The 144179-nt window shown below is 36.6% G+C and overlaps 1 long non-coding RNA gene across 1 annotated transcript; it reads left to right on the top strand.

The window, feature by feature from the left end:
* Nucleotides 1–69476: 69476 nt before the first annotated feature.
* On the top strand, nt 69477–113969 carry LOC118152694 (uncharacterized). Its single transcript, XR_004741426.3, has 4 exons — nt 69477–69563; nt 70622–70782; nt 91965–92064; nt 107535–113969. It is a non-coding gene; the product is annotated as an uncharacterized LOC118152694 (long non-coding RNA).
* The last annotated feature ends 30210 nt before the right edge of the window (nt 113970–144179 follow it).

The raw sequence follows: 144179 nt of genomic DNA, 5'->3' as shown, positions 1-144179 counted from the left end.
TTTGTCCAGAAGTAATCTCTTTAAAGTTTCCTGCTTACTTCCGGTTTCAGTACTTTGGGATTTAGTAAACTGTTGTGCTATACTCTTTATAATATTGCTTCTCTGGGTTTCAATGGGCTTTTCAGAAAATGTTGCTATAATTGATCTCTAAGGTTCAACTCTAGAATTCTATTAATTTATATACAATTTCTATGTATTCTTTGGGTAAACTCTCCCTTGTATTAGTATGCTATTGTGTTTCTTTTACTGGAGAATAAAAGCTTTTTTTGTGTATATTAAATAATTTTAGACATGAATGGCTAGAAAAATTTTTGGCAAGCTTCTGCTTCATCCCTGAGTTAAGCTGGGGTTTAAGACTGGCCAGGAGAGTAACACCATTATAATCTTTTAGAATGCCAAGGAGTCCGGATTCAAAGTAAGGTCCCTGAGCTAGCTGCTGTCTTTCATGCTCTTTAATGCAGATCTCCCTTTTATGATTTCCCTGTCCTTGGAATCTCAAGTGCCAAGTGCTAGAGATGCAGAACCATTGCTCATTCTACCTTCTTCCACCCCTCACATGCCTATACTTTCTGAACTGACGCCTTGAGGCAAGTAAACTATGGCCTCATTCTCCAAAGTTCTTAGGGCCTGAAAGTCTTCTGTTGTCCAGAGATCCTAGACAAGTCATTCTAATGGTACAGGTAACCAGATGGATGCTCAAAGACTTCTTAGATTGTGTTCTTGGGCCTGCACTGATGGACTATGAACATAAATTATATCAACTGTAGGGCAAGAGATGGGAGTCAGTGCTGCAGGAACTCTGGGGTCCTGGTTTTTCTAATGTGTCAGTGCCAGTGTAAGGGTGACTACACTGATGATGAGGGTGAAGAGAACCAAATAGTAAACACCACTGTGGAAAACTTGAAATCTGTGCTGATGAATGCAAAATAAGGAGGGGAAATTCAAAGTTTAATTTGGCTACGCAAAAAATACTAATTACTTTTGTGACTTAATTTTAATTTGAGTTTATTGAATAGCAAAATAATAATTACATATAGCTAAATCTGTCATATAAATTCTATTATAAGCTTTATTGATTCCAATATTCAGTTTTACACATGTACTCTCATTCTCATACTCATGCAATGGGATTGTTTCAGATCTTAAAAAATTAAATTACAGCCTAGGTTAATTGTGAGCTTAAAGGATTTATGTGAATGTTAACGAATGTCCACCTAGGATCTATGAGGTACATACAGGCAGATCTTGTGAAACTTTTTGGAATCAGGAACTTAAATCAAACATTTATTCTTTGAACAACTTATTTTATTATCTTTTTTTTTTTTTTTTTTTGAGATGGAGTCTTGCTCTATAGCCCAGGCTAGAGTGCAGTGTCATGATCTTAGCTCACTGCAACCTCTGCCTCCCGTTCAAGCCATTCTCCTGCCTCAGCCTCCTGAGTAGCTGGGATTACAGGTGCTTGCCACTGTACCCAGCTAATTTTTGTATTTTTAGTGGAGATGGCATTTCACTATCTTGGCCAGGCTGGTCTCAAACTCCTGACCTCGTGATCTACTCGCTTCAGCCTTCCAAAGTGCTGGGATTACAGGTGTGAACTATCACACCAGGCCTAAACAAACTTTTTATAATAATATTTCTTGTTTGTTCCTACATATTAATTGATAAAGTAATGGAAGAAAAGAGTAGTTCTCTATGCATACTCACACAATAGAAAGATAAACAACAGTAACGTTTTGATGTAAACTTTATAAATCTGCACACACACACACACACACACACACACTTTGGGGGCAGCAAAATTGTTCTCAACAGTCTACATCTTTTGTGGTTAAAGTATTAACTTTTCTGGGTTAACAAGGGTATTGCTGTAATTGATCTCATTCACCCCCAGTTCTATGAATCCTTATTACATTTTCACTTATTTTTGTATACCAATATAAAAGTTATTTTAAATTTACCATTTCACACCTAACAGGGTTTTGTTATTTTATATTATATATTTATAATAAAATTTTATTTATTATAAATAAATAATAAATATAATAAAATTTTATTTATTATAAATTTATATAATAAAATTTTATTTATTATAAATTTATATAATATAATATATATAATATATATATTTATAATAAATTTTATTATAAATGTATTAAAATTTATTATAAATTTTCATGTTATTATATATTACTCAATAATATTATTTTAATGGTTTTGTATTATTCTGTTTTATATTTATATATATTATATTTTTCCAATCCTTTTTTAAACATCTAAGATTACTTTAAAATTTTTCCATTGCTGTATTTTATGCTGTTATTGTCCTTGTGCATAAACCCTTTCACACATCTGATGATTTGTGTAGAGTAAATTCCTAAATGTGTAATTTATAGGTCAAACGTTTCCTCAAATTTAAGTGTTTTATAAATGCAGTGAAATGCCCTCCAGAAATAATGTACTAGTTTAAATACTCCTGAATTTTAGCTTAGTATATTATTAAATATTTATTAATCAAGCTTAATATGAAGTGCATTGTTTTAATTTGCATTCCTTCCTTTAATAATGCTTTCATATACTTATTAATCACTTGTACTCTTCGGTACATTTTTGGGATCATTAATCTTCATTAATTTCTTTACATAATAACTTTTATTGTAAGTGTTTCAAATTTGTTTTCTTTTGTTCTTTAACACACTAGCTGTGTGATCTTGGGACAACTATTTATCTTGCCTGTACCTCAGTGTCTTTAAAGTACGACTGAATATTCTAGAGCACTTCTTGAGTTAATGTGTTCTGAATCTGAAAAGTGGCTCAGATTTGGGAACTGAGTGGAGTGTAACCTTTTATTGACCTGACTACCTTCAGTTTCCAGCTTTTCCATTGCTACCTTTTTAATTTGGTTTTAGACCATTGTTAGTCACATGTCTGTTTTTCTCCTCAAGGTACCAAGCTCTCTTAACAACTCCCTCTAGATTAAGTCAAAGCCTCTAGATTGCCCTCTGACCTTGTCAATAGCTAAGGTGTTTCTGGTGGCTTAATAACTCTACCTGAACTCTTATTTCTTATATCAGGGTCCTCTCTTCCCCACAGACATGAACAAACCCAGCTCTATGACCACCTCTCCCATAACGAGCCCTGGCCTGCAAAGGCAGCCACCACAGAGCTTCTTAGTGATGTATCAGCACATTCTTGATGGACAATGTGTTACTTGGTGCTCCATTTTCCCAGTGAAACATAATTCTGCTGTCAGCATTCTGGTCTTCCATTCTGATCTTGGCTAGCATGCCCACTTCTCTCAGCCCCTTTTTTCTTTTCTCTACCACCTGTCAGGTAACTCTGACATTTCCACCTCATTCGACATGGGCTGTCACTTTCCTCAGATTTCCAAGAGCCACTCTGGCCAGAAATGTACCCACTCCATGAGGTACCTGCTGGGTGGTTAAATCTTGTGACTGGAGGAAGTGATCCAAGTCAATAAATCTTTGTGTATGCAGTCGTATATGCCAGCCTTCTTGACCAAGTTCCTAGTAAATGCAATACCAGAGGTTCTTTCCTGGCTCTCACTGGTAAAGATAGATATTTCTTGTAGCTTGTAAATGCAATATCAGAGGTTCTCTCCTGGCTCTCACTGGTAAAGATAGATACTTCTTTGGTGCATAGTGTGCTTCTTATCAGGCTTAACATGTGCCCATGCAGGTTATGCTCAGATTTATTCTAGTTATAAGGCTGCTGCCCAGGAGGGAAAGTAGGACATCTCCCAAGAGGAATACCTGTTTCTTTGCAGGGGTGGGGCCTCTGCAGCATCTCTAGCAAAAGGATTCATGTTTGTGTATCATGATTTTCTACCCAGGGACCTGATCTTAGGGCAACACATCTTTTTCAACTGAGTATTTGAATCTGTGGACCTCTGTGACTTAACTTTCCAGATCTCCAATCTGCTGCTTGCTAATGTCTTTGTCTTGTCTTCCATTTTGTAAATTATTAAACAAGCTAATGGTCTTCACACCTAGCATTTAACTGCTTAACAGCCCTCAGTTTCTTCTTACTCCTTTTTAGTTTATTCCTTTGTAGCAGGAATCTCCCACCTCTGTTGTTTTTACAGACACTGCTGCCCTTTAATTTTCCGAAGGCGGTTACAAGGCACCACTGGTGACCTTCAGCAATTCAGCATCCTGATGCCAAGGGCTACCTTGCCTCATACACCACGCAGGATGGCATTCTCTTAATGAGGCAGTGAGTGAGCTAGTTCCCACACCCCATCAAACTGCTTCTTTTCTTGGACCACAAGTGGTAGGCACCATTTGGGTTTGTTCAGATCCTCAAGAGGCAGGCACCAAGAAAGAACTAGACAGTATATTAGCTTTGTTTGGGTGCTCTAACAAATGAACACAAATTTAGTTGGTTTAAACAGTACATTTAGTTCTGGCCTCCAGAACTAACATCAGATTCTGTCTGAAATTAGTTTTACTGATCAAGATAAAGTTGTCAGAAAAGCAGCATTGCCTCCAAAAGCTCTAGGGGACAATCTGTTCCTTGCCTTTTCCAGCTTCTGCTGGCATCCCATTGTATCACCAGAGTCTTGAAATTTCTCTCTCTCTGTATTTGCTAGTCTTCACTGTAAACGAAAAATAGAATTCTAAGCCCCTCAGCCATCTGAATGGATCCCTCCTTTTGGCCAAGGGCATTTCAAAGCTAACCTGAAAAACTAGCTCAGGCCATGATGGGAAAGGGCAGCTGAACAGCCCTCATTATGCCCTTCTCCCTTTTGGAATTCAGAGCCAACTCACCAGCATTAACATTAAAACTGAGACCTTAAGACTGGTAGAACAGACTCTTTACATCTGATAAGAAACATTTAAAATCTATTCTCTCTGAAGCTTGTTATCTAGAGACTTCATCTCTATGATAACAATCTTGGTCTTCACAATACCTCATGGTAACCCAGACATTTCTTTCTTTTGATGCCAGGTCTTTAGATCATAGCTTAACAATGGCCAATTAGAAAATATTTGGATCCACCTATGACCTGGCAACCACCCACTCCCTCTTCCAGTTGTCCCGCCTTTTTGAACCAAACTAATGTACAACTTACATGTATTGATTGACATCTTATATCTCCCTAAAATGTATAAAACCAAGTTGTTGTCTGACTATGTTTGTCACATATTCTCAAGATCTCCTGAGGGGTGTATCACAGGCCATTTGTTACTCATATTTGGCTTAGAATAGCTCTTCAAATATTTTACAAATATTTATTTGTTTTGTTGACTTCACATTGCCTTCTCTGTCTATATTTATGTCAAACTTCCCTCTGCTTCTCTCTTATAAGGGCAGTTGTACTAACTGTCCTTAGGGCTCAGCCAGATAATCCAGGTTACTCTTCTCAAGATCCTCAACTAATCACATATGCAGAGATCATTTTCCCAAATAAAGTGTATTAACAAGTTCTAGAAATTATGGCCTGATGTTGGTGGTCATATTTGAGCTTACCAAAACATGCAATGGATTTATTGGGGCCAATAGCTCTGAAAATAATGGAGAGAACTAGAAAAGATGTAAGAAGCCTTCTATGCAGTTCTGACATTTCTGAAATGAAGTGACAAGGAATGGGTAATGTATATAGAGTTTCAGACTACAATGCAATTCCTGAAAAGTTTTTTCCAGTCCAATGAAAAGTCCTTGAGCTAAAGTGCTCCATTTAAAGAGTCCTGTAATGGGACTTTAGCAATGGGCCTGCATCAGTGAGCCCACTGTGTAAAGTCACTGGCTAAGTGCAGCCCATTGGAAGCATGGCCTGGGCATGTGGTGGTGGAGCGAGAAGGGCAAGAGCTTGAGCTGTCAGTCATGGACACTTTCCACAGCAGTAAAGCTGAACAATGAATTTTCATGGCCATGACATCTCCATCATGTACCTCTCTATCAGATCTTGTTGCCACCAAACTTCACATTCCTAAAGGCCACCAACCAGCTCTCCAACCCATTAGCCATTAACCAATAATTAGCTTAGATTTGTACCTTTCTTTTCTTTTTTTTTTCTTATTTTTTTATTGCATTTTAAGTTTTGGGGTACATGTGCAGAGCATGCAATACAGTTGCATAGGTACACACATGGCAGTGTGTTCTGTTTGCTTTCACCCCTTCACCCACATTTGGCGTTTCTCCCCAGGCTATCCCTCCTCACCTCCCCCTCCCACTGGCCCTCCCCTTTTCCCCCCAATAGACCCCAGTGTTTAGTACTCCCCTCTCTGTGTCCATGTGTTCTCATTTTTCATCACCCGCCTATGAGTGAGAATATGAGGTGTTTCATTTTCTGTTCTTGTGTCAGTTTGCTGAGAATGATGTTCTCCACATTCATCCATGTCCCTACAAATGACACGAACTCATCATTTCTGATTGCTGCATAATATTCCATGGTGTATATGTGCCACATTTTCCCAATCCAGTCTATCATCAATGGGCATTTGGGTTGATTCTAGGTCTTTGCTATTGTAAACAGTGCTGCAATAAACATTCGTGTGCATGTGTCCTTATAGTAGAATGATTTATAGTCCTTTGGGTATATACCCAGTAATGGGATTGCTGGGTCAAATGGAATTTCTATTTCTAAGGCCTTGAGGAATCGCCACACTGTCTTCCACAATGGTTGGACTAATTTACACTCCCACCAACAGTTTAAAAGTGTTCCTTTTTCTCTACATCCTCTCCAGCATCTGTTGTCTCCAGATTTTTTAATGATCGCCATTCTAACTGGCGTGAGATGGTATCTCAATGTGGTTTTGATTTGCATTCTCTCTGATGACCAGTGACGATGAGCATTTTTTCATATGATTGTTGGCCTCATATATGTCTTCTTTCGTAAAGTGTCTGTTCATATCCTTTGCCCACTTTTGAATGGGCTTGTTTGTTTTTTTCTTGTAAATCTGTTTGAGTTCTTTGTAAATTCTGGATATCAGCCCTTTGTCAGATGGGTAAACTGCAAAAACTTTTTCCCATTCTGTTGGTTGCTGATTCACTCTAGTGACTGTTTCTTTTGCCGTGCAGAAGCTGTGGAGTTTGATTAGGTCCCATTTGTCTATTTTGGCTTTTGTTACCAATGCTTTTGGTGTTTTGTTCTTGCATGCTCTGCTCATGTACCCCAAAACCTAAAATCCAATAAAAAATAAAAAAAAAAGCTATCCAGGACATAGGAGTAGATTTGTACCTTTCTATGTTTTCTTTCCTTTTATGCTCCATAGATTATGTCTGAAGTTCTGCTCAGTGGATTTCCTTCCACTACTCTTTCCTCGAAACACCTAAGTGGGACTAGGATAAAACAGTGTTATACTCTTGGCTGGTGACAGAACACCTTGTAGAGTTATCCTTAAGCAAGTCCTGTGCTTTTCCTTTCTCTATCAACCTGCTATAAGGAACTACTTATAAGTCCATAGATGACGATGAGGGAAAGGCATCAAGGCAATAAGGGTATATCCCATGGAGTCTGATTCACTGGCTCATGTGATTAACTTACACTGTCTAGACCATCTTCAATCTGGTCCTGAGTGTTCCATGATAATTGACATGTACAATGCTGCTACACAGATCCGGCTTTAAAATTTGGTGCGTTAAATAAGGTTTAGTTCATGATAGGAAGCCCTGATTCTCTAATTCATGGTTAAGGGCTAGATACCTTGTGACTATGCAACTATGGATTCCCATCATTGTGTCTTGTGCCTCTGTCAGACCCAGTTTCAAACTGAGATCTGGATTCAAAGGAAGGATAGTTGTTAGAAGAAAACAGCATGTCCTTTTCCCTGAATGCACTTCAAGTATCATCCAGTCTGCCTGCTCATAAAGCCTAAATGACAAGACCATTCACCCCATAGCTTTGTGCTCAATCTTGAGCCTTTTCTTACCTGAGAACCCATTTAAAGTTGGATGCTTACATATTACCTTGTACATAGGTTGTGGTAGTGCACCCGAATATGCTATATATTCTCTCTAAAGTTTAAAAAAGCCTACCAAGCACTGTACCTCTTTCTTCATAGAGGGATTGCCAAGTGCAGTCAAACTTTCTCTCATTTTAGAGAAGCTATCTTGACCTGCCACAGGCCATCACTCCTTTAAAAATTTCTTCTATGTGTAAGTCTCTGAACTTTCATGGAATTTATCTCACCTCCCTCTGGCATGCATATATCTTTCAAAAGCATCTATTTTTTGCTACTTCCTGATCACCAGTTTCAATTAGCATATTGCCATCAATGTAATTAACCATTATGATGCTTGTGGAATATCAAGGCCATCAGAGTCCCTCTAGGATATATTAAGACTAAGAGCTGAAGAGCTGACATAGCTCTGAGTTAAAAGAGTGAAGGCTAATCATTTTGAATTTTCTCGATTAGCTGGTATAGAAAAGAAAATGTTTGCTAGGTCAATGACTGCATAAAAGGTGCCAAGGGCAGTGATGATTTGCTCCAATGGTGATACCACATTTGAAATAGTAGCTGCAATTGATGTCACAACCTGATTAAGTTTATGATAATGCATAGGCATCCCTGAACATACATCTGTCTTTTGCACCAGCTAAATAGGGGAGTAAAAAGAGGATATACTAGAAATCTTCACCTCTTTACCTCTGCACTTTTCATGTCTTTGATGGTGGTATGATTCTCCACAACATCCAGGGATGGATGTAGTATTGCTTTAAATGAGGTGAGGCTGGAGGATGGGGAAAAGGGTACAGAACAATGTATGTGGCTTCTTATAATAACAGCTCTTACACCGTCATTTATGGAATCAATGTGCAGGAGAAAATAACCACAGAATGGGTGTACAATAGCAGTGGATCTACTGTGAGATGGACGAAAAGCAGGACTCCATCTATCACCTGACCTCCACAAGACTCTTTCTGCTGTTTGACCAGGATAGCCTTTTTGGTCTCTGTGGGTAGCATCTTTCAACATCTGAATGTTTACTTCCCTTTTCTCAGTGAACAGTTACTCTAGTACACAGCCATGTGTTCCTCTGGAGAAGGCTTGGAGGAAGAGTTTTAGTAAATATCTGTGGCCATGCACAGGGTCTTCTTCAAGTTCTCCAATCAAGGGAGACCTGGAACTGGCTAAATGGCCTTGTATTCCCATTCCAGTGACTCACGTCAAGTTTTTGCCGGTAGATTTAGATTTTTTTTAATGGATACCTGTCAAACAGTATTTTGATAGCTGCCCATTTATTTTATTCTTAGGGATCTTCATACTCAATTAGCTACCACCAGAGATCCCTTTAGGTTAAAATACTTTGATTACTGCTCCGCCACATTGGCTTATTATGGTAATTGCACACAGCTTGTCTCTGATGATTAAAGACTGCCACCTGGTTTCTATCCATCTGGAAATGAAACCAGGGAGTCTAATTTTATGAAGGCATCTGCAACCATCATCTCTAGCTCAAAAAAAATGGCACCATTGAGCTTTTTAGGAATGTTCCAGGCTGGGTGCAGTGGCTCATGCCTATAATCGCAGCCGTTTGGGAGGCCGAGGCAGTTGGATCACTTGAGGTTAGGAGTTGGAGACCAGCCTGGCCAACATGGTGAAACCCCTGTCTCTACTAAAAAAACAAAAACTACCTGGGTGTGGTAGCATGTGCCTATAATCCCCCCTTCTTGGGAGGCTGAGTCAGGAGAATCACTTGAACCCAGGAGGTAGAGGTTGCAGTTAGCTGAGATCACACCACTGCACTCCAGCCTGAGCGACAGAGTGAGACTCCATCTCAAAAAACAAAAAACAATTGATGAGGGAGATGTCCTGGTTGCCAAGAGGTATGGCTAGATTTGGCTAAGCAGATTGCACTTAGTAGCTTCATTTCAACCTTATCTTTCTAAGTCTTTGTACTCACTCTTTCTTCTATACAGTGTCAATGTCCGGCATCTGTCTTTATCGTCTTTTTGTGTCAGCCACTATTGAGTCCATACTTTAAATTTTATCCAGTGTTTCAAGGTATTTTGTATTTGGAAACTTTTATGATTATATATATTTATAAATTGATTTAATATATTTAAACTTTTATGATTTTATATTTATATATTGACTTAATAATATATAAATATGTAAAGTATTTATATATAATTAAACATATTAATATTTATATTTTAAGATAGGGGGCTCTTGCTATGTTGCCCAGCCTGGTCTTGAACTCCTGGCCTCAAGAGATCCTCCCACCTCAGCCTCCCAAGTAGCTGGGATTACAGGCATGAACCACTGTATCCAGCTCTTTTCTGGTTATATATTCTGTTGTAGTATGAGAAATGCATTATTTCTATGATTTTAAGATTAATATTTATATTATTTTATATTCTCCCTGATTATAAGTTCCTTGTTATGCTTTATCTGTTGCACATTCATCATCAATTTTTAATATTTTTTAAAGTTTTTGAGTATAACCTCCTTTTATCAACTCACAAATAAGATTTTGTCTTCATTTCTTTCATGTTTTTATAAACCTTTTTGATTCTGCTCTGCATTCTAGTGAGTTTCTCAGTACTGTCAGCCTACTTATTATCATTTTGGCCATGTAAGCTATTTTATTCCTCATTGCATTTTTCACTTGAATTGCTCTGTTTTATATTTACAATATCTTAAAATTTATTTATTTTGTTTTGATTTACTACTCTTCAGTTTTCTATTTTCTTCTGCGTTTAATTGAAGTGATGCCTTCATTGATCCCATTGAATATTTGCAATATATTTTAGAGTCTATGTTAGACTATTTTGTGGGATGAATTTCACCTGGAATGAATTCTTATACCAGTTATTAATACTGTTGGTTGCCTTTCCTGGCATTTATATTATTTTTTTATTGCTGTCTAAAAAGTCACAACAAATGAAGTGGCTTAAAATGACACATATTTGTTATCCTACACTTTTCATGTTTTAGAAATCCAGGAACATCTAGATCAGGATCTAGATGCAATGAAGGTGTCCACCAGGCTTGGAGTTCTCCTCCAAGCTCAAGTCCCTGTTGGAATTTATGTCCTTGCAGCTGTAAAACGAATGTCGGCTTGCTTCTTAAAGGCCAACAGGACATAGACTCTTTGACTTCTTTCTAAGAACTCATCTGATTAGGTCAGACCCATCAAAGATTATCTCTTGATGATCTCAAGTCAATTGATTGACCCTAATTATATCTGCAAAGTGTTTGCACCTTTGCCATATAATGTAACTTAATCAACAAAGTGCCATTAATCGTATTCACTGGTTCTGCCTACAATCAAAATGAGAGAATTACATAGGATGTATTGACCAGGAATTAGACATCTTAAGTCATCTTAGAATTCTGCCTACCACAGATGTACCATAGATTATTTTGGGGTGGGGGGGGAATGTGATATTAATTTTCAGTGGGAGATTTTTCTTTGCTTTCTTTATCCATCTCAGAGGAGTGGTATTGCTGCTGCCTCTACTCTGCCTCTTGATTCCTAAGCCAAAACCAGGTCTTACAATTTTTTAATGCTGATTTTCCACGATGATGTTTGGAATGCTGTAGACAGAGAAAAGGTGGTGGGAGAGAGAAAGGTTACTGGCCTTACGACCGGATCAAGTGCCGTTCTAAGTCTTCTGTCTCCCTGAATAGAATGATAATCCCAGGTAGCACTCTTGAAGATTTTTTGCTTATTTTAATAATATTATTATTTATTTATTTTCAAGCTCTTTCAGGATTTGCAGCCAAACCCAGACTTTGGCTTCCAGATAACATGAGCCTGGCACTGGTTTTACATGGAAGATGGTGGTCTTCTAGTTTCCTTTGTTCCCATTGCCAACTTCTGATGCAGAGTCCAGCCATTCTGCATATTCAGTCTCCATTGATCATTGTGCTTTTCTGCCCATTTCTAGGCCATCAAAACGTTTAACTGTTAAGTTGTTAATTTACTTCTTTTCATATTATTTTCCTGTCATTTGTATATCTCTGGGACGGACACAGTTTTCAAAGTGTGAACTCATTATGCCATTTTCAGCCAAAAGTCCCTCAGTGTTGTTTTTTTCTTATGAATGTATCTAGTTGGTTATTATTTTCAGACTCACATTAAGCATCTTTGTGCTTTAAAGAGTGTCAACATAAAATCATGAGGCCTATAAATTTAGAAAAGGTTAGATTTATTTCTTAAAAAGGCTTATAACCAGCAGGCTGGGAAATTGGCCTCTGGCAGAGACTGAAAACAAGCACTTTAAGGGAGAAAAGGTGAGACTGGAATTGATGCTGAAGGGGTTGGGTAAGTATATATATTAAACAGGCTATAGGAAGAGCTATTACTATTCATGAATGGGGAATGTGCACAGGATAGTAAGGAAATATGTATGTTGTATATGTCTCATGTTCACTTTGGGGTGGAGACGTAACATTTAAATGTATTACACATATGCCTTACACATCAAAAGGTGAAGCAAGGACATGAAGACATTCAGTGCACAGCTTCTGTAAACTGGTCAGAACCAGTCCGTGGTTGGTGGCCTCTTATCAGAACAAAGTTACTGAATCAGTCTTGTCCAATCAAAGCTGTAGTTACGGCTTGTGGAACAGGGAAGGTGGTCAGTCAGTGTCTGGTAGTGGTTAAGCTGTGAGAGGTAATATATTGCTTCTCTTGAGGCCAGAGTTTGTTTAGCTGCTAGAGAAAAAGAGAAACCTGTGGCAGTGAACACACAGTTTATTCTTTAAGTGCAGGGATGGGGGTGTGACTTAACCCTTGCCTGGCATGAGCTTAGGTCTTGTTTATAATTTGGTATCTTATTGCCACAAGGTCTGTTTCATCATCAGTCTGATGATTTATATTTTAATATTAATGCTGGTCAGTTGTACCTAAACCACAGAGGGGCAGGGGTATAATGAGGCATGTCTGACTCCCTGTTCTGTCATGGATACAACTCAGTTTTAAAGGTTTCTTTGGGTTCCCCTTGGCCAAGAGGGAGTCTGTATAGCTGGTTGGTGCAGGGGAGGGGTTTTAGGATTTTATTTTTAGTTCTCAGAGAGAATGTAACCCATTTACACATATTGCATAACAAATAGATTTGGTCTTTTTATTATATTAGTTATGCCTGAGAGTTTTGTTACTGGGTGTGAGATGGCAATGAGGAATCTCATTCATGAGCAGCTTGGTGACAAGTTCTAGCCCTTTGGATCATTGTATTTATTTTGTTCCTTAAGAATTTTTGAACATTAAAATATTTCTCTATTACTAGAAGAAATTTGTCATTTTTTAAAATTAAAACAGAGACACAAGAAAATGTCTACATGAGATTTATATGTGGGGTAAATTTTGACCTTCCTATAAGGAGCCTGAAGAGCTGCCAGCTGCTGTGTCTTTGCTAAAGACTTTTGTTGTGTGCAAGACAATGACTTGTTTTACCTGTTTTCTCCAATTACTAAGGTCTTCTAATTGTCTAGTTCTTGGACCTGATGAATAAAGGGATTTTTTAAAAATAAAGTTTTAATGTAGAAGAATTTTAGATTTATGGAAAACTTAAATACAGACACAATACAGAGAGATCCTGTTTCCTCACAAGTTAACATCTTATAGTGCCATGGCACATTTGTCAAAAAATGAATGATACTTCACTTTAACTGAATTCTAAACTTCATCTAGATTTCACCATTTTTCCTCCTTTTCTGTTTCAGGATCCAATTCAGAATGCCAGATTGCATTTAGTCATAATAAAGAGATTTAAAAAATGAAATCACATAGATTCAAATACATTTTATTTGACAATTCTAAATCAAACTAGAGCTGTGTCTAGGATATATGAGTTCAAAACAGCATCAGTAGCCACTACTGATGCTGTTTTCTGTGAAGAAGCTTACTATTAGGGCCATGACAACATCACACTTAAGGAAATAATTTCTACTAGTTGCGTTGAGACTGTGGAGGCCATTGAAAGCGGGACAAAAATAAAAACATCAAGGCATTGGTGTTATGTTTAGCTATGCCTTCCAGTGGGTAAGGATTTGTCACTAACACAGAAAAGAAGTATCAGAAATTGAGGACAAGTCAAGCTGACCCAAAGGAGAGTCTTAAGATAGATAGCAGAGTCTTTAACACCCCAGAAGGCTGAGCTCTCTTAACTGGTTTCCCTGACTACTGGAAGACTCCTATTCAGTGGAGCTGAATGGCCAATTGTTGAACATTTGGATAAATGATCGAGGAACGTACTATGTCTTAATACAGGGGTGTGTAGTCACTAAGGAGGCACACTGTTCTAAGGCCTGTAAGGAAATTAAAGATTTTCTTCAGAAAGATATGGCCTGATTTATCTGTGAAATCTTAACTGTGTCTAATTTTGAGACTCATTACTAATAGCTAGGAGGCGTGAAACTTTTCAATACTAAATGCCCTTAGGCTTAACTGAACAAGTACAAGATTCAGCGGACTGCATATAGCAGAACTTCAGCCTTGAGTTTGACTTTCCATCACATACAGAGTCCAGTGGGGTAGAGGATTTAGGAGTGGCTTCTCTATGCTACTCCTCTCATTCCTCTAGCTCTTCCAGCTCAGCTCCAGAGCTGCCTTGTGAAGCTTCCCCTCTCTTAGTCACTAGGAAATTCAAAGCTTCTTCTTTTGACCTTTCCTGCTTTTTCTTTCTCACCTTCCGGTGACCACTGATTATGGTTTTTTTCCCAGCCTCAGAGGAACTATTATTTAGTTCCAGCTGTTTCTCTTTTAGATAAGGCTGGGATTGTGTGTTGGTGGTTGTATTTTGGATTCTGTAGGAGAGGAAGCTGTAAAGCAATCAGACATACCACATAGATATAGCACAGGGCACTCGTTCTGTGCATTATTATGCCAGGAGCACCTTTGTTTCTTTCTCTAGGTTTAACTGCAATAACAAATGCCTACTTTTATTCTCCTAGCTTAGATATGCAACAGAAATCAGAAAGGAGTTTGACATTTTCTAAGAATCAGAGATGGATTGTAGGGGTAGTAGCACGAGGATGAGAAAAGGCTTCCTTCTGCTTTACTTGTTATTTGCTTTCTATTCTTCATACTTGCCAGTTTCTCTTTTTTCTTTCCTGTATTGCCCATTTGGACTCTTGGTATGTTGGTTTGTTTTTCTCCTCTGGTGAATTGGGAGGTCTACATTCTATTGTTATTGTACGAGTGGTTATTTTTGCCACTTCATACTGTATTTGAAGCCTTTTCTATTAATCAATGTTGAATATGAGAGAATGTTTATTGGAGAGCTGAAAATCAAGCCTAAGCACTTTGATTCCAGCATTGCTGCTCTTAACTATTCAGCTCTTAAATGCACATAATGCTGTTTCATCCATTTTTTAATTTAGGCTTTATTTTTATCATTATTTCCTGACCTTTTAATTCTTTTTAAAATTTACTTTTTATTAAATTGCATTTTAGGTTTTGGGGTACATGTGAAGAACATACAAGATAGTTGCATACGTACACACTTGGCAGTGTGATTTGCTGCCTTCCTCCCCTGCACCTATATCTAGCATTTCTCCCCATGCAATCTCTCCCCAACTCCCCACCCACCACTATCCCTCCCTTATTCCCTGCATCTGACCCCAGTGTGTAGTGCTCCCCTCCCTGTGTCCACATGTTCTCATTGTTCAACACCCACCTATGAGTGAGAACATGCGGTATTTCATTTTCTGTTTTTATGTCAGTTTGCTGAGAATGATGTTCTCCAGGTTCATCCATGTCCCTACAAAGGACACGAACTCATTGTTTTTGATGGCTGCATAATATTCCATGGTGTATATGTGCCACATTTTCCCTGTCCAGTCTATCATCGATAGACATTTGGGTTGGTTCCAGGTCTTTGCTATTGTAAACAGTGCTGCAATGAACATTCGTGTGCATGTGTCCTTCCAGTAGAACGATTTATAATCCTTTGGATATATACCCAGTAATGGGATTGCTGGGTCAAATGGAATTTCTATTTCTAGGTCCTAAAGGAATCACCACACTATCTTCCACAATGGTTGAACTAATTTACACTCCCACCAGCAGTGCAAAAGTGTTCCTATTTCTCCACATCCTCTCCAGCATCTGTTGTCTCCAGATTTTTTAATGATCGCTATTCTGACTGGTGTGAGATGGTACCTCAATGTAGTTTTGATTTGCATTCCTCTAATGACCAGTGATGATGAGCATTTTTTCATATGTTTCTTGGCCTCATGTGTGTCTTCTTTTGTAAAGTGTCTGTTCATATCCTTTGCCCACTTTTGAATGGGCTTGTTTGTTTTATTCTTGTATATCTGTTTTAGTTCTTTGTAAATTTTGGATATCGGCCCTTTGTCAGATGAGTAAACTGCAAAAATTTTTTCCCATTCTGCTGGTTGCCGATTCACTCTAATGACTGTTTGTTTTGCCATGCGGAAGCTGTGGAGTTTGATTAGGTCCCATTTGTCTATTTTGGCTTTTGTTGCTAATGCTTTTGGTGTTTTGGTCATGAAGTCCTTGCCTACTCCTATGTCCTGAATGGTTTTGCCTAGGTTTTCTTCTAGGGTTTTTCTGGCTTTAGGTCTTATGTTTAAGTCTTTAATCCATCTGGAGTTAATTTTAGTGTAAGGTGTCAGGAAGGGGTCCAGTTTCTGCTTTCTGCACATAGCTAGCCAGTTTTCCCAACACCATTTGTTAAACAGGGAATCCTTTCCGCATTGCTTGTTTTTGTCAGGTTTGTCAAAGATTGAATGGTCGTAGATATGTTGTGTTGCCTCCGATGCCTCTGTTTTGTTCCATTGGTCTATATCACTGTTTTGGTACCAGTACCATGCTGTTTTGATTACTGTAGCCTTGTAGTATAGTTTGAAGTCCGGTAGTGTGATGCCTCCCACTGTGTTCTTTTTGCTTAGAATTGACTCGGTATGCGGGCTCTCTTTTGGTTCCATATGAAGTTTAAGATGTTTTTTTCCAGTTCTGTGAAGAAGGTCATTGGTAGCTTGATGGGGATAGCGTTGAATCTGTAAGTCACTTTGGGCAGTATGGTTATTTTCACGATATTGATTCTTCCTAACCATGAACATGGAATGTTTCTTCATCTCTTTGTGTCCTCTTATTTCATTGAGCAGTGGTTTGTAGTTCTCCTTGTAGAGGTCTTTTATGTTCCTTGTTAGTTGTATTTCTAGGTATTTTATTCTCTGTAGCAATTGTGAATGGCAGTTCATTCTTGATTTGCTCTCTTTAAGTCTGTCATTGGTGTATAGGAATGCTTGTGATTTTTGCACATTGATTTTGTATCCTGAGACTTTGCTGAAGTTGCTTATCAGTTTCAGGAGATTTGGGGCTGTGATGATGGGATCTTCTAGATATCCAATTGTGTCATCTGCAAATAGAGACAACTTGGCTTCCTCCTTTCCTATTTGAATACACTTTATTTCTTTTTCTTTCCTGATTGCTTTGGCTAGAACTTCCAGAACTGTACTGAATAGGGGAGGTGAGAGAGGTCATCCTTGTCTAGTGCCAGATTTCAAAGGGAATGCTTCCAGTTTTTGCCCATTCAGTATGATATTGGCTGTTGGTTTCTCATAAATAGCTTTTATTATTTTGAGATACGTTCCATCAATACCTAGTTTACTGAGGGTTTTTAGCATAAAGGGCTGTTGAATTTTGTCAAAGGCCTTCTCTGCATCAGTTGAGATAATCACGTGGTTTTGTTTTGGGTTCTGTTTATGTGGTGAATTATGTTTATAGACTTGTGTATGTTGAACCAGCCCTGCGTTCCTGGGATGAATCCTACTTGATCATGGTGGATAAGCTTTTTGATATGCTGTTGCAATTGGCTTGCCAGTATTTTATTGAAGATTTTTGTGTCTATGTTCATCATGGATATTGGCCTGAAGTTTTCTTTTCTTGTTGATTCTCTGACAGATTTTGGTATCAGGATGATATTGGTTTCATAAAATTATTTGGGAAGGATTCCCTCTTTTTGTATTATTTGGAATACTTTCAGAAGGAGTGGTACCAGCTCCTCTTTGTATGTCTGTTAGAATTTGGTCGCATTTAAACTATACCCTAGAACAAATGAACTTAACAGATATTTACAGAATAATCTACCTAATAACTGCAGAATATATTCTCTATTCATCTGCACAGGGAACTTTCTCCAAGATAAACCATATGATAGGCCACAAAACAAATGACAATAAACTTAGGAAAACTGAAATTACATGAGGTACTCCTGAGACTACCATTGAATAAAATTTGAAATCAACTCATATGGAAGCAGCCTAAATGCTCATCAGCCAATGAATGGATTAATAAATTGTGGTATGTATACCATGGAATATTACTCAGTCATAAAAAGGAGCAAAGTAATGGCATTCACAGTGACCTGATGGAATTGAAGACCATTATTTTAAGTAAAGTAACTCAGGAATGAAAAATCAAACATTGTACAATCTGTGGGAACTAAGCTACAAGGATGCAAAGACATAAGAATGATACGATGGACTTTGGAGACTCAGGGGAAAGGGTAGGAAGAAAATCAGAGAAGAAAGACTAAAACCGTGACAAATGTCTATTGCTTAAGCAATCTAGTTTACAGTATTTTATTCCATCAGCCTGAACTGACTAACACAATCAGGTAATACAGCTTGTCCTACAAACCTTTCTATTTTAAATCCTTTTTGTTGTTGATGGCTTTTGTTTATGTTTTAGAGACAGAGCAGGTCTCATGTTGTTGCTCAGGCTAGAGTGCAGTGGAACAATCATGGCTCACTGCAGCTTTGATATCCTGGGTTCAAACATTTCTCCCACTTCAGTCTCCTGAGTATCTGGGACTACAGGCAAGCACCACTATGCCCAGCTAAGTTTTTTATTTACTGGTAGAGATGTGGTTTTATGATGCTGTTCTGGCTGGTCCCAAAATCCTGGCCTCCAGCCATCCTCTCACCTTGGCCTCCCAAACTGTGGTATACAAGCATGAGTCACAATGCCTAAATTTTTGATAGAAATACCAAGTACCTATCACCTTGAAGAAGCAAAGGCAGGACAAAGCAAACTTAATAGAAGCATGAATAAATCCAAATTTTCAGCTACTATCTCTTCCAACATTGTTTCTGTCTCCTTTACCTTTATTCTTCTTCAAGGACTCCAAGTACAGACATTTTAACTGTATTTACTGTATGCAATATACATTGTATGCTCTTTGCATCCTTTTGTATCTCTTTGCTTTGGTCTGGATAGTCTTTTGACTAGTTTTCAGTTCATTAATTTTCTTTAGGACTGCATTTAATCTACCATTAAAGCCATCCATTAAATATTTAATTTTATTTATTTTAGTTTTAAATTATCATTCACTTCTTGAGAAAATTTTTAGTCCTCTGGTTAAACATGTCAACTTGTAATTAAATGTCTTAAATATATTGTCATAGTAATTTATAAATTTGTGTCTGTTATCTTTAATATCAGCATGTCATTTTAACATATTTTGTTTTTTCCTTGATTTTTAATCAGTTATTTTTACTTTGTGTTTTATTGTTTCTTATTGAGTTAACATTATATGTGGAAATATCTAGAAATTATTTAAAGATGCAGTAATTTTCTTTATCTACAATGAACTTACTTTGCCTTTGCCAGGAATAAGTCCAGAAGTATATCCCCTTAATCTAATCACAGATGAAAATGATTTTTCGGTGAGGTCAGGCTTTGTGAGATATAGTCTTTGTTATTTTTATCCTTATTTTCAAGGTATAATGCTCTTCAGAGTTCCAACTAAAAACCTGATTTATTTACTAATATACTTACTTGTTGCCCTAATTTCAATGTTTGTCCTGCCAATACTATGAGATGGCTAGAAGTTCTGTATAGCTTCTAAGCCTCTCAGTGACTCCTTTCAAACTGGGGAGTGCATTTAAGGAGAAAGGAAAGACTAGTGTCTAACACACACCTCCCTAATCTTTCTTTCTGTTCATATCATAGCCTTGCAAGCCCTCACTAGGAAGATAGCTCTGCAGTGCCTTTTGTCAGATTTTTTTGTTCATAATTTTACAACACTTTTAGTCATTTTACAACTGTTTAGCTGTTCTTTGGTTGTCCAAATAAGCTAACTTACCATTTCTAGAAGCAGAACTCTTTCAAATAGCTTACTGCTAAAAGATAATAAAGGGGGAATATGTTTGGAACACAGAGTAGCAGAAAGTATTGTATGAGAAGGTCTAAATATGTAAAGTAGGGGACAAAAGATTCAAAAAATCACCTACAGAAGGAAGAGAAGTTTAGATGATACAAATTATAAAAAGACAAAGGTGAAATATTCAACCTAGGCAACACAGGAATTCAAAGAAAATATGAGTAGAAGAAAATAACAGTTTAACAATTAAGAAAGGAAAGCTTTTCCTCACTGAAGAAAAACGTGGGTCTGCAAATCAAAAGATTAAAAAGTTTGGAGTTCTAGGCATAATTAATTTTTAAAAATGTATACCTAAATGTATTTTGATGAAGTATCTGAACTTGGAGACTGGAACAAAGAAAACAGGAAAACCTTTGATGAAAGTATTCTTTTTCTTTTTTGGAAATAATACAGAAAGAATAATTTTTTTCATGAAGTTATTACTTGTTGTTTTCTTACATAAAAGACATGAGAATTTAGGTTCATTTGCATCTCTACAATAATAAAAGCTTATACTAAATTGACATCTAAGTACATCAAAAGTTTCTTTAGATTGATAACTACCACTTGGCATCAATTTAGTGGTTGTGTTTGAGAAGGTTATCATCATCTTAATGTTAAGTTTATTATGAAAAACTTGGGGATAATGGCTTCATCTACCATAATCTATGATGATTTCATATTGTTCTGAATTTTCTTACAAGGCTTTTACTTTCAATCTGTTCATGAATGTGCTTTACAGATCCAGCTTCTCATCAGAAATACAATTTTTATATTTATTTTAAAAGGCAAATGAGTAAGGTAACGGAGGACAAGTAAAATAATAAAAATGAACAATTCAGGATATTTCTCTGAAAAAGTAACTGTGGTAGAAAATGGAAGGAAGCAATGTCATGTGTTTCTAAACGAGCATTTAATAAAGCACAATTGCAGCACAAATTTGCATGAATTCAACTGATAATGCTGAGTTTCTGTTGGTTGATATTAGCTAAAGTGGGAAAAAGAAGTAATGTTTTATAATGTGATAACTTTTATTTTTTACAAAAATCAGCCATATGCACCTCCACAGACTTGGCAAACTATTACCCAGCCCTAGTCCTCTATCTGATAGACTTGCCAAAGCCATGGGTGGATGAATGAGCATAGATTTTTAACATCATGGCATGTCCCACTTAGTTTCACCCAGTATACTAATCTAATACAATTGTTTTCTGGAGTATATAAAACACCAAATTTTTTATATGCTTTGCATTTTTTTTAAGTAATATCTTTTTCTCACACATATAGTTTACACAGATATATACAGATGGACACAAAAAACTAGAACTGGAATTCTGCTGATGCCCATATATGTGTATATGTATGTCATATATATGCACATGTTTGTCATATATAGGTGTATATATGCATGTACATGTACATATTTAATCTCAACAAAGATTCAACAATACTTTTCCAAGTCTCTAGACAAAAGATATTCCAATAAAACAAACTATTCCTTACCATCTAAAATAAACATAGGCAACTTACAACCCAAGAGTATGTAACCCCTCTTTAAGAAATCTATTTCTACATAATTCTTGTTTAAAAGGTTACGAGATAGCTGGGTGTGGTGCTGCCTGTCTGTAGTCCCTGCTACTACAGGACTGAGGCATAAGGAGCTCTTGAGCCCAGGAGTTTGAGACAGCAGTGAATTATAACAGTGGCTGTTAATAGCCACTGCACTCCCACCCTGCAACGTAGTGAAAACTCATCTCAAAAAGTAAATTTTAGTTCTCCTTGAAGAGGTCCTTTACGTTCCTTGTTAGTTGTATTCCTAGGTATTTTATTCTCTTTGTTGCAATTGTGAATGGCAGTTCATTCTTGATTTAGCTCTCTTTAAGCCTGTTATTGGTGTATAGGAATGCTTGTGATTTTTGCACATTGATTTTGTATCCTGAGACTTTGCTGAAGTTGCTTATCAGTTTCAGGAGATCTTGGGCTGAAACGATGGGGTCTTCTAGATATACAATTGTGTCATCTGCAAATAGAGATAATTTGGCTTCCTCCTTTCCTATTTGAATACACTTTATTTCTTTTTCTTGACAGATTGCTCTGGCTAGGACTTCCAGTACTATATTGAATAGGAGTGGTGAGAGAGGGCATCCTTATCTAGTGCCAGATTTCAAAGGGAATGCTTCCAGTTTTTGCCCATTCAGTATGATATTGGCTGTTGGTTTCTCATAAATAGCTTTTATTATTTTGAGATACGTTCCGTCAATACCCAGTTTATTGAGGGTTTTTAGCATAAAGGGCTGTTGAATTTTGTCAAAGGCCTTCTCTGCATCAATTGAGATAATCATGTGGTTTTTGTTTTTCATTCTGTTTATGTGATAAATTACGTTTATAGGCTTGCGTATGCTGAACCAGCCTTGCATCTCCAGGGTGAATCCTACTTGACAAGAGAGGACACAAAGAGATGGAGAAACATTCCATGTTCACGGTTAGGAAGAATCAATATCGTGAAAATGGCCATACTGCCCAAAGTGACTTACAGATTCAACGCTATCCCCATCAATCTACCAATGACCTTCTTCACAGAACTGGAAAAAAAACATCTTAAACTTCATATGGAACCAAAAGAGAGCCCGCATACCAAGTCAATTCTAAGCAAAAAGAACACAGTGGGAGGCATCACACTACCGGACTTCAAACTATACTACAAGGCTACAGTAATCAAAACAGCATGGTACTGGTACCAAAACAGAGATATAGACCAATGGAACAAAACAGAGGCATAGGAGGCAACACAACATATCTACAACCATCCAATCTTTGATAAACCTGACAAAAACAAGCAATGGGGAAAGGATTCCCTGTTTAACAAATGGTGTTGGGAAAACTGGCTAGCTATGTGCAGAAAGCAGAAACTGGACCCCTTCTTGACACCTTACACTAAAATTAACTCCAGATGGATTAAAGACTTAAACATAAGACCTAAAGCCAGAAAAACCCTAGAAGAAAACCTAGGCAAAACCATTCAGGACATAGGAATAGGCAAGGACTTCATGACCAAAACACCAAAAGCATTAGTAACAAAAGCCAAAATAGACAAATGGGACCTAATCAAACTCCACAGCTTCTGCACGGCAAAACAAACAGTCATTAGAGTGAATCGGCAACCAACAGAATGGGAAAAAATTTTTGCAGTTTACCCATCTGACAAAGGGCCAATATCCAAAATTTACAAAGAACTAAAACAGATATGCAAGAATAAAACAAGCCCATTCAAAAGTGGGCAAAGGATATGAACAGACACTTTACAAAAGAAGACATACATGAGGCCAACAAACATGAAAAAATGCTCATCATCACTGGTCATTAGAGAAATGCAAATCAAAACTACATTGAGGTACCATCTCATACCAGTTAGAATGGCGATCATTAAAAAATCTGGAGACAACAGATGCTGGAGAGGATGTGGAGAAATAGGAACACTTTTGCACTGCTAGTGGGAGTGTAAATTATTTCAACCATTGTGGAAGATAGTGTGGTGATTCCTTGAGGACCTAGAAATAGAAATTCCATTTGACCCAGCAATCCCATTACTGGGTATATATCCAAAGGATTATAAATCGTTCTACTAGGGGACACATGCACACAAATGTTCAATGCAGCACTGTTTACAATAGCAAAGACCTGGAACCAACCCAAATGCCCATCGATGATAGACTGGACAGGGAAAATGTGGCACATATACACTATGGAATATTATGCAGCCATCAAAAACAATGAGTTCATGTCCTTTGTAGGGACATGGATGAACCTGGAGAACATCATTCTCAGCAAACTGACACAAGAACAGAAAATGAAATACCGCATGTTCTCAGTCATAGGTGGGTGTTGAACAATGAGAACACGTGGACACAGGGAGTGGAGCACTGGGGTCTGTTGCGGGGAATAAGGGAGGGACAGTGGTGGGTGGGGAGTTGGGGAGAGATTGCATGGGGAGAAATGCTAGATATAGGTGCAGGGGAGGAAAGCAGCAAATCACACTGCCAAGTGTGTACGTATGCAACTATCTTGTATGTTCTTCACATGTACCCCAAAACCTAAAATGCAATAAAGAAAGGGAGGCTGAAGGTAGGGCTCCAATCTCTTCTAGTTTGTAGGGTTTCTTCTGAGAAAACTGCTGTTAATCTGATAGGTTTTTCTTAATAGGTTACCTGGTGCTTTTGCTTCACAGCTCTTAAGATTGTTTCCTTTGTGTTGACTTTAGATAACCTGATGAGCATGTGCCTAGATGATGATAATTTTGTAGTGAATTTTCCAGGTGTTCTTTGAGATTCTTGTTTTTGGATGTCTAGATGTGTAGCATCTAGCAAGTCTGGTGGTATTTTCCTCAATTATTTTGTCAAATACATTTTCCAAACTTTTAGATTTCTCATCTTCAGGAACACCAATTATTCTTAGGTCTAGTCATTTAACATAATCCCTAACTTCTTGGAGGCACTTTAAAAAAATTTTTTTTTCTTTGTCTTTGTTGAGTTGGATTAATTCACAAACATTGTCTTTGAGCTCTGACATTCTTTCTTCTGCTTGTTTGATTTTTTGCTGAGACTTTCCAGTATATTTTTCATTTCTCTAAATGTGTTCTTTTCTTTAGAAGTTATAATTGTTTTTTAAATATGTTATCTATTTCACTGAAGATTTTTCTCTTCATATTTTTAATCACTTTTGTTTTTATTAAGTAGGATCTCACCTTTCTCTAGTATCTCCTTGATTAGCTGAATAATTGATCTTCTATATTCTTTTTCTGGGAATTCATGGATTTCTTCTTGGTTTGGATCCATTGCTGTTGAGCTAGTGTGATCTTTTGGGGTATTAACCTTCTTTTTACATATTATCAGAATTGTTTTTCTGGTTCCTTCTCATCTGGGTAGACTATGTCAGAGGGAAGATCTAGGGCTGAAGGGCTTCTGTCCCACAGAGTGCTCCCTTGACGTAGCACTCACTCCCTTTTCCTAGGAATCTGGCTTCCCGAGAGAGAAACTGTAGTGATTGTCATTTCTCTTCTGGGTCTAGCCACTCCAGAGGAGCTACTGGGTTCCAGGCTGGTACTGGTTGTTGTCTGCATAGAGTCCTGTCATTTGAACTGTTTTCAGGACTCTCAGCTGTGAATAGCAGCACCTGCTGTGGTGGAGGTGACAGGGGAGTAAAATGGACTCTGTGAGGGCCCCTATTTGTAGTTTTATTTATTGAAATAGTTTTGTGCTGGTTGACTTCCTGCAGCAGGTGGCACTTTCAAGAGAGCATCAGCTGTGTTAGTATAGGGATGATCACGTGGTGGGTGGGGCCCTAGAGCTCCTAAGATAATATGTCCTTTTTCTTCCACTAACAGGGTTTGCAGAGAAAGACCATCAGGTGGGGGCAGGGTTAGGCACGTCTGAGCTCAGACTCTCCTTGGGTGGGGCTTGCTGCAGCTGCTGTGGGGGATGAAGGTGTGGTTCTCAGGCCAGTGGAGTTATGTTCTCAGGGGGATTATGGTTGCCTCTTCTGTGTCATGCAGGTTGCCAGGGATGTGGGAAAGCCAGCAGTTATAGTCTTCACTCTGCTCTCACACAGCCCTGAAAGGCCAGTTTCACTCTCACCCTGCTCCCCACAACACTACCGAGCCTATTTCCAGGCAACCTGTGAGTTGGCCTGATATCTTGCCCCAGGTCACCAGTCTCCCAGCTGTGAAAACAAGCAGGGACTTTCAGGTTTCTTGCTGCCCCACCTGCTGAGGCTTCTGTGCTATGTCTGGACTCCTGATTCACTCCCTCTCTGAAGTTCTGTCCAGGAAACTTTGAATTTAGTCAAAATTGCTACAAAGTTCAGCTGGAAATTTCCTTCTCCCTGTGGCCTTTTCCAGTTCCTCTAGCAGCTCTCCCCGAGGAGCTCTGTGAGACAAAGTCAGACATGGCTTTCCTGGAGGCCAATGTTTCTTCTACCTCAGGACTTTATTCAACTCTCTAAAATTGTCTTAGCTTCAGGTAAGGTCAAATCCTTCTTCCGTGTTCTGCACCTTTAGGTTCCCCAGTGAGGTTGTGTGTTCAGGAGCAGATGATTTCCCCTTTCACACTTTGGGCACTCATAATTTTGGGCTGTCTCCTGTGGCCTGCAGTAGTAATCCACTTCCTTAAAGCGTCTGTGGATTATCTTGGCTTTTCCAGTATGTTCCTGTGGTAGTTTTTGGAACAAAAGTTCACAGTGTGAGTCTCCACATGTTGCCCTATTTGTCTGAGTGGGAGCTGCAATTTAGTCCTGCCTCCTGTCCACCATTTCCTAACCACTCCATCCCCATTCTTGACTATGTCTCAAAGGGGTCCTCTGGGAAGTCAGTGAACAAACTCATGGAGGGGTCACAGGATGAAAGAGGCTCCCAACTATACATTTTCTGATATAATTTTGAGTGGGGATGAACTCCCTTGAATAGAATCTGGGACTGAGCAGGAAGTGTGTTGCAGACACGAATCAGCACAGGAGCTGGACACCTAGCCTCATGGGCAAATGGGAAAGGGTCTAGCCTGAATGCCTTGCTTGCTATCTGTGTGGAGAAGCTTATGGCCTCGGGCAGGTCTGAGCTTTGTGCACAGGCCGCCGGGATACCCCAAATTATCTCTCTCAAGTTCAAAGTTCCACAGATCTCTAGGGCAGGTCCAAAATGCTGCCCATTTCTTTGCTAAAACATAACAAGAGTCACCTTTGCTCCAGTTCTCAGTAAGTTCCTCATCTCCATCTGAGACCACCTCAGCCTAGACTTCATTGTCCATAGCTCTACCAGCATTTTGGTCAAGGCCATTTAACAAGTCTCTAGGTAGTTCCAAACTTTCCCACATCTTCCTGTCTTCTTCTGATCCCGCCAAACTGTTCAAACCTCTGCCTGTTACCCAGTTCCAAAGTTGCTTCCACATTTTAGGTACTTAATAGCAGTACCCCACTCTACCAGTACCAATTTACTGTATTAGTCTATTTTCATTACATTATGAAGAAATACCTGAGACAGGGTAATTTATTTATTTATTTTTTTTTAAAATTTTTTATTGGATCATAGGTTTTGGGGTACATGAGCAGAGCATGCAAGACAGTTGCGTAGGTACACACATGGCAGTGTGCTTTCTTTTCTTCTCCCCTTCACCCACATTTGGCATTTCTCCCCAGGCTATCCCTCCCCACCTCCCCCTCCCACTGGCCCTCCCCTTTTCCCCCCAATAGACCCCAGTGTTTAGTACTCCCCTTTCTGTGTCCATGTGTTCTCATTTTTCATCACCCACCTATGAGTGAGAATATGCGGTGTTTCATTTTCTGTTCTTGTGTCAGTTTGCTGAGGATGATGTTCTCCAAATTCATCCATGTCCCTACAAACGACACAAACTCATCATTTCTGATTGCTGCATAATATTCCATGGTGTATATGTGCCACATTTTCCCAATCCAGTCTATTATCAATGGGCATTTGGGTTGATTCCAGGTCTTTGCTATTGTAAACAGTGCTGCAATGAACATTCGTGTACATGTGTCCTTATAGTAGAACGATTTATAGTCTTTTGGATATATACCCAGTAATGGGATTGCTGGGTCAAGTGGAATTTCTATTTCTAAGGCCTTGAGGAATCGCCACACCGTCTTCCACAATGGTTGAACTAATTTACACTCCCACCAACAGTGTAAAAGTGTTCCTTTTTCTCCACATCCTCTCCAGCATCTGTTGTCTCCAGATTTTTTAATGATCGCCATTCTAACTGGCGTGAGATGGTATCTCAATGTGGTTTGGATTTGCATCTCTCTGATGATCAGTGACGATGAGCATTTTTTCATATGATTGTTGGCCTCATATATGTCTTCTTTCGTAAAGTATCTGTTCATATCCTTTGCCCACTTTTGAATGGGCTTGTTTGTTTTTTTCCTGTAAATCTGTTTGAGTTCTTTGTAAATTCTGGATATCAGCCCTTTGTCAGATGGGTAAACTGCAAAAATTTTTTCCGATTCTGTTGGTTGCTGATCCACTCTAGTGACTGTTTCTTTTGCCGTGCAGAAGCTGTGGAGTTTGATTAGGTCCCATTTGTCTATTTTGGCTTTTGTTGCCAATGCTTTTGGTGTTTTGTTCATGAAGTCCTTGCCTACTCCTATGTCCTGGATAGTTTTGCCTAGATTTTCTTCTAGGGTTTTTATGGTGCCAGGTCTTATGTTTAAGTCTTTAATCCATCTGGAGTTAATTTTGGTGTAAGGTGTCAGGAAGGGGTCCAGTTTCTGCTTTCTGCACATGGCTAGCCAGTTTTCCCAACACCATTTGTTAAACATGGAATCCTTGCCCCATTGCTTGTTTTTGTCAGGTTTATCAAAGATTGTATAGTTGTATGTATGTTGTGTTACCTCCGGTGCCTCTGTTTTGTTCCATTGGTCTATATCTCTGTTTTGGTACCAGTACCATGCTGTTTTGATTACTGTAGCCTTGTAGTATAGTTTGAAATCCGGTAGTGTGATGCCCCCCGCTGTGTTCTTTTTGCTTAGAATTGACTTGGCTATGCGGGCTCTCTTTTGGTTCCATATGAAGTTCATGGTGGTTTTTTCCAGTTCTGTGAAGAAAGTCAATGGTAGCTTGATGGGGATAGCGTTGCTTCTGTAAATTACTTTGGGCAGTATAGCCATTTTCACGATATTAATTCTTCCTAACCATGAACATGGAATGTTTCTCCATCTGTTTGTGTCCTCTCTGATTTCGTTGAGCAGTGGTTTGTAGTTCTCCTTGAAGAGGTCCCTTACGTTCCTTGTGAGTTGTATTCCAAGGTATTTTATTCTTTTTGTAGCAATTGTGAATGGCAGTTCGCTCTTGATTTGGCTTTCTTTAAGTCTGTTATTGGTGTAGACGAATGCTTGTGATTTTTGCACATTGATTTTATATCCTGAGACTTTGCTGAAGTTGCTTATCAGTTTCAGGAGTTTTTGGGCTGAGGCGATGGGGTCTTCTAGGTATACTATCATGTCGTCTGCAAATAGAGACAATTTGGCTTCCACCTTTCCTATTTGAATACCCTTTATTTCTTTTTCTTGCCTGATCTCTCTGGCTAGAACTTCCAGTACTATATTGAATAGGAGTGGTGAAAGAGGGCATCCTTGTCTAGTGCCAGATTTCAAAGGGAATGCTTCCAGTTTTTGCCCATTCAGTATGATATTGGCTGTTGGTTTGTCATAAATAGCTTTTATTACTTTGAGATACGTTCCATCGATACCGAGTTTATTGAGGGTTTTTAGCATAAAGGGCTGTTGAATTTTGTCAAATGCCTTCTCTGCATCAATTGAGATAATCATGTGGTTTTTGTTTTTGGTTCTGTTTATGTGATGAATTACATTTATAGACTTGCGTATGTTGAACCAGCCTTGCATCCCCGGGATGAATCCTACTTGATCATGATGAATAAGTTTTTTGATTTGCTGTTGCAATTGGCTTGCCAATATTTTATTGAAGATTTTTGCATCTATGTTCATCATGGATATTGGCCTGAAGTTTTCTTTTCTTGTTGGGTCTCTGCCGGGTTTTGGTATCAGAATGATGTTGGTCTCATAAAATGATCTGGGAATGATTCCCTCTTTTTGGATTGTTTGAAATAGTTTTAGAAGAAATGGTGCCAGCTCTTCCTTGTGTGTCTGGTAGAATTCGGCTGTGAACCCGTCTGGACCTGGGCTTTTTTTGTGTGGTAGGCTCTTAATTGCTGCCTCAACTTCAGACCTTGTTATTGGTCTATTCATAGTTTCAGCTTCCTCCTGGTTTAGGCTTGGGAGGACACAGGAATCCAGGAATTTGTCCATTTCTTCCAGGTTTACTAGTTTATGCGCATAGAGTTGTTTGTAATATTCTCTGATGATGGTTTGAATTTCTGTGGAATCTGTGGTGATTTCCCCTTTATCATTTTTTATTGCATCTATTTGGTTGTTCTCTCTTTTATTTTTAATCAATCTGGCTAGTGGTCTGTCTATTTTGTTGATCTTTTCAAAAAACCAGCTCTTGGATTTATTGATTTTTTGAAGGGTTTTTCGTGTCTCAATCTCCTTCAGTTCAGCTCTGATCCTAGTTATTTCTTGTCTTCTGCTGGGTTTTGAGTTTTTTTGGTCTTGGTCCTCTAGCTCTTTCAATTTTGATGATAGGGTGTCAATTTTGGATCTCTCCATTCTCCTCATATGGGCACTTATTGCTATATACTTTCCTCTAGAGACTGCTTTAAATGTGTCCCAGAGGTTCTGGCACGTTGTGTCTTCGTTCTCATTGGTTGTGTAGAACTTCTTTATTTCTGCCTTCATTTCGTTGTAATTTATAAAGAAAAAGAGCCTTCCCAGCCATCTGGAATTGTGAGTCCATTAAACCTCTTTTTCTCTGTAAATTACCCAGTCCTGGGTATTTCTTCATAACAGTATGAAAATGAACTAATAAAAATGGATAAAGAAAATGTGGTACATAAATATAATGGAGTACTAGTCAGCCATTAAAAAGAATGAGATCCTGTCATTTGCAACATCATAGATGAAATTGGAAGTCATCCTGTTAAGTGAAATAAGCCATGCACAGAGAGACAAACTTTATGTATTCTCACTTATTTGTTGGAGCTAAAAATTAAAACTATGGAACTCACGGAGATAAAGAGTATAAGAATGGTCACCAGAGGCTGGGAATGGTAGTGAGTGGGTGATGTGAAATGAGGATGGTTAATGGGTGCAAAAATGTAGTTAGAAAAAATGAATAATATCTAGTATGGTAGTGTAATTATACAATTAAAAATATATAATTAAATTGTAACACAAAGGTTAAAATACTTAATGTGATAGATATCATTTACTTTGATATGATTATTATGCATTGTATGCCTGTATTGAAATATCTCATATAATCCTTAAATATGTATACATTCTATGTACCCACAAAAATTAAAAATAAAAAAGATAAAAAGCAACAGATGCTGGTGAGGAAGCTGAGAAAAGGGAGCCCTCATGAAGCATTTGTGGGAATGTAAAATAGCACAGCCATTTTGAAAAATAATACAGAGTTTCCTCAAAAAACTAAAAATGGAACTACCATATGATCTACCAGTCCCACTACTGAGTATATATCCAAAAAAGGAAATCAGTATATTGAAGAGGTATCTGTGCTTGCAGCAGTATTCACAATAGCAAAACTATGGAATCAACCTAAGTGTTCATCAATGGGTGAGTGGATAAAGAAAATATACATAAACACAGAAGCACATTATTCAGCCCTAAACAAGAATGAAATTCTGTCTTTTGCAGCAACGTGAATGGAACTGAAGGACATTATATTAAGTGAAATAAGCCTGACAGAGAAAGACAAATATCATATGTTCTCACCCGTATGTGGGAGCTACATAAGTGGAATTCATGGAGATGAAGATGGAGGGTATAATGGTGTTTATCAGAGGCTGAGAAGGGAAGGGAGAGAAGAGGATGAAGAAAACTTGGTTAAGTGATACAATAATACTGTTATAGAGAAGAAATAAGTTCTACTATTTGTCAATATAGTAGGGAAATTATTAAAAATAATTTATTTTATATCTCAAAATTGGTAGAAGAGAAGAACTGTAATGTTTCTAACATGGAGACAAGATAAATGAGGTAATGGATATCTGAATTACCCTGATTTAATCATTATGCATTGTAAACAGTTATCACAATAACACATGTATCCCCCAAATGTGTACAATAATTATATATCAATTTAAAAAGAATGGAATTATATGCATGATAATATATTAATTCCTATTTTATCGACATCAAGACTTGGATAGTTAGTGGGTGTGTCTGTGTGTGTGAAAGGTATCTGTGTTTCTGGCTAAACCTATCATATGTTACTTTTGCTAGAATAAACTTTTGAGAGATTTAGCCTGAGAAATATTGATGTCTATTATCATTCTCTTTTCAACAATAGGGACCAAAATATCAATGCAGAACCTTAGATTGTATCCCCATGGAAAAGAAATGTGAAATGCTTTTGAAGCGGACTAGTGAGGTTTGCACCATTCTGTGATAATTAATGCCTTTTCTGGTCTGTGGATTAAGAGGTGTTTATTGCCCTCTGCTCCAAGCTGACATCCTCTCTGATGAATTCACTTTGAACTATAAAACAAAGAGATTTTTCAAAGTATTGACTTTAAAGAGATGATAGTTTCTAAGAGGGTAACCAGTGTGATGAGAGAAATATTCCCATTCATTATGTAGGTTTTTGTTTTACCCTGTGGGATCAGGAAAGAGAAATGAACTGTTTTTGCACAAAGATAAATGAAATAAATCTCAGTAGTAAATGCAAGATTGAATTTTATAATCCCAAATTAATTAATACTGAGAATAAAAAAGCTCAAAATCAATATTGACATTTAAAATAATTTAAAACCATGAGTATTAACACCATCATATAGGTAATTTGAAAAAAACTCAAAACTTATCACTTAGGTAATTTTCCTTTCAGTATTGACAGAACTATATAAGAGGCCCAGGTAGGCCAGGTGACAGGTCAGAAAATCCATAAGATATTTGTAAGAGATATTATCCCAATAGGAACCATGTCCAAATACCCTTTATTATGAGGTTCCTTAATCTGATGGTTTCCTCTGACAATTCTAGTAACCCTTCTTGACAATACCTGATGAAACTTTTTAAACTCAGAACTTTTAGAGAGGCACTGAGTCCACAATGTGGCATAAAGTGTATACAGTTCACAAAAAGTTCAAGGAAGCTTAAACTGAAATCACCAGGGTAGTTAAGCATTAGCAAGAAAACTCTTATCCTACTGTCCTGGCACAAATCATAAAAGTTCTGAAATCACAGAAATGGAGGGAAGCCAGAGAAGCCAGATAGTGAATTGGATACAGTATTTAGGACCAAGTTTATGCATGTGTCGGAAGGATCCAAGGCTGACAGAATCGCCATTTTCAGCTAAGAGCTGAGCCAAGGCAATGCTGAAGATTTTGCCAAAACAGAAACCTGGAAAGCAGGTGAGACAGCAGGAGGTAGAGACACTGAGTTATCTAAGTTAATTAGGTAGACTGCATCTCTTCCCAGCCTGGGGCTACCTGTAATAGGCTGACTGGATGTGTGGCATTGGAAAGTGCTGACTAGTTAGTACCTGAATGATAGCATACTGTTGAGACTGTAAACATGACCGAGTCCAACAGTGCTTCTGAGAGCAGTTCTTCCTGCATGTATCTTCTGGTTTGCCTTGCTCTCTGCTAATGCCTTTACTTTTAAGGTCCATATGCCATGTTCATCTAGTTGCTTCTTCAAATCTAGATAACTGAAAAAATTTTAAAGTAGGAATTTGAAGCTATCTGGCTAATAAGCAAATTTTGAAGAGAGTGGAAGCTAACTGAAGCCCAACAGAAAACACCTGGGATATGAGGTATTGTTGCTAAGTGTCTTGTGGGAACACTAGTGTTCTGGTTGAGTGAGGGCTCTGAAACAGGTGGATCCTGAAATGTGGGTGGAGTGAGCATCAAGGCAAACTCCCTGCAATTTTGTTTTCTTCAAGGCATCACTGTTTAATAGTTCATGAAATCACATGGTCAAAAGTTTAGAAAGTCTATCCAGAGTAAGTACCATTCTTCCAGAAACAGTTCCTAGTGCATGGATTTGCAGTATAGAATCTTGGGTTAGAAAAGCAATTTTATTCATTACCATGTGTATTAAGGACAACAGAAAAGAGAGAGGGCAGTGAGAAAGAATGAATGAAATCTGAAAAGCAGCACTGGCATCAGGCTACCTCCTTGGAAATATATTTCTCCAAATGTACTGGGTCTGCATTTCCTTTTGGTGTACCTCGACTGCTTCCACTTCTCATAATGATGTCCACATGTCATGCTGGTCTGGTGGCTTCCCGGTATTGCAGCTTATCCTCTCATGTCTATCATACAGAGTGGCTAAGAGTATGAACTCTGGAGCTAGACTACAATTTCAGCTCTACCAGTTACTAACTTCAGGCAAGTTATGTAACTTTGTTGTGCCTCTTTTACTTTGTATGTAAAGCAGGGATAATAAAAATACTTACTTTAGAGGCTGTACATACATAAAGAGTTTGTGCCTGGCATTTGTAAACATAATAAAAGTACTACCTGCTATTATTACGAATTGCCATAAGCATCCAGCCATCTGCAATTGCTCAGTGTTCAGTTTTGAAACTATGAAGTCTTTCTGCCTCAACATTATCAACTGTAATTGACTGATAGATGTATCCATACATTCACTTCTTCATTCATTCACTCAAAATACATGCTTTAGATACCTTCAATGTGTCAGACACTATAGCAATGTCTAAAACATAGTTCTTGTTGTCAAGTACCTAGGAGAGGGAGGGAGGGAGGGAGGGAGAGAGAGAGAGTGAGAGAGAGTGAGAGAGAGAGAGAGAGAGAGAGAGAGAGAGAGCGAGAAGAGGAGAGGGGAGAGGAGGGGAGTGGAGGGGAGGGGAGGGGAGGGGAGGGGAGGGGAGGGGAGGGGAGGGGAGGGAGAAGAGGGGGCTTTCCAGGCAAAGGAAAGGGCCTGGAGACGAGAAAGTAGAGCATATCAGAGAAACTGCAAGTAATTTGATGAGATGCACATATAAAGTAAGGGGAGGGTGGTGGTGAGAGATGAAGTTGAAGAGGAAAGAAAGGGTGAGACCTTGAAGTGCTTGTTTTACTGTACTACAGAACTTGGACTTTATAACCATGGGAAGCTCAACATATTTTAAATGGTAGAATGTCATAAGATTTGTGTCTAAGAAGTCATTCTGGTGGCATTATGAAGGATATTATATTAGAGGTGACTAAGACCAGAGAGGGAAAAGCCAGGTAAGAGGCAGTTGCAGTAGTCTGGGAGAGACGAAACTGTGATAGTGGGAAGGGAACTTGATATGAGCGAATGGATTGGAGAGATATTAAGGAGGTGGAATCAGCCTTTCAGATGGTTCTGTTTTTATTCCTTGTCCATTTGCTGCTTCTTAACTCTTCGAAGTGTTTAAAAAATGGGTCTTTTTTTTTTTTTTCTGTACATCTCCGCTAATGCCTTCTGCAAAAGGCCTCCTATAAAACAAAGCCTTTTGTGTCTACATGGGCACATTTCATATATATGCATGAACTTGGGTGGGAAAAATACTTTCAAATACAGTGTTCAGTAGAAGATTCTATTATTCAGAGAATTTGTTTTTGTTATTATTTGCTACCTCATACCATCAACTCTCCCCCTGGTTACTATGGTAGGTTTCAAGCTTTTTGTTTTTGTTATTTTTAAAATAAACCCACTGGCCACGGATCACGCTTTTTGTCTGCAGCATGATGTGAGGCTTTCCAGATATTTGTTTCATGCTCATTCATGTTAGGAAATATCCTTGAGACTGAGCCAGTGTCTCGATGATACTTCAACAACAAGGTTAATGATTAGCAAATATTTGGGTTTTTAAGAATCTTCTGAGGAGCTGGATCAATAAAAGATTCCTAGGTCCCACCTTCAGCTACTCTGATTTAGGAGATGCGGAATACGGACTAGAATCTTTGTTTTTTTTTTTTTTTTTTTTAAAGTGCTCTAGGTGATTCCGAAATGAATAACCAGTTAATCACACACTTCCCACCCACTAACATGCTATGTAGTAATTTTTCTAAATTTGATTGTTTACCATTTACCTGATTTCTCAAATAGAACTTGAGAGAAATCTTTTGCAATAAATAATAAATTGTCATTTCATAAGCAGTAATCAGTTTAAAATAATGACGGTATGGAGCTTCTTAGGTGAGTGGTAAGGTATTCCAGGTTGTTGAAAATGACCTTTCCCAGCATTTAGAAATTAGAATATCCTGATTACAGGGTAAGGAGCAGTTGTATATTGCTGTGAGACACCGTGCAGATTCTATGGTCAGGCAGTAACAGCATCACCTGGGAAGTTGTTAGAAATGCAAATTCTCAGCCTCACCCGACCTACTGAATGAGATATTTTTGGGTGGAATTTAGCAATCTGTGTTTTAACCAGCCCTCCAGGTGATTCTGATGCTCATGGAAGTGGTCTGATGCAGTTATGTCTCCACATGGAAATGATGTATTTGAACTTTTAAAGTTTAGAAGTGTATCTTTTAACTGTGGAGATATTGCATCACTTGTTTCTGTAGTGTAAATTTACCTCCTAAAGCATTTATTAATTAGGATTTAGTTCAGCCTGAAGTGACCAAAAAACAAAATAACCATGGATTTAAAAGGGAGAAATAGATGTATTTTTTTTAAAAAATACTTTCAACTTTTATTTTAGATTCAGCGGGTACACGTGCAGGTTTCTTACATGGATATATTGCATAATGCTTGAGTTTGGGGTAAAAATGATCTCATCACCCGGGTAGTGAGTATATAGTGAGCATAGTACTCACTATAGGTAGTGAGTATATAGTGAGCATAGTACTCACTATAGGTAGTTTTTAACTCATTCTCCCCTCCTTGTCCCTCTGTCTCTCTCCTTTAGTAGCATGCACTGTCCATTGCTTCCATCTTTATGTACAAATGTAGTCAATGTTTAGCTACCACTTATGAGTGAGAACATGTCTTATTTGGTTTTCTGCTCCTACATTGATTTCCCTAGGATGATGGCCTCCAGCTGCATGCATGTTGCTGCAAAAGACATGATATCACTCTTTTTATGGCTGTGTAGTATTCCATGTTGTATATGTACCTCATTTTCTTTATCCAATCCACCATTGATGGGCACCTAGGTTGATTCCTATTGCAAATAATGTTGTGATGAATACATAAATTCATGTGTCTTTTGGGGGAGATTTATTGGATATATACCAGTAATGGCATTGCTGGGTTGAATAGTAGCTCTGTTTTAGGTTCTTTGAGACATCTTCATACTTCTTTCCACAGTGGCTGAAATGTTTACATTCCCACAAACAGTGTATAAACACTCCCATTTCTCTACAGCCTCACCAGGATCTGTTATTATTATTGTTTTTTAAATATAATAGCCATTCTGACAGGTATGGAGTAATACCTCCTTGTGTAGTTTTTATTTGTTTGTTTTGAGATGGGGTTTGGCTCTTTTTGCCCAGGCTAGATGAAATGGTGCTATCGCAGCTTACTGTAACCTTCACCTCTGTCTTTGCCTTCAGCCTCCCAGGTTCAAGCCATTCTCTTGCCTCAGCCTCCTGAGCAGCCTGGATTATGCATCAACCTCCTCAGCCTCCTGAGCAGCCTGGATGGAGCAGCAGGTATGCATCAACATGCCTAGCTAATTTTATTTTATTTTTAACAGAGGTGGGGTTTCACCATGTTAGCTAGGCTGGTCTTGAACTCCTGACCTCAGGTAACTCACCTGCCTTGGCCTCAAAAAATTCTGGGATGATAGGAGTCATTGTGGTTTTGATTTGGATTTTTTTGATATTAGACATGTTGAACATTTTTTTATGTTTGTTCTCTCTGTGTCTTCTTTTGAAAAATGTCTGTTCATGTCCTTTGGCCACTTTTTAATGGGGTCATTTGTTTTTTCTTGCAGATTTGTTTAATTTCCTATTAGATCTTGGATATTAAACATTTGTCAGATGCATAGTTGGCAAATATTTTCTCCCATTCTATGGATTGTAGGTTGTCTGTTTACTCTGTTGATAGTTTCTTTTGTTGTGAAAAAAAAAAAAAAAAAAAAAAAACCTCTTTAGTTTAATTAGGTACCGCTTGGAATATTTTCGTTTTTGTTGCAATCGCTTTTGAGGCCTTGGTCATAAATTCTTTGCCAAGGCCAATGTCCAGAATGGTATTTCCTTGATTTTCTTCTAGGAATTTTACAGGTTGAGGTTTACATTTAAATCTTTAATCTATCTAGAATTAATTTTTGTATATGGTAAAAGGTAGGGGTCCAGTTTCATTCTTCTGCATATGGATAGCCAGCTATCCCAGCACCATTTATTACATAGGAAGTACTTTTCCCATTGCTTACTTTTGTGAACTTTGTTGAAGATCAGATAGTTGTAGGTGGAAAGCTTTATTTCTGAGTTCTCTAATCTGTTCCATTGGTCTATGTGTATTTTGCACCAGAGCCACGGTGTTTTGGTTATTGTAGCCTTGTTGTACAGTTTGAAGTTAGTTAATATGAAGCCTCATGTTTTTTTCTTTTAGTTTAGGATTACTTTGGCAATTCAGGCTCTTTCTCTTGGTTCCATATGAACTTTAGAATAGTTTTTTTCTAACTCTGTGAAAAACGACATTGGTAATTTGATAGGAATAGCACTGAATCTGTAGATTGCTTTGGGTAGTCTGGACATTTTAATGATATTAATTCTTTCAATTCATGAACATGGAATGTTTTTCCACTTGTTTGTGTCATCTCTGATTCCTTTCAGTAGTGTTTTGTAGTTCTCCTTGTAGAGCTATTTCGCCTCCTTGGTTAGATGTATTTTTGTGTATTTTATTTTTTCTGTGACTATTGTGAATGGGATTGCATTTTCAATTTGGCTCTCAGCTTACGTATTATTGGTGTATAGAAATGCTACTGATTTTTGTAGATTAATCTTGTATCCCAAGACTTTATCAAAGTCATTTATGAGATCTAGGGGCCTTTTGGCTGGACCTTTAGGATTTTCTGGATATAGAATCATATTGTCAGTGAAGAGAGATAATTTGACTTCTTTTCTTATTTATACAGCTTTTATTTACTTCTCTTGCCTTATTGCCCTGGCTAGGACTTCCTAGAGGTCTTTCTGAACATACAAGTCTAGAAAGAGCAATCTAGGACTGGTTTGACTCTCCACAATGTTAGAGACACAGGCTCTTTTCATTTTAGTGCTCAGTCTTACAAACACTGTATTCTCAAATTCATCCATGATCTCAGAGGCATCTCTGGCTGGAGCACGTGTATCTATATTCCAGTCAACTGAGAAGGAGAAAGAGAAGGGGAAGGACACTTTCCAGATGCACACAACACCTTTACTTTAATTCCATTTCCCAGAACCAAGCTACTGTATATTTTTAGCTTCACAGAAAGTTGTATTGATTCTGAGATGTAATATGCCCAGTTAAAATTCAAGAGTTTTATTATTGAAAAGTAATAGGAAAAGAAAATCTTGGGGGTGAGGAGTGGATTGGTTGTTTCTTGCAAAGTGGAAATATACACTCATCTGCGAAGTGTATATTTCTGACACATTTTTCTTTCTCCTGCTCTTCCTCCTCTTTTTTCTCCTCCTTCCTTTTTTCTTTTCTATACAGCTCTTTATTCATACTTTCCAACTCTCCATTATAGATGTTAATCTTGTTCTTTAGTTATTCTCAATGAATTAGAGAAAAAAAGATGCTTACTCCTACAGAAGATATAATGATAATTCTTTTTGTCTATGTCTCCATCTCCATCTGGCTCTCTGTATGAATGTGTACATAATATTTTCATGGCAAATGTTTGTTTCTCTTAAGTGTCATTATTTGTGTATGTTATGCTCATGAAATATAAGAAAATTCTCATTTAAAAAATAATGCTTCTAATGGTCTGCTTTCTTAGCGTTTATGAGTTGTCATGTCCAAAAATTATTCCAGAAATTTTAGGAAAATATCAAATTTACATGATAATATCAATGACTTATTTTAGACAGCTTTAAATAATTTGCTGCTCATTTTTTTCCACTTAATATTTTCTGACATTTGAACCAGACAATGGCCGAATACAAATGTTTTATGTGCTCTCTTTAGTGGAGATACCTACTGTAAAATGATTATTAAAAAGCCTATAAATCATCTTTCTCAAAAATATTCAGTTCTTTAAGCTTATTGCTATTAGCTGCTCATATTATTTTAATTAGAAAAAAACATGGCTGTTGAAAATCAGCCAAAGGTTCTATAAATAAAAGTATCCATCTTGCAGAGTCAAATTTTAATTAACCTTTTAGCATGCCAGCCTTTCCACTAGAATTTTTTAGGGCTTGCAGCCATTCATTTTGTTCAAAAGCCATTTGGGCTATTTTTCATCTGTATGTAATCCAAATTTATAAGAGAGTGCTCCTGGAATACAAATGCACTGTTCATCAGCTGTCACTTTAATATCTTTATTTAGGTGAAAAGATATCCAAGTGCAATACGGTGGGTGTGGTAGTGAGGAAAAGACACAAGATAGAATAAAATAATTATCTCTTCTTTTTTCCCATTTATCTCCCTTTTCGAGACATTGTTTGTACACTGACCTGCTTTAGGCATGTTAGGTTTCTTAGCAGTAGATTACCGGTGAATAAAACCACACCAGGCTATCATTACTGGGAATCAGACAGTCTGGTTTTTACCTCTAGTCATTATCCACATGAGAGGTGTTTTCACTAACTATTTGTTGGAAAATCCATATTTGACATAAATAAGCATTTTCTGCTGATTCATTTTGTATGTTGCTATAACTGTGTCTGTGGAAAAAATGCCATATCAAAGTACAGAAGATGGCTGGACCTGTATTCACTTCAGTCTCTGGTTACTAGAAAAATCAGTTTTCAGGAAAATGTTTCTAATTGTTATGCAGTCAATGAAAGCCATTAAACACAACCATGGAAACCACTGTCAGAACCTGTGCTTGATAAGCAAAAAAGCCTAATATTAACTTAGTTTCTATGGTCATATTCAAAATAAATGTGATATTTTTTCTATTTAAAATGTACAACTCTCATAGTTCTGTGTTTATTACAGTAATCAGGCATCAGCAACATTAAATTTACTAAACTTACTAAAAGAATCAAATGATAAAATGCTCCAGTTTGCAAATAATATTCTAGGTCTATAGTGACTGATTTAGTGAATCTACTTGTAGGAGGAAAACATAAAGCTCTTAATGGTTGACCATTGAATGCTTAAAACTACACAGTGCACTGTTTCAATGTTTCTACTTTTCTGACCACTGCTTTTTTGTCTTTTGTTCATATTCCTTCCTTTAACTCAGTTCTTTAAAGAAAAATGCTTTTAAATCTGTACATACACCGGTATATAAATATTAGCTATTGCTGTTGGATAGGACAGAAAATTAGGTAATCAGGCAAATGGTTAAAACCAAGAGTAGTAAGTATAGTACTTTGTGATAAAGACAACATACGACTCCAGGATGTTGGATCAAAGGAGACAGAAAAGGATAGCTGTGGATCTGGAGTGGGAAAACCATAGAGCCAGGGTGGTAGGCAGCTTCTGATGTGGCTCCAAATTTCTGCTTTCCTCCAGCTTCTGCAAATGCTCTGTCTCTCCCTCACCCTAAGCATGCCAGGGTTACAGTTCTGAAATGGCTCTCAGTGAGCCCTACCCCTTGGTATTCACACCCTTGTGTAATCCCCTCTTCTAAAGTGTTGACTGGATTTAATGCTTTGTGTCTGGTGAATAGAATACACTAAAATTAATTGGATATAACTTCTTTGATGTGATTACAAAAGACGGTGATTCCATCTTGCTAGCACACTATCACTTACTGGCACTCTCTTGCATTATAGCTTGTTCACTCTCCTAAAGCAAGCTGCTATGTTGTGTTGTAAAATGCTCTTTCGAAGGGTCTACATATTAAAAATTGAGGCAGACCCTGGGCAACATCTCATGAGAAACTGAGATTTCAGTCTAGTAGCTACAAAGAAATGAATCCTGCCAGCAATTACATGAGCAACCAAAAGGACCCTTCCCAGCTCAGCCTGGGAGCTAAGCCATGCCCAGACTCGTGACCCACAGAAACACTGAGATAATTGCTATTGTTGTACCAAGTTTGGGATAATTTTTTACGCAGCAATAGATAAATAATACAAAAAACGGAAACACCTATAAACCCCCCACAATGGGGAGAGAAAGCAGGGATAGGGTTGGAGGGTGAAAGGGAATGCTCATATCAGCCTACAGTTAGATATCCATAACCAAAGACACAGATCAGGGTGAAAAGAAGGGAAAGAGGGTGAGAGAGAGAAAGAGAGAGAGAAGGGAGAATAGAGACTAATCTCACTCAAAGGTCAGGTTTAAACTGGAAACATGACATGGACAAGTGGGAACAGGACAAGGACAGCATGGACATCATCTAAAAATGGGCAAAAGGGTTGTATCACAGCACAACCAGAGTAAGACCTTGATAGTAGAGTAGAGCATACTGCAAGATCCCCTGCTCCTCCTCACTGGGTACCACAGTCCAGAGGAATCACATTTAAAGGAGTATAATTCATTATGCTCCTGGTAGATCTCTTCATAAGATCCTTGGTTATAAAACTTGCAATATTTATACTGTTTGACATAGCTGGGATATTTGTCCCTACTGAGGTTTCACGTTGGGTGTGGCCTGGTGGGAGGTGTTTGGGTCATGAGGGTGAATCTCTCATGGTTTTGTGCTGTCTTTGCAATAGTGAGTGAGTTCTCGTGAGATATGGTTGTTTAAAAGGGTATGGCACTTCCTCTGCCCCCAACACTCTTTCCCTTGCTCTTGTTTTTGCCATATGATGTCCCTGCTCCCGCTTCACCTTCCTCCACAAATGAAAGCTTCTTGAGGCCTCCCCAGAAGCAGATGCCAGAAAAAAGATTTCATTGGCTCATGGTTCTACAGCCTGCAAAACCATGATCCAATTACACTTTTTTTTTTTTTAAATAAAGTACCCAGTCTCACGTATCTTTTAATAGCAGTGCAAGAATGGCCTAACACTTTGTTGCAGGACAAATAGAGCTCAGACTTGTGAATCAGAAATTCTGTATGCTATATCTATGTCTTGTTATATTTTATATTTCAAATTCAATTATAACATTGCCTTCTTCCTCTGATTCATGCAGATGTTACAGAATGATGTGAGTTGGGTGTTTCTATGTGTATATGCATAATATCATCTGAAGAAAGTACACTGAAATGTGCTATTCGAAATCACTACAGCTGTGCCTGCTGAGATGCCTCTCACTTGCCAAGCTAGGTGTTTGCAGAGTATGTCACTCAGAAAAAAAAGCATGTGTCTGTAGACATCTATGGCATGATTGATAATAGCGAAGAGTTTTCTGCAGTTCTCATCCAACTTGGGGGTCCAGATAATTCTCACGAGTCCATCAGCGACTGTTGAAAGAACTGTCTCAGGAATACAGTGTGTGATAACCTTAGATTGCAGAGTTAAAAATTCCCTTAGGTCTTCTGAATTTAAGTTTTGCCAGGAAGGCTTGCTTTAGCAGTTTGTACTTCAGTCCACTAAATGAGTGGCTTCATCTGACTGGTAGGCTCTCAGCACACCCCACTTCTTGTGCCGCTTAGATTTTCCAAAACAGATTTAGCTAGAGTGTGCGTGGAAATGACACCTATAATCAGGATTAGAGTCTGTTATTCTTTCTCTCAGCTACTGATATGTGCCTCTTGAAGAGGAGGAGATGGCCAAGATAGCCCTATTGATACCCTGCTGCACCTACCCATGGGGTGGAGCTGAATTATACTTAGTGCCATATGCTCTAAGTTTTAGCATTATCTCAGTATTTATTCTAGTTCTGCTTTGCTCACATATCTCTATAGCCAAAAGGTTAATTGTATCCTGCCCTCTCAGAGGCTAACTCACCAGCATTGGCATTTGGGGTTCCCAGTGTCCCCCAACTAGTGCAGCTTTCTGGGGCCCTTGGTACCATAGCTTCCTACATGTATTCAAATCTTGGTGCTAAAATGGACACCCTCTGACAACTCACTGTGGTTTTAAAGCATCCCTCTTGATCTGCTCATCTTCTCTTAAAAGAGAGATTCTTCCCTCCTATGGAAAGGAGGGGAACAAGAACAATTTCTTCATGTCATTATAGATCCAAACCCCAATTGTATGCATATGAAGATATGTTTATTATTACAAACATATATAGACATGTTTATTATAGGCATATGAAGATATGTTATAAAACTATTTTTGAATATTAATCTCAAACATATCTATAAAATTTCCCTAATGGATAAGCATTTATCTCACTTATGCCATTCTTCTTTTCTACCCTTTTCAATACAGTTCTCTCACTTTTTATGTTCTACTTTGATGACCATGTAATTTTAAATAATAGGCTTAAGACTGTCTTTATCCATCATTTAAAGATAGATTATTGGCCGGGCGCGGTGGCTCAAGCCTGTAATCTTAGCACTTTGGGAGGCCGAGGCGTGTGGATCACGAGGTCAAGAGATCGAGACCATCCTGGTCAACATGGTGAAACCCCGTCTCTACTAAAAATACAAAAAATTAGCTGGGCATGGTGGCACGTGCCTGTAATCCCAGCTACTCAGGAGGCTGAGGCAGGAGAATTGCCTGAACCCAGAAGGCGGAGATTGTGGTGAGCAAAGATCGCGCCATTGCACTCCAGCCTGGGTAACTAGAGCAAAACTCCGTCTCAAAAAAAAAAAAAAAAGATTATTTTTCTCCTTTGCTATCATAGATGAGATACTATTATAATTATTGTGTATGTGTGTGCATGTGTGTGTGTAACCAGAGTTTTTTTTATTATTCAAATGAGTCTTCCAGCGCAGTTGGGGATCAGAGATTTTAAGGACAATTTGTTGCGTGAAGGAAGACCAGTGAGTCGGGAGTGCTGTCTGGTTAGGCTGGAGATGAAAATCATGGGACGTGGAAGCTGTCCTCTTGCACTGAGTCAGTTCCGGGGGGGAGGCCACAATATCAGATGAGCCAGATTATCAATCTGGGTGATGCCAGCTGATCCATCAAGTGCAGAATTCTGGAGAAATCGGGTAGAGAAACAAATAAGGTCCAAATTTTGTTCACAGAAGTGTATTTTGCTCAATTGTTAAAAGTCGTAAACAGCTCAAAAGGAAAGTTTTTTTGGCACTGGAAATCAAAAAGATCAGCAATGTTTCAAGTAAAAAAGTAGAAAAAGATTATTTCTGTTTTCTATTAGTTTAGTCCATTCAGTTAAATCCTGTTCTGCTTGATATTCATGAACATTTCAGCCCTCTATGAGAGTCCTGTAACTTTTTTCCCTAATGCCATAATCTCCATAGTTATCAGAAACTTACATTCAAACACCTGTCAAAGTTTAATAGCTTATTATAAAACATCATTTGAAGAGGGTCACAGTATGACAATATTTGTCTATCAATGACATATAAGCTTAGGGCAGCCACAGTTAAAGACACAATTAGTAAGAAAAGTTGTTACCTCTGTGGAACACAATAATTTGGTACAACAATTATAATTATTACTGATAACATATACTAAGTAATATCAGAATCATAGGAGTTTCACAGAATTTTGGAACATATGCCAATAACACATTAAACAAATATTGCCCAAAGAGAGCCAAACACCTTTCATATTTGACAATGCTTGCTGTATGATTTCTATACCAAATAAGCCAAATGTTATTTTTGGACTTTAGAAGACCTAATATTGAACAGATCTGGTTAGAAAGAGACATACTTTATAATTTGATTTTGGAAAGTTTGTCAAATGTCTAAGTTATGACACTGGATATTACAAAATATAATCCCATAAGTCATTAATTTGGCCAAAATGATAGTTCTCAATTTTTTAAAAAAAATCCTTTACTCTGATAGAGGACATAACTTTCCAAACAATAAGACGTGATGACAATAGCATGAGGTCACCTGAATCTGTCTATTTCCTCTCTCCTGCCCCCATTTTTTGTAGTTTACTCAAGAGGCAAGGAGAAATCTTTCATTGTCTCTCAGTGTTACATAAAAATCTTTTTCAAAAGGGAAAAGCAAATTCTGTGCTTGCAATAGCACATCTTTAGTAATAGTGCTAGTTTTAAATAAAATTTTATAAATCTGTCCAATTTTAATTAGCTTGACCTTAAGATAAGATTTTGATAAACTTTTTAGAACCAATTACAAGTTTTCATTAAAGAGCGATCAGTTTTCTAAGGAAACCCTGTTCTGGCCCCACATCAGTATGATTTTAATATTTTAACAAATGGAGAAAAGCCAAATAATCTCCTTCAAATCTTAACCAACTTATTTATACCCACATACTTTTTTAGCAAGATCAACCCTTTATAAACCCTTTTCAACTTGCTTAAAACTTCAGTTTTGTCCCATTATTCTTTTAGGTTAAGACAATCTATAAAAACCTTCTGAACTAGACAAAATTACATTCTCTTTAACAAAAACCATATACCCATACCTTCATATAATCTCCTACAAAGATTACATTCTACTTTCCTTCTGTACCTTGCAACCTTATATGTAAAAGTGTTTCTCCAGTAGTCTCAATTTCATGTTAGAATGTTAACTCTTAGCATCTTTTATTTTTGATGAAAAAACCTGATAAGTAAGTGATTTTAATTATGTACTAGGTGTGAAGCATAGGACATCGGACAGAAGTGCAGATAATGTGTGATTCTTTTCAGCATAGCTAGGGTACACGGCTTTCCATATGTCTACAGGCCTTATCTATAATCTAATGCTCCAAATTAGATAACTTAATCAATTTTCAAAAGTCAAAAAAGAAATTTATGACCTTAAAGCATTTAGAAAATCTGATATCTGACCTTAAATGTAGACCAAATGTCTGTAGTTTGAAGACATTTTTATTTTACCCATAATCTTTAGAATTGTCTTTATTTCCAATAGATTATTAAAGTCATGTGAATAAAAGACATTAAAGTTTCTATTTTTCTGACAAAATATTTTATTTAAATGCTTATTTTTCTAAATCAATTAATCAAAACTTTTAAAATATAAACATCACTCATACAACACATATAAGTACGTAAACAGACAGAAGATTCAGCATTTGTAAGATTTTTTTATTTGCCAGTTTCTTAATTGGATCACTGGCTTCAGGGTGGAGCCCTCGGAGAAACAGAACTAGGAATGCATGCCATTTCTAGAGCCTACTGAGTAGGCACAACTGGAAGGCAAAGCCAGATTCCCCAAATTAAGGGTCCCATTTCATATGAATCCTGTATCCCTCAAAGGAGGGAAATACTGTGGGAGAAGATAGTACAATGCTTCTATCAAACATTTCATTGCAAGGCAACCCAAAGACAATCAGCCCATATGCCATGGGAGTCTCATCTCTCAGTGGGGTTTGGGGATGTTTCTGTATCTTCCAGGTGGTAAAGGGCATGCTTCTCTGATTCAAGCATGCAAAGAGCTAAGTCTGTCTTCATAATGGGCACTAGCCACTTCTTAAAGTATTTTTTTTAACCTAGCCATTGCACACCAAGGCTAAAACCTCTACGATTATGCAAAGTAATTCTTGATACCCCCCAAGTGAAAAAACCATCAGTTAGTGCAATGCAAAACAGAAGAGAGCCCTAAATTTTGAGATACCTATTTTCTTTGTAATTCCTGAGGAAAACAGGTTTTTTGTTTTGTTTTGTTTTGTGTGTTTTTTTCCCCTAAAATGGGATCTGTGGAGTCTCCTCTGCTTTTCCCAGAAGTCCCAGGCTGTTAGAATTTATCTTAGGCTCTCTCATGTTAACATGAAGAGTGGCAAGATGACAAAATAGAGAAAAACAATTCAGTTAACTGAGAAGAAAATTTTTTTTCAGGAAAACATGATTCAAGAAGAGAAAAAAGGTAAAGCCCTCTTAAATACATATAGCTTGAATATCTGTTTTTAATTAAGCAGATTTTAACCATAGAGCTCTGATATGGTTTGGCTGTGTCCCCAGTCTCATCTTGAATTGTAGCTCCTGTAATTCCCATGTGTCGTGGGAGGGATCTGGTGGGAGGTAATTGAATCATGGAGGTGGGTCTTTCCCATTCTATTTTCATGATAGTGAATAAGTCTCACAAGATCTGGTAATTTTATAAAAGAAGAGTTCCCTGCACATGCTCTCTTTGCCTGCTGTCATGCAAGACGTGACTTTGCTCCTCTTTTGCCATCTGCCATGATTGTGAGACCTTCCCAGCCATTTGAAACTGAGTCAATTAAACCTTTTTTTGTTTCCCATAAATTTCCCAGTCTCAGGTATGTCTGTTTTAGCAGTGTGAGAATGAACTAATAGAAGCTCTTTTTTAAAAAAATCTTTTTGTATCTCTTATTACCAGACTGTAGCCAGGACAGACCGTGAATATTTCGGGCTTTCAAACTTTAATACAGATAACCTCCCAAGTGAAATGAATAAGTTTTAATTAAGGCTATGACTTAACCATGGATGCATAAGTTGTCTCAAAGAGATAGTAAGTAGTTTCTTTTTCTTTACAAGAATAAGAATATCCCCAAATGTAGTTCATAGGAAGAAAAACCCAAGACAGGAAATCAGAAGCTATCCCTGGTGGGGGTGCAGGAGGGGAGCCCTTAATAAATGTCACAGTTATATAAATAACAAACCAGAAAGGAATCATTCTGGAAGCCAGGACTTGAATCCAGGCTGCCACTGTCAAAAGGCAAAGCCTTAGCTACTGAGCTACACAGCATTGAGCAGTTTCTACTGCTCTTCCCAGAAGAAATCTAGAGCAGCCAGTTTCAAGCTTACAAAGACTTTTAACTGCTCAAGACAATTTTTAGGGTTAGCTATGACATGCATCCCAAAATTCATATCCTCTAGATGGCAGGAAACAAGAGAGAGTATCCCCACATGGTTACAAGGTTAAGCTCTTAAGGACACAAAACAAGACGAGAAATTTCATTTGATATTGGTTTCAGGGACCTAAAGCAAAGTTTGTAACTGACCAGTCTGCTTGAAAAGCAGCCTTATAGGGATCCTAAACCCTTGTTTTATCCTGTGATAACCCTCTCTCCATTACATAAAGTCAAATTTTTGCACAAAGTACACTAGATTTGCTACAGCCTAAAACTAGTTTCACAAATTTTGTTTTCTATTAATCAGATCCTTGCAGAGGATTTCATACACACACACACACACACACACACACACACACACACACACACACACACACAGAGAGAGAGAGAGAGAGAGAGAGAGAGAGAGAGGGAGAGAGAGAGAGAGAGAAGTCAGAGACATAGACAGAGAGAGACAGAGACCAGAAATTTGGGTGGTAAGAATTTCTTACCCTTTTTGCTGGCATTCCAGGTTCCCAGCTTCCCCTCTCTGCAGCTCCCAGAACAGTTGACCCTGCTTGCTGTGCCATAGCTGTTGGGGTCAAGCCAAGAAATCTTGATGACCCCAAGAAATCATTCTTTTCTGTTTCATGGAACCATAGGGAAAAGATTCTGAATTTTGCAAGATGCCACCCAAGGGGCTGCATGGGGAACCAAATTAACATTTTCCATCCCAGCAAAATACACATATCAAAACAGACACCAGCCACTTTGTTCAGTACCTGGTGTTCAACTTCACAAAGCTTGGATTTTCTCTCATTGATCCCTGATGCCTTTGATCCACTCCAAGTGGAGAGGGATGGCTTTCAAACAGTAATTTACAATGAATGGTCTCTGGCCAAGGTGAAGAGCAGATAGCCACTCCAAGAGCTTTGTTGGCATGTTAAGCTTTCTTCAGGGTTCACTGAATGTGACCATACAAGTAAGAAGCAGTCTCTGAGTTAGGGGTGCTGGACTTCTGTCAGCAATTCCTGCTGATATCCCCTCCATATATACAACAACATACTAAGATGAGATGGACAGAAGGTCTTCCAAATCAAGATCCTTATCCAAGAATTCCAAGAGTATCCCTTCCAAACTATGCTTCTATTCTTCATCTGATAAATCTCCCCCAAATCTTCCTGATTGAGGAGAAGTCTCTCAAAACAAGAGTCCTCCTACTACTTAAGGAGAGCCAGCTTAGAGCCCACAAAGGAGCCAAACTGAGACAGACACACTATGGGGGAGTTACAAACAGACATACCACCATGGGACTACAGAACAAGTTAGGAGAAGGAGGAGGTATTAACAGCACCTAGGATGCCCACCAACCCAGATACGCTGCAATGGGACTACAGGCAGACACCATGTGATTGGGCTACAGTTAAGGGATATTGCCCCAGGACTACTTTTCTATTACAATTAAATCCATGCACATTGGGTCAGCAGTGCCTCACCAGTAGAGAAAGTACCAGGATTATCCCCTAGTCCAAAAGAACTAGGTAACCACTTGAGCTGGCCTCTGGATCCATCACTGGACAGGAGCTACCAAACCAAAGGTAGGTAGCCACAAGGGCAATCCTGGATGAGCCCCCAAATTTGTAACTGCCCAATGGGGTTCACCTCGCCCACTGTCTAGACAGCTTATTTATCAAGACGGGGATTGCTGTAGAGAAAGAGTAATTCACGCAGAGTCAACTGTGCAGGAGACTGGGGTTTTATTATTACTCAAATTAGCCTCCTATTATTTAAGTTTTAAGGAAACAGTTGATTTGCAAGATTCTGGCACTAATGCCTGTATGGAATGTTTTTTCTATTCTGCACATTTTTCTGTAGCTAAAAAAGGGAGAATAATTTTGTAACTCTTTTCATGTCTAAAGGTATCTTTATTGCATCCTTATTTGTAAATGAGAAAATTCTGGGTTAAAAATCATTTTCTCTCTGAATTGGCAAGTGCTATTGATGAAAAGCCTAGTGTTGTTCTGATCTCCCCTCTTTGGATGTGACACCTCTCTCCTTCTTTAATTGTTTTGGTTTGTCTCTTCAACAAAGTGCTCTGAAATGTCATGACAATATGCTTTGTTTCGGATATTTAAAAAATTAGATGTGCTGGTACTTTTTGAGTTCTTTCAATTAGGAAATGTGTATTCTAGTTCTAAAAAAGTTCCCTTTTTAAGAGACATCATTATTTCCATGACTTTCCTTCTACTCTCTTTATAGAATTCAGATTACTTAGTTATTTGAGCACTTGGTTTAATGCTCTCAGCTTGGCTTTTATCTTACATGTTTTATCTTCTTGACATTTTTTTTTTACTTCCAAGCTTCTGTAGAAATCTTTGTTTCAACTGTGTTAACTGCTAAGAATTATTCCTTATAAGTATCATCCATTTTTATAGATGCAAATTCTTCCATCTTCCTGATGTGTTAATTTGCATTTGGTTTTAGTTTTGAAATACTCTTGCATTTCCTACCTTATCTTTCCTCTGGATTTATTTTCTTGGTTTGCTTACTGACTTCTCCCTTTCTCGTTTAACACTGAAGCTCTCAAATTTTGATGGGAAGTTCTGTGATTGCCAGTACTTGCAAATACCACTCCTTACTCTTGTAAAATTGATCTGAATAATGGCTGATCACACAGGCCCCAAATGTCGGTACAGGGAGGTATTGTTTAATATTTTCAGAAAAAAATGCTATAGTCTTCTACAACTGGCTTTCAATAATTTGTGCAGGATAAGGTAGAGGTTTTGGGAATCAGTTTGTTTTGCAGAGTGGCTCAATAATTACTCTCATTTTCAACTGTGTGCTTCATTCTTACTCTACTATGTGCCTTGTATTACTCCATTCTCACACTTCTGTAAAGATATACCTGAGGCTGGGTAATTGATAAAGAAAAGAGGTTTAATTAGCTCATGGTTCTGTGAGCTGCATAGGATCTGCTTCTGAGGAGGACTCAGGAAACTTATAATCATGCCAGAAGGGCAAAGGGAAAGTAAGCACGTCTTCACATGGACAGCACGGGGTGGGGGGGAGGGCGGAGAGAGAGAGAGAGAGAGAGAGAGAGAGAGAGAGAGAGAGAGAAGGGGACACTCCTACACACTTTCAAACAACCAGATCTCATGAGAACTCTATCACAAGAACAGCAAGGGAGATATCTGCCCCTATGATTCAATCACCTTCCACCAGACCACTCCTCCAACACCAGGAATTACAATTCAATGAGATTTTAGTGGGGACACAGAGTCAAATCATATGATGCTTCATATGCCAATGATCTTGTCTTCATGTATTCAATATTTCTAGAGAACAAACCTCCAGTTTTTTGGCCTCTAGAGTTGAGGTACTTAGATACCTATATTCTGTGTGTGGAAGTGGAGGAGAAAAATTGAGAGTTCTAAACAAAGAATTTCAGTCTATTATGGGTATTCTTCCTCTACTCACCAGACCCCAATAAACACTCACACCTGTTTTCTTCTCTAGCTTTATTCCCTTCTCTGCATCAAATACTGCTAAGCCCTGGGCTTGCTCCTTTTTGGTTAGCATTCTTGCAACTCTGAAGTCAATATGTTTTTGCTGCATTGTTGGCTCAAAGTTTTCTGAGATATTTTATTTCTTAATCTTGAAGTGGATAAGCATGTGTTCAATATGGTATTTTTAACTTCAACCTTTATAATATAAAATAATCTATATTTATAAATATCTATTGAGCACTTATGTGCCAGAAACTGCACTAAGCCCTTTATATATGTTATTTCATTTAACGAGATCAGAGAGATAAAAGATAGTTATAAAGTGTCTAATAAAAAACAAATTTTTAATGGAATGAGAATTAACTGCTTTGCTTTAAAAATCTTTGATCAACAATAAAAAAACAGACTTTGAGTGAGAGTGTCTTTCATCTCACCAGGCACTAGCCTGAGCTAATGGCATGGCAATGTATATGTCTTGTTACAATAAGTTTATATATTAGGCATTTTATATCGTGTGAATGACAGAAAGCATTACTTCTAGCAAGTCTAACAAATTTGAAGAAGAATGGATAATTTACTATTATGGTTTTCTTCAGCTACTGAGAGCATCTGAAAGATACATTTCATTCCCAATGTGACTGTATTTTAAATACTACCCTTAAGGGTTGAATTTTAATTAGGATTTATTAGTGTATAAAAATTGCTGTAACATCACATAAAGGCCATGAACCACAATATACAAAGAGAAGAAAAAATATTTTGGCAAGAGAAAGGATGCAAGTGTCCTGGGATCCAAGCAAAGTCAGCCCCTTTTCTTCTCAAACAAAAAGAATCTGGATCTCTCTAAGCAGAATGCTTAAACCTCATGCAGTTAGTAAAAGACAGTGCTGAAAATGCTGTTTGCAGTTTGAGTCCTCAGAATAGCTCTAGGCTTACAAATATCCAGCTACCTCAGAAAAATTTTCTTTATCATTCATAAAAATGCATCAAAATATTTTGCCAACAATAAAAGATTTTTCCCTAAGGCAAAAGAATAATCAGCCTGATTCTTGCTTCTCTACCCCTATTCTTGCAATCAAACAAGATAGAACCAGGTTATCACATGCTGTAAGATGAAGGCATGTATTACATTTGGGAGTTTTCCTAGTCCTGTAAAGAGGAACTTTCTTCCATGCTATGTTTAAAAACAATCCCCCAAATATCATGGAGTCAAAAACATAATCCACACTATTCTTTTTTTACTCATTAATCCCCTGTGTATGGCATTTTTTGGGTGTTAGTGGGATGGGGATCTGACTTTTATTTATGTATTTGTAACTTTTATTTTGCTATACTTTCTTCTTTTTTTGAGATGAAGTCTGGTTGTGTTGCCCAGCTTGGAGTGCAGTGGCATGATCTCGGCTGACTGCAACCTCTGTCCCCTGGGTTCAAGATTTCCTCCTGCCTCATTCTCCTGAGTAGCTGAGATTACAGGTGCATGCCACCACACTGGGCTAATTTTTTTTTTTTTTTTTTTTTTTGCATTTTTGGTAGAAACAGAGTTTCACCATGTTGATCAGGCTGGTCTTCAACTCCCAACCTTGTGATCCGCCTGCCTCAGCCTCCAAAGTGCTGGGATTACAGGCATAAGCCACTGTGCCCGGTCTATTTTGATATACTTTCAAAGTTACAGAAAAGGTTCAAGAATAGCCCAAGGAGCTAGGAATACCCATATAACCTACATATTCAGACCCACCAATTGTTTACATTTTCTCTACGTACTTGCAAATTATTTTTTTCTTAATCATTTGGAGGTAAATTGGAGACATCACGAATTTTAACCCCTAAATAATTTACTGTGTGTTTCCTAATAACATATTAATTATCTTATCTATTGACTGAATAATTATCAAAATTAAGACATTTCCTTGTTTTGTCCCTATTCAGAATCAAAACCAAGAGCATAGATTGCATTTATTTTTCATCTCTTTGGTATCCTTTAACTCAGAACTGCTCCTCAGTTATATTTAGTCTTTTGACTTTAAATTTCTGAAGATTATAGAACAGTTATTTCATAAAATGTCCCTCAATTGATCTGTTGTTCCATCACTGTTAGTTTCAGGTTATGGATTTTTGTCAGCAATTCCATGGAAGTGATATTTTATCCTTCTCAGTGCCTCATACTGGAGGGCACCATGATTCAGACTGCACTAATATTATTAATATTAGTTTTGATCACTCGAGTAAAGTGGTGTCCACGAGATTTCTTTATGGTGGTAGAACCACTGTTTTCTTTTCCTAATTATTGGGTACATGTGGAGAGATACTTTGAGGCTACATAAATATCCTCTTCATTAAACTTTTATGTACTAATTTGGTATCCACACATTGATTTCTAACTCCATCATTCTTTGTTCGTTCTTTTTATCATTTGCATTCTGCTGTAAGGAGTGCATTTACCTTCTCTCATTTATTTATTTATTAATCTATTTCTTTATGTCAACATGGAGTTATGGATTCTTTTCCTTTCTAAAGAATGATTCTTCATTGGGCACTAATAGGCCAATAGAGAAATGCAATATAGGTAAATGTAAACCTGTTTCTTATAAGATTCATCATAAACTGGTTTTTTTTCAGCCAATGGAAGTGTTTGAGAAAAAAATACCTTTCAAAGTGAACCTGTATTATGTTACCGGAACATTTTTTTTAATCCATTATACTCTAAGAGGACAAGAACAGAAATCCTGCAATAAAAGGTAAATGAAAGTATGCTTTTTAAAAAAAAATTAGATTCACAGAGTATATGTGCTGGTTTGTTAAATGGATATATTATGTAAGGCTGGGGTTTAGGCTTCTATTGAACCTATCACCAAAATAATGAAAATAGTACCCATTAGTTAGTTTTTCAACCCTTGACCCTCTCCTTCCCCAATTTGGAATCTCCATTGTCTATTGTTTCCATCTTTATGTCTGTGTGTAACCATTGTTCAGCTCCCATTTATAAGTGAAAACATATGACAATTAACTTTCTGTTTCTGTATTAATTCATTTAGAATAATAGCCTCTAGCTGCATCCATGTTGCTGCAAAGGACATAATTTCATTCTTTTTAATGGCTGTATAGTATTCTATGGTGTAGATGTACCACATTTCCTTTATCTAGTCCACTATTGATGGGAACCTAGGTTGATTCCATGTCTGTGTTATTGCAAATAGCATTGTGATGAACACACTAGTGCAGATGTCTTTTTGGTAGAAGGATTTCCTTTTCCATGAATAGATACTAAGTAGTGGGATTGCTGGGTTTGAGTAGTAGTTCTATTTTTAGTTATTTGAAAAATATCCATATTGCTTTCCACAGAGGCTAAACTGATTTACATTTCTACTAATTGTGTATGAGCATTATTTTTTCTCTACATTCTCATTTGCATCTGTTATTTTTTTGACTTTTAATAATAGTCATTCTGACTGGTGTGAAATGGCACATCATTGTGGTTTTAATTTGCATTTCTCTGATGATTAGTAAGGTTGAGTGTTTTTCTATGTTTGTCTATTTATGTCTTCCTTTAAGTAGTGTCTGTTCATGTCCTCTGCACACTTTTTAATGAGTTGGTCTTTTTTCTTGTTGATTTGTTTAAGTTTCTTTTAGAGTTTGGATGCTAGTTCTTTGTCAGAGGCATAGTTTGCAAATATTTTCTAACATTCTGTAGGTTGTCTGCTTACTTTGTTGATAGTTTCTTTTGTTGTGAAGAGGTCTTTATTTTAATTAAGTCCTAATTTTCAATATTTGTTTTTATTGTGTTTGCTTTTAAGGTCTTAGCCTTAAATTCTTTGCCTAGGTCAAAATTCAGAGTTTTATTCACCAGGTAATAATCTGGTGAGTATCACAAGGTAATAATCTATTACAATCAATATTTATTTGGGTGGTAAAATTGTCCCAGATTTGGCCAGTGGAAGTCTTTTTAGGGTGATAACATGTCTTCTTATTCCTTACTTCCTTGCTTTCTGTCACAGAAGAGTTTCCTTATTTATCTTGGATCTTCCCTGGTCCAGTGCTGGTACTGACTATTTATCTTAGGAGTTCTGGTTCCCTTTAGTGGAAAATAGTGTTTAGAAACAAAGATCTGGGAAATAGGTATGCAATTGCTGCTGGTGTATCATTGCTTCTATGCCATCTCAGTGAATAGGACTTGAAAATATATATGTATGTGTGTATAAATGACAAACCTCACTACAATTACCTTCAATATATTTGTTCATTTGATCAAGCTAGAATTCACAAAAGGGAGTATCAGAATTGATAAGCTGCAAAAGCATCCCAACTAACTGGAGTTTAATATTTGTCAAAGTTTTATTTTTAAGATGAAAATGCACATAAGTTAAGATGCACAGATCATAAGGATAGCATTCAATGAGATCTGAAAAATACACACACACATGTAGCTCTTCCCTAACAAGTTATTAAATGTGTTCTTTACCAGAAAGTTTTCTAATCTCCCTTCCCAGGAAAAAAACTCTTCAAAACCCTAAAAAAAAAAAAAAAAAAAAAAAAAAAAAACTCGTCTGATTTTTTTCACCTTATATTAGTTTGGCCTATTCAAGAACTTTATGTAGAGAGAAGGAGATGGAAAGCAGAGAGAGAGCTTGAAGGTAATCCACATTGCTTCATCAAACCAGAAAACAGTTTAAACCTGGTCAGCTTCTAACTGGAAGCCACATTTTAAGAACTTACTTCGAAGAACAGGAAAGCCTCCAATAGGGAAGCAGCAAGATACATATGGGCTCAGATATGAAAAGAATGAGGAAGAAGAAAGTTTGCTAGATGGCGCTGTGAGAACAACCCAGGATTGGAGCTCGCGTTGTGTCCGCGGAAAGGTGAGTCTGAGCTGCATTTCCAGACTGATCTTTGTTGCCCACGGAACGGGGAAATTCCCAAGTGAAGAGGAGACGCGGGATGCCAAGCAGAACCTCCGCCTGGCGAAGCCGGCAGCCGGCGTGGCGGCGGTCGGCCCTACCCAGTGCTCCCCACAGGGCGCGCTTGTCTGGGTGCCCCGTTGAACTGGCAACAGGAGACGTGAGAGGGCTGGACTTGAGACTGAGCTAGACTTGGACAGTGGGCCAGCCAGGGGATCGCAGGGACAGAGCATTAGGGTTGGCCCAGTGGGACAAACAAAACCGCGATTTCAAACAAGCCCCGGGAAGACGGCCTGAGACGCTCTGAGGGGGAGGGGCATCCACCATTACCGAGGCAACCCGCCCAAACTGAGATACACGCCCACTGCTGACGCAGCCTGCCATTGCTGAGGCAACCCGTCCCTACTGAGATACACGCCCACTGCTGATGCAGCCTGCCGTTGCCGAGGCAACCCATTACAACAGAGAGACTCTGCCGCAGGGCATGGCGGAGACCACAGCAGAGCCTGCAGGAACAGGGCGAATCACACAACAGCAGGGCAGAGCCTCGGCAGCCAAACAGTGGCTAGTCTGCGTCCTAGCTGGGCAGGACCTCAACAGACATCCAAAAATAAAGCCCAAACCCCTCAACACAGAGCACTTGAGAAAAAAGAAGGGGTTTTTAAATGAGCTCTGTTGCTGCAGAATCAAACATAGCAGCCTAACAGCCCTGAATGAACAACAGAGCTCACAGCTCAGCAATTAAGCCCCTATAAAGTACAAACTGTCTCCTCAAGCAGCTCCCTGACCCCTCTATATCCAAAAGACTGACATTAGGCAGGCATCATCCTGGGACAAAGATAGCAGAAAAAGAAACTGGTGGCATCCCTCGCTGTGCCACAGCTGCTAGAGGTGCACCCCAGACAAGCAGGGTCTGGAGCGGACCTCAGCAGTCATACAGCGAAGGGGCTAGACTGGTAGAAGGAAAACCAAGTAACAGAAATACTTCATCATCAACATTCTGGGTGTCCACTCAGAGACCCAATCGAAAAGTCAGCAACTATGCAGACGACCAGCGGACAAATCCACAAAGATGGGAAGAAACCAGCGCAAAAAGGAGGAAAACACACGAAACCAGAACACCTCGCCTCCTAGAAAGGACCAAAACTCCTCACCAACAAGGGAACAAAGCTGGACGGAGAATGACTGTGACGAAATGACGGAATTAGACTTCAGAAGATGGATAATGAGAAACTTTTGTGAGCTAAAAGATCATGTATTAAATCAATGCAAAGAAATTAAGAACCTTGAAAAAAGATTTGAAAAAAGATTCGAGGAAATGATAACAAGAATGGATAACTTAGAGAGGAATATGAATGAATTAAAGGAGCTGAAAAACACAATACGAGAACTTCACGAAGCAAACACAAGTTTCAATAGCCGAATTGACCAAGCAGAAGAAAGAATATCTGAAGTCGAAGACCAACTCAATGAAATAAAATGAGAAACCAAGATTAGAGAAAAAAGCACAAAAAGGAATGAACAAAGTCTCCAAGAAATGTGGGACTATGTGAAAAGACCTAACCTACGTTTGATAGGTGTACCAGAAGGGGACGAAGAGAATGAATCCAAGCTGGAAAATACTCTTCAGGACATCATCCAGGAAAATTTCCCCCACCTAGCAAGACAGGCCAACACTCAATTGCAGGAAATACAGAGAACACCACAAAGATATTCCGCAAGAAGAGCAACCCCAAGGCACATAATCGTCAGATTCAACAGGGTTGAAATAAAGGAGAGCATACTAAGGGCAGCCAGAGAGAAAGGTCGGGTCACCCACAAAGGGAAGCCCATCAGACTCACAGCAGATCTCTCGGCAGAAACACTACAAGCCAGAAGAGAGTGGGGGCCAATATTCAACATTCTTAAAGAAAAGAACTTTCAACCCAGAATTTCATATCCAGCCAAACTGAGCTTCAGAAGTGAAGGAAAAATAAAATCCTTTGTGAACAAGCAAGTACTCAGAGATTTTGTCACCACCAGGCCTGCTTTACAAGAGCTCCTGAAAGAGGCACTACACATAGAAAGGATCAACCAGTACCAGCCATTCCAAAATCACACTGAATGCTAAAGAGCTTCAACATAATGAAGAATCTACAACAACTAACAGGCAAAACAGCCACTGAGCATCAAAATGGCAGTATCAAATTCACACATAACAATATTAACCCTAAATGTAAATGGACTAAATGCACCAATCAAAAGACACAGACTGGCAAATTGGATAAAAATCCAAAACCCATCAGTGTGCTGTATCCAGGAAACCCATCTCACATGCAAGGATACACAAAGGCTCAAAATAAAGGGATGGAGGAAGGTTTACCAAGCTAATGGAAAGCAAAAAAAAAGCAGGAGTTGCAATTCTCATCTCTGATAAAATAGACTTTAAAGCAACAAAGATCAAAAGAGACAAAGAAGGCCATTACATAATGGTAAAAGGATCGATACAACAAGAAGAGCTAACGATCCTAAACATATATGGACCCAATGCAGGAGCACCCAGATACATAAGGCAAGTTCTTAATGACTTACAAAAGGACTTAGACTCCCACACAATAATAGTGGGAGACTTTAATACTCCACTGTCAATACTAGACAGATCAACCAGACAGAAAATCAACGAGGATATCCAGGGCTTGAACTCAGACCTGGAGCAAGCAAACCTGATAGACAGTTACAGAACTCTCCACCCCAAATCCACAGAATACACATTCTTCTCAGCACCACATCACACCTACTCTAAAATTGACCACATAATTGGAAGTAAAGCACTGCTTAACAAATGCAAAACAACTGAAATAATAACAAACAGCCTCTCAGACCATAGTGCAATCAAGTTAGAACTCAGAATTCAGAAACCGACCCAGAACTGCACAGCTTCATGGAAACTGAACAACTGGCTCTTGAATGTTGACTGGGTAAACAACGTAATGAAGGCAGAATAAAGAAGTTCTTCGAAACCAATGAGAACGAAGACACAACGTGCCAGAACCTCTGGGACACATTTAAAGCAGTCTCTAGAGGAAAGTATATAGCAATAAGTGCCCATATGAGGAGAATGGAGAGATCCAAAATTGACACCCTATCATCAAAATTGAAAGAGCTAGAGGAGCAAGATCAAAAAAACTCAAAACCCAGCAGAAGACAAGAAATAACTAAGATCAGAGCTGAGCTGAAGGAGATTGAGACACGAAAAACCCTTCAAAAAAATCAATAAATCCAAGAGCTGGTTTTTTGAAAAGATCAACAAAATAGACAGACCACTAGCCAGATTGATTAAAAATAAAAGAGAGAACAACAAAATAGATGCAATAAGAAATGATAAATGGGAAATCACCACAGATTCCACAGAAATTCAAACCATCATCAGAGAATATTACAAACAACTCTATGTGCATAAACTAGTAAACCTGAAAGAAATGGATAAATTCCTGGACTCCTGTGTCCTCCCAAGCCTAAACCAGGAGGAAGCTGAAACTATGAATAGACCAATAACAAAGTCTGAAGTTGAGGCAGCAATTAAAAGCCTACCACACAAAAAAAGCCCAGGTCCAGACGGGTTCACAGCCAAATTCTACCAGACACACAAGGAGGAGCTGGTACCATTCCTTCTAAAACTATTTCAAACAATCCAAAAAGAGGGAATCCTTCCCAAATCATTTTATGAGACCAACATTATCCTGTTACCAAAACCCGGCAGAGACCCAATGAGAAAAGAAAACTTCAGGCCAATATCCATGATGAACATAGATGCAAAAATCTTCAATAAAATATTGGCAAGCCGATTGCAACAGCAAATCAAAAAACTTATTCATCATGATCAAGTAGGATTCATCCCAGGGATGCAAGGCTGGTTCAACATATGCAAGTCTATCAACGTAATTCACCACATAAACAGAACCAAAAACAAAAACCACATGATTATCTCAATTGACGCAGAGAAGGCATTTGACAAAATTCAACAGCCCTTTATGCTAAAAACCCTCAATAAACTCGGTATCGATGAAACGTATCTCAAAGTAATAAAAGCTATTTACAACAAACCAACAGCCAATATCATACTGAATGGGCAAAAACTGGAAGCATTCCCTTTGAAATCTGGCACTAGACAAGGATGCCCTCTCTCACCACTCCTATTCAATATAGTACTGGAAGTTCTAGCCAGAGCAATCAGGCAAGAAAAAGAAATAAAGGGTATTCAAATAGGAAAGGTGGAAGCCAAATTGTCTCTATTTGCAGACGACATGATAGTATACCTAGAAGACCCCATCGCCTCAGCCCAAAAACTCCTGAAACTGATAAGCAACTTCAGCAAAGTCTCAGGATATAAAATCAATGTGCAAAAATCACAAGCATTCGTCTACACCAATAACAGACTTAAAGAAAGCCAAATCAAGAGCGAACTGCCATTCGCAATTGCTACAAAAAGAATAAAATACCTTGGAATACAACTCACAAGGAACGTAAGAGACCTCTTCAAGGAGAACTACAAACCACTGCTCAACGAAATCAGAGAGGACACAAACAGATGGAGAAACATTCCATGTTCATGGTTAGGAAGAATTAATATCGTGAAAATGGCTATACTGCCCAAAGTAATTTACAGAATCAACGCTATCCCCATCAAGCTACCATCGACTTTCTTCACAGAACTGGAAAAAACCACCATGAACTTCATATGGAACCAAAAGAGAGCCTGCATAGCCAAGTCAATTCTAAGCAAAAAGAACACAGTGGGGGGCATCACACTACCGGATTTCAAACTATACTACAAGGCTACAGTAATCAAAACAGCATGGTACTGGTACCAAAACAGAGATATAGACCAATGGAACAAAACAGAGGCACCGGAGGCAACTCAACATACATACAACTATACAATCCTTGATAAACCTGACAAAAACAAGCAATGGGGAAAGTATTCCATGTTTAACAAATGGTGTTGGGAAAACTGGCTAGCCATGTGCAGAAAGCAGAAACTTGACCCCTTCCTGACACCTTACACTAAAATTAACTCCAGATGGATTAAAGACTTAAACATAAGACCTGGCACCATAAAAACCCTAGAAGGAAATCTAGGCAAAACTATCCAGGACATAGGAGTAGGCAAGGACTTCATGAACAAAACACCAAAAGCATTGGCAACAAAAGCCAAAATAGACAAATGGGACCTCATGAAACTCCACAGCTTCTGCACGGCAAAAGAAACAGTCACTAGAGTGGATCGGCAACCAACAGAATCGGAAAAAATTTTCGCAGTCTACCCATCTGACAAAGGGCTGATATCCAGAATTTACAAAGAACTCAAACAGATTTACAGGAAAAAAACAAACAAGCCCATTCAAAAGTGGGCAAAGGATATGAACAGATACTTTACAAAAGAAGACATATATGAGGCCAACAATCATATGAAAAAATGCTCATCGTCACTGGTCATCAGAGAGATGCAAATCCAAACCACATTGAGATACCATCTCACGCCAGTTAGAATGGCGATCATTAAAAAATCTGGAGACAACAGATGCTGGAGAGGATGTGGAGAAAAAGGAACACTGTTACACTGTTGGTGGGAGTGTAAATCAGTTCAACCATTGTGGAAGACAGTGTGGCGATTCCTCAAGGCCTTAGAAATAGAAATTCCATTTGACCCAGCAATCCCATTACTAGGTATATATCCAAAAGTCTGTAAATCGTTCTACTATAAGGACACATGTACACGAATGTTCATTGCAGCACTGTTTACGATAGCAAAGACCTGGAATCAACCCAAATGCCCATTGATAATAGACTGGATTGGAAAAATGTGGCACATATACACCATGGAATATTATGCAGCAATCAGAAATGATGAGTTTGTGTCGTTTGTAGGGACATGGATGAATCTGGAGAACATCATCCTCAGCAAACTGACACAAGAACAGAAAATGAAACACCGCATATTCTCACTCATAGGTGGGTGATGAGAAATGAGAACACATGGACACAGAAAGGGGAGTACTAAACACTGGGGTCTATTGGGGGGAAAAGGGGAGGGCCAGTGGGAGGGGGAGGTGGGGAGGGATAGCCTGGGGAGAAATGCCAAATGTGGGTGAAGGGGAGAAGAAAAGCAAAGCACACTGCCATGTGTGTACCTACGCAACTGTCTTGCATGCTCTGCTCATGTACCCCAAAACCTAAAATCCAATAAAAATTAAAAAAAAAAAAAAATTTGCTAATTTAAAAAAAAAAAAAAGAAAGAAAAGAAAAGAATGAGGAAAACCAAGTGAGCAAAATTGGTATTTCAAATGTAATCTAGTTTGTTAAAAATTCAAAAGCAAAAACACAAGGACGTGCCTGAAATGGCATATTACCGAAATTGTCTCAGAAGACCTTCTCAATTTAACTGAAAAAATGATTAATAAAAAAATGAAATGAAAAAAAAAAAAGAACTTTATGTAATCAGGCATCTCTCTCTCTCTCTCTCTCTCTCTCACACACACACACACACACACACACACACACGTTCTTTTTGTCTGTCTCCTCCATGAGTAAGTTTGAGATTCATATATTGTTGCATGTATCAGTAATTGGTGCCTTTTTATGGCTTAGCAGTATTCTATTGTATGAAATACCAGTTTTTTCCTGTTCTGGTGATGGTCAATTAGGTTGTTTCCAATGTTGGGCTATTATGCATGAAGCGGCTGTGAACATTTGTGTAAAAATTTTGTGTGGACAAATATTTTCATTTCTCACTCGGTAAATACCTAGGAGCAGAATTGCTGGGTAACACGGTAATTGTGTGTTAACTTTATATAAAACTGCCAAACTGTTTTCCATAGTGGCTACATTACAACATCCCCGTCAAAACATTATCCAATTCCTCTACATCCTCACCCACATTTGGTGTGGTTGGTCTTTTTAGTTTTAGCCATTTTAGTGAATGTGTAGTGGTAGCTCATGTTGGTTTTCACTTGAGTTTTCCTAACAACTAATGATGTTGAGCACTTTTTAATATGCTTAATAAATATTTTTCTTTTTTATTTGTCTCATCATTTATTAACTTAGTGAATACTTTTTAAAAAATTATGACTGTGCAGGACATGGTGGTGGCTTATGCCTGTAATCCCAGTACTTTGGGAGAATAAAGTGGAAAGATAACTTGAGGCCAGAAGTTTGAGACCAGTCTAGGCAAGATGGTGAGACTCTATCTCTACAAAGCAAACAAACAAACAAACAAACAAACCCCAAAAACTTAGCCAAGTATGGTGGTGGCTGTCTTTGGTCCCCAGCTACTCAGGATGAGGCTCCCTTAATCCTGGAATTTGAGGATACAGTTAGCTGTAATCAGCCACTATACTCAAGCCTAGGAAAGAGAGCAAGGACCCTTTAAAAAGGTCTCTTAAAAAATTATGAGTGGTTGTTGACTTTTACAAAATAATTTCTGCATCTATGAGATGATTTTGTCTTATTTTATGTTCAGTTAATATGATGAATTACAGCCTGGTGTGGTGGCTCAAGCCTGTAATCCCAGCACTTTGGGAGGCCAAGGCGGGTGGATCACGAGGTCAAGAGATCGAGACGATCCTGGTCAACATGGTGAAACCCCGTCTCTACTAAAAATACAATAAATTAGCTGGGGATGGTGGTGCGTGCCTGTAATCCCAGCTGCTCAGGAGGCTGAGGCAGGAGAATTGCCTGAACCCAGGCGGAGATTGCAGTGAGCTGAGATTGCGCCATTGCACTCCAGCCTGGGTAACAAAAGCAAAACTCCATCTCAAAAAAAAAAAATGATGAATTACATTAATGAATATTTTCTACAAACCAATTTTGGCTTTTAAATTATGCATGTTGTTTGCTTACTATTTTATAGTCCTCTCCTCTTAACTTTTAAAACTTTCTTTTTTTTAAATTGCATTTTAGGTTTTGGGGTACATGTGAAGAACATGCAAGACAGTTGCATAGGTACACACGTGGCAGTGTGATTTGCTGTCTTCCTCCCCTTCACCCACATCTGGTATTTCTCCCCAGGCTATCCCTCCCCAGCTCCCCCGCCCCGCTGTCCCGCCCCTATTCCCCCCAATAGACCCCAGTGTGTAGTGCTCCCTCCCTGTGTCCATGTGTTCTCATTGTTCATCACCCACCTATGAGTGAGAACATGCGGTATTTCATTTTCTGTTCTTGGGTCAGTTTGCTGAGAATGATGTTCCCCAGATTCATCCATGTCCCTACAAAGGACACGAACTCATTGTTTTTGATTGCTGCATAATATTCCATGGTGTATATGTGCCACATTTTTCCAGTCCAGTCTATCATCGATGGGCATTTGGGTTGGTTCCAGGTCTTTGCTATTGTAAACAGTGCTGCAGTGAACATTCGTGTGCATGTGTCCTTAAAGTAGAATGATTTATAGTCCTTTGGATATATACCCAGTAATGGGATTGCTGGGTCAAATGGAATTTCAATTTCTAAGGCCTTGAGGAATCACCACACTGTCTTCCATAATGGTTGAACTAATTTACACTTCCACCAGCAGTGTAAAATTGTTCCTATTTCTCCACATCCTCTCCAGCATCTGTTGTCTCCAGATTTTTTAATGATCGCCATTCTAACTGGCGTGAGATGGTATCTCAATGCAGTTTTGATATGCATTTCTCTGATGACCAGTGATGATGAGCATTTTTCCATATGTTTGTTGGCCTCATGTATGTCTTCTTTTGTAAAGTGTCTGTTCATATCCTTTGCCCACTTTTGAATGGGCTTGTTTGTTTTTTTCTTGTAAATCTGTTTGAGTTCTTTGTAAATTCTGGATATCAGCCCTTTGTCAGATGGGTAAACTGCAAAAATTTTTTCCCATTCTGTTGGTTACCGATTCACTCTAATGACTGTTTCTTTTGCTGTGCAGAAGCTGTGGAGTTTGATTAGGTCCCATTTGTCTACTTTGGCTTTTGTTGCCAATGGTTTTGGTGTTTTGGTCATGAAGTTCTTGCCTTCTCCTATGTCCTGAATGGTTTTGCCTAGATTTTCTTCTAGGGTTTTTCTGGCTTTAGGTCTTATGTTTAAGTCTTTAATCCAACTGGAGTTAATTTGAGTGTAAGGTATCAGGAAGGGGTCCAGTTTCTGCTTTCTGCACATGGCTGGCCAGTTTTCCCAACACCATTTATTAAACAGGGAATCCTTTCCCTGTTGTTTGTTTTTGTCAGGTTTATCAAAGATTGTATGGTTGTAGATATGTTGTTCTATTAATTAGCTCTTTTATGGGATTCCTGAAATGGAAACAAATTTATGATTTTAAATCTTTCTTATTTTCTAGTATAACTATTTGAAATTATAAAATTCACTCTAACTACTTCTTTACATACATCACATAAATATTGACATGTTGTAAATCTATCACTATTCATTAGAAATAATGTCAAATTTGTAGTCATCAAGATTTTTACCAATCAAGTCAAAGTATTTTGGCAACCATAATTCATTGCTTATGTGTAAGGCTCTTAGTATATGTTTTCATGACCTGTGTTGGTCACGGTTATCAAAATGACAAAACAGAAATTATACCTGATCCCAGAGTCCATTATTCCAAATTAACTAATGATAATTTTGTGTGTAGTTCATATTTGAAGTTGATTCTACAAATTCATTTCAATAGAATGTATACCCCCTCCCCAGCCTCTATTAATGAATAGAATTATTACTCTACTCACATATGTAGTGCTGGGGAAGTGGTAGAAATAAGCTTTTTTTTATAGTGTCAATCTTCCAAACTCCTTTCGTATTTTAAGAAATATTCCACTCCTAGAATCTTGTTGGAATCCAGAACCCCAGCTTCCAGTACAGAAGCCAAAGGAGGACAAACTTTTCTTCCCCCAGCCCATGACATTTCAGGTGTATGGGCAGGTGATATTGGCTCAGCAGGTTGAATGCTGCAAGGGACATTGATTTGGGTTATGAATATGAAGCCAGAGGGACAATTTCAAATTTAGTCCAGGTTGTAGTGCACAACAGTGAATGCAATGGCATCTAGTGATTTCTGCAGTAATGTGCAGTGGCAGTGGTGTCTCATAATGCTGTGGTCAGTGAGACTAATGGCTGCTTTGACCAGACTGGTTCTGCAGAGTGACTTCACTTGAGGCTCTGATGCTTTTCTGCCTATCTTTGCTTGGTTTCTGCCTGTTTGGGAAGCCTGACCTCCAATTTTCCTGAAAACTTTGAGTAGTTCTACATCCTTATAGTAAAACTCATTTCTGTTTGAATTAACCAGAATTGATTTATTTTCTTTTAAACCAAGAACCTGATTCCTCTTCTTTGTAATAGTAACCATAATAGTTACAAGGTCAGTTACAAGGTCATAGAGACAGTTTGAGGCTAATAAATAGAATTGTCAGTAAATGAAAAGCTAATATGTCTCTCAGTCTCTTAACTAGGTAGCAATAGCACCAACTTTTTAATCAACTTGAAGCAGTAAGCTAGGTGAGTACATCTAACTGAGAATGGTCTAGAGCTTATTCTATTCTTAGGTACCAAATGATTAAATTTACATATTATTATGTGTGTGTAAATGATGTGTGGTGGTATATGACAAAAGATATATTTAAATCCTTTTATACAAATTACCAATTTAGTAATATTACAGGTAGAAAAAATGTATTTCTTTCATAGGATGATATGATATTACACACATCTTAAAAATTCTATCAAAAAATAATTCTGCACATTAAAAATATGTATATGGTTTATGGCAAAAATGGTTCTGCTTATTTTTTTAATAAACTCTGTGTCTACTTGGAGTTATACAGCTGCAATATAGCTGATATAGCCAAAACATTACCCTTTTCCTCTAGTTACCAAAATGTAACTTGGCTGAGGGCTATCAGTAAGAGCTAACATTTGCTTTACTACTTGTATATCTACACAATTTGGAATATTTTAATCAACATTAATCACTTCTTTAACTTTTTTAGCACATTAAATATTAAGATGCAGCATTAGCACGAAAGGCTGCACGAGCACAGGAGCAGAGAGAGACACAGGTGTTGGGAAAAGCCATTAGGCATACATAACATTAAATACTGCTCATTTTATTCTGCAGCACTGTAGCTAGTCACCTAAAGCACACCTCCCGGAAAAAAAGACGACTTTAACACTTTTCAAATCAAAATTAGCTTCGAAATTTATGTTTACCTACTGATGCTGATTCACACAGAGTTGCCTCAGATGTGAAATCAAGATCACAGCCTTGGTGGAGGAAAGGAGAGGAAAACAGTGCTTTCACAAAGCTTCTAATATGTGGACCAAATTAAGAACCTGTGGGCTAACCTATAGCCTCAGGGACTCACCTTCTATCTTAAATTTCTTTTCCCCAAGGGAGTTATGGTTCCAGGCTTTTAAAATAAAATAAAATAAATTATCTTCCAGTATAATTTTGTAAATGACTTACCAAAAAATCCTATTCAGTAATAGACAGTTGTAAAAACACCGGATAATTGTATAGTCACTAACAATCACAGAAGACTGCCTTGAAGAAGTCATGTGGAGAATGAAAAACATATTTACTCCTCAACTTGGGAGGTGGAGTGAGGAGATGAATAAAATATGTGGTGTGTATATATGTATATCCATTATTTATATCCATTATTTATATTTCAGTAAAATTCAACAGACTAAAAGAATGAGGTCAACGAAGTCCTATAGAAAGGTATAAAAATAATCGTACTTGCTGGTAGTGAATACAACTGAAATAAATTTATATAGTTTGTATAACCTGAAAAGTTTGAACATTATACACTATTTTGTTTTATATTTAGAGTCTTAGCTGAAGGAAAATTCTAAATGAACACTAAATGTGTTAGATCTATGTCACCCAAATTAGAACTCAAATTTTAATGCTGTGCTGAGTGACAGTGCAAAGACTGAATCTGCCACTGTAAATGCTGACTACAGTGCTTTGTTTCTGACTGCTATGCAGCTATCTGCCCAATTTCCACTCACATTTTACTGTTTGATCTTGAAAGAGCCAGACTAATTGGGAATTACTCATTAAGCATCCATTTAAAAACTGTGTATTTTATAGCGAAGGCTAAAATTTACACAAAGATGTATATTGCAATACTTTGCATTTTAGAAGTGGGTTGTACAAATTCTTTTGGAAAGCCCTCACCAATTTTTATACTAAATCCCTCCTAGGTACTGTTCACATTTCAACTAAAATAGCCAGGTAAAATTTCCAGAATAACTTCAATTCCCAGGTGCTTATGTAAAAACAGACTATTTTCATAATCATCCTTTTCTAATTCTTTTTCGTCGTGAATACACTTTATTAGTCCTTGTATTATCAGAAAGCAAACCTAATTAAAAATAATGGGGAGATGTAAGCAATGTGCCTAGTTTTCAGAATTTATCAATTTGGAGCAAAAGATGTAAATTGATTTCTTTTCCCCTCTATATAACGTCAGAATACCAAGGCTGCAGCCTGTTATTTTCAGGGTGGCACCCATAGGAGGGGGAAGGGAGGAAAAAGCATCCTTAATTACTGAGGCATTAGAAACCTCCCACCCTGCTTGGAGTGCCTTTCCAAAGTGAAGCTAGAGGAGTGTTTCTCAAGCCTCTGTTTCTCACGGGAAGCTTTGGCCCTTGCAAGGTAACTCTTTCTCTCTGATTTCCCTTTAACGAAGCAGGTGAAAGGCCGTTTGGCACCAGACGGTTCGTTTTACTCCAGCTGCCTGTGAAGAGCGCGGTTGCCAGGCAACCAAGTCTCCGGCTTTGTGCCTACCTCACGCTAGGAAATTTGGAGGGTTTTGAGGCTGTTGTCTATTGCAGACAACTTACACTGAATTGCCCTGAGGTTTATAGAACTATTTTTTGTATTGCTTACAGTAAAACTACGTTATTTTTTCCCAATTTTCTCTTTTTTGGGGAAGAGAGACTATTTAGAGGGTATATGGCTATATTTCCACGGGAAAATATCCAGACCCTGACTTCAAAATCAGAAGTAATTTACATTTTAAAAGAAGAACAAATGAGCACCACAGCTGCATTTCATATGTTTCCTCCTGTCAGCTTAATTTCTTTCATTTTCTTTACCCCTTCTTTGGCTTAAAATTTTTTATTTGCTTTTCTTCTTTTCTTCATTCTACCCCACTTCCATGTTGGTTTCTTTTATCTTTCTCTGTCCTCCTCAAACCAGTGATATTAACTGCTATTTATGCATTAATCATCAATCAATTGCTTATCCATTAGGACAATGAATTCGAAATGAATCAAGCTTCGCTTTCCAACCTCACTGGCTGATATATTTTATTCTTACTTCTGAACTCTTTTTATTTTTGTTTTATCTTGTGGCTAGGTAGGATTATGGGGAAATAAGTGAGAAATTATTCTCAGTTATTTGGATTTCTCCTGTTCCTGACAGAAAAACCATTGCTTTCTGAGCCTTTTAGTGTGTTCATTCTGTTTGTATTGTGGTCCTCCTGGCACATTCCATTAGCTTTGAAGCCATAGAGTTCTGTAAGTTATTTTGGCCCCACATCAATGTAGGACATTTTCTTACATAATGTTATGAAGATATTTCATTAAGGGCCATTCAATTTGAAAAGACACAAAAAAGAATATGCTTCCTTTTGTTCTTTATTTCTGAGTCTGGCAATGATTCATAAAACAAATGAGAGCAAATTGGTCTGGTTATGCTTTTATTACCAGTGATGGACTCTGGTGCTGCAAGGGAAAACCACCTGGTAATGATCAAAGGAGATAGGTTGAAGTTCTCCTGGAAAGATGGACATGTCAGACAACAATGTATGACCTGCTCTGGTGGACCCTTCTCCTCCCTCTAAAAAACACCCTGATATCATCACTGCAAGGTAACAAGTAGTACACAGATCTGTCTTCTTAGCAAGGATTTGTTACAATATGGAAGCAGACAATTTGACATCATTATTCAAAAATCCACTGTGGAAGATGAATTCATGTGTCAAAACTGCTAAAATGGATAATGGGCATAATTGTTAATACACTTACTGTTGTGATTTTTTTGAGTGAGTAGATATGTAACCATTCACACATCTTTCTGTAATTTATAAGTAAAAATCTCTCCCTTTATGACTCAGTATTGTGATCTTCTATGCTCACTACAAAAGGTGTAATAGAAATATGATGTGATAAAATCAGAGTGCTGTAGTATAGTGACCAGAAAACAGGAGGTATGGCTTTTAATGTGAGTTCAACCCCTAGCTAGCTCTTTTACTTTGGGCAGTTACCTTAGTTTTGGTCTCCATGGCCTCTTTAAAGTTCTGAGGTTTGAGATACTATCTGAGATACATTCTGCTGTTAAAGTTCTATTATTGAATTTGAAAATCACTAAACCTTTCAGTGAGGGTAATTTAGAAAAAGAATGATATAATTTGTTTAGCTGATAAAGTTTTTAAGTGAAAAAAGTATTTAAATGTCCTTGTATTTGTTAATTGGGCTATATTTTTCACTTAGCCATGTGAGTTCAAAATTCATAGCTGTATTGACTCTACAGCCAGTGGTTAAAAAAGCTGTATCTGGAGGAAGCCTATGCTTGAATCTAGTTTCATCATTTACTAGTTGTAAAACAGGGGGAAGTTTATAAAATGTCTTTGTGCTCAGTTTACTCCTCTGTCATGGGGAATAATTACAGCACCCTTCTCTTAGAGATACTGGGAGGAATAAGTGAGAAGATTTGCATAACCCCTTAGCAAATGATTAAAGCGTTAACATATTCTTGAAATGTATGAGCTTTTACAATTACTCTAGTGTCACCAGCTATCCCGGGCTATTATCATTCCATACTTTATTACTGTAATAATTGCCACCTAGTTTAAAAGTCTCTTCTTTTCAAATCTATCCTATACATTTCATCCAGCCAAGACTGCCCCAAACACAACTGTCTTCATTGCTTTCTCCTGATAAAAACTGTAACAACAGACTTCAGTCATCTCCATATGCAGTAGAATTGAGTATGTATCGGCCTGACATTTAAGACTCTCATTAATATTGGTTCGGTTTATGTTTGCAGCTTCATTCCATTACCTCCTCATATATACACACTCTAGCTGAATGGAACTATCCAAGCATTCCTGAGAACTCACACTCTGCTTTTCTGTGTTAAGCGCTTAAGTGCAGAGACTGTGATAAGTCTTTATATCCCAGTATAAACTCCAGGAACTGGCACACAGTAAGCACACAATATTTGTTGAAATGAACAGCCTTTGGTTGTACTGTTTTTCTCTCAGAAGTCCTCTCTTTGTATCTTTACCTTCATAACACCTATCCTTCAAGGTCCCAGCTAAATATCATGAGTTACCACCATTCGTAGGCTACCTACTTCCTTTCATAGTATTATCATGTATTTACCTTCTAGCATTTATATTCCACTGTGAGTATAACTGTTTTTGGTATTATCTTATTCCCTAATTTTTGAATGGTGTTGAGAGCAGTGTACTATGTCTTATTCAATTGTATTTCCTGCAATGCCTAGCATTTTTCTTTGATTATGTTAATTGCCAGTGGCTAGTATTGAATGAATCAATATGACTAATAGGATCCTATTTATTGTCCATTGGTTTTTGACCATTAAAAACATATATCCTACTTCAATAGAACAAAATCTTCACCCCTTGCCAAGCTTCTTAGTCTCTCCAAGGTCCATCCACATCCTCTCTGCCTAACATGACTTTGGGTAGCTACTGAAGCCCTACTAGCTTTTCATTATTCCATGGGCACGCCATATACATTCTTAACCGTGTTCCTCTGCTGATGTTTCCTTTGCTTGAGGGCAATACTGTCTTTGTTTCAGCTATACACGCCTGACTTAAGGTCACATTCTACACTTTATTACTGTAATAATAGCCACCTAGTTTTAAAGTCTCTTCCTTTCAAATCTAACTTATACATTTCTTTCCGTGAAGACTGCCCCAAACACAATTGTCTTCATTTTCTTCTCCCAAATTCACCATGGAACACTCCTCTAGACTTCCACAATGTTTTTTTTTTTTTCTTTCATCACAGGGAGGAGAAATTTAGGTTCTTAATTTAGTACTTAATCATACAATTTAATCATACACACACCCTAGAACAATGAAATAAAACTAGGAGATAATTTAAAGGGCTTTACTACAGAAATTCTAATAAAAATCTTGAAAGGGGATGCTAGTTCCATAGTGACCTATTTTCTGTAATTCCTTTCCTCCTTCTCCATGGGTTACCTCTTATATTAGCTGTATAGACATCATTCTTGACAGTTTGTTTCTAAATATTTAACGATCTTTGCATTCCTCTGAATCACCTCTAGCTAATAACAGAATCTTACACATGGTGTTGATTATATTTTAATTCAATAAAAATATGGTTTAAATTTGTATCCTAAGTTTTCATGTGTTTTTGTTTGTATAACTCCATTAAATATCATGTTGTTGTGGGCAGAGGTCACATTTGGAACTTCCTGTGAATTTCCCATATGAGAAAGCATAATGCTAATCATACTGTAAATTTTCAATGCATCCATGAACAGCATTCATTGTTAGATGAAACCTGTCTGCCAAAATGTTCTCCTTAAATGAATTTTATATTATGTGACACTCTAACTTCATTCCATTTTTTTCTGGTCTATTCGTTTTAAGTTACTGCCATGTTTATAGTTTTTTCCTGGTCCATTGACTTCTAATTTACTGTCATACTTACTAGACAACTCAGTAACTAAGGCAACGAAAGCTGTATCTTTGGAGAAGATTTACACGGATACATCGTAGGGTTAGGTAAACTGGTGTGATAGAATTTGCTTTCTATAGTGCATTAGTATTGTTTTTACCTTATGCCTGAAGATGAAAATGCAAAGTATGGTAAATATTTGCAGAACGGCCTACATAAAATACCTTTTACTAGATACTTTATAAATATCACCTAATTTTATCTTCTTGATAACCCTATGTAGTTGATGGTACTAAGCTATTCTTGTAGACATGAAAACTAAACTTTTAGGTTGATGCATAAGTAATTGTGGTTTTTCCCATTACTTAAAAAAGAAGTTGCAAAAACCTCAATTGCTTTTGCATCAACCTAATAAGAAAGAAGTAATTTACTCAAGGTTTTATCTCTAAGTTTGATCTTAGGCCCATCTGATTCCAAGGTCCTTATCAACAAATGGAGATAAATCCATCGAACTCCGACTTCAGAATGCAAAAGAATCACTCAAGGAACTTCTTCAAATACATGTTACTGAGATCTACTCAAAAGATTTTAATTTGTGATACTTGTGATGAGAACCAAGAATCTACATTTTAACAAATACAATAAAGTATTCATCTGGGAAAAATTAGCTAAGGAATAGTTAAGATAGTAATAGTAATTATAACAGTAACAACTATGTTACACATGAATTAACATCATACTATCTACCATTTACTGCACCACCAGGCACTATGTTGTAAAGCACTTTATAATATATTTTGTCATGTAATTCTTACAACTACATTATGAAGTATATATTATTACCATCTTTCCTTTACATGGGGAGAGAACTACAGTCACATAGGACACGTAGCTGGTAAGTAGTGAGAATAGTCTAACTCCAAAGTCATGCCCATAATTCCATGAAAGATGCAACAAAATGAAAGATAAGCTCCTTAGCAAGGTCAATGTCAATAGGAAGATGGGGCAATCAGGCAGAACAGGGAGGTTAAATAATAAATGAAAGTGTGAAAAGTGGAGAGCCTAAATTATTATTTTGTGAGTTTTTCCAACAAACAGTAAGGGGAATAAGAGGTTGTTTTAGGGATTGATATAAATTTGGTGAGGACTTTTGTTTTAATGTGGAACAGTCATGAAGACATTGAGAAGAAAGAAAAATGGAGGAAGAAAGGTTGATAAGGATGAAAGAGATAAAATTAAAGGGAAAAAATCTTGGGGAATATAGGATAAATCCATTAGCTTTGTAGAGAAGTATTTATTTTTTCTGGGATAAGAGGGAATTAGAAAGTATGAGCATAGTTGTGGATACAGGTATAGGTATTTGACTAGAGATGTAGACATGGACATTTATGTAAAGTAGCTTCTATGTGATGAATTTTACCTTATGTGCTGAGAAAATTAATTGGGCCTTGTATTAGTCCATTTCATACTGCTATGATTACCTGTTAATTGACTCACAGTTCTGCATGGCTGAGGACGACTCAGGAAACTTACAGACAAGGTGGAAGGGGAGGCAGGCACCTTCTTTACAAGGTGGTAAGAGAGAGATTGAGTGAAGGAGGAATTTGCCAAACACTTATGAAACCAGCAGATCTCATGAGAGTGAACCTCACTATCATGAGAACAGCATAAGGGAATCCATCTCTATTATCCAATCACCTCCAATGAGGTTTCTTCCTCACATGGAGATTATAATTCAAGATGGGTTTTGGGTGAGAACACAAAGCCTAACCATATCATGCCTTCAACCAAACCGATAAAGATTTGGGATAGCTACTGAAAAGAAGAAAATACATAGTTCACCAGAACTATGTTAAAGAATTGCTATGGGGTTTAAAGCCCAATTCAAGAGAAAGATGATATATTGTAGGAGCATCAGTATGGATGATTGTGTGGTTTTTGTTTAGTGGTGTTTAGTAAAGCAGGGAAGTAGGCACAAGAGTTGGGTTCATCTTGGTTTAGGGGCTTTAGGGAAACAAATGGTGTGGACAATAGTAAGTGTGCTGACAATAGGCTTTAGGGGAAAAATGGTGTGTGTGATAGTGTGTTGACAATATGCTTGTGAAATGAAAGACTCTGGTTAGGCAGCTATGGGAAGACTGAAATTAGTAGAGTCTTACAGACATGGGGAAAAGAATGACCAATATATTAGGTTTTAAAGAGATGCTATGTTGGCCAGACTTGTCTTGAATTCCTGGCCTCAGGTGATCCTCCCAGCTGTGGCTCCCAAAGCACGGGGATTGCAGATGTGAGTCACCATGCCCAGCATCTAAGTATATTTTTTCTTTTACCTTTAATTATTTTATTTTTATTTATTTATTTATTTTTAGATGAAGTCTCATTCTATGGTCTGGAGCTGGAGGTGCAGTGGTGTGATCTCAGCTCACTGCAACCTCTGCCTCCCAGTTCAAGAAATTCTCCTGCCTCAGCCTCCCAAATAGCTGGGATCACAGGTGGGCACCACCACACCTGCCTAATTTTTGCATTTTTAGTAGTGGCAAGGTTTCACCATGTTGGCCAGGCTGATCTCGAACTCCTGACATCAGGTGATCTGCCCACCTCGACCTCCAAAAGTGCCTTTTACCTTTAAAGAAACCCAAATTCCTAAAGGCTGAGGTGTAAATTTGATCTGATTTCTTCTTGGGCTTTATGACTGCCTAGACATTTATTCCAAGTCTCCATTACTGTCAATCCTACTATCAATTACCCTTTGTTAGTCAAATTAGGACAGAGAAGTATTTATTCCTCTGATTTCTAGAATAATGATTGCAGTGTGCAGGCCATGCATCAAGATCACCTGGGGAGTATGTTAAAAATTTTAATTTCTGGCCTTTACACCAGACCTACTTAATCAGAATCTCTGTGGGGGTAAATCCCAAAGAATCTATATCTTTAATAAGTTTCACAGGAGATTCTGACTCACATTATTATTTTAGGAAATGGCAGTTTCAGTGAGTCAGAGCTTACTAGATTTTTCTCCTTTAATTTACCACACCATACTCGGTACATTGTCTCCTGTTTGTGAAGCAATGTGTGGCTACTGGTGGGCTTTGAGATTGAGGTGAAGATGCAAGAAAACAACAATTCACCCTTGGAATTTGTACCTTTCCTAAATTTCTTTCTTACACACAAGCTCCTTTTACATGAATAACATATCCTTATTCACTGCTAACATGAACGCTGTACACATTTGAAAAAACAAAATGAGAGGAGATATCAAAGTGAAAATGATTACAGAATCAAAAACTTGACCGAAAAAACAGTAGAGATTATCTTAAGCAAAGGTTATTTTGGAGAATGGGTGAGTGTTGAGAGCAGAGAGGAGAGTAAGAGTTGCAGATCAGAAAGGGCTGTATTGACAGTGACTACAGATGTACTGCCCTGCTTTTAGTTGAATTAGGTATCTGGTGATGTTCATATATTTGAAATCTACTGCCATAGATACACTTTGCTTTCTGAGAAGTTCTGTTATCAATAAATAATCAATGGTTTCTCTTGCCACGGAACCCTTAGGCTGTTGGATCTCTCACATAGAGAAATTTCAGTTTACACACAAGAAGAAATATTATTTTTGGTATCCTGTTACCTAAAGGCAAGTAGATTACATATTATTTTCTTCAGTATCTGCTGACAGTTTTCAAGGAACAAAGGCACAGTACTGCATCTAAAATCTCCCCTCAGTGACACAGAAGCCAGGCTTCTGTATATTAGAGTTATGAATCATATAACAAATCAACATGCTCATGGATGAAAGCAATTTACAATGAATTTTTATCACTTGATATTCTATTTGGTGATATCCTAATTCATAAGCAATAAAAATAATTTTGAGAGTATCCTTTTGAGAAGGAAATATATCTTATATACATTTTCTCTATATCTGCAAATTGTACTTCTCTTGCATTTGTATTATTAATGATTTGTTTGACTTAATATAAAAGACTCCCCCTTACACACACACACACACACACACACACACACACACACACACACATCTTCTTCCCCCATCCCCCACACCCTCCCCTAACCCACTTTTTTCTTTATTTCTCTGTGTGTCTTCTAGACTTACTGGTATATTTGGTCCTTCATGTTAGACATCTTACAACAGAAAACATTCCTAGATTAAGAGTGGAAAACTCAAAATTGCATAATCTGAATAAGCTTTAGAATATGGACCAAGCCTTTCTTTAATTAAAAAAAGATTGACTGTCAAAAAATCTGCACATTGTTTATCACTTGATAGAAATTCATGAATTAAGTTGTAATACAAACCTTGTAAGTTTCACCTCTCTGAAGTGATTCCTCATCCCCCGTCCCTTCTGCTTCCAGTACTAGTGCTCAGATTTATGGACTGTCTATGTACAATCTGAAATGTGTGACAATAAGAAAACAGGATCATTCCATTGCTTCTGCAAACACCACTTTAAATTATTTCTACTATATAATGGGAAAAATTATCTTAGGTTGGGGACAACATTTGGTCCAATATATTCACTTAATAAATTTTGTTCAACCTTAGTTGTGTCATAAATGAATTTATAATCTCTCTCTTCTAAAATCCACAATCTTGATGGTCTATTAGTTTGGCTAATGATACTCATATCCTGCCTATGAGTGGTGTTTCCTGAATTTGTTCAAACATTTTGCGAATCATGCCCATATCTGTGGTAATCAGTGACCTTGATCTTTATTTCATTTTCAGATTCCAGACTCTAAGCCAACTTGAAGTTTTTTTTATTATCCTGGTCCCAGTCTTCTCTGATCGGAATTCTAGGGCCATGAACTAAATAAACACTGGCCAGGCTGTTCTTTGTTTTGATCGCAGTACATTTGACTTGGCATTCACTATGTTGTCCTTTACAGCACTATTATCATCCATCTTCATTTAAAAGTAATTATTTCATGCCTTGATGATGGAAAAAGTCTCCCAAATTGCCTATATGATACTTCTCAAATCCATTGTTTATATTACTGCCAAATTAATTATCCTAAAAATATGCTTTCACTATGATATCTTCCCTAGTAAAAAATTTTAATAACTCTACAATGCTCTCACAACATCAAATTGAGATTGCTTAGCTCACCATTTTATGTTCTCTATCTAGTTCCCAAGCCTTATATCTAGTTATTTTCCTACATATACAGTAGTCCTTCATTACCTACAATTCTGCTTTCCATAGTTTTAATTACCTGCAGACAACTATTGTCTAAAAATATTACATAGAAGTTTCAAGTTGCAGTTGTTCAAAGTAGCATGATAAAATCTCACACTGTCTTGCTCTGACTTGCCGAGTACATGAATCATCCACTTGTCAAATATATTCATGCTGTATATGCTACCCACCCATCAGTCACTTAGTAGCTGTCTGAGTTATCAGATCAGTGTTGCCATGTTTGTATTTAAATAACCCTTATTTTACTTAAAAGAGGCCTCAAAGAGCAAGAGTAGTGATGCTGGAAGTTCAGATATGCCAAAGAGAAGCCATCAACTTCTTCCGTTAAGTAAAATGATAAACGTTCTTGACTTAATAAGGAAAGGAAAAAAATCACTTGCTGAGCAAAATAAAATATTTTGATAAAGAGAAAGACCATGTTTCCACAACTTTTATTTTAGTATATTGTTATAATTGTCGGATTTTATTAGTTATTGTTGTTAATCTCTTACTGTGCCTAATGTGTAATTAAACCTTATTAAAGGTATGAAGATATAGGAAAAAAACATGGTATATATAGAGTTTGGTACTATCTACAGTTTCAGGCATCCACTGGGGCTCTTGGAATGTAAACAGGGACTAACGTAGCTTTTACTCTGGCTTTCTTAATGTTGCTTTATTATACCTTTTACTTTTTATATTTATTATGTTTCCTCACTGAAATGCCTTCCCTCTCTAATTCACTTATGAAAATCATGCTAATTTTTTTTTTTTGAGACCGAGTGTCACTCTGTTGCCCAGGCTGGAGTGTAGTGGCGCGATCTCAGCTCACTGCAATCTCCACCTCCTGGGTTCAAGCAATTCTCCTGCCTCAGCCTCCTAAGTAGCTGTGACTGCAGGCACATGCCACCACATCCGGCTAATTTTTTCATTTTTAGTAGAGACAGGGTTTCAACATATTGATCAGGCTGGTCTCAGACTCCTGACCTCGGGTGATCGGCCAACCTTCACCTCCCAGAGTGATGGGATTACAGGCATGACCCACTGTGCCCAGCTGAAAATTATACTCATTTTCTAAGGTTCAATCAAATTCTACTTCTTTCATGAGATTTTCCTAATCACACTTGTGGGAAGTTATCTCTCTTCTCTGAATTCCAATAGTATTGTTTTCCTCATTTGGTGCTCATCAGATATTGCTGTATCTATTTCAAAACGTAACATGTCTACTCAACCAGAAAACAAATCTTGAAAAACAGTAACTTTTTTTTTTGGTATATCAAACAAAAGCTTGAGTCTAATAGGTACATGGAAAATATTTTTAATGAACAGTAAAGACCAACACATCAAAGGACAGTACCCCAAGAGAGATTAAATATTAATTTTTGAGGTACTGATAATCATCCTTAAAGCATGAGAATGAAATTTATAGGTCTAAAAGACTATTTCCATGATGTCTTGTAATCTCAGTAGGGTATATTTAACTTCGAAAACTATTTCCAACCAGCATACCATAAATTTTAAATAGAGTTCACAAAAGGATGTAATGACTCACAAGATTTATTAGCGTGCCCTAGGATTAATAACTTGCTAGATCTTAACCTTAGATTTATTTTATTTGTTTAAAAAGGTAGATAATGTTTGGATAATAGATTCATTATTTATTCATTTACCAAAAATATTTATTGAACATTGATTATGTGAAAGTTACTGAACCAGGAACTGAGGAAATTGTGGTAAACTCTTCTCTGATCTATGCTGAATTTGGTAAAAATTAAAAGTCATAAATTTCTATTGTCATATGAGAGGAAAAGCATTTATATTTCAATGACCAGATAAATGAACATGGACTATTTTGGGAAAACAATGACATCAAATTTTATAAATTCTTCAAAAAAAAAAAAAAAAAACAACTGTAGGCATCCACTATGTATCATGTGCCAGAGTGTGTGAAGGGCATATATTCTGGACTTTATTACTGTTTAACAGTTTATTTTCCCATCCCCAGCAGAATGGGTAGAATACATTTCACTCTCATTGATTTTGGACTTGTTCATGGGATTGCTTTGACTAATGAAATGTGTGAAGATATGACAATGCGAATATTAATATGTTAAATAAGGCTTAAGAAGTATCATGAGTTTCTCTTTCCTCTTGCATTATTGTCATTTCCCAAAATACCATTCTTCATGTAATCACTGTTTCTGCAGTCTTAGTTCCAGAATGAAAACAGCGTGGAGAAGATCTGAACTCAACTAGAAGCCTGAAGTCATACTTAGTCAAGCCCGCTGAATGTTGGGTTCACATAAAATCTTAACAAGAAATAATTTTGTTATTCTAAGACTCCCAGAAGTTTGTTTTTTTGTTACTGTAGCAAAACTGAATCATACAGCAGTAAATGGGATATTGTGTCTAGTGGAGAAGGAAGACACTATTAAGCAGGTAATTATCAATGCTCTCTGTTTTGGGAGAAATAGAGCATTTCTAGAAATGTGTATAACAGGTGGACTTACATTATACTGAGCAAAGAGAAAAGCTTTCTGGGGTGGCTATTACCTTATAAAGATTAATTTATCTTCTAGTAATTATTTAGCATATTCCATACCAACTTCTGTAGGGAACAGATATACCTCTAGGAAACTACATTTCAGGATAATCAGATGCTATATTCAAAACCAAAAGCAATTTCTATTTTCATTTCATTATTAATTCTACACAGTTATAAATTATTTTGGTGTAGGACTAAAAGGATCCTTTATCAAAATTTAATGCCAATATTCCTGTAGCTTCTGTATGATAGGTAATCTCTACAGGTATTGGATTACTTTGTAGTAATTGAGAGTGTTTCTCATGTTATAGAATAAGAGATTGTTTAGCTTGGTGTAGTCTTTGAGGTGACCTGATCCAACACCTTCATTTTGCAAGTAACGCAACTGAAGCCCAGGGAGATAAAGTTACTTGCCTAAGTCCTCTGATGGAATTTGGGGAGGTTCAGGAATAGAGTTCAGGTATTCTGATTTTTGGATCATAATGCATGTAATGTTGATAAAAAAAGTTTGCTCCAAGTTACTGTCCTTTGATTAATTTTAGAGAGAGTTGATTATAAATATTGTAAGTTCATGTGGTGGTTTAACTTATAGGCAAGAGATAAATCTTAGAGACTGAAAACTTTAATAGCTGTGGGGCAAAAGGATCATTATGCTATTGACCAACAATTCATACATTTCCCAGCCATCCCTAGACATATTATATACTTTTGTTTATGCTATCTTTCACATTTTATAATTAAACAATTATTTCTGTGATTACTCAATTAACATATCTTTTCTATGCTCTTAGAAGGCACAGTAATGAGTGCAGTGCTTGACATGTGGTAAGCACTGAATAGGTTTTTGTAGAACACATATTTAAAAAAATTTTTCTTAACCAAGTAGAATGATCGTGGTTCACCCATATGGTGTGAAGAATGTCCTAGTTAATTGATCTCTTGTTGGCAAATTGTCAACAGAACATATCACTTTTTTATGGAGTCTGAAAGAAATATATTAATTATCTTGATAATATATTTTACTAACAGATTATACAATGAATATAACATTAAATTATAGCTTTAATGATAATAAAATATAAACTGACATATTATTATATTAAAATTATTTAATTTAAGAAAAATAGTTGAGTGTGCAATCACTCATGAAATGAAGATCTATTCAAGTGGAATGAATAGAATTACTAAGAAAAGACTTCAGAGGGCCGGGCGTGGTGGCTCACGCCTGTAATCCCAGCACTTTGGGAGGCCGAGGCGGGTGGATCACGAGGTCAAGAGATCAAGACCATCCTGGTGAACATGGTGAAACCCTGTCTATACTAAAAATACAAAAAATTAGCTGGGCATGGTGGCACATGCCTGTAATCCCAGCTACTCGGGAGGTTGAGGCAGGAGAATTGCCTGAACCCAGGAGGCGGAGGTTGCGGGGAGCCGAGATTGCGCCATTGCACTCCAGCCTGGGTAACTAGAGTGAAACTCCGTCTCAAAAAAAAAAAAAAAGAAAGAAAAGACTTCAGAATTATGTGAATGACTAATGCTTAAGATATGGCAAACTAGAAATGCAACAGTGCCTCTAATTTACTATCTTGATATTAAGAAAAAATATCTGTTAGGTTAGGATAGCCTCATTGCCTCATTTTTAATGCTGCATCACTGAGACATACAAGAAATAAAGTTTTAAGGAGAGTAATAGAAGTCCCCAATACTTATTTTGCCAATTTTATTTTTTTGGCATTCTAGAGCTAAAAGAATATGAGGAAAGGGAAGTCCTACATATGACTCAATAACCGCATTTATGGTTCTGATGTATAGATATTATGAGAGCCCCAAAAGATCTTCATTCTGCTTTCTTTGTTGTTTCACTTGCTGCATTCTCCAAGAAATTACCATGGACCATTTAAGAATATGATGCTCTCTGGCCTCCAAAATTAGGGCTACATATAGCAAAACTTGAAATAATAAGAAAGCTTTATGACTAAGTAGAAATTATCCATGTATACCTGTGATTGGAAAAGAATCACAAATTATTAGGGTTTCTGAGGAGGTCATCAACAAATATCATCCCTCTTTCTCAAATTATTATTAAATGAAGTGAGCAATAAGGCAAAAGAGTAAATATGTGAGCCAAAGTATAATCCTTACCATTGCCAGAAGCCAAAAAGCATACTGTGGCTTTAGGTCCATTAGTAGAATTGACTTGCTACCTGAATCCCAGAATTGGAAAGATTTCACACATTTGGAAAACGCTGGACATGGGGCACTTCTCCTCTCATCATACTCTGGCACAACTTCTAGCATGAAAAGACAAAGGAGGGCTAATGTCAGAAATACATTAATTGCCAGAAACCTGTACACACAAAGAAAATTAGAGGAAAGTTTGCCCCAATTATACTTCACAAAAATATTTTTAGTGGCAAGATACTAAGGTTGGATTGCATAAAGAAAATGTGGTACATATACACCATGGGAAGCTACATAGCCATTAGAAAGAATAAAATCATGTCCTTTGCGGCCACATAGATGGAGCTAGAGGGCATAATCCTAAGCAAATTAATGCAGGAACAGAAACCCAAGTACTACATTTCTCACTTAAAAGCAAGAGCTAAACATTGAACACACATGAACATAAACATGGGAAATATAGACACTGGGAACAACTAGCGGGGTGTGGGTTGAAAAACTACCTATTGGACACTAAGCTCACTACCTGGGTGCAATATACCCATGTAACAAACCTGGGCAAACCCATATCTATAAAAGGTGAAATTTTAAAACAAAGATACTGAAGTTTCTATCCCTTAGAAAGTAGGAACAAAATTGGGTCTCACATCATCTCCTTTCAAGAATAGAAAGATCTCTGTTGAAAGTAAGCCGTAAGAACAATTTATGGCAGGACATTTATTCTGATGTGGACAAGACTAGGTATGTTTCTATGAAAGAACACTGAATAACTGAAAATCAATAGAAAATCACAAGAAAAGAAACCTAATATACTTTTTAGCATGAGAAATGTATTTAAAATATGGTCATCTAATTTTTAGAGTTACTACTTTATCATAAAGAAATAAGTGTTTATTGTAACAATATTTAGAAAGTAGGAAATAGCAGGAGGCTGAGGCAGGAGAACTGCCTGAACCCAGGAGGTGGAGGTTGCGGTGAGCCGAGATCGTGCCATTGTACTCCAGCCTGGGTAACAAGAGCGAAACTCTGTCTCAAAAAAAAAAAAAAAAAAAAAAGAAAAGAAAGTAGGAAATAGATGAAGGTGATATGTCTTTCTTATTCATAATTTTTGGAATCAATTTTTCTTCACACGTTCATTGTTTCTCTACAAGATTTTGTATGTATTTTCACACTAGGTCATACCAACAATGCAGTCTTAAAATAAATTCACACACATCTCAGTCTGGTTATGAAATTCCCTAGGAAAACTTAAATGAAGAGATTTTCATGAAGGGATTCCAAAATAGAATTGTGGTTAGAGAGCAGGAACAAATGAGTTGTTGGGCATCCAATGCCAGCAACTGCAGGAAGTTATAGGGCCCAAGAGGAAAAAGAAGAACATGATATTTCTAGAAGCTCAGTAGAAACTGATGTGACTAAGGAAGGACAGCTTCATGGCAACTGTGCCTTTAAAGAGACACAGCTTCTGCTGGAGAACCTGCCCTATAGCAGAGAGGAATTAGGAAAGAAATACACTGATCTCTCCCACTTTGTACCCTTTGATCTCCTGCCAGTGACCCTCATAGACCGACGTCAACTGAAAGCCCAGAAGGCAGAGAAACCATAGGATGCAGCCTGAAGTAGTCAGTCTGCAAGAAAACTGGTCAGGGAAGGGCATGGAAGGTACTGGATCAGGAAGGTGGGGAACAAAAGGAGAACAATTGTGCACAACTAATTAAAAATTATATGGCTGTGTAATAGTTCAATATAACCAGACAATCTATTACAACCACTACCTGTTGATTAACTGTTTAGATTGTGTCCAACCATTTTGCTTATAAACGACATTTTCAATGCATAGCTTTCTTCATTTCTACAATTTTCTTAGAGTACATTCTTAGAAGTTGAATTATTACATTAAAACGTACAAATATTCTTAGGCTGCTTAAAACTTGCTGACAATGTTTTTAAACTGTACATATTAGCCTTTCACCAGCAGTGCACAAGTGTGTTTATTTTACTGAACATTTTTGAACACTGAATATTCTCATAAAATTTTTATTTGGTGAGAATTTGTCCACAAAAACAAGTCTACATATTATTTAAAAGAAAGCTTTAAAGATGCATATCTCTAATTGTGTGACAAATCTTTTTCCACATGCTTTCCTAACCAAATTTTTTCAGCATTGTGAGGTAATAGTATGCTGTTGCTATTGCTGCTGCTACTGGGCCAGCATTATTTATTTAATAATTCTTTCTCTCCAAATACTGATTTGGGTTGCTTCCTTTATCATTTGATGCATTATTGCATACAATGATGTATGTTTTCTGAGCTATCTGATTTATTTAATATCTCAGTCAAATTTTGTGCAATGTAGCAGAAACAGCAGCTGTGTCTTGCTAAGCCATTCTGTGAAATATTTTAACAATGAAATGCAACAAAAGATAGGGTCCAGGCAGGCACCCTAAACATATTAGGAGACTTGCCACCTCCTTTTTAAGTTTTCAGCAATTGTTAATCAACTTTAATGATAACAACAACACAATGAAATGACAGCAACAGTCAACATCATGTGCCAGGTATTATGAGAAGCTACTGCATCACCTCAGACCACAGCCACAGTGCGTCTCTTCTAATTCAGGAGTGAATCTGGGGGAGGATTAAGTATTTTACTTCACTAAATTTATTTATTCTATTTTCTAAATACTTAAATTTCTCCACTTCCTTCTACTCTCATTGCCACTGCACTATTGAAGCCACCATCTCTTTTGCTAGATTAATGCAGAGTTTTCTGTTCTCATCTGGTTTGATCTTTCAGTAGTCTGCTGTTTAACTTATCTGTTGAACTTATTTTTTTAATTTCAATGACTATTTTTATTTCCAGAATCTCCCCTTGGTTCTTTTTCAAATACATGAGGTTTTTTTTCCCTCATAAAATCCTTATTCTTGATGGATTCTCTTGCTTCCTTGATCTTTCTAAATATTTTAAACTCACTTATTTTAAACAGTCTTTTGAATCTCTTTGATCTCTATTGCCTTAATATGAATGATCTCATTCTGGCTTTTGCTGCTGTGCTTGTCTCCAGTGGGAGATTTTCCCCCAAAGACCTGGACATTCCTTGGATTTTGCAAGTCCCTGTATTGCAATTTCGATGTTACCAGGACTCTATTAGGTCACCAGATTGCGGCTATGTTTAATACTAACTTCTTGTTCAAGGTTTCTGAACCCATATGGATATCGTGAAGTTGGGTTGCACCCTTATGCAAGATAAGGCTTGGATCCTGTTTTGCTGAGAATGATTTTTTTCTACCCGTGGCCCAGGCAGGGTGTCTGTCTCTAACTCAGAGGTTGTAGCTTTTGTAGTCTCCATGTGTATACAGTTTCAAAATCAGTTGAATAAGTACCTTAGGAGAGCAATTGCTGGATTGTGTGATAAGACTATTCATCCTTGTAAAAATTTTATCTATTCATCTAGGTGAATAATTGGGTTGTTTACACACTTTGGTTATTGTGAATAAAGGCACTAGGAACATACCCAGAGGTTGAACTGTTGGATCACATGACAATTCTATTTTAAATTTTTTGAAGAACTTCCACATTGTTTTTCATAGTGGCTGCACCATTTTGTGTTTCTGCCAACTGTGCAGAAAGGTTCCAGTTTCTCTCCATCCTTACCAATTTCCTGGGAATTTATTTCATAACAACCATCCTAACGGGTATGAGGTTATATCTCATTAAGGTTTCACTTGGCATTTCCCTAATGACTGGTAATGTTAAATATCTTTTCATGCACATATTGGTAAATTGGTCATGTGTAGGTCTTCTTTGGAGAAATATCTCCATTTTCAAGTCTTTTACTCATTTAAAAATATTCTTTTGTTTTTTGTTGTTGAGTTGTAGAAAATCTTTGTGTATTCTAGATACTAATCCTTTATCAAATATATGTTTTTCAAATATATTCTCCTATTCCTTGGATTGTATTTTGCTTTTGTATAAATATTTGTATCCCCCAGAGTTCATATATTTAGATCCTAACTCCCAAGGTGACAGTATTAAGAGGCAAGGCCTTTGAGAGATAATCTTTGTAAGATCTTACAAATCTGAAGGACCCCCATGAATGGGATTTGTGCCCTTATATAAGAGACCACAGAGAACTATCTAGCCCTTTCCATCCTGTGAGAACATAGCAAGAAGTCATCATCTATGAAGAGGAGGATCTTCAACAGACCCAAATTTGCTGGACTTCCCAGTCTTGGGCTTCCCAGCCTTCAGAACTGTAAGAAATAAATTTTTGTTTTATATAAGATACCTATTTTCAGGTATTTTGTTATGGCAGCCTATACAGACTATGACATTTTTTTTCACTCTGCAATTTAGTTCTTTTAACCCAGAAAAAATTTTAAATTTGTGAAGTCCAATTTTTATCAATTTTTTTCCTTTCATGGCTCATGCTTTTAGTGTTCAATCTAAAAACTCATCACCAAACCCAAGGTTATTTAGATTTTCTCCTGTTTTTTTCAAGAAGTGTTCCAATTTTGCATTTTACATTTACATTTATGGTCCATTTTTAGTTAATTTTTGTAAAAAGTATAAGGCCTGTATCTGAGTTTATTGTTCACATATGGATGTTCAAATGTTCCAGCCATTTGTTGAAAAAGATTATTCTTTCTCCATTCATCTTTTTCTATCTTTGTCAAAAATTAATTTACTATATTTGTGTGGGTCTGTTTAGGGTCTCTCTGTTTTTTCCATTGATCTATGTGTCTATTCTTTAGGCTATACCATGTTTTGATCATCATAGTTTTTTAGTAAATCTTGAGATAGTGAACTGTGAACATTACAATTTTTTATTTCCTTCAGTATTATATTAGCTATTCTAGGTCTTTTGCTTTTCCATATAAACTTTTGAATCAATTTGTTAGTATTTACAAAACAGATTGATGGAATTTTTATTGAGATTGCATTTAATTTATGTATAAAATTGGGAAGAATTGACATCTTAGCAATATTAAGTTTACCAATTCATGAACACAGACTATCTCTTTGTTTGGTCTTTATGCAAAGATGGAGAAATACTTGCCTAGCTCTAAGTTTTTCTTTTCCAGAAAGCTCAGTTTCAGGTCCTTTACCAGGCCTGGGCCTTATGGCCTAAAGTCTAATTCACACACTGTATTATAATCCACGTCTCTAAGGTATGTATAATGTCCTGCTCACTTCCTGAACCACAGCTTCTTTCAGCAGACTAGATTTCCTTGATTTGATTTAAGGTACTTTAGAGACTTTCCCTATGAGCTTTTAAAATGCTGATCTTTCTTTCTGGGATCTCTGCTCTTTTCTCTATACTTATCTCTAAATCTGAGTTTAGACACCATAATTTCAGTGAGGCTGCATCTGACTTCCTGACTAGGTCGACGTTTCCTACTTTTGCACTCCCTCCATTCTAGTGCTTACAAACCAGGCAGTAGACAAAGAAGTAATTTCAAATAAATACAAATCCTTTACTTTGTTTACTAGTGCACTTTGAAAAGGCACACAAAATCACCAATAATCCTTAAGATATTTTTAAAAATTCCTTTTCCATCCTCTGTCAACACAAACCCTGTTTTTTTTTTTTTTTTTTTTTTTTTTTTCATAGCTTCTTTTCACAGAACCATGAAAAAACTGCTTTGAGTCCCAGGGACTATCAGTTCTATAATCAATACCTTCTGTTCCTAGTTTTCAATATGTAATGAGCTTACCTACCATTCCTTAATCCTTTCCTATTTCTTCCCCTGCCAATTTTCTGAATTCCCATCAAAAAGCCAAAAAAAAAAAAAAAAAAAAAAGTTTACAAAGAATCATTGTCTTTGAAGGGTTAGAGAGGAGAACCTGTGTGGTTACACCCACACTCTGCTTTTCAACTCACGGCTCTATCTGCTTACTTCATTTCCTGTCTCCCGTACCCAGGAAAATTATCTGCAACAAAGCAAGCGTTCAACAAATGAATAAATGTCTGTCTGTCTTTATATATAACACTTAAATGTAAGCATTTTTTTCAAATATATATTTCTTGGTTGAAGCTCTTGTTCTGGATATTTTAGTTTTTACACATTTAAACATACTTAGATTTTTCTATTAAAAATTTTAACAAAAATTAAGGTTATGTGTGGTGGTTCATGCCTGTAATCCAGCACTTTGTGAGACTACAGTGGGTGGATTGCATGAACCTGGGAGTTTGAGACCAGCTTGGCCAACATGGTGAAACCCCATCTCTCCAAAAAATACAAAAATTTGCTGATAATCCTGGCACGTCCCTGCTGTCCCAGCTACTCAGGAGGCTGAAGGGAGAGGATCACTTGAGCCCAGGATAGCTTGAGGCTGTTGCAAACTGTGATTGCATCACTGTACTCCAGCCTGGATGACAGAGCAAGACCCGATCTCAAAATAAATAAATCTATAAACAAACAAACACATAAACAAATAAAATAAAAATAGTTCATGATGTTTTGTATGCTTTCCCCTACCTCCACTATTATTATATCTTGGACATCTTATTACATCAATAAAAATAAATTGCAGAATTATTTTAATGACATCTGAACAATTCTTATTTTTTATAAAATAGGTAAGGTTATTTGTAATTTTTTACTAGTAATTATACACTGTGCTATTATTTTATCATTAATATGTAATTATATGTAATTTTTTACTCTTAATTATAAATGATGCAATTTTGAATGACATTTTATATGCATCTTTGTACTTGTTTAAGAATTTCCTGAAGATAAATTCCTAGAAATTAAAATGTTCTGCCAAAGCATATGCACAATTTAAATTATTATGCATTTTCCAAACTGTCCTCCAAAAACTTATGTAAGTTTGTTCTCTCACTGATAGTGTAAACTTACATAAATTTTTTGGAGGACAGTCTGGAATATGACTTTCCTTTTCTTTGCACTCTTAACAACTGAAGGTAACCTCCAAAATTTCGTCTTTGTCAATCTGATAAGGTGAAAAAGCTATCTCATTGTTAATTTTACTTGCATTTCTTTGTGTGATTGGGAAGGTAGTATTTTTAATGCACTTGTTAACTCTCTGTAATTTTTTTCTTAATGAACTTTAATTTCTCTTTGTTCACCTTTTCACTAATTTTTAAGAACCTTAAAAAAATCATACACATTAACTTCTTTTTCCTATATGGCAATGATATAAACATTTTCTCATGTTCATTTTCCTTTAAATGTATTTTTTTTCCTTAAAATAGTAAGTGAGAAAACTCAAGTAGACACATGGAGAGGCCGTGTGTAGGTATTGTGACCCACAGACCTAGCTGAAGTCCCAGCCCATAGCCATCATCAACTGCAAGTCATTCAAGTAGAAAGCCTTCAGATAACTCCAACCCCTAGCCATTGCATTATCCTTAGGCACTATGTCTTCCTAGCTGAGACTTCAAACATAATGTAATAGAAAGAAGTTGTTCCTATAGTATCCTACCTGAATTCCTGACTCAGAAGATGTGAACATTAAAAAAATGATTGTTTTACAACACTAAGTTAGAGGTGTCCTGTTACACATCAATGATTAATGGAACAGCAGTTTTTAAAATGTTTTCATCCCTGTCCAAATTTCAATGGTCATCATCTGCTACCATTCCTTCTAAGGAACATATCAGTCTGACATACACATTTCCAAACTATTCCATTTTCAAAGAAACTAGTCTCACTCAAATACTCTTCACATAAGAGTACAGCTCATTTTTCTGGGCCTTGAACAGGTGAAAAAGTTAAGGAGAGAGTCACTTCTCTCAAACTGACTTAATTTTATTATTTACCTGAGTATTTGAAATAGGGATAATGAGAACCCAAATTGATTGGCTGTGGAATAGAAGAAAGAAACATGGAGAAGAAAATTTTACTTATGAATAACAGAAGTTTGAAAAATTCTACAGTTGTCACTTTGTTGTGTTCTAGATGTTTAAATTTTTCTTTGATTCCAAAGCATACGTATAATTAAAATGCTTATAGTCACTATCTTAGGAAGCTTTCATTTTCTTGTTACAAACCGTTCTTGACTTTACTCAGATGGTAAGCTTCAGTCGTTCAGAACTGATGTTACTTATTGTTCTCCCTCTGGAATGCGAACTCCACTGCTCAAATTTGAGCACTAGAGTTTGAAAATATTCTTGAGTTTCCAGGGTGCAATTTATGATTTTATCTCTAGTGATTTACTTTAGACCCCACTGACACTTAGAACTGACTCTCCCACTGTATTTTAATGTGTACATTTTTGTTCCCTTACTGGATTGAACACAAACAGAATGAGCAGCACTCATAATCACATGCAGTGGCATAGGATGAGAAATTTATCCTTATCCCATGACCTTTTAAGTTGCATATAATTTGTGTAATTTTACCAAAATGATCAGTTCTAAGATGCATTTTAGCCTCTACTCAGAATAGATGAGAAATTAACATTTATTATGTTCTATGTTCCAGGTTCTCTCAGAAATCATCACTGATCTAAAAAGGGGATGACTGAAACATATACCTATTTGAAGATTCCTGGAACCCAGTTAGACCAGAAGAAGCTCAAATGGTAAGATATCCATGACAGTGACATGGATGGGCCATGCTGTAACCAAATTAACTATTCCAAGAAAGGAGGCTAATTTACCTTCCATTGCTTTATAGAATTAGTTTTAATCCCAATATCTAAATATTTTAAAAATGTTTACTGCCATTTAATTTTTTAAATTAAATATACTACTATATAAATACCAATTGGATAATTTTTGAAGCACTGAGAGTTATAAAATGAAAGATGCTGTAGTAATACAAAGAATTATTATCTCCTTGAAAAATAAAACATGCAGGATATATATTCATAAAATTTTCTGATGACAGACAATGATCATCTGTCCTTCACAGGAATAAGATAAAAAATGAATCTTATACAAATAAATAGACAGTTTATAAAGTGAGTAAAATGAAATACCTTAGAACGTGAATAAGTTCTTAGAATAAAAAGAATGTACTAACATTAAATAGCAAGGAAAATTATATTTCAGGGAATATAAAAATAAGCACAGGTTATAGCGAGGTGAAATTAGGATATGTATAATGTGAAATAAAAAGAATAATGTAAGTTGAGTTAGATTTTCTGAGCAGCTACCTGAACTTTTCATGTGACAATTCCTTTCCATTCTGCAGTGAAATGACACAGCAGGAGGTATGACTTTTCTGTTTTCTTAGCATTTTTGCCATTTAGAAATGGAATATGTGAGAGAAGTTATTCTATTTAAAACAAAAAATGGAATTTTAAACATGGTATTATGAAGCTAGATTTGAAATATTAATAACCTGATTTGCATTCTACCTCTCTGGAAAAAAAATGTAAGCAACAGAATTTCCATGCAGCTCTAGGGGTTTAAAATTAGCTTTAGAATGCTACTAGGGCAGGGCACATTATTACAAAATATTTGAAGATTGTACACACCAAGGTGGAAAGGAGAACAATATCTGATCTAAAAGAGAATAATAAAAAGAAATAGGAGGAAATTGAGCAAAGGAAACTTTATCCTACTATCCAAAAAATTACACAACAGTGACAGTGGAACTGAGCCGCAAGGAAGTGCTAAAAGCTTGATGACATGAACCAGTCTACATCTCTCTCTCTCTCTCTCTCTCTCTTTTGAGACAACCTCCCTCTGTCACTCAGGCTGGAATGCAGTGGTGCGATCTTGGCTTACTGCAACCTTGCCTCCCGGGTTCAAGCTATTCTTGTGCCTCAGTCTTCCAAGTAGCTGGGATTACAGGCATGCGCCACCACACCCAGCTAATTTCTGTATTTTTAGTAGAGATGTGGTTTCACCATGTTGGTCAGGCTGGTCTTGATCTCCTGGCCTCAAGTGATCCACCCGCCTTGGCCTCCCAAAGTGCTGGGATTATAGGCAAGAGCCACTGCACCCTGCCTCAGTCCACATCTCACTGAAAAATCCCATTTAATATTATTCAAAATATACTGCTTAGGATTGGTGGGAGAGGCAACATATAGCCAGCATTATTTTTCTCTCATTTGTGGCAACCCTAGTTGATCAGGTTCATATATATTGTGTGCTTATTACTGCTGCATCTGGAAATTATGAATGTGCGTAGAACATAGGAAAAAGCAAAGGAGAATCAATCATTTAAAAATTTTAGAGCTGGCTGGGTGTGGTGGTTCGTGCCTGTAATCCCAGCACTTTGAGAGGCCGAGGGGAGTGGATCAGGAGGTCAAGAGATCTAGACCATCCTGGCCAACATGGTGAGACCCTGTCTCTACTAAAAATACAAAAATTAGCTGGACATCTTGGCACATGACTGTAGTTCCAGCTACCCAGGAAGCTGAGGAGGAGAATTGCTTGAACCCAGGAGATGGAGGTTGCAGAGAGCTGAGATCACCCCACTGAGATAGAGAGTGAGACTCTGTCTCAAAAAATAATTGTAGAGCTGAGATGATAGGGTCTTCTAAATATGCAATCATGTAGTCTACAAATAGAGACAATTTGACTTCCTCCTTTCCTAATTGAATACCCTTTATTTCTTTTTCTTGCCTGATTGCTCTGAATAGAACTTCCAGTACTACATTGAATAGGAGTGGTGAGAGAGGGCATCCTTGTCTAGCACCAGATTTCAAAGGGAATGCTTTCAGTTTTTGCCCATTCAGTATGATATTGGCTGTGAGTTTGTTGTAAATAGTTTTTATTATTTGGAGACACGTTCTGTCGATACCTAGTTTATTGAGAGTTTTTAGCATAAAGCGTTGTTGAATTTTGATAAAGGCCTTCTCTGCATCTATTGAGATAATCATGTGGTTTTTGTTTTTGGTTCTGTTTATGTGGTGAATTAACGTTTATAGACTTGTGAATGTTGAACCAGCCTTATGTCCCCAAGATGAAGCCTACTTGATCATGATGGATAAGCTTTTTGATGTGCTGTTGCAATTGGTTTGCCAGTATTTTATTGAAGATTTTTGCATCTAGGTTCATCATGGATATTGGCCTGAAGTTTTCTTTTCTTGTTGAGTCTCTGCCGGGTTTTAGTATCAGGATGATGTTGGTCTCATCAAAAGATTTGGGGAGGATTCCCTCTTTTTGTATTGTTTGAAATAGTTTCAGAAGGAATGGTACCAGCTCCTCTTTGTATGTCTGTTAGAATTTGACTGTGAACCCATCTGGACCTGGGATTTTTTTGGTTGGTAAGCTGTTAATCACTGGCTCAACTTCAGCCCTTGTTATTGGTTTATTCAGGGTTTCAACTTCTTCCTGCTTTAGGCTTGGGAGGATATAAGTGTCCAGGCATTTATCCATTTCTTCCAGGTTTACTGGTTTATGTGCGTAGAGTTGTTTGTAGTAATCTCTGGTGGTGATTTGTATTTCTGTGGAAACTGTGGTGATATCTCCTTTATTGTTTTTATTGTATTTATTTGATTATTCTCCCTTTTCTTCAATAAGCAACTTCAGCAAAATCTCAGGATACAAAATCAATGTGCAAAAATCACAAGCATTCCTATATACCAATAACAGACTTAAAGAGAGCCAAATCAAGAACAAACTGCCATTCACAATTGCTACAAAGAGAATAAAATACCTAGGAATACAACTAACAAAGGATGTAAAGGACCTCTTCAAGGAGAACTACAAACCACTGCTCAATGAAATAAGAGAGGATACAAACAGATGGAAAAGCATTCCATGCTAATGGTTAGAAAGAATCAATATCGTGAAAACGGCCGTACTTCCCAAAGTAATTTACAGATTCAATGCTATCCCCATCAAGCTACCAATGACCTTCTTCACAGAACTGGAAAAAAACCACCTTAAACTTCATATGGAACCAAAAGAGAGACTGCATAGCCAAGTCAATTCTAAGCAAAAAGAACAAAGCTGTAGGCCTCCCACTCATTTATTTTTGCTTATTTACTTTTAGTTTTGTTTATTTTTAGTTGTTTGTGCTTTTGTTGTCATAGTGAAAAAAATCCTTGCCAAGACCAATGTCAAGAAGCTTTTTTCCTATACAGATGCTCCTTGACATATAATGGGGCTATGTACCAATAAACCCATCTAGATAAAGATAGATAGATAATTAGATAAGACATTATAGAAAGTGGTTTGCATGATTATGAGTGCCAAAAAGTCCTAAAACGTGCTGTCTGGAAGCTGAAGAACCAGAAAAACTGTTAGTATAATTACTCTGAGTCTAAAGGCCTGACAACCAGGATATCTAATGATATAATGATACCTAATTTTAGTCAAAGGTGTAAGGTGTGAGAATGAGGGTAGGGGAATTGGGTGAGCCTTGCTGCTAGTCTTGCACTCTGAAGGCCTTAAATCTGGGGTTTTCATGTCCAACAGGAGAAGAAAATGGGCATATCAGCTCCAGAAGAGAAAGCAAATTCACTCTTCCTCTACCTTTTGTTTTATCCGGGCCTTCAATGGCTTGGATAATGCCTGTCCACATTGGTGAGGGTGAATCATCTTTACCCAGTCTTCCGATTCAAATGATAATATATTCTGAAAACACCCTAGCAAACACACCCAGGAAAAAAAACGTTTTACCTGTGTCTTGTGCATCCCTGAACCCAGTCAAGTTAACACATAAAATTAATTATCGTAATCTGCCCTCTTTTTCCATCCCTTCACTTTCAGCCTAAGTGTGTTCTTAAAAGTAAAATTAGGCTTCTGTAGACAGCATACTGTTCACACTTTTAAAAAACTCGATTTAGCCATCTTTGTCTTCTGAGTAGAGAATTTAAATCATCTACACTTCAAGTAATTATTGATAAGTATGGACTTCCTTTTGCCATTTTGTTGTTTTCTGTTTCGTAGTTCTGTTTATCCTTTCTTCCTTCTTTCTGTCTTCCTTTGTGATTTCTTGATTATTTTTAGTAGTAAAATTTGGGTAATTTCTCTTTCTATTTTTATTAGTTTTTTAAACATGTCACCACCCTAATTTTTTTTTTTTTTTTTTTTTTGGAGCTGGAGTCCTGCTCTGTTGCCCAGGCTGAAGTGCAGTGGCAAGATCTTGGCTCACTGCAACCTCTGCCTCCCAGGTTCAAGTGATTCTTGTGCCTTAACCTTCTAAATAGCTGGCACTAAAGGCATGTGCCACCATGTTCTCCTAATTTTTGTATTTTTTGCATGTTGGCCAGGCTGGTGTTGAACTCCTGAACTCAAGTGATCCACTCACCTCAGCCTCCCAAAATACTGGTATTTCAGGCGTGAGCCACTATGCCTGGCCCTAATTGTCTTTTCCTTTTATACTTCTTATTAGATTCATTTAATTATTAAATAAATATTTAAGGCAGAGGCAAGGTTAATATGTTTGAGTAACCATGGAAGGCCATTGTGGCTAGAATAGAGTGAGCAAAGCAAAGAGTGATTGCATATGACATATGAGAGAATGGCAGGCCTTAGATCATGTTTAGATCTAGTCAATAGTAGGGATTTTTATTTTATTTTATTATGTATGTTACAGTTAAGGTGATTAACTGTCTCAGTTAGCTTGGTACCAGTAATGTTTCTGGAACATGGAACTTTCATGTTAATCTAGGAAAGTGCCTGGCACAGTGAGACAAGTTGGTCACCTTAGTAACTGGAAACCATCTGATGGGTTTAATCACGATACATAACAGGATTTGGTTTAATATTTATGAAGGTCATAATGGCAGAGAACTGACTAGAAATTTGAGAATAAGATAGGGATACTTGTTAGGTAACTGTTGTGGTAGTCTTAGTGAACAACAAGGGTAGTCTTTGCTAGAGTTTTTGTGATGGTTCATAGTGACCTGTGGTCAGATTTAGATAAATACCTTGAAGAAAGTAGCAGTAGACTTGTTGAGAGATTATACATCAAGAGTGATGAAAGAAGAAGAGTAACAAAAGAATAACTTGATAAATTGTGAATATTTTCACTGAGATGGGGAAAGCTGGTGTAAAAGCAAGGCTGAAGAAGAAAATCAAGAGTTTAGGTACAGATATGTATGCTTGAGAGCCTAATTTGTATTCAAGTGGCGATATTTAATTGGCATGGACATACGAGTGCAGAGTTCAGAATATTTGAGGAGACAGAATTCTGAGAGTAATCGGTACTTAGAGAAATATTTAAAGCCTAGTGCATGAGTATGGTCAGAGTGTGACAAGAGATGTGGCAAGTGAGGTATTATACATTAAACATGAATGGGATATTAAGGAACAGGATGCAGATAAGATGAGGATACCCTTCAAGCCTAAAAAGAGTCAGTCAATAAGCTAGGAGGAAAAAACATGAAAATATGGAATCATAGAAACTAACAGAAGAAAATATTTCAAACCAGGGTTATGAAGACTGTCAAATGCTGTTGCAATATCTAGTTAAGGTAACCACAAAGAGTTAATTTTAGGATTTAGCAAGATAGAATTTATTCATAAGTTTGACAAGAGTGGTTTCAGTAGAGGAGAGGGAATAAAATCCTGATTACAATGATTAGAAAAAGGGAAAGAAGTGGAGGAGAGCTACCATGCCTTGACTATTTGGGATTTTGCTATAAAACAGAAATGAGGTAGTAGTTTGAATTAGGATGTTAAAAACAACAGTGTTTCAAAGTTGGAAGATATTACTGCATTTTTGCATGCTAATGAGCAAAAGTCAGTTGAGAGAAAAAAACTGATAGTGCAGAAGAATGCAAAATCTTTCAGTATGCAAAAATAGATTGGGATTCAGTACACAAGTGGAAGGGTTGGCAATAGATAGAAGCCTGACATTTTACCCATTTTAGTATTAAGTAAGAACTTGGGAACAGATGTAGGTTGGTTGAGTACAAGAAATAGATTTGCACCAAAAGAAATGGAAGAGCAGAGTCACATATAAAAATTATCAAGAGTTGATTTACCTTATGGTGGCAAGTGCCTGAGTGATGGAAGCACTGAGGCAAATTGAAAGCCCATGCTGTCTGGAAGGAGAACACCTGCTACTTGGTTCTACACAGGTATTTATCCGCTGATCTTCTATTTCAAGAGATATTTGAGATGTTGGTTTTAATGGAAAATCTCCCGATTTTTAAATGTTGCCTCAAATTAAGTAAAACAAAGCAATCGACAGCAGTAACAATGAAAAAGTACCATATAGGACAAGCAATTACTTTTGACATCTAAATAAAAACTAGGAACCATAAGTTGAGATCTTCTGATATAGAGGCTTAAAATCTGGTCTCACACCTATGAGGGAAGTCAGCATTTGTTCATTGCTTGTATTTCTACTACATATTAATCCATACTCTTATTTCCAACCTAAGAGAATAAATTTGATTTCCTAGGAAGTCACTAGTTACCTGGAGACTTACCTGAGCAGTCCGAGAGGGATATGTGTAGAAACCATGTATAATGCACATAACCTGGAGATTTCTTTTATTCCTAACTGCGTAAATGGAAAAAAATAAACAGAAACCTAGAAAGAATTAAGTGATGCAGGAAAAAGGGAGCAGACTCCTGAGAATCAGAGAAAATAATGTCCAGGAGAATTACAACCTGGAGCCCAGAGAATTTTTATTGATCTGCTGATATCTTCAATAAGTATTAGTAATAATAAAATGATAGTAGCAGTAGTAGTAGCAAAATTTACTGAATCCTCTGTATAGGTCAGGCGCTGTTAACTCATTTGAAACTCACACCAAACATGTAAGGTAATTAGTATTATTATCTGCATTTTAGAGACATAAACTGAGGCACAAAGAGTATCTCTAGGATGCAAAATGTCCAATATAAAATGATCTAGCAAACATTTTTACATTGCTTTAATTTACCATAAAACATTTCAGCATAGAAAATGCTGTGTGTATGTGAATTTTTTATTTATATATACTCTCAGAGTGGTTAAAATGTGGTGTTGGGAGAAACAGTTATCAGAACTTATGTATAGCCTTTTTTTTTTTTTTTTTTTTTTTTTTTTTGAGATGGAGTTTCGCTCTTGTTACCCAGGCTGGAGTGCAATGTGCGATCTTGGCTCACTGCAACCTGCGCCTCCCAGATACAGGCAATTCTCCTGCCTCAGCTTCCTGAGTAGCTGAGGTTACAGGCACATGCCACCATGCCCAGCAAATTTTTTTTTTTTGTATTTTTAGTAGAGACGGGGTTTCACCATGTTAACCAGGATGGTCTTGATCTCTTGACCTCATGATCCACCCTCCTCGGCCTCCCAAAGTGCTGGGATTACAGGCTTGAGCCACCACTCCCGGCAGTAAAGTCTTTTTTAGAATTTTTATTTTGAGACAGGGTCTTGCTGTGTTGCCCAAGCTGGAGTGTAGTGGTGCTCGTCTCACTACAACCTCCGCTTCCCAGGCTCAAGTCATCCTCCCACTTCTGCTTCTCAAGTAGCTGGGACTTCAGACACACACCAGCAAGGTGGCTAAGTTTTGTATTTTTGTAAAGACAAAATTTTGCCATGTTGCCCAAGCTGGTCATGAACTGCTGGACTCAAGGGATCCCCCTATCTTGGCCTTCCAAAATGCTGGGATAACAGGCATGAGCCACTGTGCCCTGCCACATTTAAAGTCTTTAAAGACTCTAAAGGCAGAAGCTTTTAGACTGCCTTTTAAAGACTCTAAAAGCAAGTCAGCTCTCTTTGTCTCTGGTTAGAACTGGTATAAAGGATGTGAGAAATTATTTTCATTGATGAAATTAATTATGTTTAAAATTTTTGAATTGACTAGAGGTATTAATCAAGCATCAGTGCATTTGCATAAACAAGGTTTAAAATCAAGAAACTCATTCCCCTTGGACTAGTATTCAGAGGCCTAGATTCATTCCAGCCCTGAGATGAATCACAAAACCGAGGATTTTGTTGCCTGATTCTGATTAAAACCTGGCTGGATCCAACCACTAGAAAATTGTTAGAACTGTCTCAAGTGGATCTTCTTGCAAGGTACCATAGAGTTCTTACAATTATGGGGGCTGGGACTTCATCATTCTTCATGTGAACAGACCATATGACTATTCTAGCACCATTTGCTGCAATACAGTCAGAAGAGGCAGGGTTGAGACTGATCCCTACCTTCACTGGAACATTAAATCTGTTGCTGGGTAGTGAGGTACAACCTGTCGTTATTTTCTGCTTTTAAGTACTTTAGGCTGCTGCTATCTGCATCTGAAGAGTCTAGTAATTATTGGCTTAATTCATAGCAAATATATACACTTATTAAAACAGATACATAATTTTACAATATTTTTCAGGGAAAGTTATTTTAAATGAAAACCAATAAGGTTGCATAAAAATGTTTTTTTTAATATTAATGAAAGGTGAAATTAGAAATAAAGGTATAATAATAACTGGTTTGATAATAAACCTAATAATAATAGCCACAATTTATTATATCCTGGGTATTGGTGAATGTGCAGACCTTTTTAGATATATGATTCTGCTTCACATTCACTTTGCGGTGATAGGAAATTTTTAAAATCTGTTTTCAGATGAGGAAACTGAGTATCAGAAACATTATGTAACTTTCTTGAGGAAGTTTTGCTATATAAAATGGTAGAGAAAGACTCAAAATAAAAATTTTCTCCCTTTAAAATTGATGCTTTTAAGAATTATATTGTATTGTTTTGAATGCTTTGCATAGTAGTCTCTATTTACTCATTTATTTAAAAAAATTAGTGAGTGTCTACTCCTAGTTCTCCGGTTTTATTAAAACTTGTAGTAGAAATACAACAAATAAATAAGACAAACACAATTCATACTCATATGAACCTTTATTGTGACTTTAAAATAGTAATTATACAAATAACTGCAACAGTACAATTCTGGTGCTAAGAAAAGTGGCACAGAATGAATGCAGAAAGCTCTGAGAACATATACCAAGGAGCCCTCACCCGAGTGACACAGGGTACAGAGTTGTTGAACAAAAGTCCCTGGGGGAGAGACTAAAAATTAGGTGTCCTGATGTCCTTCAAGAAATATAGATGCAGCAGATCTGGGAGGCTCCTGTCGTATTATTACAGAGAATGCTTAACACAACATAAGCACTTTACAATTAAACACATAAATTAGTGGGTGAAATTATTCACATCCACAGTGAATTCCTCACACCAGAAAAAAAGGCAGAATCCTCTTATGTAGCACCTTATCAAGTGTTTGTTCACAGATTATTAAATTCATACAGAGAGAGAACCAAAAAGTTCGAGGATTCCACAGCATTAGCTGCATAAGCATAAACTAAAAGTTTTAATAAAACAAATCTCACCTATCATAAAAAAGTACTATCACTTGTCCAGTGATTTTATTTTCATTTTAGCCATAGGAAATTGAAATACTGAATCCTTTGTTTCAATTCCAGATATGCTTTACGTGTATTGAATAATTCATTCTAACCCAAAGAGATATATACTATTACTTATGCCTTTTCACTGTTGGGGAACCTGATCATAGCATGTAAAATAACTTGCCAAAGCTTGCATGTTTAGTAACTGGAATTCAAACCCCAGGATTCAAACACAAGCACTCTGACTGTAGAGTCCTGTTTTTAATACCAAGTTAGACTTCATAAGCTCTCATGTTAAGTGCTAGTATATTTAGAAAATATCTGTGTGTGTGTTTGTTTATATATATATATATATATATATATATATATATATATTTCTAAGAGTTGATATACCTATGAAATATATACATATATATATGTTTTAATTTCTAAATTCTCCTTCCACAGAAAATAGAAAATAACAGAAGAAAAACCTGAGAAATTCATAAAAAGACTCTGCTGAATGCTCTGGGAACAGAATGCCTTATTGGTAAATTCCCTTGAACTTTTCTGGCATAGATAGTTTGTATGCCATATCCAAACCTTCATAGCCTGTGGTGTAGGTGGGGCAAACCCCCACCTTATTTAGTAAAACAAACAGAGCCCTGAAACTCAAACTGAAAATTATGGCACAAAATATCATAGACATAGACAGTTTTCCCTAGATTGCAAACAGGCAAATATTACTGTATTAATCAATGTATCAAGTTATTATCATTTTGTTGGCAGTTAATGTTGTAAGTATTTGGGATACATGAGTGGATAAAGGGAGGATCGTTGCACTTATGGAGTTTATCTACCAATAAAGAGAATGAAACACATAGAAAATCCAGTAAATAATTAAATCATGTTGTATAATAGAAAGTTGATAAATTTTATGGAAGCGAATAGAAAAAAAAGGAGCAAAATAATGGAGGTTGAAGTACTAGATGGGACAGGAAAGATGGGATTTGAAGATGGTTATAACTTCAAATAAGTGGTCACAGAAGATCTCATTGCGAATGTGACATTTGAGCAGAATTGACCAATGTGAGAGTCTGCTCTACAGTTGTTTTGGGGAAGTCCATTCTAGGCAGAGGAAACAGCTTGTGCTGGAAGTTACCTGACTTAGTTGAAAAACGGCAGGGAAGCTGGTGTGTCTAATGTGGAGTGTGTAGAAGGAAATGTAGGGCCAGGCGCTGTGGCTCACGCCTGTAATCCCTGCACTTTGGGAGGCCGAGGCGGGTGGATCACGAGGACAAGAGATCGAGACCATCCTGGTCAATATGGTGAAACCCCGTCTCTACTAAAAATACAAAAAATTAGCTGGGCATGGTGGCGTGTGCCTGTAACCCAGCTACTCAGGAGGCTGAGGCAGGAGAATTGCCTGAACCCAGGAGGTGGAGGTTGTGGTGAGCTGAGATTGTGCCATTGCACTCCAGCCTGGGTAACAAGAGCTAAACTCCGACTAAAAAAAAAAAAAAAAAAAAAGGAAATGTAGTAGAAGATGAGGTCAGAATGTGTGGAAATATCGGTCCTCAGAGGAAATGTAGAGCCACACTGGGTTTTAAGCAGAGTAGTCCTGTTATTTGAGATATATTCTAAAAGGATCCCTCTGGCTATTCTACTTGAGAATATACTGTAAGGTGGAAGAGAGATCAGATAAGAGCCAGACAAGTAATTTGGGCCAGGCAGGAGAGTAATGTAATGAATATAGGTCAGATTCCGGCTCAATTTTAAGGATAGATCTAACAGGATGTTGATGCATTGGATGTAGGCTGAGAGAAAAAGAATGAGGTCAAGAATGTCTGTAAGTTTTTTGCATGAACATCTGGAAGAGGAAGATAGTTGGTGGCAGCAAATCAGGAATGCTGAGGGGGCAGAATCAGGAGACTAGTTTAAAATATGCCGAATCTGAGAAGTGTCTTAAGCACTGAAGTAGGTGTGTCAAATAGGCAATTCTGAGTGTAGGTGAGATTCTTGGCTAGGGATAGAAACTTGGAATTCATCTGCATAAAAATGGTGTTTAGTGCCCTGAGCATGGAAGAGATCCCCAAGAGTGAGCATGGAGAGAGAAGAAGCCCACCACGGACTGAGCCCTGGGACCTTCGAACATGAAGTGATGGAGTACAGGACAAACCAGCAGAGAAGAATAAGAAATGAAACCAGTGAGGTGATATTTAACATTGCACAGTTAAATAAGCTGTGATTCCTGCCTGTTATCTTCACAGGTGGTGTTCTTTATTGTAATAGCTGTGGAAGTGGGCACACCATTTGTAGTTGTGGGTACCCTTCTTTCTTGTCATGACTGTTGGAAGTCACAGCAGAGCGTGAATACTGCTCTGAGCTTTAGGAAACTTGTATTCACTTGCTCTTAATTTATAAGACAGTTACCAAGTCTGTCTGAGTCTGTCTCTGCAGCAAGTCTTCTTCCCTTCCCTTTACATCTTTTTCTCTCTCACTGAACACTATTCAGATTATGCCTCTCTTGCTTTACAGTGGCCACAGCTACTAGTTTTGCACAGTGACATTTCCCAAGATGACATTTCTCAGTACTTTGGTATGTAAGATGTTACTAGGCCTGAATAAGTGTGCTGTCTGCATGTTCAACACCTCATAGGGGGTGTTGAACAATGAGAACACATGGACACAGGGAGGGGAGCATCACACACTGAGGTCTATTGGGGGGGAGACTAGGGGAGGGACAGCAGGGGGTAGGGAGTTGGGAAGGGATAACATGGGAGAAATGCCAGATATAGGTGATGGGGATGGAGGCAGCAAACCACATTGTCATGTACATACCTATGCAACAATCCTGCCTGTTCTTTACATGTACCCCAGAACCTAAAATGCAATTATATATATACATTTCACAGCACACTTATTATATACATATTATATACACTTATATACATTTATACACATAAATATATATTATATATAATATATGTATATATATTATATATAATATATGTATATATATTATATATATATGTATAAAATAAGTGTGCTGTGAAGCATTTGATCCTCTTTGACACCTGGTTCTCTTACTCATCCTTCAAGGTCAAGTTCAAAAGTCACTTCCTCTGAGCATTATTCCCTGATCCTGCTCCTCAGAAACAGGAAGGAACATCTTTTCTTCTGCACTTCCCTAACTCTTCATGTCCTCCAATTTATGGGTGCTTGTAACTGTTATCTTGTATCAGCGTAATTCTCTCTTACACTCTTAAGTTTTTTGATGCCAACGTCTACATAACTCCACAAAATAAAGCACTAATTTTACCTCAGTATAAATAACACAGTTATTTGAAAGCTAGAAATGAAAATGTAATAGTCATCTAATCCTATCCTGTTGTTATTTTTCTTTCCAGAGCAAACCCAATTCTGAAAGAAGGTATAAATGTCAATTAGATCTATGTGAATGCTTTTGAAAATTATTATCAAAGACTAGATCAGGCATTCAAAATCCTACGCAATACTCCTATTGATTGATTCTAATTGACTTTTAAAACCTGCTATGATATATAATGAATATATGTTTTCCAATACACAAAGCTAATGATTTAGAACAGATTTTCCTTCCTTAGAAATTTTCCGGTGAAACATAAAAATTAAGCTTTATGGAGATATAAAGCAATAAGTATAAAAGTATTATAAATGAGGGATCTGAGGTATTACCTACCATTAGTTTTCTATTAGCAAGGGTGTACGATAGTTTCATTTGTTTCAGGAAGATGTATTATATAAGAAAATGAAATCCCAGACCAGAAGGGAATGTACATTGATTTATTTGAAAATGATTTATGATTTAGGCTCTGGTGGGAAATCATTTTTTTATTTTACATCTCACTTGAAAACATTCACCTAATTTGGTCTAAAAAGATTCCTTTTCTCCTAAAAAAAAAGTCTGCTATTAAATAAAAACATCTGCAAAAATTCTATATTTCCTGATTGTTTTGGAGTTCAGTTTAAATAAAATAATGTAGACCTTGAATTCCTCTGTAATTATATTAAGAACATAGATCAATTATAGCTTAGTGATATACTTGAAAATAGCCTAAGTGATAGAGAGATGACTCAGGGTCAAGTTGGCTGTTCTAAAGTAGTTTGCTGAAAATTCTGATTTATCTGTAGGACTTATATGAGGAAGGATTTCACTGTATAGATTTTAATTGTCTAACCACTTCTGTTTTATTAAGAATGATCTAAACTTCATTGCTTATAGCATACTTAATATTACATCATTATTACTGAGAAAATATTGATATTTTGTGCATCTGATAGTAGAGAGAAGATAATTCAAACTTACAAATTTTCTTGAAAGTTTTAGGAAGCATAATATAATTTATTTCCATAAAAGAATATCACACATATGCAAATCAATAAATTAAAGTAAAATCTTGATAATTAAATGTATAATTTGATTAGCATGTGGTAAATTTAAGAAATAATGACAGATATAAAACTCTGATCTCTTTTGAATATTCACATTAGAATTATTTCTACTTGATAGCAATCAGATTGAAGAGTTATTTATGAAAGAATTGCACAAAAACATTGTATACAAGTTGTATTTTGATGGTTTAACTTTTAACAAAAGTGGAGTAATACAATAGAAAACAGTGTTAAACATTTCCCAAATTATTCAAATATGTACATACAAACAAGTTAGGAAGTTATTTCAATCTGAGTTGTCTTAAAAACAGAAAATACAACCTGAAACAGAGGCTTGAGAATTCTATTCTGTTTGTGGTGATCTCATCATATTAGACCATTGTAGACCTAATGTTTCTATAATGAAATTTCACTTTTCGAATAAAATATTACCTGTCTCTAGATTTTCAACACTGCAAAATGTCAGCATTTCTTCATTATACTTAGAGAACAAATACTACTCTTCATTAAAATCATGTTGATGTTATTGATTTCCTTGTTTGCCTTGGTATTCTCAGTGTTGTTTAGCACTTTGTGAAAACGGTATGTGGAATGAGCTACCTGAGCAGTGTTATTCATCATCTCCTTTCAAGCAGTTCTTGAAGAGATCCATTCAAATCCAAGTACAAGGCTATAGTTTTTTTTTTTTTTTTTTTTTTTTTTTTGAGACGGAGTTTCGCTCTCGTTACCCAGGCTAGAGTGCAATGGTGCGATCTTGGCTCACCGCAATCTCCGCCTCCTGGGTTCAGGCAATTCTCCTGCCTCAGCCTCCTGAGTAGCTGGGTTACAGGCACGCGCCACCATGCCCAGCTAATTTTTTGTATTTTTTAGTAGAGACGGGGTTTTACCATGTTGACCAGGATGGTCTCAATCTCTTGACCTCGTGATCCACCCGCCTCGGCCTCCCAAAGTGCTGGGATTACAGGCTGGCTATAGTTTTTATTGCTAAAGTCAGGAAAAGAGTTAGTACTATGCAGTAAAGATAAACTTTCCACAAATGTTTATGGTTTACAATAGAAAATTTTGTCAATATATGTACTTTCAAAATAATATGCAGTTAAAACACTACACTGTTACTGATACATGAGTTTTAAGACGAAAATGGAATATGTTTTCCCTAAATTAATTTCTTTCTTGAGGTTTCCTACTTCCATACCTCTCCTTCTCCTTACTTTTGCCAAAATATGTTTAGGGAACTCTGCATTCTTTAATACCGTCTTCTTCTAGCACCTCTCCCTGACCCTGCCCACCAAAATTCAGAATAAAAATTACAAAATAAATAGTTACATTTGGCTCTGTCTCAAGATTATCAATTTCATGTGAGATTATTTTTTCACCCCCAGGAACCTGAATTACACCATGTTGGTGAGATTCCAACTACTGTCAGCACGTGGACTCATTTACATGATAGAAAGAAGCAGCAAGTCACCAACAATTAGTAGAAGATACCCATAGGTTAAAAGAAAAGTGGATGTAATATAGTCAATTTATCATACATTTGGGGAATTTCAAGCTTCTGGTTTTATTTAATGAATAAAGAAGAATGTTCAAGAAGACAAAGTACCTACACAGCCTAAAAAGAAGAAAATTCTGTCATTTGCAACAATGTGGATGAACCTGGAGACATTGTCCTAAGTGAAATAAGCCAGCCACAGAAAGACAAATACTGCATGATCTCACTTGTATGTGAAATCTAAAAAGTCAAACTCATAGAAGCAGAGAGTAAAATCATGGTTGCTGGAGGCTGTGGAAGTGGGAAATGAGAAAGAGATGTTGGTAAAGGGTATAAAGTTTCAGTTAGAAGGAGTAAGTCTTAGTGCTCTATTACACAGCGTGGTAACCATGGTTGATAATGACATATACTTCAAAATTTCTAAAAGAGTAGTTTTTAAAGGTCTTCATTATAAAAAATAAAAAGTAGATGAGATAAAGGGCATGTTAATTAGCTTGATTTAATCGTCCTACAATCTATACACATATTAAAATATCACATTGTATCCCATAAATACACACAACTATTATTTGTCTATTAAAAATTCTTTTAATTAAAATAAATACAGGGAAAGGAGTTACTTCTTTTTTTTTTCATTTTTGTATATTGAAGAAAATTGCTCACAATCTTAAGCCTTACTGTACAAATAGTTAAAAGAGTAAGTTAGTATGCCCTATGGATTGGTTACACTTTTAACTTTACCAAAAATGTATTTACAGGTGTGGTAAAGGAGGTATTCATCATATTGTTTGTGATTTAAAACCTTAAATTGTGCACAATTACAATTGGATGACAGTTCTAGAGCTTTCCTTTGTTTCATCAGTCATGCTAACTGATCTTTCAGAATGGATGCTAATTTCTCTGTGTTTCAAAGACAGCTTTATGAATGTCATAGGTTAAAGGGAGAAAATGCCACATCAATTTGATTAATATTCTGAGCTAATGGAAAAAGAATGATTGATTTTAATTTCCTTCACTACAACAACCATACCTGTAGAATGATGTGCTGGAAAATGAAGAAAAGAACTGATGTGGTACTTGTAGAGGCAGCTATAACAAAGGTTAAGACCTGAAACTCCACAGTTTGACAACTCATATTCTAACTCTGGCTTGACATTTATAAATGCCTGTTTCCACATGGGTTTATTGGGGATTAAATAGATACTACATATAAAGCACCTAAAATAGTGCCTGGTACAACAGTGTGATACCTCTACAAACCCACCAGGATACCTAAAATAAAAACATTCAAATAATACTAAATGTGAAAAAAGAATGTGGAACATCTAAAACTCATATATTGCTACTTGCAAATAATAGAACCTCAGTAAAGAAGTACATAAAACATTAGAAAATATGTTAGCAGTCACTGGTCCTAGAGGTTTAGGTTTGTAACAAATTTTGGTGGTTCTTTTTCTAATTTTAATATTTCCTTTTCCTTACTCAATAATGAGGGTACGGTTAGCAAATAAAAGAAATTATATTTAAATGTCACTGTTCTTCAAAGGATTTTAGACACTCCATCAACATTTTCATTTTCATTCTCATTGTTCAACATCCTACTATGTTATTTGGACTCATTTCTTCCTGTGACATAAAAATATATCCAGTAGGGCTCCCAGTGAATTTAATCTGACTCCTTTTGGCAAAAGAGACCTCAGATGAATGTTAGATTCTAGAGCTTTGGCAAGGCAAGCAGTCGGTCGGTCATGCTTCAATATTCCCTTATCTCATTAACCACCTCACCACTTTCCTACATTAAACAGAAAACAGTTCCTGAAAATCTGTGTCTGGAAGATTTCTCCCTTCAGCTTAATAGAACACCTGTTGTAGTGGCCAACATCCTGTGACTTCACATGGTTTCATCACGAAAAGTGATGAAAAAAAATACTAGCCTTAAAAAGCATTCCATCCTGACCATCAGCTTCAAAGTGGTCTTGCCTGGTCCACAGAGGCTGTGTACAAGATGCTTCTGTGTCATGTGTTTCACCTTCTGATGTAAACAGCCAAGTTTTACCTTACTTTAATATTAAATCTCCACCCCAAAGTGATCAAGTGATCATGGGACATAGGTACCATATATGCATGCGTTAGGGTTCCCTCATAAATATTCATAAGATTCTCCTATATCCTACTATATTTGTATGCATACCTAATCTCAAAAAGAAATCTCAGTCTCTCTACCTTTTGTCTCTGAAGCACCTGCTTTCAACTTCTGCCAGAGGTTCTGTTCCCCAACCTACAGGCTGTAATTTTTTACAAGAAACAAAGCTCTCCTTTTCTGCTTTTATAGATCTTATTGTTTTAAGTTGACATTCTTTACCACAGGCTCTTTCTTCAGCTCCAAGTTTCTGTTAAATGGCTATGTATGGCAATATTACTATTTTTTTTACTTTGCTGTTTCTATATAGAACTGTTCCTAAGGCCTTAGTGTTTTCCCTCCTCAGATTTCTATCAAGGTATTTTCTAAGCAAAGGTAAATGCCTTCTTCTTTTTAGGAATTCAGAGCCAGCTGTAAACATAGAAATTATTTCTCTTCAACCCACCTTCTCGTTTGACCAAAACAGAACACTATTTTTTTTTCTCATTTGCCTATGGATGATGAAAGAAATTTAATTGTGTGGGATAAGTCAAGGTTTCAGCTGTAAGTTTAGTTTTGGTTCTCTAGATGTGACACCTGTTAAGATGAGCAAATGAAGACTGGCCTGTAGTAGATTAGCTACCTTTATGAAAGACTACAAATCATTTTGTACTAAATAGTTAATATTTCTGTGATAATCCAATAATCACACTGGAGTCAGGGAGAGAAGACCCAAGCCCTGTTTCCAGGTATCCTACTCTTTTCGTGATTTGGGGAAAGGCATTTTATCTCTTCGGTGAAAGTGTTTTCATTTGTAAGATGAATACATTTGATCAGTTGATCTCTTTCTAAAGTAATGATGTTGACCTATTTAAAAGATACTATTTTAAAATACATAAACTTGCTTCCAAGCTTGTGATCTTTTGGTTTACCAAAGATAGTACATGACTCTATATTCAATAGCTTCTTGGCTATTTTAAAAATAACATTTCATTTTTTTAAAAAATTATAGAATACTTCAGCTGTGTGGGAGGAAAAAAAATCTTCTAATTATAGGAGGATAGCAATATCTACCCAAAAGACCTTAATATAGAACAACCATATTTTCTTTTTTCAGTTCACAGGTTTAATTCATATAACTTAGGAAACTGGAAGATGTCAAAGAAAAATTTATAAAGTGAAAATTACAGATAACCCATCACAGTGAGAATACTGAAATACTGTTATATAGTTTTTGATACATTCTGTTATTTCCTCAAATATTTTTCTAGGGCATATAATACAGTCCTGTCCTTTGTTTATAATTAGAGTAAATATGAAATTTAGTACTTAAAGATATTAATTATCTGTTAGCAATCATAAATATTTTCAATATTAAATAATATTATGGTCCTTATTTTTAGGTTTTTAGGCAATTAGCTAATCACTTCATGATTAAGGGAACTTTCTCAAGGAACTTTTTCATTTTGTTTCTATGCAACTAATGGGAACGTTGGAAAGATTCCAATATTCCTGTCTGATAATTTTGTGCGATCATAAGTAGGCAGTCTTGAATGTGGTGATAAGGTGAGGAAGACACAGCTGTGGTTGGTAACTAGCACTTTAGCGTTGGCATCAAAATATGTAAATTCCCTGAGAATAACACTGCCTATTTCACTGGGTTATCTTCAGGAAAGAAATGAGATCCTTACCAAGTACAATGTGCTATACACAACATCAGGAACAAGCATGAGTAGATTGCTGTAATGACTTTTCCAGAAACATTTTGTTCCATTGGGCCTGCTCTAGGGCTCTGTGGTTCCTGTGTTTGGAGGTGCATGGATAGATGAATAAGCAGAATCTTTTCTTCATTTCCATTATTATAAACACAAACACCAAATACAATCTCCTAACCTCTCAAAAGAGTGATATATTCTATGAACAAATGGGTGATGACACTCTAGTGTTACAAAGAAGACTGGATCAGGATTTGAAAATAATACCTCAAAAGCACAGGCAATCAAAGCAAAACTGGACAAATGAGAATACATTAAATCAAAGTCTTCTGCACAGCAAAGGAAACAGTCATTAAAATGAAGGGACAACCTATAGAATAATAGAAAGTGTCTGCAAATGAAGCATCTGACAAGGGGTTAATACCCAGAATATCTAAGAAACTCAAACTACTTGATAGCAAGAAAACAGATAATCCCATTAAAAATGGGCAAAAGACCTGAATAGACCTTCCTTAGAAGAAGCATACAAATGGCCAATAGATACATAAAAAAAGTGCTCGGCATCAGTAATCATCAGAGAAATGCAAATCAAAACCACAATGAGTTATCACCTCACTCTCATTAGAAAGATTATTATCCAAAAGACACACACACACACAAATACTGGTGAGGAACAGAGAAAAGGGAATTCTGACATACTGTTGGTGGAAATGTAAATTAGTACAGCCTTTATGAAAAAGAGTATAATGGGTTCTCAAAAAATTAAAAATAGAACTACAATATGATCCAGCAATCCCATTATTAGTTATATACCCCAAAGAAATGAAATCAGTATGTCAAAGAGACATGTGCCTATTTATTGCGGCACTCTTCACAAGACAAGATATAGAATCAACCTAAATGCCTATCAGCAGATGAATGGATCAAGAAACTATCACACATCACACACACACACACACACACACACACACACACACACACACACACACGTGGACAAAATTTAACCATAAAGCAGAATGAAATCCTGTCATTTGTGACAACATGGATAAACCCTGAGGACATTAAGTGGAATAAACCAGGCATGGAAAGACAAATACCACATGTTCTCACTGATATGTAGAATCTAAAAAAGTTAATTTCAAAGCAATAGTAACAGAGTAGCTACTAGAAGCTGAGGTAAGTGGTGGTAGGGGACCAGGAGAAGTTAGTCAGTGGGTGCAAAGTTACAATTAGGAAGAAAAAAACTTGGCGTTCTATGATACAGTAGGGTGACTACAGCAAATAGCAATGTAGTGCATATTTCAAAATGACCAAAAGAGAAGATTTTAAATGTTGACACAACAAAGAAATGATAAATGTTGGAAAGTGCTGAATATGGTAATTACCTTAATTTGATCATCATGCCATGTATATATATATGTTGCAATATCACATTGTACCTCATAAGTACATCATAAGTACATAAATATGTGCAATTATGATGTGTCAGTTATAACTAAAAAATTAAGTTAAATAATCAGACACATGAGTAGACTGCTGCTGGCAAACACAGGAGGTGTGGAGGTTGCCTCATTTCTGGAAGTGTGAAAATCTAATAGCTCTTTCAAGACTTCGCTGAGTTCTATAGAAGAACATGGGGATGAGAAGAGGTATTGCCAAGTACCTTTTGGTTGATTTCTGCTTCTGGAAGAAGTATTTTATCCTTTCCCTGGGGTTAAACAGTTTCTGCTCTGGGATTGTAACACTCCAAACACCGTGGATATAAGGAAGTAACGTGAAGCAGCTTTTTTTACCCAAGCCTTCTTACTGACTTCACAATAACTTAAAATCAAATGGTTTATTTCCCAACTGGAGACTATGGTGGCTGTTCTTACCCTGCTAGCACACTGGTCTGCTGCCAGCTTCCTTGCTCTTCTCTTGATCTTCCTCTTGTTTTTCCTCATTCCTCTATCACTATTATATAGAGCAACATTTATCTCTAGTTCCTGGCCCAAACTTGCAAATCTGCATCCATAACAATGCTCAGAGTACAAATTAACAATATCCCTGCTCCTTTGGAGACACTTATTTTTATATCTAACCACCATTTTTCTGTTAAGACTGTGTTAGAATATTCTATCTGTAAACATTTTTATACTATTACACATTGGCTTATACAAAGCTGAGATATTGGGATCATCTCGTAAACATAAGTGCATTGAGACTTTCTGTGAAAGTGACAATTAGAGTGAGATTATTCTCTGGCTGTGCCTTGAAGGGTGGTTTGGAGGTTACTTTTTGAAGTCTCTTAAAACGATGCTGAAATTTCTTAGACATTTTATCCCGAGTGTCATGCCCACACTATTAATTTTTCTTTTGTCAATTTGTATAGAGATACTACTTGTAAATGCCATGCTGTAGTTTTTCTTTAGAACTGTTGATATAAGTCTAATGAAATTCTTTCTTTCTGTTGTTGACCTTTGTTTAAATAAAGTATGTTTAAGCATTTGAACAACTGAGCCATTAACATTTGCAAAACATCTGTTGTTGTATTTGTAATTAGATTTTTAATTATTTTTTAAAATCATTCTATGCACTGATATTGCAGTTATTGCCAATCTATGCATTGGTAACATAAGAACTCACCTATTTTCATATCTATGGCATCACTGCAAATCATAACACTCTTTGGGCTGAGTAAAGACAGTCTAATCTTAGCAATATTCTTGAATATATTTAAACAATCTTTTCAAATGTCAGCTGAGAGCTCAAAGATGTAGAGAGCTGGAAAGGATATTGCTCCCAACCTTACTACAAGAAAAAAATTTGTACAAACTGCAAATTAAAGAATTTTATTTAACTCATCAGAGAACTGCAGTGGCAGGGAAAAGAACTAATGCAAAAGAACTAATGAGAAAGACAGGACCCTGGAATTTGCATACTTGAGCCTAGACACCATATAAACCAGTAATAACATGTAGCTATTTTTTTTTTAAGAAATTGCTAAAGTCCAAGTATGGCTTATAATACGGTTTGGCTCTGGGTTCCCACCCAAATTTCATCTTGAATCAAATTCCCATAATTCTTATATATTGTGGGAGGGAGCAGGTGAGAGATCGTTTGAATCATGGGGGTGGTTTTCCCCATACTGCTCTCATGGTAGTGAATAAGTATCAATAGATCTGATGGTTTTATCAGGGTTTTCTCCTTTTGTGACTTCCTCATTTTCTCTTGCTGCTAGCATGTAATAAGTGCCTTTTTCTTCCTGCCATGATTCTGAGGCCTCCCAGACATTTGGAACTGTAAGTCCCTTAAATCTCTTTTCCTTTCCAGTCTCGGATTTGTCATTATCAGCAGTGTAAAGATGGACTAATACAGTAAATTGGTACCAGTAGAGTGGGGCATTGCTTAAAAGATACCTGAAAATGTGGAAGCAACTTTGGAACTGGGTAGCAGGCATAGATTGGAATAGTTTGGAGGGCTCAGAAGAAGACAGGAAGATGTGGGAAAGTTTGGAACTTCCTAGAGCCTTGTTGAATGACTTGGACCAAAAGTCTGATAGTGATATGGACAATAAGGTCCAGGCTGAGGTGGTTTCAGATGGAGATGAGGAACATGTTGGGAACTGGAGCAAAGATTACTCTTGTTATTTAGCAAAGAGACTGGTGGTATTTTACCCAGCCCTAGAGATATGTGGAACTTTGAACTTGAGAGAGATGATTTAGGGTATCTGGTGGAAGACATTTCTAAGCAGCAAAGCATTAATGACATGACTTGGGTGCTATTAAAGGCATCAGTTTTATAAAGGAAGTAGAACACACAGGTTCAGAAAATTTGCAGCCTGACAATGTCATGGAAAAAATCAAGATGGCTACATCGAGTGTTGATTAGAGCACAGGGCAATAAGAACTCTAATTCATTGCTAGTGGAAATGCAAAATAGTGTACATTGATATAAATAATGATTGAATAAATGAATGAATGAATGCACAAGTAAACAAACAGAGACAAATGACAAACTTTTTAACAGAACAATTCAAATTAATAAATGTAGAAGGACTAAAGGAAATAGAAAATAATTACTAGTACATTGCTGGAGTAATTAAGACACTGATGCTTGCAAAAATCAGGGGACAAAATATTAACTAGTAACATGATGTTGGCAGAGCCTCACAGTATCTCCAACAAAATATTTATGGATTACTGTGATGTTTTAGCATATGTCCACAAATTCTTTGAAAGTTTTCCCACCAGGAGGTGGAGCTTAGTTCCCCTTTCCTTGAGGGCACTGAACTTAAGAAACTTGCTTTTATCAAATTGAGTTTAGGAAGGAAAAAATAATAATTTCTACATTGGAAAAAAAAATTCAAATACTACTTTAACCAAATGATGACAGATAATTTATACCACCAGAATAAGTCATGCTGAAATTATGCACACCAGATATGATGCCGTAAGGAATAAATATCACCTCTTTGATAGTCTTTCAAAAAATTCATAACCTCCATATAATCATCCAACAACATAAGTCAAAACTAAATTCAGGAATATTCTACAGAATGTCTGGCCAGTATTCTTCTCAAGTATGAAGTTCATGAAAGATAAAAAAAAAAAAAACTAAAAAAACTATCATAGATTAAAGGAGACCAAGGAGATATGACTATACAGTGAGCTGAATTGAATTCTGGAACAGAAAACAAAAAACAAATACAAAAACACATCAGTGCCAAAGTTGGTAATATCTGAATAAAGCTTATAGTTTAGAGTAAGTATTGCCAAACTATAACCCATGGGCCAAATTTAGCCCATCATGAGTTGTCGTACAATTTTAGTAGAACAGAATTGCGCCTGTATTACATATTGTCTATGACTGCTTTCACACTACAATGTCAGAGTTGAATAATTGCAACTGAGGCCATCTGGCCTGCAAAGCCTAAAATATTTACTATCTGACCCCTTTACAGAAAAAAAACTTGCAAACCCTTGGTATGTGAGAACATCTGTGTACTATATTTTGTCAGTCTTCCATAAGTCTAAAGTAATTTCAATATAAGAAATGTAAAAATGTCATTTGAGTTACATCACCAGTACATTTTTAGCTACCATTGTTTGAGAGCTTTCTATTTTTAAACACTTTTTGCCAAGTGATTTTTAGGTCCTGCCCTAATTAATTCTCTCAGCTGCACTTTATATTTCATCTTGGTATTAGCCTCATTTTACACCTAAGGAAACTAATGTTAATTATGTCAAGTGACTTGCTGAAGGGTACAGAGTTGACATGGTTAAAATGCAGAACCAGGATTTAAACCAGTCAGCCTGAGACTAAAGTTCATATAACCCTTTTCTATAAGCTGTATTCCTGGATCAACTTCAGAGACCCAGTGTCACCTTCAGAGAAGGCTCAGAATTCATTTATCCAATGTATTGAAGACCTACCAGTGCCAGCTACTGTACCTGTATGAAAACAACATGACCCACACAATTTTCGGAGATCTAAGGAATGATAATTCTATTACTTACAGCACCTCCTGAGCTTGTTCTTACTCTTTCAAAGTTCTGATTAAATTTACAAATATGTATATCACTTATCTTTCCATTTACACTGCCTTTATAAGCATAAATTATATGGCAAAGAGTAAACTTACAGGCCTTTCCCTTCCTCTTGTATTTTAGTCTGTTTTCTGCCACTGTGACAGAATACCACAGTGTATATAATTCATAAAGAATAGAAAATTATTGGGCTTATGGTTCTGGAGACTGGGAAGTCCAAGAGCATGGCACCAACATTTTGTGAGGATTATTTCATGATGGAAATTGGAAAGCAGAATTAAGTATGAGAAACAGAGCAAGGCATTGGAGCCAGACTTGCTTTATAACAACATACTCTCATTGTAAATAAACCACTTCTGCAATAATGACATTAATCCATTCATGAGGGTTCTGGCCAAATTAACTAATTGCATTTTATTAGGCCCCGTCTCCTGACACTGTTGCATTAGGAATTAAATTTACAACACATAAACTTTTGAGGGACACATTCAAACTCAAATTGTTACACAATTGTGACACATTGTTATCTACTTTAACAGTCCTCAGGGGCCTCTGTTGTTTGCCACCTGTGGTGTGATCATTTGTGCTTATTTTTTTACTTTGAATTAAGAAAACAGACATATTCCAGACTTTACTTGAGTCTTATCTATAGTCCAATTTTTAAAAAAATTATTGAAGTGACAAGTTAGCTTTTGTTCAGGTCATTAAAAATGATCTAAAACACCAGTTTCTTAAGTTTGTTGGTTATATGCATTCCCAATAAATTCAAATTCACTATACTTAATGCTTCTAATTATTAAATATTACTAATAATTTCTCAGTACATCCTTTGAAAATTACCCTTGGAAAACCAAATCTCTTTGGTATGTACTACTACCAGAGAGTATTGCTGGATACTACAGTTTCCATTAGTTGAAAGGGAGAAGGAAAGCAAATAATCTCTTTGTTCTTTGTGGATGCTTTATGGTTGGGGAAGGGGAAAACTTTTCTTTTGAAGGCTTGTAATGCATTTTTGTAGACATTACCTCTGGTTGACAGTATTTTTTTAATGTGAAGATAAATGACTGACAAAATATTAAGCCCCATTGAACACAGTTAAGCATTATTGCTATCTGAGCCCTGGTTTGACATGAACAGAGAATTATTTTATTTGAGCCACACTTAGAATTCATGATAGGTTCACTTTTAAACACCAGATCTCTGATGGCATAGCTGCCTTTATGTGATTTTTCAAGTCCCTTTTAAGACGATTCAATATGTGTCTGGATTTGACAAGTAAAGCTTAAGTTTTAATAACTGCAAAGGTATGCCACAGCTAGAAAGGAACTGATGATGAGGGTTTTAAAAGAATTATTTGAAAGAAGCCTTATCACTTTTATATTAGAGCACAGTTAAATAAAAAGCAGCTAGTGTTATTACTGTCAAGAAGCACATTTTCTAACTATACATTTCTATAGCAACATATCTATCTATAGCAATACTTCACTGTTTAATTTGAGATGTAGACTAGGTGAGAGATACGTTTCATTCGCCTATTCTGCAGGCAATTCCTAAACCTGCTTAGGAGTGATAACAGCATACAGACATGGTTAAGAAACACAACATGACATTTTGCTGAGTGGAGAAAAAATAATTGTAGCTGCTAAAGTGATTTATGGATTACTACTAAGAAATAAGCTCAGATTTGGTATTTGAAGTCCTCCTCAGAAAGTATCCACATATAAATGGTTTCCCCAAATTCCTTGGAGTACCTTGTTGTCAGTATCTCTCTAATACTCAATATCCTCTTTCTCTACCTTTGAAGTGTACAGAATCTTTATTGAGATTTTTTTGTGACTTCCTAGGGGGCATATACTTTCATTTTTAACTTTTATTTTAGGTTTGGGGGTACAAGTGAAGGTGTGTTACATAGGTAAACTGTGTCACAGGGGTTTGTACAAATTATTTTATGATATTAAGCCCAGTGACCAATAATTATCTTTTCTGCTCCTCTCCTACACTCAAGCAGACCCAGTGTCTGTTTTCTTCTTTGTGTTCATAAGTTCTCATAATTTAGCTTTTACTTATAAGTGAGAACATACATTATTTGGTTTTGTGTTTGTGTATTGGTTTGTTAAAGATAATGGCCTCCAGCTCCATCCATCTTCTTGCAAAAGGCATAATCTCATTCTTTTTAGTAGCTGGATAGTATTCCATGGTGTATATGTAACAAATTTTCTTTACCCAATCTTTCATTTGTGGGCATTTAGGTTGATTACATGTCTCTGCTATTGTGAATAATGTTTCAATGAGTGTTCACATGCATATGTCTTTATGGTAAAATGATTTACATTCCTTTGGGTACATACCCCCTAATGGGATTGCTGAATTGAATGGTAGATCTGCTTTTAGCTCTTTGAGGAATCGCTTTTCATCATGGTTGAACTAATTTTTACTCTTTCCAACAGTATACTTTATACTCCCTCCTTTTTTCTCCACAACCTCGCCAACATCTGTTTTATGTTTATTTTTTAATAATAACCATTCTGACTGGTGTGCGAAGGTATCTCATTGTGATTTTGATTTGGGTTTCTCTAATGATCAGTGATATTAACTTTTTTTCATATCTTTGTTGGATGCATATATGTCTTCTTTTGTAAAGTGTCTATTCATGCCCTTTGTCCACTTTTTAATGAGGTTGTTTGTTTTCCTTTTTAAATTTAAGTTCCTTATAGATGCTGGATAATAAACCTTTGTCAGATGCATAGTTTGCAAACCATGCATTCTGTAGGTTGTCCATTTACCATTTATAGTTTGTTTTGCTGTGCAGAGGCTCTTCAGTTTTATTTGATCCTCCCTTGTCAATTTTTGCTTTTGTTGTAATTGCTTTTGATGTCCTTTTTAATGAAATCGTTTCCTGTTCCTACGGCCTGAATGGTATTGCCTAGGTTGTCTTCTAGGGCTTTTATAGTTTTGGGTTTTAAGTCTTTAATTCATGTTGAGTTGATTTTTGTATATGGCATGAGGAAGGGGTCCAGCTTCAGTCTCTGCATATGGCTGGCCAGTTAACCCAGCACCATTTAGTAAATAGAAAATATTTTCCTCATTGCTTGTTTTTGTCAGGTTTGTCAAGTATCAAATGGTTGTAGGTATGCGGTTTTATTTCTGGGTTCTCTATTCTGTTCCATTGGTCTTTGTCTGTTCTTGTACCAGTACCATGCTGTTTTGGTTATGTAGACCTATAGTGCAGTTAAAATTTGGGTAACATGACATCTCCAGCTTTGCTCTTTCTGCTTAGGTTAGCCTTGCAGAAAGACCTTTCTATTCAGGTCCCTTTTTGGTTCTGTAAGAATAAGTTCCAGTTTACTGCTTTTGTCCTTTTAAAGATTTTATATATAAACACACACATACACACATATATATATTTTATTTTATTGCACTTTAGGTTCTGGGGTACATGTGAAGAACATGCAGGATTGTTGCATAGGTACATATATGGCAATGTGGTTTGCTGCCTCCATCCTCATCACCTATATCTGGCATTTCTCCCCATGTTATCCCTCCCCAATGCCCTATTCTCTGCTGTCCCTCCATTAGTCCCCCACAACAGACCCAAGTGTGTGATGCTCCCCTCCCTGTGTCTGTGTGTTCTCATTGTTCAACACCTGCCTATGAGGGAGAATGTGTGGTGTTCGATTTTCTGTTCTTGTGTCAGTTTGCTGAGAATGATGGTTCCCAGGTTCATCCATGTCCCTACAAAGGACATGAACTCATCATTTTTTATTGCTGCATAGTATTCCATGGTGTATATGTGTCACATTTTTCCCATCCAGTCTGTCATCGATGGGCATTTGTGTTGGTTCCAAGTCTTTGCTATTGTAAACAGTGTTGCAATGAATATACATGTGCATGTGTCTTTATAATAGAATGATTTATAATCCTTTGGATATGTACCCAGTAATGGGATTGCTGGGTCAAATGGAATTTCTATTTTTTCTGTCATGTTTGTATGGTACCTGGTGTATGACCTGATCGGAATGTGAAATTCAACATATTTCCTTAAGTTTTCAAAATAAACTACTCATACAAAGATATTTGAGTAGGTGAGTTTTGTCAAGGTTTGGATTCATGAAGGAATGTGACAGCAATATAAGAGGGTAGATCCTAATTATTCTCACCAGAGAAAGAAAAGAAAAAAGGTAACCATTTGAGGTGATGGATATGTTAATTAGCTTTATTTTGTCAATGATTTTGCACTGTATATGTATGTCAAATCATCAAGTTGTACTGCTTAAATATATAAAATTAAACTAAAAAATTAAAAACGAAAGTTAATCAATCTTGTTTTTAAAAGTCCCTTGGCTATTTCAGTAATGAGGCTCCATTTGCCAGTTACACCACTTTACCCTCTCATTTCCTTCATCACTCATTTCCAAATTCTGTGCCTACCTCTTGACTACTCCTCCAAGTCCACTTTGACTGAACTTCAGATATTTTAAGCAACTATAGGCCCCTTAGTAGGAAGAATTTTGGTGATAGCTTTTAAGATATTTACTACATTATAGTTGGCTATCAGGACAGTTTCATTTAAAAGGACGGTTGTCATCAATATATTTTGCTTCATCATCATAAAACCATTGGCAGTCTGACTCAAAAATTTTAGCTCACCTAATTATTAAATATGCCATTTCCGATACTTTGATTAGAAAGATTATCTCTCTCATATTCTGACTGTATAATTAAAAGATAAATGGTTAATACTTGCTAAGTTCATTTCCACCCTTTCCCTACACATTTTATGGGCTCAAATTTTCATCATTAATAATAAAAGTCATCTTCTCTAAGCCAATACCATTTCCTCTTGGCTTCCATAATATTGATGATCATCTTCCTGTCTACATCGGCACACCCGACAGGTGCAATTTTTCTGCTTAGAGTTCCCATTCTCAAACTTGGTTTTGCCAGTCTCTCTGGCATTGGGTTTGGATTGAATACCTTACCTCTCTGTAGTGAGTTATTTATCTGTGATGGTTTGCTTTCCTTAGCACTAGTATAATGTCAGATTTTGGAGAAGTCTGAGCTAGGCCGCATTGCTATATGCTGTGTGGTGTCTCAGTGGCTAGTGCTGGGATAGGACAGACCCACACATTAGCTGCCTTGGGGACTCTGCTGAATGCAGATTCTTGACTGCTGTAGCTTCTGCTTTGCTGCTTTCTTGAGTCTACTACTCATTTGTCCCTAGCTTGTATCTTCAGTAGTCCAGTTGCAATAGGTTTACTAATTAAAATTTTGATTAATATTGTCTAAGTGTCTCCTTTTTATTCACTCTTTTACTTTTATCTCATGATATCATGAAGTCTCCTAACAAAGTAATATAGTAAAATTATGGTGTACTTAAGCACAATTTCAAAATCTACTTAGCTCTAGAAATTTGTCAGCAGGTATTTACTGTAGCGTAGACTAGTTAAATTGCATATATTAGCATAGTGTAAACTTGTTACATTGTTGGAATTAAGAAAAACTTCATAGTTACAGATTGTCAGTTTGGTTTTTGGTGCCTTGTATTGGGAGGGGAAAGATTTACTGGGTAGAAAATGTATTTACAGCTACTTTTATTAAAATTTACAATTTTAATATATTGATTTTAAAAGCAACATTTAAGTTCAATTTAATAAATCTTATTTAGCCATACATATACAAGCATCTGATCTTTGACACACCTGACAAAACAAGCAATGAGGAAAGTATTCCCTATTTAATAAGTGGTGTTGGGAAAACTGGCTAGCCATATGCAGAAAGCTGAAACTGGGTTCCTTCCTTACACCTTATACAAAAATAACTCCAGATGGATTAAAGATTTAAACATAAGATCGAACACTATAAAAACCCCAGAAGAAAACCTAGGCAATACTATTCAGGACATAGGCATGGGCAAGGACTTCATGACCAAAACACCAAAAGCAATGGCAATAAAAGCCAAAAAGACAAATGGGAATTAATTAAACTAAAGAGCTTCTGCACAGCAAAAGAAACTATCATTAGAGTGAACCGGCAATCAACAGAACAGGAAAAAACTTTTGCAATCTACCCATCCAACAAAGGGCTAATATCCAGAATCTACAAAGAACTTAAACAAATTTACAAGAAAAAGAAATCCCATCAAAAAGTGGGCAAAGGATATGAACAGACACTTCACAAAAGAAGACATTTATGCAGCCAACAAACATAAGAAAAAAAGTTCATCATCACTGGTCATTAGAGAAATGCAAATCAAAACCACATTGAGATACCATCTCACCCCAGTTAGAATGGCGATCATTAAAAAATCTGGAGACAAAAGATGCTGGAGAGGATGTGGAGAATTGTGAATGCTTTTATGATGGGAATGTAAATAAGTTCAACCATTGTGGAAGAGAGTGTGGTGATTCCTCAAGGATCTAGATATAGAAATACTATTTGACCCAGCAATCCCATTACTAGATATATACCCAAAGGATTATAAATCATTCTATTATAAAGAAACATGGGCACATATGTTTATTGTGGCACTGTTAACAAAAGTAAAGACTTGGAAACAACCCAAATGCCCATCAATGATAGACTAGGTAAAACGTGGCACATATACCATGGAATGCTACGCAGCCATAAAAAAGGATGAGTTCATATTGTTTGCAGAGACATGGTTGAAGCTGGAAACCATCATTCTCAGCAAAGTGACACAAGAACAGAAAACGAAACACTGCATGTTCTCACTTATAAGTGGGTGTTGAACAATTAGAACACATGAACACAGGGAGGGGAACATCACACACTGGGGCCTGTTTAGGGGTGGGTGGATAAGGGAGGGATAGCAGGGGTGAGGGCATAAGGGAGGGATAGCCTTAGGATAAATACCTAATGTAGATGCCGGGATGATGGATACAGCTAACCACCATGGTATAGTGTATACCTATGTAACAAACCTGCATGTTCTGCACATGTACCCCAGAACTTAAAGTATAATTTTTAAAAATATTATTATTTTTGGCTTAAATGGAATTACTCATTTTATTTTTCTTCTGTTAATGGTTAATTAGCTTACAGATTTACCTGACCAAATTTCCTAGATTTTAATACATTTGAAAGTGGATTAATGAATACCTTTATTTCACACCAAACTTAAATCTAATTTATTTAGTTTTCTTAAGGGCATTAAATATAGGACAAGAAAGATTTATGACTTGAATAAAAAGTACTTTGTAAATGCTTAAATATGTTTTATGAACCTAAAAATATGTACAGGTGGATTTAATAAATTATATTTTATTTCATTTTTAAATACTGTTTTAAATAAAAAGTATGTATTTTATATAAATATCATAACTATAAACAACACAAATTATCTTAAAATATTTAAATAAAAAAGATAAGCCTAATATGATAACAGTCAAGATTCAGTTTAGAAGCTAGAGCTACTCTGGGTATTTTATACAAAAAGAGATCAAATAAAGGGAAAATCTTTGAAAGGGCTGAATAGTGTGCCACTGGAATGACTGAGTTTAAAAACAAACAACAGTCAGTCATCTAAAAACCAGAGGTTCCCCTACTACCCCAACCTTGTCTCAACACCTAAGAAAGGAACGACTAGAAGGAACGTGAGTTTAGCTGCTGTTGTTTCTTTCTACCCTTATGTTTCTACAATACTTCTTGTGAGGGAAATACAGTGACAGAAGTGTTTTCTACCTCACTTTTACCTTCCTCGTCTCCTGAGATTATATCTAATTAGTGGAAATGATATCATATTCAGAGTCATAGCTGCAAGAATACCTGAGAGATGTGATTTTTATCTCTTGTGTCTACATGGAAAGGTAGAATGCAGCCTCGTGAATCAAATCAATCATGTCCACTAAAAGCCCATCAAATTCCCTGAAGTTACAAATTCAGGTTATGGGTTCTGGCCATTGGTTCAGAATTCCAGACCACAATTCCAGGAAGATTATACTTAACCATACTTATTTAATTTGCAATTTGGCTTTAGCTGCTGTATCAACAGGGGACCTCAAACCCAAGACTTTCTCCTAAGATTTAATGTAAGTTTTATAACTCAGGCAATAAGGATCCCCAACCCAATTTTATAATAACCTTATAGTAACTGCTTTCCCAAGGTCTATCATATGACGTTACATGTTTGAACTCTTGCCCTTATCATAGATAGCAATACATTTTTATTGCCCAATACAAAAGAAATGATTTCGCCAGCAGTAAAACTTAATCTCTGTTATAGTGAAACACTTGATAACATGATTTTACCGCATAGTGATCCTTTTGCTTACGAGATAAGAAGTCTCTTTAGGATATGAAATTTAATTCTTGAAAATTATTCTGTTTCAATTATGATAATAGACTTCTGGTTCATAACTGTAATGTTCATATGATACTAGAAAGTTGAGTTTGAATTTTATAGTCATTATGATAAGATATTGATTTAAGCAATAATTGCTCTTTGGCAATTGGGTTTGATGTTTTACTAATATAACTGATCACTTCCTGTTGTTTATTGGCTGTTAACTGGGTTTACACTTCTACTTGACTCTTCATCTTTTATCCTTACACTATCCAACAGAAGTGTCATGTGCGTTGCATATTAGCCCTTTCTAAACTTTTTTGAAAAACTTTTACTTTTTATCCACGTAAACATTTCACTTCTTGAATATTACTTAAAATTTCAAAATAAACTAAATGTATGGCTTATAATTAGTGTTTTTAATGGTCTTTTTTATTATACTTTAAGTTCTGGGGTACACGTGCAGAACGCGCAGGTTCTGGTTTGCTGCATCCATCCCCACATCATCTACATTAGGCATTTCTCCTAATGTTAGCTCTCCCCAATCCCCCCACCCCCTGCTATCCGTCCCCTAGACACCCACTCCCTGACAGGCCCCGATGTGTGATATTCCCCTCCCTGTGCCCGTGTATTCTTATTGTTCAACACTCACTTATGAGTGAGAACATGCAGCATTTGGTTTACTGTTCTTGTGTCAATTTGCTGAGAATGATAGTTAAGAAAAACATTTTAATCTTAAAGTCTACATACATTTGACCATTTGTATCTGCTAGTACTGCATCTGTGGATTGAACAACTACATAAAAAACATTCAGAAAAAAGTAAAAAAAACAATAAAAAATTTAAAAATAAAAACAATACACTATGACAACTATTTACATACCATTATATTGTATTAGGTGTAAGTAATCTAGAGATGATTAAAGCATATGAAAGGAGACGTAGATTATGTACAAATACCATGACATTTTATATAGGGGACTTAAGCATCCACAAATTTTAATATCTTTGTGGGTGGAGAGGGGAATCCTGAAACCAATGCCTTTCTGGTCAACCATAAATCCTTTTATGTTAATTTTGCATTTGCCCCCAATACATAGAAACTCTAGTAACAGAGGCTATGCTAATTTCATAAAAAATTAGTTTACTGTATTTGAGTGAGTCTATTTCTGGGCTCTCTATTCTGTTCTATTGATTTATTTGTTTACTTTTTCACCAATACTATCCTGTTTATTGTAGCTTTATAATAATTCTTGACACTGTGAAGTTGAGGTCCTCCAACTTTCTTCCTTATTGTGTTGGCTAGGTTCTTTGCCTTTTTATACACAATGATAGAATCTATATAAAATAATTACTCTACCTAATGATAATTAACAGTTACTGAAACCTTTAGCTGATGGTGAAGTTTAAAAAAGATGGATCAGACTTTCAATACCTAAAACCACAGACCAACCTTAACATCACAAAAGAGAGAAAAGATTTCAGTGATATAATGTAGCTCCTAGTATGCTACAGTAGGAAGAGTACAGAAACACCCATAAGATATGCTTGCCAAAAAACTGTTAGGTGTAATTCTCTAAAGAAGGATTTTTCTTCAATTTTTGCCAAGATACAGTGCACACAAGATACTTTTTTAAAAAGCCATTATTGGTTATTTTTAAATGTTGAACCTGCCTTGCATACTTGGAATATATCTGTTAGTTGAAGTGTACATATGTTTTTTTACATTGTTGGATTCTGTTTGCTCATTTTTGTGGATTACAATAGCAAATGTATGAAAATTCTTGGTACTATCTGGACCAAATAAATTTTTGAAAATGCAAATATCCTGACAAAGAGCAGATGCCTGCTAAGGCCATCAGAATTTGGGAATTATAGAAAATGTGATTAATTTTATATCACCGACACTCAAAACCTGTAGATTTGATTTCATCTTATTTCACTCTAATGAGATTAGTAAATGTTTTTCATTTCTCAGTTTAGAAAGCTGAGCACAGTTGAGGAAGAAAATAAGCAAACTTCTTATCTTTGTTTTAAACCCAGGTTTTCCATGCCTTAAAATCTGTGCTCTTTTCTTTCACCACAATAGCCAGCCTTGCTAAAAGCAGACGTGATGGAAGGTTGATACATCAAAAGTCACAAAACAAGTCAGTAGTAAAGTTTCTTTTTTTTCTTCTCTGAGATGGAGTCACACTCTGTCCATCAAGCTGGAGTGCAGTGGCATGATCTCAGCTCACTGTAACCTCTAGCTCCCAGGTTCAAGTGATTTTCCTGCCTCAGCCTTCCAAGAAGCTGGGATTACAGGCATGCAACACCATGCCCATCTAACTTTTATATTTTTAGTGGAGATGGGGTTTCATCATGTTGGCAAGGCTGGTCTCAAACTCCTGACCTCAGGTAATCTGCCCACCTCAGCCTCCCAAAGTGCTGGGATTACAGGTGTAAGCCACCATGCCTGGCTGTCAGTAGTAAAGTTTCAAAATGAAATATGTATTTTTTGATATCTACATTAACACTATCTGTCTAAGGTATTTAATCAAGATAATATATGTATTTGTGTATACACACACACACACAGACACACACACACTAAGGACTGAAAATAAACTTTCAAAGCCATTTTCTTGTGACACTGAATTCTGTGCTTTTGTTTAGATGATACATTCCTAGTAGAAAAAATGTGGACTGGCATATTCTTGTTTAATATGAGAAGCTGATATGGAGTCTATACAACTCCTCAATACTCATTATGTTTCCTTTAAAACTATGAAATTGTGTTTTGTTTCTCTGAGCCACAAACTCGTTTTCTCTGACACAGTGTTCTGTCATTTAACAGTGTCTTTTGAGAAAATTATCAATGTAACACTATTAATCATTTAACAGCTGGTACAAGAAAGAGCTTTTAGGAGACTTCAATTGCAGGAATAATTATTTGCTCACTGTGCAGCATAAGATGTGCTTCATGCAACGAACCAGAGATTCATTCTCTTTATTTTTTTTTGTCCTTATAATTTCTGAAATTGGAATGTTCAGGATATGTTTTAAAATAGACTTTATCATATTTATAATTTAGTGCAATGAGAAAAATAAACGGCATTTTCTGATGAAAAAGGAAAGGGAATGTAAAGAAAAAATTAGCTTTGAATTCTCTTGGGGTGGTTTATTTTTTACAAATTAATTTTACAGTGTAGCAGTAAAATATTCAACTGAATTTTACAAAAAAGTAGACATTTTATACATTTGTATAAAAAGCTTCAGAATATGTATGCTGTTAAGTCCTGTCACCGTGAATTTGTGAGCATAGAATTGACATAGTTAAATTTTATTTTGCTATCATTAGGTACTGCATATTATTGTGTGATCAAAGCTTATTAGCAAATTAACTGAATGACTTTTAAGAATTTTTGTAAGAGTTGGCTTTTTAAATTATAGTATATGTTCATTGTAAGAATTGGCTTTTTAATTATAGTCATGTTCATTTTAGAAACTTTATATGATAAAGATATAAATGTACTAAAAATTAAGTTACATAAGAATATGCCATCTGTAAGTAATTTTTTTAGCATTTTATAATATCTTTTGTTTATGCATTTTGCCATAATTCACATATATTATATGTAGCCAATGCAGAATTATAAATGACTGAAAACATACTGTGAATGTTTTATAATACATTGTATACTGTTTATTAAACATTTAAAGTGAAGAAATTTTATAAGGGAAAAGTCAAAGTGGTCAAAAGGGATTTAGCCAGACAGGCTAACAGCTGTAATATGGTTTGACTATGTCCCCACCCAAATCTCATATTGTTCTCGGGATAGTGAATAAGTCTCACAAGATCTGATAGTTTTAAAAAGAAGAGTTCCCCTACACAAGATATCCCTCTTTGCCTGTTTCCCTCCATATAAGATGTGACTTGCTCCTCCTTGCCTTCCACCATGATTTTAAAGCCTTTTCAACCACATATAACTGTAAGTCCATTAAACCTCTTTATTTTGTAAATTACCCAGTCTCGGGTATGTTTTTATCAGCAGAGTGAAAATGGAGACAGGAAAATGTGGGAAAGTTTGGCACCTCCTAGGGACTTATTGAATGCTTTGAACAAAATGTTGATAATGATATGGACAACGAAATCCAGGCTGAGGTGGTCTCACATGGAGATGAGAAACTTGTTGGGAACTGAAGCAAATGTAACTTTTGTTATGTTTTAGAAAAGAGACCAGCGGCATTTTGCCCTTGGTCAGGAGATTCGTGGAACTTTGAACTTGAGAGAGATGATTTAGGGTATCTGGTAGAAGAAATTTTTAAGCAGCAAAACATTTAAGAGGTGACTTGGGTGCTGTTAAAGGCATTCAGCTTTATAAAGGAAGCAGAGCCTAAAACTTCAGAAAATTTTCAGCCTGACAATGTGATAGAAAAAAAAATTCCATTTCCTGAGGAGAAAAATCAAGTTGGCTGCATATGTTTGCATAAGTAATGAGAAGCCAAATATTAGTCACCAAGACAATAGGGCCAGTGTCTCCAGGAATGTCAGAGATCTCTGTGGCAGCCCCTTCCATCACAGGCCTTGAGATCTAGTAGGAAAAAATGATTTTGTGGGCTAGGCCTAGGGTCTCTGTTGTTTGCAGTCTAGGGACTTGGTGCCCTGCATTCCAGCTGCTCTAGCCATGACTAAAAGGGGCCAAGGTGCAGTTTGGGCTGTGGTTTCAGAGGGTGCAAACCCAAGCTATGGCAACTACCACGTGGTGTTGAGCCTGTGGGTGCATGGAAGTCGAGAATTGAGGTTTGGGAACCTCCGCCTAAGATTCAGAGGATTCATGGAAATGCCTGGATGTCCTGGCAAAAGTTTCCTGCAGGGGCAGGGTGCTCATGGAGAACCTCTGTTAGAGCAGTATGGAAAGAAAATGTGGGGTTGAAGCTCAGTAGGTAACAGCTGACAGCAAAATTAATTTATGTCTAGCCCTCTTAAACTGGAGGAGGACAAAACATCAGTGAATCTAAAGTGTTATACTTCTGGGAGCTTAAAACAGTTACTTTGGCTGAACATGGTTACACAGAGGAAGGTAGCCATGCAGGGGATCCATTCTTCCATGAAACTTGAAGAATAAGAGCATCCCAAATAGGCATCTGCTGGCCTCAAACTGGGGCTGAAGTCTTGACCTTAGCCACATAGCCTCAGACAGGACTGGAGGAGGGTGCCAGCCTTTTCTGTGAACCGAGAATTGCTTGCATGGTTTGGATGTTACATCCAAATTTTTGCATGTTCTCATTGCCCATAGGGGCTGGGTTAGAAGCAAACTGACTGTATGCTGTTTGATTGTATTATCTACCAGCTTTAAGGGGTTAAATGAAGTCTATAAAGCAAGAACAAGTAGGTCTAATTGGAAAAGAGGAAGCACTCTGGAAATTATGAGGATTATAATGGGAATGGGGAACCCTGTGGAAATAGCATTAAAGAACATTAAAAAGTGATAAAATAGTAGCCAAATTTTATACCAACAGGTGGGAGCCCTTATGCATGAAGAAGAAAGGGATTCTCTCTATTTTAGCCCAGAAGTCTCCATATGTTGTGGCTTTTATGTGGTATGGCATGATATGGTCATCAACAGAGAATGCCTTTGTTTCCTATTGCTGCTGTAACAAATTACCACAAACAGCAGCTGAGAAACAACACAAATTCATTAACTTAAGTTCTGAAGGAACATTTCTAAAATGTGCAAGTAGGGCTGCATTCCCCCTGAATGTTCAGAGGAATATCCATCTCCTTGCCTTTTCTAATTTATAGCCCACATTCCTTGGCTCATGGCCCTCCATTACTCTGACCTCTCCATCATCACATCTGCCTCTCTGATTTTCCTCTCGTCTCCTTCTTCAATTGTAAGCATACTTGTGATTACACTGGGCATGCTTGGTTGATCCAGGATAATTTCTGCATCAAGACCCTTGAATTTAATCCCCTCTGCAAAGTCCTTTTTGCCATGTAAAGTAACATTCACAGCTTCTGGGAGTAATGACACATTTGATGGGCCTGTCATTCTGCCTTCCCCAGTGAGCAATCCTAAGACTGGTCAATGACACCCACATCTGTGGTAGCAGCTGGTTCCCTCGACTGAAGAAGTTTGCATTAGATAAGTTGCTATTTACTAAAATGCCATGGTTAGGTTATGTAAAGTTCTCCAAAAAATATTGCATGTGTACCCTTGAAAATTTTATTGAAGCCGTATCTTTGTCAAGTGAAAGATAATGGGTTCCTAGACATGGAATTATTGTGTTAAATGATATACATTCGATTTGTATTACCACTGTGTATTCCAGAAATGTTGAAAAAGTAAAAATATCTCTTGTATCTTATTAGAACATTACAAAATTAACTGAATAGTTGTCAATCATATTTGTACATGATTTTACTCACAACCCATAATCCCAGCATAATACCACAACCCAAATAATAATCCAACACCCCAAAATCCCAAATGATTTTACTTACAACCAATATTAACTCTATTTTTGAGTTGGCATTATGCAACAGTGTAAGCGATGTGGTTTATTTAACTATAGCAAACTTGGTTAGATAATTTTATTTTTTATTTTAATTTTATTTATTTATCTTTTTGTGACAGAGTATTACTCTGTTGTCCAGGCTGAAGTGCAGTGGTGTGATATCAGCTCACAGCTACCTTTGTTTCTCAGGTTCAAGCAATTCTCCTGCCTCAGCCTCTCAAGTAGCTGGGCTTACAGGCATGAACCATCATACCCAGCTATTTTGTTGTTGTTATTTTGTATTTTCAGTAGAGGTTTTGCCATGTTGGCCAAGCTAGTTTTGACTCCTCACTTCAAATGATCTGCCCGTCTTGGCTTCCCAAAGTGCTGAGATTGCAGGCATGAGTCACTGCACCCAGCCAGATAGTTTTAAAGTCACAATCAGAGTTTAATTATCAAGTGTCACTAGTGAGATTACAAAGCTGTGCAGACTCCAGCTGCTTGTGTCCTCCTCCAACTGGTCTGTGAAGCTGGTGCTACCCCATAGCTGATTCTCTCATGTGACTGACATGGGGACCCAGCTGGGCACGTGCCTCACTACTAGCCATTTTGGGATTCTAGATAAATGGTCTACCAAGTGTGACCCCAAAAGTCCCTACTGATACAGGCTCAATTCTCAGCAAGCTGTTTCTTAAAAGTGGCAGCCAGCCCTTCCCTTCCCTTGCCTTTTCCCTTTACCTTTCGTGGCTGGCTTATGACCCATTTCTGGAGAAAACAAACATGCAACCTTACACGTTTGTGGAAATCTTTAAGCATTCCCTCACGCTCTTTCAATTGTACCATTATATCTGTTTTGTGTTTTAGATATGTGTGCATGTGTGTGTGACGTGCATATTGGTACTTGCTCATTTGAGTTTATTTTTCCTTTGCACAAGTTGGCTGAATACCAGTCACCATGAGAGATTCAGATGAGAAATTCTCACCAGCTTCAAGTCTCAAACTGAAAGAGAAATTCTTCTGGGGATGGGGGCCATCAAGACTGAGGAAAATGTCATTTTCCCTAGAAACAGCTTTCATCCTCCTAAGAGAGTTGCCTCTTTTCTTTCTGTTTTTATTTATGGACTCACTTCTGGTAGTTGGAGGAGAAAAAACCAGTTCTTTTTTTCACTGTTATATTTTTACATTTGCAAGATATTATAGAGTTTAGTGATCTGTAATTTGGAGATTGTCCTCCACAAATAAATGTGGGGATGGTTGCAAAGGAAGAAAAGAAGTTCTAAGACTGGTAGTTAATATCTGGGAATACTGTAATGAAATAATCTCACATGCTACTCTATCAGAGTTCTAACAGTTTATAGGGTGGTACTGACAAAATAATGTGCAGAAAAATGGAATGAAATATGCATTGATGTATCTCTGAATTCTTCTATGTGCTAATAGAGGAATTATAAACTGACACTGAAGGGATATCTTAATAAATGTCATGGGGGAGAAAGTTATTTCTAGATGAAATAAAGAATTAAATGGAAAAATAATGAAGGTAAAGAATTTTGAATGGAGAGTTTTTCAAATAGACTAATATTTAGCTATGAAAGTGAAGTATCTTTATTTTCTGAGGCTCAGCTCAATGAACCTCAGAAAGTTTGTGACACAAAATAGCTTTGAAATTACTCTTGTAAAAGAATTCTAGCAAAAAGAGAAATAAGTCTAAGAAGAATTAATACTGTGGAGTTATAACTTAGCAATACTGTTGTCTTAATAAGCAAAAATAATAAACAGATACAAGCAACTTAAACAAATGAACCCCGAAACAATCCAGAACTAAAATTCATGGTGATTCTAACAATGGGATATAAGGAGTGCTGGAGATAAATGGGGGCTGAGAATAGTTGTCTGGTTCAAGGAAAATATGCACACAGTAATACATTTAAGAAATTGATAGTTAAAAATAAAATCAAATTTAAACTTTAATTAGACAAAAATAAAAATAGTATGTCTGCTATTTTACAAAGAGTTTAAGATGCCATCAACTGTAAAATGTGCCATCATTTCATTTACCACTAAGAAGGATGGATGCCAATCAAGACACTACGTGCTTTCTTATCAGTTAGAATATATATTTATATTCAAAGAGTTTTTTAGACATCATCATTTTGTAAAAACACAGAAGGAATGAATAAAGTAAAATTAGTTAAGATATTCTTAAAACTTCTTTACAAGAGTCCAACTTTTCTAAGCTACTTCTTAGTATCATTGATATTTGTATTTCCCTGCACAAAATAATCCACTATACCTTAAAGAGTGATGAGGTATTATTCTTAAAATAATTTGTATAATAAGTAAAACTACTCTTCCTTGCAGGTAGAGGAGGTCTACTTTAGGCTTCTGTTTAGGGATGTTGCTGCACTGCTCCAGTTTACCACCTCTGTCAACTTCTTTCCCCATATCATTTGGTTTCTAGGGCTTAAAAATACTCTACTATTCAATATTTTCTTCAAACTGCTGACACCAATTCTGTGGGTTTTGATGCTCAAACTTTTGATATTTCTACATGTTCAGGAAATGATAACTGTGACACAATTACCACCCGGCCATCAATGACCATAGAATGCCATAGACTTCAAACCATCCTGGTTTTCAAGACATTGAACTATAAAATACATGCATTTTAGAAATCACAAAATATAACTTTAGTCAATTAAAAAACAGTAACCATCCTAACATGTAAAGTAGGAAAGGAAAAAAAATGAAAGGAAGTTAAGAAGACACAGTAATATAGAACACTAAGGATTTCACACAAGAAAACCTAAATTATAAGAGTAATTTTAATAACTGTGAGTTAAAATATAAAGATAGAGACACAGATTGAATTAAAAATAAGATTTAGTGGTATGTTGTTTTATTAGTCAAGATTCCTATCAAGGAAAAAACTCAAGATATTTAAAGGAAATTGAATACAGGTAATAATTGGTCACACAAATGTTGAATGGGTAAAATGCAGAAGATCATCAGCAGAAGCAAAAAAAAAGATGGGGTAATACCCAAAGAACAGAAACTTGTTAACAATTCTGGGCTAAAGTCCAGGTTTCTATACCTGCCAATAAATTGATGGAGATGCTGTGATATCCTATTCAGGTTGCACCAAAGAGTTTCCTTTTTGGCTAGGAATAGACCCACAACCTACAGTGTAACTACTATCAGTGTTGTCCTCTTTGGCTGTGCTGTAGCTCTGTTGTTCTGTCAAGGCTGCTGCTGCCCCTGAAGACTGTCACAAACTGGAAACAGGTGAGAGGTATTTCTCCTCTCCTCCACCTTATGAATTCCTATTAGGATTCCCATTGGCAGAACTTGACAGGAAACCAGTTGGCATTACATCCTAGGAAATGTCACTTGCAGGCTTTCAGTCCCCTCAACACATAGCAGAATACAGAAACATGGGAATAGGGGCTTAAAACAAACATGCAAATAACTGACATCACTGTCTACAGGACATGCATTTAAAACAAAAGGATATGGAAGTGTTTATTTATTTAACAAATATTTATGGAAAGCCTTCTAGGTGTCGGACTCCTCTTCCAGCTGTGGTGATACAGCAGAGAGCAAAGCAGATGAAATATCTGCTTAGTGTATTTTTGACTTTTTAACTCAGGGAGGAGAGACAATAAACCACACGAGTAGTTGAATTCTGTCACATATTGACACTTGACAAATGACAATGCTATGGTGAAAAGTAAAGCAGGGAGAGGGGTAAGGAGGGCAGGGTGTTGCAATTTGGTGAAACTGAGGCCTGGAAGTTATCTGAGTAAATCCACACAGGGAGAGTTTAGTCAGCATACAGGGAGACAGGAAAGAGCATAGTAGAAGGCAACAAAGACATGAGGAGGTGACACCATTTGGTCTGAGCAGGGTTGAAATCTGTCTTTTACTATTTATATAATATTTATATTTTAAGAGCTTTCATAAGACAATCCCAGTGTAGTTTTCAGATTAGTCTAGATTTCAAGATAACATTGATTTCACGACTTCAGCCTCAGTTTTTTTTTTTTAACCTACTGAGGACTTCCTAATAATATAAGTAAGTTAGCTTTCACTGTAAGTGATTTGTCCTCAGGAACTCTCAAATGGAAATATGTCTGACTACCTATACTCTGTGTAGAAACTTCAAGAAGCTTCTATGACAGCTGAAAGATTAAACTGTTGCCAGAGTCAATTCACTCTGAATCTTTGTAGTCATGGAAAGAAGATGTCAGAATGCTTGGCTGCTGTTGCTTGGTAGAAGAGAGGAAATTAAAGCAGTCTTCCCATCAAAACCAAGACATAACACAAGAAAACAAAAAAAACCTCTCTTATTTGAAATGTAATGATATAATCCCTACTTAGCAAACATGTATGGTTGGCTATAGAACAAAATGAACTATCTGAATTCAAGCTATTGCCTCTTCACACTGTAATTAGCCTAAGTCCTTCAGATGGAAGCCCCATTCATTGTTACTGGAGAAAATCAAGAACAAATACAGACTGAGATAACTACTCACACATTTGTGCATGCATACATGATTGAATGTGTTTATATGAATATGAATAGGCATTCATGGGCAGAAAACAAAAAACTAAAACAAGAGACCTGGAAAGGCCTTGTTGAAAACGTGACATTTAAACAACCATATAAAGGAGGAAAAGTAAGTTTAAACTAACCTCAGAGTGAAATCTGAGGTAACTATTTTAATAATGCACAAAGTAGACATTAAGGTAAAAGTACAGTAGAAATAAAGAAATACATAATTTATTGGTAAAAGAAATATTAGATCAAGAAGGTATGATGATCATGCACATAATTTGCAGAATATCAGTGCAGCTTACATGGGCCCAGTTGTACCATACAAATGAAGTTATGGTTTATTTTGAATAAACATAGAAATTGCCCCTCCCAGTCTCAAAGCTGAGAATGTTACATTTGTCTTATATGACTTCCTTTCTCAGGAAACCAACCATCAGTCCTCCCAGATAATGTCAAGGGACTCAAACTTACCAGACAATTGCATCTGAACAATAAGACACCAGAGCCCTCATCCTTCATGATTGCCTATCCAACCCACCAACTCCTCTTCCTTACTATTCCCTAATGCCTGTTTTCTCACATATCGTTACATTTATTGTACATTATGTAAATCTCTAATTTTAGTTAGTTGAGGAGATGGATTTAGACCAGTCTCCTATCTGCTGGACTACAACAACCAAATAAAGCCTTCTTTCCTGGCAATACTCATTGCCCCAGTGATTGGCTTTCTATGTAGTCAGGAGCAGGATCTAGACCAAACCCCTGGAGTTTCAGTAACACAGCCCTAACACATGTAACACAACAATGCTCAGGAAAAACAGGTATATCAAAAACTGTGGTTTGAGAGATCTAGAAGAAAAACCTATTAATATATTACATTTAGGTAACACATTAAAACCATATTAACTATATGTAGAAATGTATATCCAACAACAACAATAAATATTCTTTTAGTCAATTCATGCAAGATACCATAGACAAGGCCACAATAGAAGCATTAATAAATCCTGAAGAATTGACATTACATTATGACTATATTCTTTGAGCAGAATTCAACAAAGTGAGGAATTCATAAAAAAGGACAGCTTTAAAAAAATTCCTTATATTTGAAACCTATGATAAATATATCTTTTATTAAAGAGGAACTCATAGGAAATTATGAAGTATTGAATGAAGCAAAAACACTACATACTGATATGTGTAAGACTCCAAGTGTTACAGGTAATTACACATGAATGAGTGGATAGGAGAGGGCTCTTCCCCCACCCACTAAGAATGTCAGGTAGTGGTTTGGCAACTATCACATTGCCTCCCTTAAAGTGATAAATTGGCAGCCCGCACCAGGGAGAGGACATTTTCTGATGCTCCATACCTGTTGCACTAAACTGTTGATTGAATGCAGAGGCCAGGGAGATACAACTTCCTGAATATATGCATTAAGAGACAAAATGGCAGAGTATAGCCTTATGGGGGCACTACTGGAAAAGGGAAGAAAGCCTCATGTGGGCATGTGTACAGCTTCCTAAACACACTGAACGTGCTCACTTCCCAAGGGTAAGGAAGGCACTGCACAGGGGCAGCCCCCACTAAGGGAAGAATCATGAGAAAGAGGCCAGTCTATAACGTCCTGGGATCGAGATTAAGCATTACACTTGTTCTTCAAACTGCCAGCATGGGACTCTTCCAAGCATACTTTCTTTTCTGTTCTAAAGCTGTTTAATAAACTTTCACTCCTGCTCTGAAACTTGCCTAAGTCTCTTTTACTGCCTTAAGCCTCTCAGTTGAATTCCTTCTCCTGAGGAGCAAAGAATAGATGTTGTCGCAGACCCGTATGGATTTGCCACCCATAACTCAAATACCTTCAACTGGTAACATATTTAATGTCATGAGACTCAGATACTTGCCACTGTTAACAAAAGTAGAATTTAGAAATTGATGTCTTTGAGTACATTAAACCAAACACAAAGAACACTGAAAAAGAAAACATTAGCTGAACTCAAAACGGCAGAATAAGAGCAACAGAGTAAACACAGGAAATTAAAAATAACAAATAAATGAACAAAAGTCACTGAAATTGGGAACAAAACCAACAAAAGTAGTTAACAAAATTAAAAATTAAAAAAAAACCTAATGAGAAAAAAGCTTAATCTAAAAAAGAAAGAAGATAAAATTCTAATAAAATAAAGAACAAAAGAAAAAGAAATAATCATAACAACTATTAAAATAATAAACGACATCACTCACAGGCACATATTAATTAGCAAAGTTGTGCATTAAGCTGTTGCATTTTGTCCTTTTAGACTGTCAGCAATTACCCTTAGCAGAATAGGTTCTGTACCTGCAGTGTTTTGAGATTATCAAACAACTTTTTTCTCCCATGGTTTACCTTCTTTTCAGGTCTGGAATACATGGGTAGGTAAAAGTGAAGTGATAATCGAAGTTTGAAGAGAAAGGATTTCTTTAAACTGAGAACTGTTGCAGTGATGTTATGGTTATACCACTCCCAGACAAATGATAAATTCTTCAGAGATCACCTGGGGAGTTTTACATCTGTTTCTTGGAATTTGGAAGACAGAGGGCGAATACTTCACTCCATCCTGGACAAATATTTTAAAGATGTGAGACAATCTTTGCAGATCCGTGATGTCAAAGCCAAAAGACAATATTATATAACAGTCTTTATTTGTAAATTTTGAGGGGGTGCTAGATGAATTTGTGTTTTCTATAGATTCCCTCATTCCAAGAGGATAGTTTGAAGGGGTGAGACAGGCCCAGTGAAGGACTTTTTATAGGGTGCACACCAGAAACCAACAGCTTAAAAAAGAGTCTTAATTTGCTGGCCAGAGACAGAATGTTACGTATTAACAAACTGTATTTAGTGAATCACCAGCAGTGGATCCTTTGGAATGATCCTGAAGAAATGGCCTAAGTGTTCCACAAAATAGTCATCATCAGCCCCTGGCCACATCTAAAGGCCATCAATAACAGATTATAATGGTATTGGTTAAGGAAAATCTTGCTTTCACCTCTTTCCATCTACCTTCTTCTCCCATCACTGGAAGAGCCAGTTAAAGTTCTGAAGAAGAGAAACTAAGTCAGATCTTAGATAGATGAGGCAGCAAGTTTCGGATGAAGTGAGATGGGCTTGGACTAGACTTTAACTGTTAATATGTGAGTGTGTGTGACAAGAAAAAAGAAAGCAAAACTTCATTTAGAACAGTGACAAAATATTCAGAAGATTGCATAAAGATAGTGGCCAAGAAAAGACCAAGTTTTTTTTTTGCACCTTGCCAGGTCCAACTTACTCAATAAACAAAATACACCTAGGTAAAATGAATATATTTATTTTTTTAAAAAACCTCTTACATGTTGTAGTTTGTGTCAGAATTTTCATCCTTTTTAAAGCTGATAATCCATTGTATGCACATACTATATTTTGTTGAACCATTTCTTCTTTGATGGACATTTGGGTTGCTTCCCCCTCCTGGATATTGTGAATAATTCTGGAACAAATAGATGTACAAGTATCTCTTCAAGACTTTGCTTTCCATTCTTTTGAATATATACCCAGAACTGAAATTTCTGGATCATATGGTAATCCTATTTTTAATTTTTGAGGAACTGTCATACTTCTTTCTATAGCAGCTGTACTATTTTACATTCCCAACGACAGTATAGAGGGTTTCCCATTTCTCTACATTCTTCCTAACACTTGTTATTTTCTATTTTATTTTTAATAATAGGCATCCTAAAGAATGGGAGTTTATAGCTGATTGTGGTTTTGATTTGCATTTCCCTAATGATTAGTGATGTTGAGCATCTTTCCATATGTCTCTTGGTCACAAAATATTTTTGATGATTAAAATCCTTATAAACAAATATTTCTATATATCATTAGAAAAAGAAGATGTAATATTGTTGCTGTAAAATATATTATACAAAATTAAGGATAAACACTAGGATCTCAAAATAAACAGAATTCACATAAAAATAACTCAGAATAGTAACTAAAAATACTTCAATAATTTTCATATAAATATAATTTAAAACATCGTCTTTAAAAATACCAAATTGAAAAAAATAAAAGAAATATTAATATTTAATATAACTGATGGCTTATTGAGAAATCCATATGCTTAAAATGATGCCATTGTTTTGACCCTTCTGGAATGAAGTATCTGTCTATTCATTTATCTGTCCATCTGTCTCTCTCATTCTCCTGTATATATCACATCTTTCTTAAATTTATAAAAATAAAATATTTTTTGATCCTTTAATAGAGTCATGATAAAATACAAATCATGAAGAAAAAAATGCATAAATTTAACTCTATCAAAATAGAAAATTCTAAAGTCCTTCAGCAAAATTAAGACAAGGAACAGACCAGTAGAAGGTTTTTGTAACAGAGAGAAAAATGATAAATATCCAAGATAAAGAATTTCCATACAGTAATATGAAAAAGACAAATGAACCCATAGAAAATAAGTAAAGTCTTTGAATGGCTAATAAACATATGTGTAAGATCTCTAGATTTATTAGTAATAACTTACAAAATAAATTATGGTGAAATATCTTTCTGTTTCATCAGCTTGATAAAAATGACTATACCTAGCACTGGCAAGGAGAAAAGAAATGAAAACTATTGTTTACTGATGATGAGAGTATTAATGAGACCAAAATGTTAAAACTACTCTGGCAGTATCTATTACATTTGCATAGGTGCATATATTAGTACCAGAAATTCCATCTTAGGTATTATTATGGAAAAAAAACACAGATTAAGAATTCCACTTTAAAAAATAGTAATTAAAATGCAGGGAGGAGAGTGATTCCTAGCACGGGCTAGCGATGGTCGTAACCCATTTTCTTTACACATTAAAATTAGAAGCATTACACAAAATGACTGAGTCAATTAAGTAAATGCAAGATATTTCTTCCTTTTTCCATGCACGGTAGTCAACAGGATAGGGAAGTTATATACTAGAAAGAAGCAAACTTTGAAACAGAAAGTTGAAGATACACATTTGAAAATGTCAATCATATACATTTGTAAACAAGATGACTCACAATATTTATTTAGGAAAAAAGCGAATGTGATATTGGGAGTTGTAAAGAGGTTAGAGGTAGTTGTTTACCAGAGCAAAACATGACTGTTAACTGAGTAGTTAACTGAATAGCTGAAACAAATTTCTTCTGAATGTGTTGGGGCTGACTTTGCCATGGTAGGTCCTTCTTGTACACAAGATAATTGTTTTCAATGTGGCATAATCTGTCCTAGTAATAAAAAAAATGAAAACAACCTTTAATCTCCATCAATAACAAGTGAATAGAGAAATAAATTTCAGACAATTCATATAATGGAATATTGTAGAGCATATAGAATAAACTAAAGCTTAGCAATTAGAGACCAATGCTTGAGTGTGGAATGGAAGTTTTTATTGCTAAACAGGGCCCAATCTAGCACAGCATCTAAATATTAATAAATGAGGTGCCCAGGAAGAAAAATGTGACAGGTCTCTTAAGGCTGAGACATAAATCAAATCATCTCTGTCCCCCATAGTACGAAAGCACAGCCTCAGACTGCAGCTGATCAGTGTGCAATAACTAGGATGGTTCATAAGGCTATCTTTGTTGTGGAGGTGAGTTTCTTACTTTGGAATTATAATACCCAGATATCTTTTAGTAAAGTTGGTGTGCCCTGCTGTCAGCATACTGGACAACCAGGTTAAGGCCAAGTAGCAACGTGGGCAGATCTCAGAGATGATAGTAAATGCAAAAAAAGCATATTGCGGAACCATTGAGCAGTAGGAATTATTTATGTAAATCATGCACATTTAAAAACACACAAAGTGGTTTATATTTTGTTATTCTGAGCATATTTAAGAATAATATTCTTGGAATGATTAGTAGATGCTGATAGATTGTGTTCGCTTAATTATTCTAGACACTGAAATCAGAAAAGAAAATGTTAAGCACATTTGGCTAAGTGGGTCTACTTACCACTCTGTCAAAACTAAAATAAATGATGTCTGGCTATAAAAATAAAAATAGCTACTTTTCTCTTACAGCATCTATGAGATAGAACCACCAGGCATAGCTCCTTGGATAACGTAACGAGTCAGGAATTTGGAATCTCGGTGTAGTAAAATACTGTCCTTATATGCCTTACTAATACCTTGCGAATTGACAATGTAGAAATAGTGGCTCTCACCCTCCTTTCAGTGTTTTCACAGACAACAGAGTAGTCAGTGCAGACTAATAGAGATATGAAACTCTTATGTTAGAGCCAAACAGACTTCTCTGGAGGAGCCATTGTCTTCCAGGGATTTCTTGGGCAAGCTCTAGACATCAGTATTTCCTTTTCATCTAGTGGCAGTAACTCAAAGATCGGGGAATCACTTAAATATTTATAGGAGCTACCTGCCTATGCTCAGGCCTGGGCTGTCAGCAGACTAAAGGGAAGACATGGGCCCTGTCATCAAAGGCAGGACTTTCAAAGAAAAAACAACACGCACTCTCATATATCTTTAATGGAAAAACAAATCATACATCTACGGAAGGTGTTGACATTGATGGGATGCAATGTTGAAATTCATTCATAGATGTGACAATTTTTCCACTTCAGAAAAAAATGACACTGAGCTTCGCCAAGCTTCACATTAAATCTGTACCCTTGACTTTCCTCACTAATTAGTCTTTTCCACGTAGAGAGCCACTGGAACAAGTACTCAGATTGGCATCCCTGTAGCTGCTTGGGCCTCACTGCAGGTGGTCAGATCACAGGCAGCTATTTTCCTTGCCCTAACCCAAATCTACAAACCTCTGGCACAGCAATTCAACTGCAGAAAATGTGCCCATTCCTTTTTTGAAAGATTCTGCTCTTTGTCATCTAATAATGTAAGCTCTATTTTCCCATGTTATTTATTTTGTCTTTAGATTTAATCAGGATTGGCAAAGGTTTTTATTTTTACAGCCAGACATCATATATTCTGTGACAAGCTCTTCAATGAACCATTTGAGCTTATGTGACCTGCTTTCTGTTTCTTTCTCATCCCTCTAACTTTTAATAGCTCATTTCCTACTTTCAGCTACTTTAGCAGTGCTATTTAGAACAGAATTAAACTCATTTCCACACTGTTTGCCAGTAGGCTCTTAAACTGGGCCTTTAAAAATATGCTTTTGAGTCAGAGTTTTAGAGTGCAATAATTATTATTTCATCCTTGCTGCATTTTTATATTGTTGGGTAAATAAAGCAATAACTGTACAGAATGTTTATTACTGATATAATTACCTATTGCCAGTAGCCAAACACCTGCTGAAAGCCACAGATTCCCCAAATGTATGTTAATTTACTAAATAGATGCACCAGTTCGTAGATGTATTTAATAAATACGAGCTTTTTGATTGGTTGATTCAGACTATATTTGTTTGCATATATGTTTGTCCAGAAACTTTCCTGGTCAATTTATTCAGCCAACCAATTAGGTCAGTTGGCAAAACTACCAACTGATATGATTGCAGATTTTGACTCACTGTGTTGTCAAATTCATGTTATTAAAACAATAGGTTTTTAATCTTATATTTATGTTCCCCACCATACTAATAGCTCCATACTTAATTTGATCATGGCTAGATGTCCTTGGAGCGATTCAGTCTTCCTCCAACTTGATTCTGCAACTGAAAACCAATCATTGTAATTAATTCTAAATCTTGTTTTCATTTCACCATCTCATGCTTCATATTATTTATTTCTTACTGCAAATGTTTCTGTATCTATTTTATGGAGTTTAACATTTCCATCTTCAGATTCAGGTCTTAATCTCCTGCAGAAGA

Source organism: Callithrix jacchus, chromosome 4 (assembly GCF_049354715.1).
Source record: "Callithrix jacchus isolate 240 chromosome 4, calJac240_pri, whole genome shotgun sequence".
In the NCBI taxonomy this organism is placed as follows: Eukaryota; Metazoa; Chordata; class Mammalia; order Primates; family Cebidae; genus Callithrix; species Callithrix jacchus.
This window is presented reverse-complemented; position numbering and strand designations above follow the sequence as displayed.